This window comes from Rhinoderma darwinii, chromosome 3 (genome assembly GCF_050947455.1).
Source record: "Rhinoderma darwinii isolate aRhiDar2 chromosome 3, aRhiDar2.hap1, whole genome shotgun sequence".
In the NCBI taxonomy this organism is placed as follows: domain Eukaryota; kingdom Metazoa; phylum Chordata; class Amphibia; order Anura; family Rhinodermatidae; genus Rhinoderma; species Rhinoderma darwinii.
The window spans coordinates 110,988,772-111,132,950 of NC_134689.1; the positions used below are offsets into that span (position 1 = coordinate 110,988,772).

Genomic DNA, 144,179 nt, shown 5'->3' on the forward strand with positions numbered 1-144,179 from the left:
GGGCGTCTTTTTACGCCCCATCTTTTGACAGCGGCGCGTAAAAAAAAAGCCCATCTGCACAGAACACCGTAAGACCCATTGAATTCAATGGGCAGATGTTTTCAGACGGTTTGGAGTCGTTTTTTCGGGCGTAATTCGAGGCGTAAAACACCTGAATTACATCCGTAAATAGGGCGTGTGAACATACCCTAACTAATAAGTGACAGGATGCTGAAATCAGACAGGGCAGCGTAAATATCTGGCCGATCTGCTTTAAAGTTTATTTAATTATTTTCTTAGTCCAACTAGGGGACTTCACAATGTGATCTTTTGATCGCTTATCTAATGCTTTTGTATACTCTGTATACCAATGCATTATTGCCTGTCTGTAATAGAATGACAGGTAATTTTCTTTGGCATAAAGCATACAGGTATATATATAGCATAGAGGGCATGCAGCAGATAATACGCATATTGCCATAGCTGGCCTTGGGGTCTTACAGAGGGCGCAATGGGCTTACAGAGGGAGTGCTCTCCCTATGTGAACTCTTCAGATAAACAGCCATGATCAGAGGTTAACGTTGGCTATGAAAGGTGTCAGAACACGCAGTGCATCACAGCTTGCTGTGTTTGGGGCTGCGTAGCCGCAGACTGGTCAGAGTGACCATGCTGACCACTGTCCACCACCGAAAGCACCCACAATGGACATATGAGCATGAGAAGGTGTTCTGGTCTGATGAATCGGTTTCATTTACATCATGTGAACGTCAGGGTGCGCCTGCGCCACTTACCTGGGAAAGAGATAGCTCCAGAATGCACTATGGGAAGCAGAGAAGCCGGCGGAGGCAGCGTGATGCTCTGGGCAATCTTCTGCTGGGAAACCTTGGGTCCTGGCATTTATGTGGATGGAAATTTGGCACGTACAACCTGCAGAACAAGTACAGCCCTTTATATCAAAGGTATTCCCTAATGGTAGTGGCCTCTTTCAGCAGGATAAGGCCACATGCCACACTGCAAAATTTGTTCAGGAATAGTTTGAGGAACATGACAAAGAGCTGTGTTGAATTGGCCTTCAAAGTCTACATGTAGACCCAGCCTTAAAGGGGTTTTCATATAATCAATATTTATCACCTATCCACAGGATAGGTGATAAATATATTAACGGTGGGGGTCCGACCGCTGAGATGAACTAAGATGTGATCATTATTAGCTGGATCCTGCATGTCAGAGACTCACAGGAACAGCTTTCAGCCCAGCAGTCAGTGCAGCTGACCTGACGGAATCGGCTTTGACGGCAAGATGCAGCTTCTATGTGTACAGGATATAAGACCTACAGGGTATGGAGTTCAATAAAAACACAATAATGTTTTTTAGAAAAAATACAGACTTTATTCACAAATACAAAAAATTATTAAAAGATGAGTCATGCAAAGCATGAACAAGGCGTCCCTCATTGCAGGGAATATGTATAGACAGAGTATATAACACATGGGCGTAAATTGAGCACAAAGTTTTGAAAATGCATATTAGCAACTGATCATGAACTATAACGGCTGCTGGTATAAATATAAAGTGAACTTGTTCCTAGATAAATCAAGTATGTTAACATTACATACCCATGTGGTTTGTCCTGCAGGAGAGAGACGCCAAACCCGACGCGTGTTTCGGCGGAAATGCCTTCGTCCGGGGGTGGCGTCTCTCCAGTGGGGACCTCCATTAAAAAGTAGATTCAGCCAATTGGACCAAGGAAAGGCGTTAACATCCAAAACCATGTATGTGCTGGTGTGGGCGTCACACACCAGGTGTGGAAATGGCCGGGGATGTGCCTCCGGCCGAGCGTCATCAGGGTGGGCGGGGGTCAACGACGTCTGACGTCGTTGAGCCACGCCCACCGATACAGACGCCCGGACCGCAACACAGTCCAGCCGCTCCCCCCGGCATGAGTGCACAGCTCAACATGCCTGAATATAAGGTAAATATAAATAAAGATATGTCCGATTGACTGACTCATGGAGAGAAGTACTGAGAGGATAGACTTTTTTTTATATAAAAAACGCAGCAATACAGTTACAATTATGGAAATATATGGGGTAACATGGCAAAACATATATTGTGAATGAATGAATGAAAAGGCAGGATTAGACTAATGATGCAAACCAAGTGACAAAAATATATATAATATACAAAAAAAATGTGTCAAAATGTTAGTAAACTAATGAATGAAACAGCCGTGAGAAGATATATATATATATATATTAAAATAAATTAATGAATAAATGACAGTAAATTGATAAGTGTATGTATATATGAGAACCTGCTCATATATAAAAATAGTGAATGGATGTGTGTAACACCAAATGTGTAACCCGATAAAGTGTCCCACATTTATTATCCATATGTAACAGAAATCTGATAAATACCCATATTGATTCATCCATCCATAGTATCAAAGAAATATATATCCATGCATATAAAGGTGAATAAATATATATAAAGGAGTATATGGAATGTGTGAATCTCCATGTAAAGTAATAAACATATGCAATATTTCACAAACACCAAGATATAAATAGAGATAATATATGAATAAACAAAAATAGTGTGAAGGAAAGGCAGATCCAGCACTCAATTGATAAAAAGTTCAATTTTATTAGGTCATGTTAAAAAAGGGGATAAAACTCAATCCCGGGACCACGCTTACGCGTTTCAGACCACTAGGGTCCTTAATCATAGCTTGCTCTAAGCAGATAAAATTCACAAATATATAGTCAAGAAAATCTATCATGTGGTTAGTTTGGGCTGGGTTTAAACATTTTAACCCTGTCCAGTCAGTACCAAAACTTGTGTCGTAATTTTCTCTTGGTGTTTGAAATCACAGAATTATACTATAGGAGTAGTGTAAATTCTCACAGATAGCGCATGAATAAATGACTGACTGATGTTTGACGTCAATGCACACCTGATATCTAATTAATTAGTCCACTAATATACCAGGCCTTTGTCAAGGAAATGTAACTAAGAGATGTATATACACTCGTTTGATATATGTATTTTTTCCTTCTTTTGTGACAGTCATTTATTCATGCGCTATCTGTGAGAATTTACACTACTCCTATAGTATAATTCTGTGATTTCAAACAAATGTTTAAACCCAGCCCAAACTAACCACATGATAGATTTTCTTGACTATATATTTGTGAATTTTATCCCCTTTTTTAACATGACCTAATAAAATTGAACTTTTTATCAATTGAGTGCTGGATCTGCCTTTCCTTCACACTATTTTTGTTACTACAACCTGCTGTCGACACAGGATTAAGCTCAGGAGGATCTACGAGCACCCACAGCTTCTTGGATTTTTATGCCTATTTAGGTATCAATCAAGCTTTACACAAAACGCATTGAAAAAAACGCATTGGAAAAACGCAACTTGGTTATGAGGTGAGCAAAACTTTAGGTACAATCTTTTTCACTTTTCATAATATATGAATGCATAATTGATGGTAATAAAGTAACATGTGTATATGTGCACACAAATCAAAATTGGTATAATGTATGTGTATAAATACATGTATATGTATATACACATATACACAGGTACAAAATCCAATGAATAAAAAGACAGAAAAAGGGGGGGGGGGGGTTATGTATATTTTTGCTGCAAAGAAGAATGACGAGGTATAGATGTTTCTTGTCTAGATTCCTCAATATTTTTCCTTTCTCTACTCCTACTTCCAATGTCTCCATGTAGTGACGTCACTACCATCTATATATAGCTGAAAAATGGAAGTCGTTAGAAACACTAAATGGCATTACAGATAAAAATGTACATTATACAAATATTAAAAATGACCCACTGGCAGTCAATGGTCAAAGGAATGGAGCGAAATTCAAATTTTCATTGAGCCCAAAGGGGCATAAGGTCCCCAGAGTCCAGATCCACTTGGATTCGCATTGCACCAATTTTTTAGATATTTCACCCTTTCTAATGTTGGGTTCAATGCAATCGATGCCTCTCACTTTTAATTTCGTTGGATCACATGCATGATGGACTTTAAAGTGTCTGGCTATAGGTTTTAAGATTTCTAGTGTATCTATCTCTGCTGCTCCCAAAATATCTCTCACATGTTCTCTAACCCGGACCTTGAACTCCCTTGATGTTAGACCAGGGGTGGGCAAACTTTTTGACTCGCGGGCCACAATGGGTTCTAAAATTTGACAGAGGGGCCGGGCCAGGAGCATTTGGAGGGAGTGTTTGGGCCGGATATACTAAAGCATTAAATGTAGTGTGTGCAAACCTCATAGCACAGTAAGAACACTACAACCCAATTTATTAACTGTCTTTCAAATGTGAAAAATAGCCCTTATCAGTTAATAAATTTGTCTCAAGGAATATGCAAGATATGGCATTTACATACTATTTCGCAGATACTGGGAGAAGGAAATGTAAATAGATTAAAATAACATACGCACTGTGATTTATCAAGAAAAAAGTTCTGTTGACTCTGTAAATTAGCTGCCAACCTCTGAGCAGTAGCCGCCCGTTCTTGTGTTGACTGCTTGCTAGCATAGTTTGCATGCTTCGTGGCAAAGTGACGGCTGATATTGTACTCTTTGAAAACCGAAGGGCTTAATGGTGACGTGAAACGAAGTGAAAATTAAAGTGAAATAAAGAGAAATACGCGCCACATTAACCCCTTAATGACCGGGCCATTTTGCACGTTAATGACCAAGGATTATTTTTTGTTTTTCCACGGTCGCATTCCAAGAGTCGTAACTCTTTTTTTATTCCGTCGACATAGCCGTATAAGGGCTTGTTTTTTCCGGGACGAGTTGTATTTTGTAATTGTACCATTTTTAGATGCTTATAACATATTGATTAACTTTTATTAACTTTATTTTAGGAGAGAATTGAAAATAAGCAGCTATTCCAGCATTAATTTTCACGTTATAAATTTACGCCGTTTACTATGCAGCGTAAATAACATGTTAACTTTATTCTATGGGTCGGCACGATTACAGGGATACCAAATGTGTAAAGGTTTTATATGTTTTTTCTACGTTTGCACAATAAAAACCCTTTTAGAAAAAAATTACTTGTTTTTGCATCGCCGCGTTCCAAGAGGCGTAATTTTTTTATTTTTCCGTCGATGTGGCCGTACGTGGGATTGATTTTTGCGGGACAATGTGTAGTTTTCATTAGTACTATTTTGGGGTACATAGGACTTATAGATGAACTTTTATTTTATTTTTTATGGGGGGAATGGGAGAAAAGAGAGAATTTTGCCGTTGTTTTTTGCGTTTTCTTTGGACGCCGTTCATCCGGCGGTTTAATTAATGTGTTCATTTTATTGGTCAAGTTGTTACGATCGCGGGGATACCATATATGTGTATGTGTGATTTGTTTTGACCGTTTTATTAAATAAAACCACTTTTTGGGGCAAAAAAGTAGTTTTATTTGACTTTGACTGTAATTTTTTTTATTTTTTTTTTCACAAACTTTATTTAACGGTTTTACTTTTTTTTTTTTAGTCCCACCAGGGGACTTCACTATGCGATATGCCGATCGCATATATAATGCTTTGGTATACTTCGTATACCAAAGCATTATTGCCTGTCAGTGTAAAACTGACAGGCAACCTATTAGGTCATGCCTCCGGCATCGCCTAACAGGCAGATGCTGAAGGCAGACCTGGGGGTCTTTGTTAGACCCCCGGCTGTCATGGAAACCCGACGGCGACCCGCGATTTGTTTGCGGGGGCGCCGATCGGGTGACAGAGGGAGTTCCCCCCTCTGTCAAACACATTAAATGCCGCTGTCACTGTTGACAGCGGCATTTAATGGGTTAAACTGCCGGAATCGGCGCGTGCTTCGATTCCGGCAGTTGCAGCAGGAGCCAGGCTGTGTATAACAGCCGTGCTCCTGCCGCTGATCGCGTGGGTAAACTGTCAGTACCCGCGCGATCACAGGACGGATATATCCGTCCTCCTGCGCGAACTAGCAGCTGCTGAGGACGGATATATCCGTCCTTCGGCGTTAAGGGGTTAACAACGGTCAATGTGTTTTGAGTGCGCCATCTATTGGGAAAACGTGGGCATTGCAGGGAAAGGGGAAAAAAAAGGAGGTTTTTACTATTATTTGGACAAGTTCGGCGGGCCGGATTAAAAAGCCTAACGGGCCGTATGTGGCCCGCGGGCCGTAGTTTGCCCATGTCTGTGTTAGACCAATGTATATTTTGGGACAAGGACAAGTGGCATAATAGATTACTGCTTTTGTTCAGCACGAGATGGAATGTGTGATGGTAAAGGTTTTCATACCCGCTGAATCTACAAAAGAGGTTGCTCTCTCGATATTGGGGCATGCGACGCAATGTCCACATGCCTTGCAGCCCCACTTTGGGCCCTTAGTACCGAATGGGAATTTCGAGTTCCTACGTTGATAATGGCTTCTGACTAGAAAATCTTTAAGATTTTGTGATCTTCGAGCAGAGATGCTTGGATATTTAGTTATATATTTTTCAATTGTGGGGTCTGTAAGTAAGATTGGCCAGAATTGTTTCATTATTTCCTTCATTTGAAACCAACGTGAGTGGTAATCGGTTGTAAATCTTACCTGTGATTCAGACTTGTTTTTTGGTTTAGGGAATAGAAGGTTCTCTCTTGGGGTGTTCTTGGCACGATGATAGGCTTTTTTAATGGATCTTCTACTATATCCCCGAGCCAAAAACCGGTTTGTAAGGTCATAGGCCTGTTTTTCAAAGACTTCAATAGAGGAACAGATCCTTCTGATTCTCAAAAACGGGCCTGTTGGTACTGCTCGTATGGTCTGTTTAGGGTGAGAGGAAGAATCATGGAGAAATTAATATTTTTTGTTTTTTTTATGTGTACAGGATGCATAGAAGCTGTATATTGAAAAGTAAAACTTATTTCTTAAGGGGTTGTCCGAGATAAAATGAGTATGTGTTAATGCTTGTGCCATGTCGGGTACGTGGACCCACTGGACTGTACCACCTTGACGGTATGGCAGCTGGCCAACAGGACACGGGTCACAGTCTATAGTTCGTATAGTGTACCTGTGGTAGCTCGGACAGTAGTAAGACAGACTCGGCTGGGACTAGGCAGCAGGCAGGCACCAGGCATGGTATACAGCACAGCACAACTTCAGCTCAACACGGCACTTGACCAGGATAGCACGGGATACAGGTTACAGGTAGCAATAACAGGAAACACTGGGAACTGGGAAACACTAGGAGACCATTTACTTAGACAAACTTAGGGGGGATTCACACGAGCGTGTATTCGGTCCGTGCGGGCCACGTGGTTTTCACGCGGCACGCATGGACCAATACAAGTCTATGGGGCAGTACAGACAGTCCGTGCTTTTTGCGCAGCGTTTGTCTGCTGCGCAAAAAGCGCGACAGGTTCAATAACTGCGTATTTCGCGCATTACGCACCCATTGAAGTCAATGGGTGCGTGAAAACCACGCAGGTTGCACGGAAGCACTTCCGTGCGAACCGACTGAAACAGCGCACCAGCTGTCAAAAGGATGAATGTAAACAGAAAAGCACCACGTGCTTTTCTGTTTCCGAACATCCAAACGGAGTGTCTTTGCGATGAGCGAAGCCGGACAAGCGAACCGAACTTCACCGGGTTCGGCCGAACTCGTTTTGGCCGAACCCGGCAAAAAAATTATCGGTACGCGACGTCAGGAGATAGTCACTGTCCATGGTGCTGAAAGAGTTAAACTGTTTCAGCACCATGGACAGTGACTTCAGATCATAATATACATGAACCTGTAGAAAAAAAAACGAAGTTCTGACTTACCGATAACTCCCGGCTTCTTCCTCCAGTCTGACCTCCCGGGATGACAATTCAGTCCAAGTGACAGCTCCAGCCAATCACAGGCCAAGCACAGGCTGCAGCGGTCACATGGACTGGCGCGTCATCCAGGGAGGTGGGGCCCGATGTCGAGAGGCGCGTCACCAAGGACGCGTCACCAAGGACGCGTCACCAAGGCAACGGCCGGGAAGTTCTCGGTAAGTACGAACTTTTTCTTTTTTTTCAACAGGTTTTTCGATATTGTGTTCGGCATTCACTGTCGAGGGTGCTGAAAGAGTTAGCTCTTTCAGCACCTTGGACAGTGACGGGCGTCGACTAGCCTCATCTCTATGATGGCGGCTGCGCGAAAATCACGCAGCCGCGCATCATACACGGATGACACACGCAGCTGTCAAATGGTTTTTGCGCGCGCAAAACGCCGCGTTGTTTGCGCGCGCAAAAACGCAACGTCCGTCTGTATCTGCCCTTAAGGTAAGACAACAACGCTCAGGCAAGGCAGGAAGGGGCTGGGCCCCTTTTATAGTCCAGGGTGCTCATGGGCTAATTTTGACTTTTAACTCAGGTGTGCGCGCTGGCCCTTTAAGAGCGGGCACGAGCTTGCGCGCGCACCCAACGGGACCCGGCCGAGGTAAGTGGAAGTGAGCGCTGGCGTCTCCTGAGGAGGAGGCTGGGGTCAGCGCTTGCAGATCCATGGCTGCGGCCGTCACGAGATGAATGAGCCTGACGGCCTGCGGCCATGGGCATGACAGCTTGTAATATATTAATATAAATACATTTGTCATATACTTACATTTTCCAAAGTGGCCCGGTTTACAGATCTTGCCGTGGGGTACTTGACGGGTGACGTCACTCTCCGGCCGCTGTGTTGGTCTTCAGTTTTTTTCCGGGTATACGACACGTCACTTGTGATGTGCCGTGTATGGGCTGGTCTGCTGTACAGCCCGTAACTTGCATGCGCGGTCCCTGCTGTTCTCGAGATAACAGCAGGGACCGCGCATGCGCGTTACGGTTGGTCAATGTACTTCTATAGGGCTATTCATACAGCCGATTTTTTTTAACAAACCGTTTTTGCCCGTTTTCACGGATCCCTCAATAGACTCAAGTCTATGAGGGACCTGTGAAAACGGGTCCCGCACGGATGCAGATCGGCCCTGAAAAACGGCACCCATTCGTGTGAATAAGCCCTAAGTCTTTCCTCTATACTTTTGATTTTGGTGGCTTTTTTTATTTAGTGTGATTTTGTTATGTACGCCAGAAAAAAAGATCATGCTACATTTTGATAAAAACGCCACTGACCCCAAAAATGCTACAAACCAAATGCAGCCTTTCTCATATTTTACCATCTGGCCACGACATTTTTTGGGGGAAATCCACATGCTAAAACATGCGGTGAAAAAAAAACACAGAAAACACGACTAAACGCTGTGTGTGAATCCAGCCTTAGGCTCTATTCACACAACAGGGTCCGAGTGTCGACCGATAAAAATTGCCATATTGGTCAGTTTTTCTTGGCCGTTTTGCATCTGTTCCGTTTCCGTTCCGGGCCGTGTTTCCGTTTTTAACTGACAATTTTGATCGGTTTTGCATCAGTTCTTTTCCCTGTCCGTTTTAAAAATGGATGAATTTCATTTGTACATTTTCTGCCCTTTGTAGATCATGTTACACACTACCCTTTGTAGATACTGCCCCAGCCCCCCTGTAGGCAATGCTACACAGCCCCGCTGTAGGTAATGCCACACAGCCCCCTGTAGGTAGTGCCACACAGCCCCTCTGTAGGTAATGCCACACAGCCCCCATGTAGGTAGTGCCACTCAGCCCCCCTGTAGCTAGTGCCACAAAGCCCACTATAGATAGTGCCACATAGCCCCCTGTAGGTAATGCCACACAGTCCCCCTGTAGGTAGTGCTACACAGCACCCTTGTACATAGCCACCCCCCATATATAGAACCCTCCCCCATAGATGGCAACCCCCTACCTTCCTGTAGGGGACAGCTCCAGAAGAAGTCCCTGACTTCACTGTCCATATATGTCCTGGAGCGGAATCACCAGCCACAGCACTGGGGATTCCGCTTCAGAAGTCCCTGACGTCACTGTCCATATATAAGCAGTGAAGTCAGGGACTTCTCCTGCAGTGGAATCACCGGCCACAGCTTCGGCCGAAGCTGTGTCTGGGGATTAGGGATTCAGCTCCTACATGGAGCAACAAAATACCCTCCTCCTCACATGCACTTCGCACTGCGAGGAGGAGAAGAGAGCGAGCGAGCATCAGAATGCACGGCAGTCACTCGGATCATATCCGAGTGACAGCCGTGCTTTACACGGCCCCATAGACTTCTATGGGAGCCGTGCGGCCGGGTGAACAGCCCAAAATAGGACATGTTCCATTTTTTGACAGCCCGGTTTACTGGGCAGTCAAAAAATCGGCCGTGTGAATAGCCCCATTTGGGGTCTATTGTTCCTACTGCGGCCGTGTGATGGCCGTTCAAAGAACGGCTGTCACACGGCCGAGAATGCCTGTCGTGTGAATAGGGCCTTCGGCTACATTCACACGACCATGAAAAAAAATGGCCATAAAAACTGATCAACTGCCATTTTGCATCTGTGTGTCTCCAAATTTTCATCCATTTCCAGTCCGTCTGTCCGTTTTTCATGGTCGTTAAAAAAACTGATAGATTTAATTAGTTGATTTAAATGGTTTTATTATCCAAACCCCCTGAAAACACCACAGTTCCCATGTAGATAGTGCTGCAATGACCCTGTAGATAGTGCCACACAGTGCCCACTGTAGATAGTGACATAGCGCCCACATATAAAATGCTAGTGCCCTCATAGTGCCCACGTAGATAGCACAACAGTGTCCCCTGTAGTGTCACACCCCCATATAGTGACACAGTGCCCCTGCAGATAGAACCCCCTGTAGATAGCACCCCCCCACACTGTAGATAGCACCAACCCCCACTGTAGATAGCTCCGCCCCTTTGTAGAAATCAAACCCCTCGTAAATGACACCTCTCCCTGTAGATAGCACCCCCATGTAGATAGCACCCCCACATGTAGATAGCATACCCTGTAGATAGCGGCGCCCCCGTAGATAGCACCCCCCCTGCCGTAAATGGCACCTCTCCCCTGTAGATAGTGGCACCATAGCTCCCTGTAGGACCGGAATCCCTCTGGCCGGGGATTTCACTCCTAGAGGGAGCCCCTGATGTCTCTGTCCATATATGGACAGTGATGCCAGGGGCTTCACCAGTAGCGAACTCCCCTGGCCAGAGCGTCGACCAGGGATTCCGCTCCTACAAGGAGCTACAGCGGCGCTATCTGGGGGAGGGAGTGCCATCTATGGGGGGGGGGGGGGCGCTATCTACAGGGTGGTGCTATTTACAGGGGGTGGGGTCAGAGGGAGACAGGATCCCCAGCCAGAGATCTTGTGATGCTGTGGCCGGAGACTCCACAGTTGAAAGCCCGACATCACTGTCCATATATGGACAGTAATGTCAAGGGCTTCCCCGGGCTCAGCGCTCAAATTAGCGCGGTGTGCGGGGAATCCTCGGCCAGGATCAGTTTTCACTGGCTGTTACAAGGATTGATTCCTAAAAAACGAACGGGAAAAAATTATCTATTGACTTCTATGCGAGCCGTTTTTCACTGTCGTGTGAATGTGGCCTGAATGTGTATTCATATGAGTCAGATTTATTGGCGTTTTTTGCAGCGATAATCATGGCAAAAGAAGTCACAAAAGCTGCTTGTGTGAATACGCTCATTGCACAGATTCTTCAGACTCTGATGATCATTATGTTGGGTAATGATAATCGCCTCTATTTACATGAGGCAACATTTAGGGCGCACGTAGCGTAATTGCTGCATCCAGAAAAAACGCAGCAGAATACAGTAGCAGCAAAGTGGATGAGATTTAACAAATCTTATCCACACGCTGCGTAAATATTCCGTCCAGAAATTGACCTGCGGTGCTTATTTTTCGGACTGCAGCATGTCAATTCCTGCTGCAAAAAGTGGACAGAATTGCTGCGTTTTTCAGAGGAAATGTCTCCATCTCCCAATTGTGGAGAACGCAGCAAAATCCGCACCATTTTCCGCTGTCAAAAACGCAGGAAATTGTGCGTTTTTACCTCAGTGGAGAGTCTGCTTTTTTTTTTCAACGGAATTGCGGACAAGCCCTCATGTTCGGAATCTCTATGTATAATATCACAAATGCAGAAGTTCAAGGTGAATGTAAACTGGCCAAGTGCCCGCTCAGCTGCCAGTGATGCTCTGTGTATAACATGGGAGGTATATGGAGGAGGGTGGGAGAGTATAAACTTCCATGCTGGCAGAACTACACAGACTCACCCCCTCCCTCAGCGCACATCTGCACACATAGCAGCGACACGTATGTACACTACTCCAGCGGCGGCGTGAGCCCCTGCACGACCCGCACTAAGGGAGGCGGGGCCGGATAACACGTGACCCGGGGTCGGGCCGCCAGAGAAGGTGGTATTCCCCTGCACACAGCCTGCCATAGATAGTATACGCTGTGCGCACAGAGCTGCCAGTTACACCGGGACCTGTGTATGCTGCGTCACTCCCTGCGGTAAGTATGTGACATGATGGGACACTGGGCTGGGTTCACAGTACTGGAACATGTCAGAAAGTTCTCATGTACACCACCGCCTCCATGTCCTGGTTGAGATCCTCACAGGTTTCACTCCATGGGAATGTAATAGTCGTTTCTAACGTCGCTACATTCACTTAGCTGACTTGTACCATACAGTGTCTGTTTACATTGGTCTGATTGAATAGGTCCATAACATGCCGGTGTAGTAGAGCTGAGTATGTCATAGGGTGTGATTTATTAGTGCAAGTACGTTAGATTTCTGCTGTAATCTCTGGAATGGTCTTCATACTGAACTTTATGTATTATTAACCCTCCCCCCTCTTTAAAGAGACATAAGTGACAGTTGTCAAAAAGTGGAGTGAGGACTTCCATGTCTATAAATTCGTTTATTGGAAGTTATCGGCCACTTTCCTGGACAGGTATAACTTATCGTTGTATTCTCCAACAGACGGTCGACATATTAGGGAACATGCCGCACAGTCCTGGCATACTGGTTTGTATTGGCAAGGGTGCCCCATCATTATAAAGTAATGGCTTCTCTACGGTTTTCCATTGGATTGCAGGTTCTATGGAGGGGCAATCACTCTGACTAATCCTCCTCTATTGCCTCAAATTGTCATTATAGATTAAATGTTACATTATGTCGTTCAGCTCTGCTACATCTGTAAGTGCTTTGGATGTCACACTATATTAATGTGTTCTGAATGTTATGTTCCTGTTAGGGTATGTTCACACGGCCTATTTACGGACGTAATTCGGGCGTTTTTGCCCCGAATTACGTCTGAAAATAGCGCCTCAATGGCGCTGACAAACATCTGCCCATTGAAAGCAATGGGCAGACGTTTGTCTGTTCACACGAGGCGTATATTTACGCGCCGCTGTCAAATGACGGCGCGTAAATAGACGCCCGCGTCAAAGAAGTGACCTGTCACTTCTTTGGCCATAATTGGAGCCGTTATTCATTGACTCCAATGAATAGCAGCGCTAATTACGGCCGTAATGGACGCGGCGTTCAAGCGCCTGCATATGCCGTTACGGCTGAAATTACGGGGATGTTTTCAGGCTGAAACATCCCAGTAATTTCAGCCGTAACGGACGCCCTCGTGTGAACATACCCTTACGTCTGATCGATAATGTCTGATCAGATCAATCACAAGTGAGTTGGGCATCTATGGCGCTGTGTACCAAGCCGGTTTCCTTGAAATCTGGTCAGGGGTTCCCCAGAAAACAGCAGCAAGAAGCGCTGTCACTTTCACAGTAGAAATAGCAAAATGTTTTCGGCCAGATACTTGGCATGACTGTAGGCAAAACAGATCTTGGCTAGAATATAGGATTCTAGAATGCTTTACCCACCACTTCGCCAACTAACCATTGAACCATATCCTTCACCTGTACAAGCCGCGTGACCATAAAGCGCAAGGCAAATATGCGGCAGTTCTGGAAAAAAAGAAGATCCTTATTATTAATTCCATATATACAATACCTTTTAAATAATCTATATTGATGATTCTTTTAGGGTATGTTCAGTCATGGCGGAATTCAACACCGCAGATACATGGAAATTTACAGCGCAATAAATGTGGATGAGGTTTTTACATTTAACCTAAAAATTGAGTACTGTTAATATTCAAATCTGCAGTGTCCTCATTATGTTGTGGAAAAGTCACCGGTTTACGCCATGGATCTTTACCTTTTAAATGCCTAGGGTGAAATCCATGGAAAATGCGCAGTGGAAAAAATCCCACCATGTCTAAATATACCCTAAAGCCTGGTTCACACATAGTGTAAATACTGCAGATTATCCGTTGCGGAAAAACCGCAGCATAATACAGTAGCAGCAGAGTGAATGAGATGTGAACCAATCTCATTCACACGCTGCGTAAATGAGAAGCGGACAAAACGTTGAGAAATGGACCTGGGGTGCGGTTTTTTGTTTTTTTAATCCGCAGCGCGTCAAGTGTATTTGTGTAATCGCTGCTTTTTTTATTTTGCGGGTTTTCCCCATTGAATTCAGATGTTCCGTTTTTTTGTGGCGGAAAAGCTGCGATTCCGCCGCAAAAATGGCAACTCGGAGAAAAATAACCCAGAATTCTGTGCTTCTTTGCCCAGGCTGGCCTCCTGGGTCCTGCAGCGGTCACGTGGGATGAAACGTCATCCCAGGAGACCGGGGTACAGGATGTCAGAGGGATGCATCACCATGGCTACAGGTAAGTATCTTTTTTTGCTTTTTTTATAACGTGCTATTTTCCGCTGCGGATGTTCTGGTTGAAAAACTGCACCACAATTTGGTGCGGTTTTTCGTCCGGAATTCCCCGTGGCCGCCAGGGCGGATCTGCTGTGTACTTTTAGGGTATCTTCACACGCAGTAGCAAAATACGTCTGAAATTACGGAGCTGTTTTCGCCTGAAAACAGCTCCTGAATTTCAGACGTTTTTGTAACTACTCACGTATTTTACGGACGTTATTGGAGCTGTTTTTCAATGGAGTCAATGAAAAACAGCTCCAAAAACATCCCAAGAGTGACATGCGCTTGTTTGACGCGGGCGTCTTTTTACGCGCCGTCTTTTGAGACAGCGATTCGTGGGAACAGAACATCGTAAAACCCATTGAAAGCAATGGGCAGATGTTTGTAGGCGTAATGGAGCCCTTTATTTCAGGCGTAATTAGAGGCATAAAATGCCCGAATTACGTCTGAAAATAGGCCGTGTGAGCATACCCTTACGAAGCGTATACGCCCTGTGTGAATATAGCCCTTTTTCCTTTGGAAACTTTTTCTGATTGTAGAAAAATGCGTCACTTTAGGACGACTCCAGTGCTGGAATGTCGGATCAGGAGCAAATTTATTTGGGGCAAACTAGTCCAGACCCCACTTGTTGCTGTATATAAATAAGAAAGATAAAAGTAGGGCTGTGAATGCTGATGGCTGAAACGTCTTTAGGCCGGCTATTATATAATGTGTATGGCTACCTTCACTATTAGAAGAACTTGATGATGTGGTTTAAGGAAGAGGAAATATTATTCTATGGGTATAAGATATCTGTCGGCGTTCCTCGTTTTGCCCGGAGCTATATCGGCTGTGACTCTTCCAAGGAATGTGCTTGTTATTTCAATGGAGGAGGGGAGATAAGCGGCTGCCAGACATCTCTGGCCTGCTCAACTCTGAGAGAAAAAAAACCTGGCTAAATCCACCCTGTCCGGCGAGCCTCAAACATGTTACCAGAACCTTCCATATACAGCTGTGACATATGATCCGTGATACTATTTCATACTGAGGGAGATTCAGCAATATGGTCGTAAAATGCATAATGTTATGAGATGATGAAAATGGCGCAAGTTGTTCCAAATGATAGATGCAGAATAATCAATTGGACGCAATATGCTAGACATGTTAGTTTACCCTTTCAGGCGCCACCTCATGGCTGTATTGTGGCGAATGTTCTTAATAGTTTTGGCACATTTTATGACTCCTCTTAGTCACAACTGCTTTAGACACACTTCAACACTGTCAAGGAACGTGGCTTTTTTTTATCTTTTTTTTATTTTTATTTATTTATTTTTATTTTTTTGTGCGGCCAGATGTAACATTAAAGTTTTATAGTAAAATATTAAATGCACTACACACAACTGCGTTTTTGTTTATGGTGTTTTTGAGGCAAATTTTGGTCCGTGGTGTTTTTATCAAAACGCAGCATTCAGTTATGAAAACGCATGTACAAAATGACACTAAATCAAAAAACTCTATAAGGCTATGTTCACACAGAGTTTTTTGCAGGTGGAATTTCTGCCTCAAAATTCCGTTTGGAAGTTTGAGGCAGATTTTCTTCTCCCTGCACGCCGATTTTCGCGACGTTTTTCATGCCCGCGGCCATTGAGCGCCGCTGGCATAAAGCGCCACGAAATACGCTTTCTCTGCCTCCCATTGAAGTCAATGGGAGGTCAGAGGCGTAAACGCCCGAAGATAGGGCATCAATGGGAGGCATTTTCGGGCGGTTTTTGACACGTTTTTTGGCGCAGTTGCCGCGTAAAAAAACTAGTAAAAAAACTCTGTGTGAACATCGCCTTAAAACGCATGTTACATTTTAATAACGCTAGTGGTTTTTTTGAAGCCTCTTTTGATGCAGTTTAAAACGCCAGAAACATTCTGGGTGAAGGGGAGCCTAAAACACATAATAAATTTGGCACACGGCTCCACTTCTTTGGGCACAATTTTTTTTTTTTACCAGTATTCTGCCACATTTTGCTTATTATCCATTGTGTGTAAATATACATGAATGTACTAGTAGGATTTATAGTTCTATCCAAACTCTCTCATTAAAGGGAAATTGTTAGCAGATTTGATGGCTGAAAACTGCTAACGGGGCCATATAGAGAAGGAGGGCGGCAGTGTACTGATATACGTTGTGTCAGTCATGCAAGTTGCATGACCGCGAAATCTACGTTTAATGCCCCCTGCACCGAGATCGCTTGTGCCACCCTTTGTTCTGAGTGACGGCTCTCGCATCCAAACAGGAAACCGCTAGAACGGTCACTCAGCAGAGAGGAGGGGCTGGTGAGGAGAGCATGGAACACTTGAACATCAAGGGGCCTTCTCCGTGGCAATTGTGTTCGCGGCATCGGTGGCAGTAAACGTCGATTTACTCTATCAAGCAACTTACTTGACCAACACAACCGGTATCGTTACACTGCCCCTCCACTATATGGAGATGTCTGCAGTTTTGGGGGCTCAAAACTACTGACATATTCCCTTTAAAGCTTATTCCACAATGTTCAATAGTGGAGCAGCAATGTTTAGCATCTGGCAACAGTAGACCGTAAAAATAGTTCTAAAGGATTTTCTGATCTCATTCTCACATATGTACAGTCTGCAATGACGCTCTGGGAATAGGTAGACGACCGTGTAATCCATGATCCAGGACTGTCATGATTGTGGATTGTTAATATGTCATCAGAATTCATCTCTACAAGTAGATCTGATAACTTTATTACGCCAAAAGGAATCGGGGAGCTCATGTGAAGGGTTCCTTCATAGAGGTCAGTCTACAGTAAACCGTGCCTGCCTTCAGAGTCAGCGGGTACAAAGATTCCCAGTGCCACATGCAAGTGGGTTACGGGTGTAACTAGAAAATACTCTGCTCCATAACAAACTTTTGAAGCCCCCCCTCAAGCAAAACATTTACCAGCTCCATGTAAAAGTTAAGACTTTCATTATCAGGCCTAACTAAACTTTTTTTTTTTTAGACCTGAGACCAGACCAGAATATAACACTCTCAGTGGTCTTCTAGGTTCTCTTCACTTCTGGGTGCTGGAAGATCAGGGGCAAAGTCCAAAGGCATATGCCCCCACAAAGAAAAGTATTGAATACAATATAGCAGTAAGATAAATTTTTAAAACATGTGATAGACTTAGATAAACTGTCTAAACAGTACACTGTCCCTAAAAATGACTTTTTAATGAAAATTGTGGTACCTGTATCTGTAAATGCATCAGCCCTGCCCCCGATAATTTGCTCTATCATAAACACTTATGTATATATGATCGTCTACCTTTTCAATAATACAGTCATGCACTCACCAAGTGATACCACTATACAAGGGCTAAATAATACCTTCACGCCATGGCCAGATTTATCTACCACAAGGACCAATAAAATCACCATACAGTTGCGCTCTGCAGAGTAATATCATGCTGTGAATACAGTACAAATAAATGCAGTGATTCTCACAGGTGACGTCTTCTCTGACTGGATTAATTCACTTTCCATTTTCTCTCCATTCAACCCAGACTCTTTCTTTATTTCTCATGGAATCTGAGCAGATTAATGGAGCACTCACATGAGCCCCCTCAACGACTAGGAATCATGCGGCCCATTTACTTGTGGTTCTGTGAATCCTCCTCCAGATTTGGGGGGCTGTTTATTGGGTGCTTGTGCATTTACCGCTTCCCCTATAGCTGAGCATTTGTTAGATCACCCGAAATAATGGGCACTGTCAAATCACAGATGCTCTTTATAATTTGATATGTTACTAAGGCCAGATTCACACGAACGAGTGCAAACTCGGATGTGAAAAACGGCAATTTTTCACATCCGAGCTGCACTCATGCGGGACCAGTTTTCACAGACCCCTCGTAGACTTGAGTCTATTGCGGGATCCATGAAAACAGAAGAAAATAGGACGTGTTCTATTTTTCAACGGACCCTTCACAAGGTCCGTTGAAACAACGGCCGCGTGTACGGCCCCATTGAAATGCATATGTCCATGCGACGGCCGTTGTTTTAACGGCCATCAAACGGCTGTATACTACGGCCGCCTGAATTCGGCCTTATTCTGCTTCATTCCATAATGATCAGTTACATCGCTTTCTAATACTTTGTGTTTTAGTGCCTTACCATTTTTAAGATCTCTTCTTTCTGTCAGTGAATGGTTGTATAAATCCAAAGTGCTGAAAGCCTGTCCTAATCATGTGGAAGAGTCGGATCTCTTTCTTTACAGTACTTGAACGTCGCCTTGATATCCCAGCCTTTGTTTTTGTTGGTTATCACGTTTTGTTTCTTCAAGAATGACATTTTAATTAGACCTAGTAATGTGGAAATGGAACTTGGTTGGAGGGTACGCCTCAGTCTATGATGATTTCTGCTTTGAAAACTTTTTCTAAATTCTCTGGCTGTAATTATTAGCAGAGATAATAGTTCTTGGCCTGAAAATAGATGATGCAGGCAGTTTATGTTACACAGATGGTAATTCTGGAGATAGGCTTGTGACATCCCAGCTTGATTTATAGAGAAGCAAACGGGACTATAATTCAAACTGACTTTTCACATTGGTTCAAAAGGTAAAAGGGTAGCGCTCCGAGATCCCAGTGGTATCTCTACCGCTTTGTAGTGATTCTGTTAAGGCAGATGGGAATTAAACATTTTCCTTGGTGTTAAACACTGCAGGGCCTCATGCACATGGCACAACCACGTACAGAAGGCTGTATGGCGGCGCACGGAGTCCCCTGCGACACCTTATTACGTGTCCTACTGTATTATGCTTTGTTGGGTGATGTATGTGGCAGATATTATTCACTAAAATCAATGCTTCTGTGGCAGAATATCTCCATAATTCATCATGCTGTGTAGCAAGTCACTACTGCTATTTATTACGTTTTGGTTCTTTTTGTGCGTGTTTTGTAAGGAATCCGACAGACCGAAACGTCTTGGGTGTCCCATTAGGACTTTGTTCAACAAAATCTGCAGCATGCTCTGAAAACCACGTGTATTATATTTGAATTTACCATAGATTCCGCCCCAAAAATTCCCAACTATTCTGCCACGTCCGAATGGGGCTTTATTGGCATCGTTTTAAATGGCATCTGGTTCTATGCACGCTTACTTATAGACTAGCTTTGTAAACTGCAATTAAAATCACTATTTATTGTGTGGTGAAACTTAATATCGAAGCCAATACTGAATTTATTGCTAACCTAGTATATTTGGAATAGACTTCAAAAGCAAGATAAGTAGAACCAAGTATCATCACAATCAAATGTAGACGATCTAAGTAGTCTACCAAACACCTAATAGGAAAGCAGGATCGGCCATAGGAGATGGCGCCCCGTGCGAAATGATCTTTCGGAGCCCACCCACATCATAAAAAAATGCCCTATATAGTGCCCCACACAGTATAATGTCCCTTTAGTGCCCCCCCCCCCTATACAGTTTCAAAATATATTATAATTCCTTCAGTATTTTGTCCTCTAATTGTGCCGACACAGTATTATGCCCCCTGTAGTACCCCTACACAGTATAAGGTCCACTTAGTGGCCCCCACACAGTATAATGCCCCCCTCCCCTGGCTGCCACACACAGACCCCCTTTGTAGATAGTGCCTCCCTGCAGATTGTGCCACACAGCCTCCCTGTAGACAGTGCCATAATCCCCCACCTCCTCCTTGTGGATCATGCCATATTTCCCCACCTCCCCTACATCCCTCCCCCCACCACCCCCTTGTAGACAGTGCCCCCCCCCTCCAAAAAATATTGTACTCACCTAGGCCCTGTTCCCACGACGAACTGTGCTGCACCAGGACGAGATCCTTGCGTAGGCCGGCGTGATCCTGTAGCCTAGTACAGAGTTTCCCAACGTTTTCGGACTCGAGGCAGCACTGGAAAAATAAAATTTCCTCAGGGCAACCCTACCAAAAATAGTTTCAAGAAAGACAGAAAACGGCTAAAAACAAGCACTACACTCATAGGATATGTTCACACTGTGTTTTTTTGAAAGGCAGAAAAAAATCTGCCTCAAAATTCCTTCAGGAATTTTGAGGCAGATTTTGAATTTACAGCGTTATTTGACGGTTTATTTTTTTCTTCGTTTTTCTTAAGCCATTGAAGCTAATGCAAAAGACGCAGGCAAAAAACACTCCAAACGGGCTCTGCAGGTATTTTCCGCCTTCTATTAATTTCAATTGGAGGTCAGAGTTGTAAAGTACTTGAAGACTATCACAGTAAAATGACGATCAGCCCCCCACTCAGATTCCCCCTGTAGGTAGGGCCACACAGCCCCCTTGTAGGTAGGGCCACAAAGCCCCCTTGTAGGTAGGGCCACACAGCCCCCTTGTAGATAGCACCCCCCTCCTGTAGATAACGCCACTGAGCTCCCTGAAGGAGCGGAATCCGCCTGTTGCTGGGGATTCCGCTCCTGGAGCGCTCCGCTTGATGTCTCTGTCCATGTATGGACAGTGACATCAGGGGCAACTCCTGAAGCAGAATCCCTGTCCACAGCGTCACCGACGCTGTGACCTGGGATTTTACTCCATGAGAAGCCCCTGTCGTCTGTGTTCATTTATGGACAGTGACATCACTGGCTTCTCCTGGAGTGGAATCCCCTGGTCAAAGCGTCGGCAACGCTGTGGACGGGGATTCCGCTTCAGGAGTTGCCCTTGATGTCACTGGCCCTATATATCCATATCAAGCGCGCCGTCCAGGAGCTGAATCCCCAGCAACAGGGGGATTCCGCTTCTTCAGGGAGCTACAGTGGTGCTAGTAGATAGCAGAGCAGGAAGATACCTCCCTGCTCTGCTATAGTGGCGTCGCTACCACTGTAGCTCCCGACGGGCGCCCTTATGCCCGGTGTCGCCGCTATCAGCCTCTATGGCTGCCACACCGGTAGCAACGCCACGGAGTGAAAAAGCGCTTCTGAAACAAGCAGGGGAAGGGAGCCAGCACAGCGCCCCCTTCCACATGCTGGAGTGGTGCACCCTGTGCAATAGCACAGGTCTCACACCCATGTCCGTCCTTAGGGGTGTGCGACCTGTGCCTTCGCACAGGGCGCATCACTCCAGCAGGGGGAAGGGGGTGCTGCGCTGGCTCCCTTCCCCTGCTTGTTTCAGAAGCGCCCGGGCCCGGCGACTCAGCAGACGCCTTTCTGCCTGGGTGCTTCTTCACTCAGTGGCCGTCGCTACCGCTGTATAAGTCATAGCGGCTGCTAGCAGTGTCACCGGGCATGAGGGCGGTGACGCCGCTAGCAGACGCTGCGGCTGCTACAGCCGCAGCAATGGCACTATAGCAGAGCAGGGTAGTATCTCCCTGCTCTGCTATCTACTAGCGCCGCTGTAGCTCCCTGAAGAAGCGGAATCCCCGTGTGGCCGGGGATTGCGCTCCTTGATGTCTCTGTCGATATATGGACAGTGACATCAGGGGAAATCCCCCGTCCACAGCATTTAAGGGGGATTCCACTCTACGAGAAACCAATGACGACACAGATGACAGGAGCTTCTCCTGGAGTGGAATTCCTAGTCACAGCGTCGGTAACGCTGTGTATGGGGATTCCGCTTCAAGAGTTTCCCCTGATGTCACTGTCCATATATGGACAGAGACATTAAGGAGAGCTCCAGGAGCGGAATCCGCAATCTACAAGTGGGCTGTGTGGCGCTGCCTACCAGGGGGGTGTGTGGCGCTGCCTGTGGTGCTTGTTTTTAGCTGTTTTCTGTCTTTCTGGAAACAATGTTTGGTAGGGGTGCCCTGAGGAAATGTTATTTTTCCAGTGCTGCCTCCAGTCCGAAAAGGTTGGGAAACTCTGTTCGTCGTGGGAACGGGGCCTAGGTGAGTACAATTTTTGTTTTTGTTTTTGTTTGGGGGCACTGTCTACCATGGGGAGGTGGGGGTGGGGTGCTGTATGGCACGATCTACAAGGAGGAGGTGGGGGGATTATGGCACGGTCTACAGGGAGGCTGTTTGGCAAAATCTACAGGGGGCACTATACTACAGGGGGCATAATACTGTGGGCACAATTAGAGGACAAAATACTGTTTCTTTGAAGGGGTTGTAATACATTATATTATTATTATACTGTATGGGGGCACTAAAGGGGCATTATATTTTTTTATGGGGCTTTTTTTTTTTTAATGATGGGGGTGGGGCGCCGAAAGATCATTTTGCACGGGGAGCAATCTATCCTAAGGCCGGCCCTGCTGATACCCCTGTAGGAAAGTCAGAACATCGGTCGTCTGCACGTATCCATATTTCAGATCAGAATATGTCTGCCATGAGTCTTGCAGATATTCTTACCATAAGGAAAAATATGACGGTACATGGGGGATTATTTTTATGAGGAGGCTGAGTGAAAAACCTTTTGGCATGCTCCGATCAGAGGCTGTATATTTACCAATGTTGCCCCAAGATGCATTGATGTTAGTCCATTGTTGGCCATAATATGGCCCCATTCATGAGCCATACACATTTAGAGCCAATGACATGTTTGGATCTGGTCCTTAGCTCTAAATATACAGCCCTTGCTGTATGCGCCCTAAAGAAGAGTAGCTCTCACTCATCAATTGGGTACACCTGTGTAAATGATTCTATGGCTAGGCTGACACTGGTTTTGAAGCCTTTTTGTTTTTACATGCATTTTTTTTTTTTAGTTTTTTTGGTAGATAAACTCCCCTGTCCCTCATTGGGACAAAAAAGGCAAAAAAATTCACCCATAGACTTGGGGCTACATTGAGACTTTTTGTAATGCGACACTTCAATTTTAACTATCGAGTGACAGTAGCAGTTCCGTGCAATGCACAAAGTCTGCATATAGCCAAAGACTAAAAGGCCCTCTTACACGAGACAATGATCGGGTGAACGAACGCTTCTACGAACGCTCCATCCTGATAATTGCCCTGTGTAGACAGATCAGCGATCAGCCGTTGAACGAGCAAACGCTCATTAGTCAGCTGATCGCATCTTTTGATGGCCGCTTGTCGGCTGCACATCTCCCTATGAAAAATGTATGGGGACGATTGACCGTATTAACCATCGGTCATCCCCATACTTGCGATCGTTGCTCCATGTAAATGGATGTAAAGAGCGCGATTGACATTCTGTATTGTTGTTTGGTGCTCGTTTAACGCCTGTGTGAAAGGACCTTGATGGTCCACCATATATCTTTACAGTACCTGTGCATGTATGATTAGTATAGTTTTTAGTGTGTGTGTGGGGGGGGGGGGGGGGGGGGTAGCACTGCTGCAACTACCAGTTATTTAAACTACTGGATGGGGGAGGCAAAACCTCAAGTGATGTGTAAGGCCAGGCTCGCTGCAGTACATTTTCTCATAGAATTTGTATCTGCGATTCTTCTCAAAAGAAGCTTCACGATTTTATGCATCTTACAACAGTTGTTCAACTTTGCCACATTGACTGACATCCGCTAGTAGCAGCTACAGCTCATTCTGCTCACTCGCCGGTCACACAAATCAAGGCGGTGAGAAATCTGCAGTGATGCTTTATGTCAATGACGTCAAGTATTTACATGAACAGGGTTCCAGGGCCTCACAAGGTCTCGGCAAAATCATACGAACTAGAGAATATCCTTCTCTGCTAAATGTAAAATAATCCAAAGGATGGACTATTATTATTTTATATAATATATATACAATTCTATTTCTTTATTAGTATGTATTTTGTTGCTTTGCACAGTCTAGGGTAGTAGCAGGCATACACATTACAATTTTTGATAAAACCTCAGAAACAAAGGCAAAAGGAAGAGAAGACCTTTTCTAAAAAGTTTGCAGATCAGTCCATGCGAGTAAATGATTTTAATCTTGGAATTCTGCTGGTCGAATACATATCCAAAATAATCTTGATCTGCATGTAAAAGGACCACTAAATGTAGAAAATAGAATAAAAAAAAAAATCGTAATTCTTACCTTTAATCTTTTTCTTTCTTTTGATCCTATTTTGTCTTATATTGCAATTTAATATTGAGAAATGTATAAATAAATCTTCTTTATGATTCCAAGCTGATGAGCCGTTTCCACCTACTCCTCACAATCCTGCGTCTGGCCATAAGGGTATGTTCACACGGCTTATTTTCGGCCGTTTTTTTTTCCGGCCGTAAGCAGCCGAAAAATCTGAAGCAGAACGCCTCCAATCATCTGCCCATTGATTTTCAATGGGAAAAACGGCGTTCTGTTTCCGACAAGCTGTTTTTTTACGCTGCCTTTTTGAAAAACGGCTGCGTAAAAAAACTTCTGCAAAAAAGAAGTGCATGACACTTCTCGATGTTTTTGGAGCCGCTTTTCATTGACTCTATAGAAAAAACAGCTCCAAAAATGGCTGTAAAAAACGCGAGTTGTTAAAAAAACATCTGAAAATCAGGAGCTGTTTTCCCTTGAAAACAGCTCTGTATTTTCAGAAGTTTTTTGCTAAGCGTGTGAACATACCCTAAGGCTCCATTCACATGCTAAACGCGTCCATAGGGCTCCATTAGCTCAATGGAGTGTCCTTTTGTCAGTATACCTTTTTTGTTTTTATATATATATATATATATATATATTTTAATATGGCAAACATTGGAATCCTGTAGAAGAAAACGTATAGAATCCATAGCGTTCTGCATACGGGAGCCATGGTGCCAGCACGCTCTGTCTCTTAACTGCAGAGTTATGAGTACGTAGTCGGTGCTGCTGCTAGAAGCAGAATTGCCCATAAAAGTTATTTAGAAAAGCTATCATTGTGCACACTCCTGCACTATAATAGTTTTTCAGTGAAAGTGGAGGTACACTTTAAATATATCCAATAGTCCTGTCAATGCTGACATACTAGCAGATTCAGGAGGAGGAAGAGTAACTACACTTTCATCATACTCTTGATGTGTTATAGGGATACATCAAAAGTATGGATCGTTGGGGATTGGGGTGTTAAGAACCCCACCGTTGCTAAAACTAAGGTGCAGAAACGCTCATCAACATATAAAAAGTTTGATGCAAAAGTGTAGTTACTATTTAAGGGTAAGTTCACCCAAGGCGGATACACTGTGTAAAGGTACACTACATATCTGTCCTGGCGGCTGCAGGGAATTCCGGACTAAAAACCACACCAAATTGTGGTACAGTTTTTCTGCCAGAATGTCCGCGTTGTGGAAAACAGAAGAGAATAAAAAACGCCTATATTTACCCTCTGACGTCCTGCAGACCGATCTCCTGGGATTACTTTTTATCCCATGCGACTGCTGCAGTCTGTGATTGGCTGCAGCGGTCACATGGGATGAAACGTCATCCCAGGACGCCGGCCTGGACAAAGAAGCACAGAATTCTGGGTACGTAAACCAATTATTTTTTTTTGGAGTTGCGATTTTTGCAGCGGTATTGCATCTTTTCTGCCGCAAAAAATCACAAGATCTGCTATTTGTTGCAGGTTTTACTTCCCCATTGTATTTCATGGGGTAAAGCCGCAAAAAAAAAACAGCGATTACACAAATACAATTCACAGGCTGCAGATTAAAAAAAGCGCACCGCAGGTCAATTTCTGTGTGTTTTGTCAGCTCAATATTTACGCAGCGTGTTGATGAGATTCATCCACTCTGCTGCTACTGCATTATGCTGCAGATTTTCCGCAACTAAATATGTTACGGAAAAACCGCAGTATTTCACTACGTGTGAACTTGCCCTAAGGCCTTATTCAGACAAGCGTATTTCACATCCGTGTGCTGGCCACTTTTTTCATGGACACCACAGAGACCTATGAAATTCAATGGGGCTATTCAGACATGCGACATGCGACATCTGTGTGCTGTCCGTGTTTTTCACATACCAGTTGCTAAAAAAAATGATGAGGAAAAAACCCCCACCTCCAGTTTTTTTTGCTGACGTAAAAAACGCATGACATACGGATGACCTACGCGCGTAAAAAACAGACGCGTACCGTACTTGGAAGCCACACGGAACTGCAACGCAAGAAAAATGCTGCATTTTTTTGCGCGCGCAAAACTAACCTGTTCGTGTGAATCAGGCCTATGGCTCTAAAGAACCGAGCTACTTACATTGTTATTTGTTTGCAAGTAGCATTGGCACAACAAGGTTCACGGTTTCTGTTCCATCCCAGCCTCCATTTTTCTTGGCAGTAATATTTGCACATAATTAGTAGAATGTGTTCATTTGTATTACTATGTGTGAGCACAATATTCACAGTATTTAAAAGCACTTTGAAATCTTAGATTCCAAATCCTTTCAAGTACTTTCTATTTATTTTAAAATTTGCAGCATGCCCTTGTATTGGTGTCGATTTTTTTCCACTGTGTGTGTAAGGCTCCTTTCACACAGGGTTTTGGAGCTGATTTTGATCCGGAAACAGTTAGGCTGGGTTCACACGACCTATTTTCAGGCGTAAACGAGGCGTATTATGCCTCGATTTACGCCTGAAAATACGGCTCCAATACGTCGGCAAACATCTGCCCATTCATTTGAATGGGTTTGCTGACGTACTGTGCCGACGACCTGTCATTTACACGTCGCTGTCAAACGACGACGCGTAAAAAAGACGGCTCGTCAAAAGAAGTGCAGGACACTTCTTGAGACGTAATTTGAGCCGTTTTTCATTGATTCCAATGAAGAACAGCTCCAAATTACGGCCGTAATTGATGCCTCGCAAAACGCATGCAATTACGTCTGAAATTACGAAGCTGTTTTCTCCTGAAAACAGCTCTGTAATTTCAGACGTAAATGCAGTTATCGTGTGCACATACCCTTAGGATATGTTCACACGCAGTGTTTTCAGACGTAATTCGGGCGTTTTACGCCTCGAATTACGCCTGAAAAAACGCCACTAGTAGGCCTACAAACATTTGCCCATTGCTTTCAATGCGTTTTACGGTGTTCTGTTTCCAAGAGCCTTCATTTTACTCGTCGCTGTCAAAATACGGCACATAATAAGACGCCCACGAAAAAGAAGTTAATGTCACTTGGGATGTTTTTGGAGCTGTTTTTCATTGACTTTATTGAAAAACCGCTCCAATAAAAGCTGTAAAATACGCAGCGAAAAACGCGAGTTGCTACAAAAACGTCTGAAAATCAGGAGCTGTTTTCGCCTGAAAACTGCTCCGTATTTTCAGACGTTTTTGGTCACTGCGCGTGAACATAACCTTATACTCGATGTAATCGCTGTACTACTGCTACAGCGATTACAAAGAGTACAGCGGCACTGGTCACATGCCGAAGATTCGTGTTGTCATGAAGTTAGACTGTGCCACTAGACTTCCGGTCCTCTGCCAACCCTTTAAAAATCTGTTAATCTCATAATCAGCGCGACGTGGAACCGAAATGTGTATTAGTGAGTGTACTCGCATACTGCAGTGCGTACACTGCTAATACTTTTCGCTCCCCACATAATTTGATATTTCAACAGCTGTGCAAAGGAACCTAGGCAAACAAGAAGAGTGTCTGGTCACTCCCTTTGCTAAAACAACCCCCACCCCTTCAACAACTGGCAAAAAAAACGAAATGAGATTTTGATGTCCTTGTTCTATGACAGTGATTGCTATTTTGCTCCCTTGCACGTGCAGGACCATGCAGAACCTCACAAGAACCTGAAGATCTGTCTGGTGCACCACCTGTGCCAGGCTCCAGGGTCAAAATATAAAGTATACATTTTTAATAATTCTCTGGAAAAATAAATACTATATACTTCTCCATCCGGGCCGGCCTCCTGGGATGATGTCATCCTGTGTGACTGCTGCAGCCAATCACAGGCGGCAGCAGTCACATGGGCTCCAGCGTCCTCTCAGGAGGCTGGATTGCACAGAGTGCTGCGTCACCATGACTACGGTCCAGGGTAAGTATAAGGTTTTTTTTTTTTTTTTACCGCTGTGTTCCACAGTGGACATTCCGCCTGAAAAACCACCACAATTTGGTGCAGTTTTTCGGCTGGAATTCCCTGCGAATTCCAGGGTGGATACGCTGTGTACTTTTACACAGCATAATAATAATAATCTTTATACAGCGCCAACATATTAAGCAGCACTTTACAATTTAGAGGGAACATGAAACAAACAATATCAGACATTACATAGTGACAAAGTTAATTTACAATTCAAACCAGAGGAGTGAGGACCCTGCTCGCAAGAGCTTACAATCTATGAGGAAATAAGGGAGACACAAAGTGTAACAGTGTTTGTTCTGTACAATGGTCCGGTCATTTTTATACACATGGGGTGGTACACATAAAGCTGCATGAGCCGGTCACCAGCCAGTATTCGTGTATGACGGACATGAAGAGAAGGAGTGTGAGGGAATCTTATTCTGATGACTAATCTAAAAGGAGGGCCATGGAAAGGAGTCAGATTAGGGAATATTATAGGCCTGTCTAAATAGATGTGTTTACAGGGCATATTTAAAACTGTGGATATTGGGAATTAATCTGATTGTCTGGGGTAGCACATTCCAGAGGACGGGTGCAGCACGAGAGAAATCTTGGAGACTGGAGTGGGAGGTTCGGATTATGGAGGATTTTAATCTAAGGTCGTTGGTGGAACGTAGAGTCCGTTAAATGTTCCTTCTCCCAGCTGCCAGAGGTAGCTGAGGGCTGGGGGCATCCCTGCTCGAATGGGTGAGATCGATATAAGTATCGACCTCATCCGTTTAACCCCTCAGATGCGGCGCTCAATAGCGAGCGCCAGATCTGAGTTGTTTTGGAGAAAGGGAGCTCCCTCTCATCCCACTGACACCCGGCGATAAGGGTATGTTCACACGGCTTATTTACGGACGTAATTCGGGCGTTTTACGCCTGGAATTGCGTCCGAAAATACGGCTTGAAAGTGTTGACAAACATCTGCCCATTGAAAGCAATGGGCTGACGTTTGTCTGTTCACACGAGGCGTATATTTACGCGTCGCTGTCAAAAGACGGCGCGTAAATAGATGCCCGCGCCAAAGAAGTGTCATGTCACTTCTTCAGACGTAAATGGAGCCGTTTTCCATGGACTCCATGGAAAACCAGCTCCAGTTACGTCCGTAATGGACGCGGCGTTCAAGCGCCTGCACATGCCGTTACGGCTGAAATGACGGGGCTGTTTTCTTCTGAAAACAGCCCCGTAATTTCGGCCGTTACGGACGCTGCCGTGTGAACATACCCTTAGATCGCCGAGTGTCTGTGCCTCCGATGGCAGCCGGGGGCCTAATAAAGGCCTCCAGGTCTGCCTGTAGTGTATGCCTGCTAGGTCATGCCAGAGCAGATGCCTGGCCGTTTTAAACGGACAGGCAGTAATACACTGCAATACAAAAGTATTGCAGTGTATTATAAAAGCGATCGGATGATCGCATATTAAAGTCCCCTAGTGGCACCAGTAAAAAAGTTTAATAAAGTTAATAAAAAAAAAATAAACCCACTTTTTCCCCTTAAAAAATACTTTACTATTAAAAAAACAAAATAAAGCAAAAAAGTCACACATATTTGGTATCGCCGCGTCCGTAACGACCCAGACTATAAAGCTATTACATTATTTAACCCGCACGGTGAACACCGTAAAAAATAAAAAAACAATGGAAAAATTGCTGTTTTCTGTGAATCCTGCCTTAAAAAAAATGTGATAAAAAGTGATCAAAAAGTCGTATCTACTCCAAAATGGTACCAATAAAAACTACAAGTCTTCCCACAAAAAAAAAGCCCTCATACAACTGCATCAGCAGAACAATAAAAAAGTTATGGCTCTTCAAATATGGAGACACAAAAACAAATAATTTTGAAAAAAAAGCGTTTTTACTGTCCAAAAGTAGTAAAACATACAAAAACTATACAAATTTGGTATCGCTGCAATCGTATCAACCTGCTGAATAAAGTTATTGTGTTATTTATACCACATGATAAACGGCGTAGATTTAGGATGCAAAAAAGACTGGCAACATTTCTGGGTTTTTTCTATTCCCCCCCCCCAAAAAAAAGTTAATAAAAGTTAATCAATAAATAATATGTACCCCAAAATGGTTGTATTAAAAAATTCAACTTGTCCCGCAAAAACAAGACCTTATACATCTATGTCGACGCAAAAATAAAAAATTTATAGCTCTTGGAATGCGACGATGGAAAAACTTAAAAAATAGCTTGGCCATTAAAGTAGCTCTGTCACCACATTAGTGCCCCATCTTGTACATGATGTGATCGGCGCTGTAATGTAGATTACAGCAGTGTTGTTTTTTATTTAGAAAAACGATCATTTTTTACGGCGTTATGACCTATATTAACTTTATGCTAATGAGTTTCTCAATTTACAACTGGGCGTCAAAAATGATAGTTTTTCTAAATAAAAAACACTGCTGTAATCTACATTACAGCGCCGATCATATCATGTACAATATAGGCCACTTTTAATGTGGTGACAGAGCCTCTTTAAGGTCTAAAATAGGCTGGTCATTAAGGGGTTAAATATTGAATTTAATCATTAGAATTTGTGATCGTTTGTTTGGTTTGGTAATGCAGCTTACCTGTCTCTTACCCTGTCTAAATGCCAGGACGCTTTGACAATATGACACTTAGACAGAGATGACTTCTGCCGTCGTGCCCCCCTGCACATCCACCCTGTGTGAACATGGCCTAATAAGCAAATTTGACCGGTCCTCTTTAATATTTGATACCATTACAGCCCATCTCCTGTACAAACAGCCACGCACCTGACTGCATGAGTAACAATGTCATGCCTACCTCTCCTGGCATATAAATGTATTCTGTGCAGAATGCTATGTGGCCACCTGATGCATGTACAGCAGATGAGCTCAAAGGAGAAAACGGCCCAGAAAGGGCACCATGTTCTCATGCATTATATGTGTATGTAATAAAGCTGCGCTTCCACAGTCAAATCTAAAATTCTTTAAAGTCTCCCTGGTTCTTTCTGGCAGAGAAAGTATGTGTAGATAGGGGGAGGGGAGCTTTCGTCTAAAGTGCCTGTGTTCTACTGAACTTCATCAACCTCCTGAAGAATGAAATGAGCCAGTCATGAATGAGAGGAGGCACAGTGTTACAGTATACCGTACAAAGTAGATGCCACGTGCATGGGGCATCGGTTACCTACATGGTCTATAATATAACGAACAACTTTGGTAATCTAATTCTAAAGTATAGGATGAGTTTCCCTTAAACTTGTGCTGCCTTAACAAGAGTAAGGATTTCCAACTTTCGTTCTTACATGTTTCTTATAGGAACATTCAGACACTGTCTTCAATGTGCCAAGTACTACTTAGAGATGCATTCATTGGGAATGAGATCACCGAGTCCACTCGGACTTGTGTTTGACATTAATCCTGGGAAAACGTAAGAGAAGCAGAGCTAGTTTACATCGGTTTTAAAGGGAACCGGTCACCAGCATTTCACCTATTGATCTTTAATTATCCCTCACTGGCCGCTGCTATCAAAAGTTCATTGCAGTTATCCTCTCTCCTAAACTCCTCCGACTGTAAATAACGGTCAGCAAACATTTAGCGCCTTTTATCGTAATAATCCGGTGTCCCTTTGTGCGCACACACACCAGAAGAGGACATCAACGCACAAGCACGGGATTGAGTGTGCTGGGGGAAGGCGAGGAGCTGTCAATCAAAAGTAAGGAGGCGGAGTAAACTCGGAAAGACTTGAGGAAAGAAGATTTGACTTTTTTCAAACCAAGATATGATTCTTTTCTGCTCATTAGCATATGCTGTGGGAACACTAAAAAACTGAATACTGAAGGTACAGAGCCGACTAAGGAGAAAATGATTGGTTATATAGAAATTATTTTTCACCCACTACCACCAGCTATTGCTGATGACAGGTTCCCTTTAAGGCTGGGTCTGAAAATGTTGTTAGCACCGTATTACAATGTGTAATGACCCTTTCTCTTGATCATCTTCAACTTAAAATGACTGAACACATTTATTTGGGGATGTCTCTTATAATTTATGTTGGCATTACATTTCTATGCAGTAGGTCCTGACGTTTCTCTAACATTTGTTGCAGTATAGAACAACTTTAGGCCTCATACACACATCCTTGTCCTTTTAATACAGCCACAAAGAACAGATCCGCACATGGATGGCTTCCGTGTGTGTTCCATTTTTTTTTTAATGGACTATTGAAAAGGATGGGCAAGACAGATCCGCAAAAACTGAAAGGAATAGGATGTGTGTATGGCCCCAGAGAAATTTAATGGGTCACTGTGCGGTCTGTTAAAAAAACCGCATAGCAGACTAAAGAAAATAAGGCCCCATTCACATTCACGCGTTTGTGCTCTCCGCCGTATATTAGTGTGTACGTTTAGCATATACCCATACATCGGTAAACGTTTCTGTCCATTTTTTACCTAAAAAAAGTAATTCGACTGCGCTATTGATTCCGTTGAAGAAACTGAAACCTGCCGGAATGGTGCCAAACAGAAACCATTAGCAATGTTTTCGTAACCATTGATATCAATGGTGATGCAAACGGAAGCTAAGGTTTCCGTTTCACTTTCCGTTGAGGGGTTTCACAACGTAAACCTCTAACGGAACCCCTCAACGGGAAGCCAACACTGATCTGAACCGGCCCTAACTCTCTTGTAAGGGTACAAAATCTGCAGGAATACAAAATCTGCTTCTATTTATTACATTTTTTAATCTGAGGAATTTTGTAATGTGCTTTCTCTGAGTCTAGATTATTGAATGCTGAATTAATGGAGTTTTACTTTTTTTAGTATCCGGGACGGACGCCGTAATAAAAAGAGCTGTTTTATTACAAGTTTAGTGTCATAGACTTTACACCACGGACACCATCAGTGGCCGGTGGAACCCATCGACTTTAATGGGTACCATCGGGTTTGCGTCAGGGTGTCCGTGGTTTTACTGGAAACCTTAGCGCAGCATGCTGTCAATTGTTCCCCGGTATTTTCGGCGGAATCTGCGACGGAGCCCCCAACTAGGATGTGAACTAGGCCTAACATGGTCGCCGTTTCCAATTTTCTAGCCGCTACAGGGACCTGGTGAACGTTTTTTTTGTCCAAATTGCATGTCACTTCTTGATATACGTTTTTCATTCACTCAATAGAAAAACAGCTCCAAAAACGGCCGTAAAAAACACAAGTTGCTTAAAAAACCGCATGAAAATCGGAGGCTGTTTTCTCTTGAAAACCGCTCCGTATTTTCAGCTGTTTTTTGTTGAGCGTGTGAACATAGCCTTACTGAATCTCTATATTACACTTAGATTTGCTAGAAATGGTCTTTTAGAAGATGATGAATCATTGATAGAGGAAAGTATATTCTAGATTGCCTTTGTTTCATGGATAGATATTTGAACCGATGCCACATGTTGGAATATCGTTGCTTGAATGTCTTAGGGTATGTGCACACACACTAATTACGTCCGTAATTTACGGACGTATTTCGGCCGCAAGTACCGGACCGAACACAGTGCAGGGAGCCGGGCTCCTAGCATCATAGTTATATATGATGCTAGGAGTCCCTGCCTCTCTGCAGGACAACTGTCCCGTACTGTAATCATGTTTTCAGTACGGGACAGTAGTTCCACGGAGAGACAGAGACTCCTAGCATCGTACATAACTATGATGCTAGGAGCCCGGCTCCCTGCACTGAGTTCGGTCCACTACTTGTGGCCGAAATACGTCCGTCAATTACGCACGTAATTAGTGTGTGTGCACATACCCTTATTGGTAAACCTACAAGAAATCTCAAACAAAAGAACAAGGGAGTCCCCACTGAACCGTAGAACAACCTAAAAGCACAAAAAGCGCAGGGAACATAACACCCAGAATAGAATAAAAGAATAGATATCTACCATGTATCAACAAAATATATAAATCTTTATTGGTAATAAATAATACATGGTATCACATAAATATATATAAATAAACAAAGTATAACAGGTCATATACGAAGAGCAGCATCAGTGGTATAGATGTGAATATACCCAGGGGTAAACAGAACAACCCATCTCAACCAAAAACATCCCATACTCCACCTCACATACAATACAAAGCATTAATTACTAAGCGGCAATGGCCAGAAAGTCGAATATGAAACTATTGGGTACGCAGGAGTAGATGATGAAAACACTTAAAGAGGCTCTGTCACCAGATTTTGCAACCCCTATCTGCTATTGCAGCAGATAGGCGCTGCAATGTAGAGAACAGTAACGTTTTTATTTTTAAAAAACGAGCATTTTTGGCCAAGTTATGGCCATTTTTGTAGTTATGCAAATGAGGCTTGTAAAAGTCCAAGTGGGCGTGTATTATGTGCGTACATCGGGGCGTTTTTAATACTTTTACTAGCTGGGCGCTCTGACGAGAAGTATCATCCACTTCTCTTCACAACGCCCAGCTTCTGGCAGTGCAGATCTGTGACGTCACTCACAGGTCCTGCATCGTGACGGACACATCGGCAACAGAGGCTTCAGTTGATTCTGCAGCAGCATCGGCGTTAGCAGGTAAGTCGATGTAGCTACTTACCTGCAAACGCTGATGCTGCTGCAGAATCAACTGTAGCCTCTGATGCCGATGTGTCCTCGCTCGTCTGACACGATGCAGGACCTGTGAGTGACGTCACAGCGTGATCAGGCAGAAGCTGGGCGTTCTGAAGAGAAGTGGATGATACTTCTCATCAGAACGCCCAGCTAGTAAAAGTATTAAAAACGCCCCCATGTACGCACATAATACACGCCCACTTGGACTTTTACTTTTAAACACACCCACTTGGACTTTTGCAAGCCTCATTTGCATAACTACAAAAATGGTCATAACTTGGCCAAAAATGCTCGTTTTTTAAAAATAAAAACGTTACTGTAATCTACATTGCAGCGCCGATCTGCTGCAATAGCAGATAGGGGTTGCAAAATCTGGTGACAGAGCCTCTTTAAAGTAAAACCCAAATACAGCAATGAGATTGTAAGCTAGAATTCAGCTGAATGGATCATCAAAAATATAAATAAACCGTACCTAAAGACATGGTAGAAGTAGACGGGCACGTTAGGAGATGTGGCACAGAAAAAAACCCTCAACGCGCATTTCGCCTAAGACCGGCTTCATCAGGAGGCTGACTATACTAAAAAGTCGGGGGTTTACATAGAAAAGCTGGAAGCACAAAAAAATATTTTCACCTATGATTAGTCTGCAAATCAGTGCTCAGCTCACATGATGAGGGCCTTTCATTTACTGGAAGCGCTATGTGTCTGTGTGGTGACAGAGCGCCATAAAATTACGTCAGACACATCACCATGGAAATACAGACAACCACAACTTGCACTCCGGAATGCGGTGCCCTCAGCGCATGAGCAAATAAGCGTCTGTGCGTGAAGCACACAGGCGAAAATAAGCTGATGGAAACTATGATGTCTACTGCAAGGACAGAAGTCAAAGGTACAAATCTATAATGAATGTAACATATACATAGTAACTAAAATACATACTGTATATATATATATATATATATAATGAAATTCATCATACGATCAATAAATGCCCACAAAAAGATAATCATGGAATGAATATAAACTGCACATGATCCATAAATCAATAAATACATGAACAAATAAAAATATAATAAATCATATAATAAATAAACAATATATAGAATATTTGAACCGATGCCACATGTTGGAATATCGTGGCTTGAATGTCTTATTGGGTCTTGTATGGCCATCTTATTCCCTACATTGCTTTGTTCTAGCTTCAGAATGAATGAGATGTGATTCTTGATATTTGGAACCTATCTGACCGGAATCTAATGACATCTCCTTTGACACTAGACATTTCTACTTGTAGTGTTAATTGTGCATGCTCTCCTAAAGAAGCCAACCATTACTGTAATATTACTGGGTGTCGGTGCCTTGTGTCTCAGGAGAGTGAGATGGCTCTGCTGTGCTGGCCAGACTCCCGTCTACTCATCTGCTGCACAGGATATATTTGTTCTGACAAGTTCATGTGAAGTCTGATAGAAAGAGAATGTGTCCCCCGGGGGCAAGCAATATTCCTCTGTGTGACCGTAGATACAGCTAATAAATACTCTGCTTAGCAATGAGAAGATTGGATTACTGTATTTTGGAAGAGCTGTGGGTAGAATACCTTACAAATTACCTGAAGCATCATATGTGAGGTAACGGAAGGGTGGATTTGTGTGACAACCCATGTTAATATAATCTTACAAAGTCTCTGATGTCTCTTAATATTCTATTCAGCCGTTTCTAAATTACCCGGCTCTCCTACAGCTGTTTCAGTGGCCGTAGTGGTTGTCATCTTGCTTTCCACAGGTCGTAAATAACATAAAATCTGCACGATTTTTTATTATAATCTCAAATATGCAACAAAATCTGCTGCATGTAACTACACCCTAAATATGGCCTTGTTTCCTGTCCCATGTCAGCAATTTAAGGTGATTCTGATGAGATTTTATTTTTATGCAAAAAAATTTTTTAGCAAGAAAAAAATAATCCGGATTATAATCGAAAATTGTCCCTAAAGTTGAAAAAAATAGATTTTTAAACGTTTAATAAAATGTTTGCCTGACACCATTCATTGTTTCCCTTTTAGATTGATTTCTCCCTGGTCATATATATAAAGATGAAGAGTCTCCTTGGCATCTTGATGCTCCTCACCAACATCTTGTATCAATGGCAGGTTCATGCAGAATTTTTCACGTCAATAGGTATGTGTCTATTTACTTATACATGCACTTCAATTTTGAGAAAATACAATGACATAACAAAAAAAAAGTGCTGGATGTGAAGTCTGTGAGTCTTGGATGTGATCTCTACCGTTGGGGATTTCTAATCAAATTTTTCAGAATACCTACAAAATGCGTCTCTTCCTCTGGCAGACGTAATTCTACATGCATGTATGGTCATATGTGGCTTCCTCCAGCAAGACCCGCTGACCACCATGGGTTAAAAAAGACAGACCGACGTTTATTTAGAAAAAGGGGTCGTCTTTATTATTCCTATTAAAATATGTATTGTCTAATCTCTTGCCAAAAATAACTTATAATATCACATTCTTAAAAAATATAAAGATATGTGCATTTGGGGTTTTACATTTAGGTCATTCCTGTCAATATCCTTATTTCCTCTCCAAGTAATATCTTATCTCCTATCCCCTTTCCGTTTTTTGTTTTTTTATTGTACCAAATCTCTGTGTATTATAGAGGCTCTGTCACCAGATTATAAATGCCCCATCTCCTACATAATCTGATTGGCGCTGTAATGTAGATAACAGCAGTGGTTTGTTTTTTTTAAAAAAACAAGAATTTTTGAGCAAGTTATGAGCAATTTTACATTTATGCTAATTCGTTTCTTAATGACCAACTGGGCGTATTTTTAGAGAAAATGTAGGAGGGAACCTCCAGCTCACCTTAGGGCAGAAAATGTTTAATGCCTGTTGCGCCAGGATCCTCGTGTCGGCACACGTCGGTAGAGACACAGCAAACGATGGGTGTGATCTAGCGCAGGAGAAAAATCAATCAAAATTCCGGATGAATTAAAATGGAAACTAGTTCTGATTTTATTGAATATGGAATAAAAAACAGGGAGAGCTTACTCCCACAGAGGAAAGGTGGATATATGGAGAGAAGATAGGTGTGTGAAGCCTACGCGTTTCAGACGATCTCCTCGTCCTTAGTCATGGCTGAAAATTTTTTTTTTCAGCCATGACTAAGGACGAGGAGATCGTCTGAAACGCGTAGGCTTCACACACCTATCTTCTCTCCATATATCCACCTTTCCTCTGTGGGAGTAAGCTCTCCCTGTTTTTTATTCCATATTCAATAAAATCGGAACTTGTTTCCATTTTAATTCATCCGGAATTTTGATTGATTTTTCTCCTGCGCTGGATCACACCCATCGTTTGCTGTGGGCGTATTTTTACTTCTTGCCAACTGGGCGTTGTAAAGAGAAGTGTATGACGCTGACCAATTGGTGACCAATCACCGTCATACACTTCTCATTGTTACAGTGTGAAAGAAGCTGGGCTAGAACAATGAGAAGTGTATGACGCTGATTGGTCATGATAATGAAACTGGAGATGATAATGAGACTGGTTTCCCAAAGGTTAAAAAGACTCTGTCACCACATTATAATTGCCCTGTCTCCTACATAAGGAGATCGGCGCTATAATGTAGGTGACAGCAATGCTTTTTATTTAGAAAAACAATCTATTTTTACCACGTTAGGAGCGATTTTAGCTTTATGCTAATTAGTTTCTTAATGCCCAACTGGGCGTGTTTTTACTTTAGACCAAGTGGACATTGTAAAGAGGAGTGTGACGCTGACCAATCAGCGTCATGCACTTCTCTCCATTCTTTAGTCAGTGCATAGTGACCCTGCGATGTTCGCTATGTGCTGTCTTATACTGACATTAACGTTACTGAAGTGTTTAGACAATGAATAGACATTCCTTCCAGCCAGGACGGGATGTCTGTTCACAATCTTGATACTTCAGTAACATTTCTATGGTACTTACAGCAGAGCAAGCGTAATCTCGCGAGATCACGCTGTAAATGACAGGTTACAGCGAGATTACGCTTTGCTCTGCTGTAAGTACCATAGAAACGTTACTGAAGTATCGGGATTGTGAATAGACATTCTGTCCTGGCTGGAAGGAATGTCTACTCACTGTCTAAACACTTCAGTAACGTTAATATGTCAGTATAAGACAGCACATAGTAAATAACGCAGTGTCACTATGCGCTGACTAAATGAATGGGGAGAAGTGCATGGCGCTGATTGGTCAGCATCATACACTCCTCTGTACAACGCCCACTTGGTCTAAAGTTAAAACACGCCCAGTTGGGCATTAAGAAAGTCATTAGCATAAAGCTAAAATCGCTCCTAACGTGGTAAAAATAGATTGTTTTTCTAAATAAAAAACACTGCTGTCACCTACATTATAGCGCCGATCTCCTTATATAGGAGATGGGGCACTTATAATGTGGTGAGAGAGCCTCTTTAATAACATCAAATACTGTAAAAAGTAATACTAAGGCCTAAACTGAAGCTCTCCGAGTCACTGCTGCACCATACTATGAAGCCATAGGCACTCTGTGTGCTGCTGAATGGTGTCTCCGTTACGGCACCATATTGCAGTGCTGTTCTCCCCTAGAAGCAATGCCTTGACAGGGCCTGGTCACATCAGTGTCGCTTTTCTGTTCATGGGTTCCATTGCAGCTTTCCGTCAGAGGAACCCATGAACTGAAAGCCAAACCGAAACTAAAGCTTCCGTTTGCATTACCATTGATTTAAATGGTAATTCTTCAGCCTGCCTTGGTTTCCGTTTATTTCCGTTTCGTAAAGTTTCTGTTTTTTTTGCGGAAACAATCGCATAGTCGACTGCTATTGTTTCCGCTAAAAATCGGAAACTTTACGGAACAGAAACCAAGCGGCAAGTGGAAACATTACCATTGAAATTAATGGTAATGCAAACGGAAGCTTTCATTTCCATTTGGCTTTCCGTTCCTGGGTTTCTCCTGAACCCATGAACGGAAAAGCAATGCTGATGTGAACACAGCCTAAATCTACATCCTCTAGGTCTCTGTAAGTAAGTTGCTCCTCAGTTGCTCACATATTTAGATGATTATACAGGTCGATACCACACATTAGTGCCAGCTGCTCTCATGGGAGGCGAGTCCGTTAACCTACAGATGTATCTTTCAATTAACATGGCATTTGTAGTCCTCACTAACATACCATGGGGACATAATTGGCGGTATTTAAAGGGAGGCTCTTCCGTTTCCCTGCCACATTTCTTTTTTAGTCTCCAAATCCATTTGTGAGATTTTTTAGAACGTCTTGTTTTCATCAAGGCTCTAAAAATAAACATTGATTTGTTCTTTATGGTGTAATAAATTATAGGGCTTGACATCTTCAGGGATCAAGCTTAAGTCACTGTATTCTCGTAGGAAGTTTTTAGTAAGAAAATGTATTTCATAAAGTCTGGTTCTGCTTTATGACAGCACTATGGGCAAAACCGATCCTCTGTCTAAACCTAGCTCCGGCCCTGACACAGGGACCCAAAGAGGGAATCGGTGTGTCATTTACTCTCCGCTCAAGCCATGCACTAGGTATCCGTTTTGCTCATACGTGCTAACTCTCCTGGAGTGTCTGGGAGGCTTCCGGAAAAGAGAAAGAAGTCCCAGAAGAGCAGCAAATCTCCCGAGTGCCCTACGTCCTCACAACATACTCGCCCGTTCCTGCAGCTCTCTTCACTCCTGGGCGGCCCTAGTATCTGTTTGTTAAGGGGGTCTGGCATTCTGTGTTTTAAAAAAAATAAAAAATTATGTAGAGGATCTGTATTTGTTTATGGGGTCTGTATTCATTTTGGGCTGTGATGGAGTCATATGCACTATTTGTGATTTAAATGCCATAGTTTGGGGCGTGTCCTATAGAAATGGGTGGGACATAAGGAGACTATTTTATTGTATGCCCCAGTTTGACTACACTTTTCAGAATCTCCCTGATGTTCCTTCTCAAAAGTTTGGTTTTGCCTTTGTTGTTTTGTTAAAGGGGTATTGCCACCTCGGACGTTTATGGCATAGCCACAAGATATGAGGCCCCCATCGAAGCTTCTGTTGCTGGGCTCCAGCCACTGTCGAGGTGGTTGAGTTTTCCGGAAACAGCCGAGCGCGTTTTGCTATGCTGTTTCCGTAACTCCTATTCACTTTTGTGGATATGCCATAAATATCGGAGATGGAAACACCCCTCAAAATTATTTTACATTTTTATTACCTGACACACCTAATAGACTTACACACTTTGAGGGGGCTTTATTAACTTTTTTTATAGCAGCTTTCTGGCATAGAAAAAGTTGGTAATGGCACAATACTCACTTTGCTGTAAAAATTTTTTACTTTTGTGCTGTCTCCGCCACTCGCGGCATTTTTCAGAAAAGTGGTTGGAGCTAAGCGGAAGGAGGTGGGGCCACTTACAGATTGACAAATTTGCCATAATTTACGATGCCAGAAACTGGCCTAATTTATGGCGTAAATCTGGCATATATTAAACTTTCTGGCGCATTAATGGTCAGAGATGCGACTAATTTATTAAGAGGCGCACGCCTCCTAATAAATTAGGCACATTTTACTTAAACTTTCTTTATATTAAGACTGGCGTATATAACACCAGTCTTAATAAATTCACCACTTTGTGTTTTAGTTGCTCACAGTTTTTGATTTCTACGTCTATGCTTGCATACACTGAATGTAAACATTGGGACAAATTTACTAATGTGTCTGCGTCTAGAAAAATGAACATATAATTTTAAACTATTTAAAATAAGCACTCCAGCAATTCCAGGAGTCATAACTTATTTTTATTTCTCGATTGACATAGCTGTGAGGGCTTGTTTTTTACAGAATTGGCTCTATTTTTCAATGGCACCATTTTGAGGTACATATAATTTAATAATTAACTTTCACTAAACTTTTTTTGAGAAGGGAATGGAAAAAAGTCAGCGGGACTGACGGGCTCAGTGTCAGCGGGTCCTATGTGTCTGTGACGAGCAGGATCGAGCTGTTACCTGACCGATACAGGATAATATTGCTTCTCACTGTTGAGGGTTTTCTACAATGTACCCAGTCTAGACCATCCTCTGTGAGCTTAAAGTGTAGCTAAACGTTTGACAAACTTCTGACATGTCATAGTGACATGTCAGAGGTTTTGATTGGTTGAGGTCCGAGCACTGCGACCCCCACCACTCGCTTTTTCCAGAAAGCCGATGTATCAGAGTACGGGCTCAAAGACTTTGTATTGTGTCCGTACACGATACATTTATCTCTGGAAAAAGCCGAACAGACATGAAGCGGCTGAGCGCTCACACGAGCGCTTCAGCTTCTTTGTTCTAGCGATTGGTGGGGGTCTCAGTGCTCGGACCCCCACCAATCCAAACTTCTGACATGTCAGAAGTTTGTCAAACGTTTAGCTACCTGGATACCAGGCTGGTGCATTTTACTTAGGCCGGATTTACACGAGCGTGTGCGTTTTGCGCTCAAAAAACGCGGCGTTTTGCGCGCACAAAAGGTACATAACAGCTCCGTGTGTCAGCAGCGTGTGATGCTTGTCTGCGTGATTTTCGCGCAGCCGCCATCATTATGACACTCTATGTTTGTAAACAGAAAATCACGTGGTGCTTTTCTGTTTTCATTCATAGTTTTTACTGCTGTTGCGCGAATCACGCGCGTCACATGGAATTGCTTCCGTGTGCTGCGCGTGATTTTCACGCACCCATTGACTTCAATGGGTGCGTGATGCGCGAAAAACGCACAAATATAGGACATGTCGTGAGTTTTACGCAGCGGACTCACACTGCGTGAAAATCACGGACTGTCTGAACGGCTCCATTAACTAACATAGGTCCGTGCGAGGCGCTTGAAAATCACGCGCGTTGCACGGGCGTATATCATGTTCGTCTGAATAAACCCTTACTCTGCTGAAAACCATCAGTGTAGATTAGGGCTTGCTCACATCAGCGTCGGGCTTCCGTTCATCGGTTCCGTTTGACCTTTATATCAGAGGAACCGATGAACGGAAAGCCAAACGGAAACCATAGTTTCCGTTTGCATTACCATTGATTTAAACGGTAATGCCTCCGTTGCAGTTGGTTTACATTTGTTTCTGTTCCATAAAGTTTCTGGGGTTTTTTGCAGAAACAATAGTGCAGTCGGCTACGCAATTTTTTTCTGTGAAAAAAACCTACGTTTACAGAACTGAAACAAACGGAAAACAATTGCAACGAAAGTATTACCATTGAAATCAATGGTAATGCAAACGGAAGGGATGGTTTCTGTGTGGCTGTTTCTGTAGATGTATTTGGCTCACAGAGAATTGTCGGGATAGGATACATTTTAGCAAACCATTTAGAATTAGGTCTGCATGTGTTTTTTTTTTTTTTTTGTTTTTTTTCCCCTCTAGACGTAAACAGGAATGTTTTTTATACTGATGGAAAGCAGAGCTCTAGGTAATGTGGCTGGGGCTTGCAGTTGCTCCATAGCCATGTCCGGTACAGGGTCTTGCAATAGCACAAACTGTTTTATAAAGTTGCTTAAAAAGGTGTTCTATATATATGTGTGTATATATATATAACACCTGTGAGCTTGCTTTCTCTTTTACAACACCCACTGACCCAAACGCCACTGCATGTAAGCATTGCAGGGGCCCTCTGCTCCATACTTGGAGCACACTCTTTCTGTTTAGTGTATGGGGCATTTGTATAACATGTATTATTGGAAAACCCTTTTATTCTTAAATAAGGGGACAAGATAAAAAAAAGAAGAAAAAAATTCCATTAAGTTCCTTTTAACATGTATGTTGGAGGTGCGGTACTCCATCATTGTAGCAAACACCCGCCTTCAACGGCCAGGATCGGAGTTGACGCCGGTCCCAACTGTTTAATCCCTTAAATGCTGCAGTTAATAGCGAGTGCGGCAACTGAGCCATTAAGCAGAAAAGAGGACTCACTCTGTCCCCAAACTCCACCCACCCCCCCCCCCCCACGTGGCAGAATCGCGGGCCATGTCATGGTAGCCGGAGGCTTTTTTTTTTTTTAAAGCCTCCAGGTCTGCCATTAGTGCTCCAATATTAAACCTTTCCAGAGGCAGGGATGATAGTAGAGAAGAGCTAAACAGAATACACTGCAATACATAAGTTGTGCATTAGCCATCCATTGGTCGCATGGTACAGTCCTCTAGGGGGACTACAAACAAAAGTTTAAAAAAAATGTTGAATAAAATATTGGATATAATAAGAATCAAGTAACAAAAAAAAACCTTATTCCTATTTTTTATATAAAATGTACGAAATAAAAAAAGTTAAAGTTTGCAATATTAAAATATAGTGATATTTATCCCATGTAAAAAAAACAAAAACATAACCGCCAGAATTCCTGTTTTTTGGTCACCTTGCAAACCCCCCCCCCCAAATGGAGTAAAAAGTGATCAATAAATCATCTGTACCCCAAAACCGCTCCAACGGCGGAAAAATTAACAGTTATGGGTCTCCGACTATGGTGACATAAAATAATTTTTTTTAAGTGTTTTTACTTTTTTTTTTTTTTGTATTTCCAATTTTTTATTTTCAAGAAAAGAAATGGGGATACAAAAAAAGAAAAGGGGTGACATGGGTACAGAAAAAGCCCATGAGGGCCGATTATTTAAACAACAATAAGTAAATATGCAATCAAGGTCCTCCCAACATCGTATCATCAATACACTACAAGCATTAGTATAGCAAGACAGGAATACCAGCATTACACCCTCATCCGCCCCTCCATCACCCACATCTCAGTCAATTCTCAGTAACGATTGATCCAAATAGGGAAGTAAACGAAGGGTAGACAGGGTAAAAGGACAAAAGGAAGGGGGGGGGGGTATAGGGAAAATCTAAAGATGGAGAAGGGGAGATGTTCTCCCCTCACTCTCCCCCCCCCCCCCCCCACAGCACATCACAGACCAGAGAGAACTCAAGAGCTCCCTGGTTCTCCACTAATCAGTTCACCCATGGCCCTCTTGTATCTGTCCGACTTGCAGAAGTCAAACCAATAGAACCAGGTTTTCTGAAACTGCGTTGCTCGTTCGGGTGCGGAATGGAGCAACTCCTCCATTCTCCGAATTTCGTGAATGCGCTCCAGCCATTGTCTAGTCACAGGAGGCTCAGAGGATCTCCAACCTACCGGAATACAAGCCTTAGCTGCGTTCAACAAATGTCTCACTAACATCTTCCTGTAGCGCCCCACAGGTATATGGTGGTGGTGCAGCAAAATCCATGCCGGATCATCTCCCAGCGATATTCCTGTGATCTCCAGAATGATATCTTGAACCTCTGACCAATAGGTGCGAAGTTTCTCACAGCTCCAGAATATATGTATAAGCGTTCCCTCTTCTCTGCCGCATCTCCAACATAAAGGAGAAACATCCGGGAACATTTTATGTAGCACATGTGGGACTCTGTACCAACGGGATAGTATTTTAAAGCTGGTTTCCTGATAGGCGTTACTAATAGACGCCTTATGTGTGAGGAGCATGATCTTTTCCCTTTGCTCTTGTGTTAGAGTAATCTGAAGATCTCTTTCCCATTTCGTAATATATGGTGGGATGAAATCCTCAGCAGGAGTGAGCAGCACGCAGTAAAGACTGGACAGGGCCCGTCTCACATGCCCCGTTTGAGAACACAAAGTTTCAAAGGAAGATAGTGCTCGGTCATAGGAAACCGGTGTAGGTAGTCTTGACAGGTAATGAGTCAATTGTAACGCCTGCCATTGGGACGCGTCCGGGAGACCCTCTGGCTGGGAAAGCTCTTCTCCACGCAGCCAAGCATTGCCCCTATAAAAATGACTTACTCTAAAATGCCCCTGCTGTACCCATATCTTAAAGGTCTGATCTGACAGACCTGGGCCAAATTCCAGGTTACCCAAAACTGGAGTGAGGGGTGATAACAGTTGTGATATTCCCTCTCTACTCCGCACCTTTCTAAACACCTGTAAAGTTGGATATATGGTAGGATGATCACTTAGTGACCTCCAATGATTCACAGCCAACGAGGGTAGGCATTTCAATGGGAGGTTTGTAAAACCTTGTTCAACCGCTATCCACTCTTTAAAGGGTTCATGGCGGCACCAATCTAGCCAAATGAATGGCATGATAATATTGCTCCACATCAGGCAGCCCAATCCCCCCATGACGCTTGGCGCGGACCAGTATTTTCCTCTGAAGTCTAGGGTGTTTGTTGGCCCACACAAATGAAGTAAGATATTGGTATACCGTTTTAAAAAAGGAAGAGGGTATCTTAATTGGCAGTGCCTGCAGCGAGTATAAGAGCCTAGGTAGGACATTCATCTTGATGATGCCCACTCATCCAAACCACGAGAAAGTTCCCTTTGTCCACCGGGCCAAATCCCCCCTCAACGCCTGCAGAAGCGGTGGAAAATTAAGTTGAAATGTCCGCTCTACACAACTCGGTAGTCTGATACCCAGATATTTAATCAAGTCACCTGTCCACCTGAAAGGAAAATTGACACCCAAAACCCTCCCTTGATCCTGTGAAATGTTTAAAGTCATCGCCTCCGACTTCTGAAAATTCATTTTAAAATTGGACAATGATCCATATATCCGAAATTCCTTCATAAGGTTGGGCATAGAAATATGGGGAGAGGTCACAAAAAATAATAGATCGGCATATGCGGCCACTTTTACAGATTTATCCCCCTGCCCCAAGCCTTGTACATTAACATTACACCTGATCTTGCATAAAAAGGGTTCTAGCGCTAGAGCAAAAAGCAGAGGTGACAGTGGGCAGCACTGTCTCGTACCGTTATGAATCCGAAAGGGAGAAGAATAGGTACCATTTACCCTCACCGAAGCCGAAGGCGAGGAATACAAAGCGCCCACCCAAGTTCGCATGTTGGGTCCCAGACCCAGAAATTCCAGAGTTCCAAACAGGAAAGGCCACCTGACTCGATCAAAGGCCTTCTCCGCGTCTGTAGACAAAACAATCGCAGGAGTTTTCTGCGAGTTGGCCCAGTGGACAAGATTAAGAGCCTTAGTCGTGTTGTCTCTCGCTTCCCTAGATGGAATGAAACCGGTTTGGTCTCTGTGGACCACTGTGGTCATCAATGGGGCCAATCGGTTAGCCAATATCTTGGAAAACAATTTCAGATCCACGTTGAGCAAGGATATTGGTCTGTAACTAGAACAAGAGGAGGGATCCTTTCCGTCCTTTGGAATGACCACTACAGTAGCATTCAAGGAATCTGAAGGGACTGAACTGCCCGATGATATTGCATTGAGAGCCCCCAGAAATCTGTCCGCTAGTTGAGCCATAAACATTTTATAATAGCTCACCGTCAGCCCATCCGGACCCGGGGCTTTCCCTGGTTTGGTGTCGTGCACTGCCCTCGAAAGCTCTTCAAGGGTTATTTGGTGGTCTAATGCGGCCAAATCGTCGGAAGACAGCTGAGGGAGACCAGAAGAAGCTATGTATTCCTGGATAGCCACACTAGTGGGTGGAGAATGCGGCTCAAGCTGATAAAGAGACGAATAAAACTCCCTAAAGGAGCGTGCAATATCCCCCGGGGAGGTAACCTTCTCACCCGTATTTGAAGTAATCTGGGGGACATACGTGGAGGCTCTCTGGGCCCTCAAGGCATTTGCCAGAATCTTCCCTGGCTTATTTCCACACTCATAAAATATTCTACGACATTTAACCAGTGTGGCTTTAGCTTTTACTTCATAAAGTGATCTAAGTTCCTCCCGAAGGGACTTCAAGACCCCCCTAGTCTCCTGCGTCTGACTCTGTTTGTGTTTGGTCTCCACTTCACAAATCCTAGCCAACAGATCGCTTGTCTTTGCTACCCTCTCTCTCTTGAGCCTCGCCCCCCATTTAATGAAAAAACCTCTTATGTAACATTTATGAGCTTCCCATAACGTGAGCGGATTTGACACTGAACCATCATTGGTAGCGAAATACTGCTCCAGCTCACTGCGTATTTCAGCCTGTGCTTCAGGGTGATGAAGCAAAAACTCATTAAGTTTCCAACGGCTATGCGTCTGGGAAGGCGGAGCAAAAGAGAGAGAAAGCGAAATGGGCGAATGATCCGATATAGGGGACGTATGAATGTCCGCCCTCATCACTCTATCAAGATGAAAATGGCTTATGAAAAAGTAATCTATTCTGGAGAACATATCGTGAGTTGCCGAGTAATAGGAGTAATCGTGAGATCCCGGGTACAGAGTCCTCCATACGTCCACCAACTGATGATCATGAATCGTTTTTTTAATGGATCGGAGCTGCGAGAAAGGAAGATGCGACGCTCCTCTGGAGACGTCTAAATGTGGCTCCAATGCCACATTGAAGTCCCCTCCAACTACAATAAGGCCCTCCCCAAAAGACTGGAGCTGTTCCATATAGGCAGCAATAGCCCCCGATTGTCCTGAATTTGGTAGGTATAGATTAGCCAATGTGACCTTCTGTGAAAAGAGCGTGCCCTTTACTAGTATAAATCTACCCTGGGGATCTGCTAGAGAATCAGTGAAGACCCATGGTACATTTTGTGCTATAAGAATTCTTACTCCTCTGGATCTAGAATCCTCTGAGCAACCATGATCGCAATATGGGAAGCGCCTATTGGAAAGTTTGGGTACCTTATCTTTTCTGAAGTGCGTCTCCTGGAGGAACGCCACCTGAGTTCAAGTCTCCATAGTTCCGAGAGGACCACTGAGCGCTTCTCGGGGGTTCTCAAACCCCTGACATTATAGGAGAGGAGCTTTACAACGGTGTTCATGGTCATCGAGTGCTGCGAGGGAAGAAAGAAAGGGGAAAACGGGAAAGAAAGTAAAGAGAAAGAAGGGGAGAAGTAAAAATAGTCAAAAATATAGAGAGAATTAGTAAATACTCTAAGGAAGTCCAAAGGATTCGAAGAGGCTCGACCGGCGAGACTCTTCGGAGGATACACCTAAGGAGAGAGTAAGTAAGGTATCTAAGGAAGTGGAGACCACCTCCCGTGTAATTTGCGGAAAGTACAACCAGCAACAGACAAAACCCCCCTAGTAGGTCAACCTTAATTCAACTAATTAACACCTGTAAGTGAAGCCGTGGCGAGATTCTATGTCAACAGATGCATAGTCTACCCCTTACCATAAGTCCCCTATGGGGGTAACCGACATTCAAGAGATGACCCTAACCGTTTTCGGTCAAGTGATGAGAACTGGTCAGTAGACACATAAGGCCATTTCTTCCCCCTAAAGCCCCCTGCCCGTCAGACCATCTCCGCTAGCCTCCACACTCCCCAAACCCCCCCAGCCGTCCCATCGTCTGCAGCAGAAAGTCAGGTCCTAAATTCCTCCCCAGACAGTCTCCCGTATTCCCCAGCCTATACAAAATAGTCTAGTTACCGTAAATGTGACCCGTGTCATCTTAGCAGTAGCCCCTATGTCCCAGTCAAAAAGCTGTCAGAGACGGTCTGTGATAGGCCTGTCGTCACCTCCGCAATATCGAAGATATAAACAAGCCACTTCGTACTGAGGTATCCATGGTCCCCGCTCCATATGTATATACTGAAATAACTTACAGTTCTATCCCCTTAATAACAGCAGATTTAAAAATTCTTGTCAGATGAAGCCAGTCTAAGTTATAATCTACGGGCAATTAATCACCCTTCAGCTATCGAAAGATCCATCCCTTATTACCTCCTGAAATATAACTGGTACTCACTCAAGAGCAATTCTCAGGAAAGACTCTCATAGCCATTAAACAATACCAGTGCCACATTACCCCATCTCTCAGCTTCTTGCTGGAACTATACATATAACCTTCTCAGGAATTTGATATCGAAGAACTGCATGACAACATTCTGCAATACATGTGTACATATGTTTCGGAGCCATCGAGAGATCTGACCCCCAGCCCCAAAAAAACACTTGCTGTTAATGTTGAGTCCCATTTATGGCTGGAGTTGCCTCGCCGGTCTGATGCGCTGCGGTCTGGGTTGAGGTGGATCCATCGGGCGGTTTCTTCCACGTCGAGATGGCCGGTAATTCAGGGATGCAGAAATCCAGTCCGGAATGGCGCTCGGTGGAACATCCAGAAAAACAAAAAGCGCGGCAAATCTTGCGGGGAGTGAATGGTAATCATCGAGTCCTGCTTTCTGACAATAAGGTGAAATGGAAATCCCCACATATATGTCGCTTCAGCATCTCTGATTATGTCCAGCAACGGACGTAGGACACGTCTCATATGCAACGTACGAGCCGATAGATCAGGCAGAATGTGAATCTCAGCACCTTGAAACTTCACATGACCCAAGTTGCGCATTTTGCGCATTAAGGTGTCTTTAACGGTAAAGTAATGGATTCTGCAGACAATATCTCGAGGTCTCCCCGGGTCTTGTGACACCGGCCCCAATGCTCTGTGCACTCTGTCCAGTTCAATATGATTGTCCAGGGGCTCCCCCAAAATGCCATTAAACAATTCCGTCACCAGGGCCCGGATATTATTTCCCTCTTTATCTTCTGGCAGTCCCCTGATACGCACATTATTGCGCCTGTTCCTATTCTCTAAATCGTCATGTTCCAAGGCCATAGATTGCATTAGTGACTGTTGAGAGCGGATTTGGTTCTCCAGCCTGTCTAATCTATCTCCATGTGAAGCTGTCTGCTGTTCTATGGCCGATACACGGGAGCACATTTGTTCCACTGTGCGGTTCACCTCTTCCAGACATGTGCGTTGCATTTTTTCCATCCTGCCTAACATATTGTCAAAGAAACTCTGGGATGGTAGATGCTTAAGGGCCTCAGACAGATCAAGTCTCGTCAATGGCGTCTCAGATAAAAACGGGGAGACAGGACTAGATGACCATGCATCTTCAACAGGGGAGCTCTCTGCGTCTTGTCTACTGGCTGGGGTGTCCAGGGGAGGCCGCACTGGGGTAGACGCACCTGTGGTAGTATCGGGACGAGGCTGTGGGATCACAGCCGGCCGTTGTGGAGTCACGCTGTGAGCAGCGGTCGCCATGATGGATTCCTCCTGCCTCTGTGAAGTGCGTGGTCTCAAGAAGCGGGACAGCGAGGATGTCGGCGTAACCTTATCCGATGGCTTGAGATTCTTCCCCCGGGGCATACCTCAATATATCGGAGTTTTGTGAGTCGCTGGTGTAGGTAATGGCACAATATTAGTCACGGTCGGCGGGAGCTCCCTAGAACACGTCTGTCTTCCTCACATGCCGAGACCACGCCCCCCAAGTGTTTTTACTTTTAAACAATCTAAATAAATTTGGTACCGCCGTAATCATATTGACTTGTAAAATAAAGTTAACATGTAATTTTTACCGCACTGTAAAAACGAAACCCCCAAAACTTGCAGAATTGCATTTTTATCAGTACAATAAATGGTACTATTAAAAAAATAAATAAAAAAAATGCAAATCGGCCCACAAAAAACAAGCCGTTATATGGCTATGTCCACAGAAAAAAAAAGTTATGGCTCTTGGAATTGGACGAAAGAAAAAAAACAGAACACAGAAAGTCTGTGTCCTCATTATATACTGTAGTTATGCATATGTTACCTGGTTGGAAGGGTGGTCTCACAATGCGTGGTTGTCCGAGAAAGCTGAGAAGAGGGAGGAGAAGCCAAGAGAGATTACATATAGACGTAGATTTGTAGGCTCTGTGCCCGGCCTTATGGCAATATGGCTGACTGGAAGTATCTTCTGGGACTGATAGTAGTAGTAGTCTGGAGCATAGAGTGTATAAGGACAGTTACTGTACATAAGGATTTAGAAGAAGTTTATATCATTGCTGGAAGTATGCTTTCAGCCCTAAGAATTGTGGGTAGAATAATTTCCTGCTTTGTGTAGTATTAGCAGGTAGCCGTTTTGTTACTAATATTTGACCTCTTTAAAATTTTGCTGTTATAGGTCAAATGACAGACCTCATCTACAAGGAAAGAGACCTAGTTCATTCCCTAAAAGAGTACATTCGAGAGGAAGAAGAGCGCCTTTCTAAGATCAAAAGGTATTTGGATATGGATATGCACAGACCATGTGTACGAGAGTGTTTTAGTTTGTTGGTGAGATAAATGAATACAATGTCAATTTGATCAAAAAGGTTCAGGTAAAAAAAAAAAAAAAAACAAAATACCCTATCCAGAGTGGCTACAAAAAGCATCTTTCAATCTGGTGGAGCTAGCACGTCCATGCATTACACCACAGATTTCAATGGCCACTGTAATGCTTTATTTCTCCTGCGGTGGTCCTGCATTAAAGAGGCTCTGTCACCACATTATAAGTGCCCTATCTCCTACATAAGGAGATCGGCGCTATAATGTAGATGACAGCAGTGCTTTTTATTTAAAAAAAACGATCTATTTTCACCACTTTATTAGCGTTTTTAGATTTATGCTAATGAGTTGTTTAATGGCCAAGTGGGCGTATTTTTACTTTGGTCAGCGTCATACACTCCTCTGTACAACTCCCACTTGGTCTAATCAGCATCATGCACTCCACTCCATTAATTTAGGCAGTGCATAGGGATCCTTTTAGATTAACAATACTGAAGTGTTTAGACAGGGGATGTCTATTCACAATCCCTGCACTTCGTTACTCTGTCTGTGGTAGTTACAGCAGAGGAAGCGTAATCCCGCGAGATTATGCAGTAAATTACAGGTTACAACGAGATCACGCTTCCTCTGCTGTAACTACCATAGAAACAAGGCCTCATGCACACGACCGTATTTTTGTCCACCCGTAAATACTGGCGTAAATACGGGTCCTTGGTCACACGTATTCGACCCGTATTGCACCAGTATTTACGGACCCGGGTCCGGTGTCACCCGTATTTACGGGCACGTTTTTGGCTGCAATATTGCACTGCACTAATCGGCAGCCCTTCTCTCTATCAGTGCAGGATAGAGAGAAGGGGCAGCCCTTTCCGTAATAAAAGTAAAAGAAATTCATACTTACCCGACCGTTGTCTTGGTGACGCGTCCCTCTCTTCACATCCAGTCCGACCTCCCTGGATGACGCAGCAGTCCATGTGACCGCTGCAGCCAGTGATTGGCCAGTGATTGGCTGCAGCGGTCACATGGGCTGTAATGTCATCCCAGGAGGCCGGACTGGAGGAAGAAGCAGGGAGTTCTGGGTAAGTATGAACGTCCTTTTTTTTTTTTTTTTTACAGCTTTATCTATATTGTGATCGGTAGCCACTGTCCAGGGTGCTGAAACAGTTACTACCGATCGTTTAACTTTCAGCTAACCTGGACAGTGACTATTTACTGATGTAGCCTAGCAACCCTCTCGTAATTACTGGTGCACACACGTAGTCACCCGTAATTACGGCAGCCCCATAGACTTCTATGGGCTGCCCATGCCGTAATTACGGCCTGAAATAGGACATGTTCTATCTTTTTCAACGGCACGGGCACCTTCCCGTAAGCATACGGGGAGGTACCCGTGGCCAATAGAAGTCTATGGGCCCGTAATTACGGGAGTTTTTACGGTCGTGTGCATGGGGTCAACAGTGGCATCTGTCACCTATTGGATTCAGGGGCAGACACGGATAGCCGAGTGCCCCCGTGCCAAAATAGTATATGTCTCTAAGGGTATGATGCCACGAAGCGGTGTCTGCATGCAGCCGAAAGCCCGTTCACTTGCATTGGCCAATGGGCGCACGATTTTGCCAGTAATACCTGGCAACATCATGCAGCAATTGACCACAGCAAGTGACCAGGATTTTGCCTACATTAAGATGCCACTCTCGGCCCTATTCACACGACAGGTTTTCTCGGTCGTGTGACAGCCGTTCTTTGAATGGCCGTCACACGGCCGCAGTAGAAACAATAGACCCCCAAATGGGGCTATTCACATGGCCGTTTTTTTGACGGCGCGGTAAACCGGGACGTCGCAAAATGGAACCTGCCCTATTTTGGGCCGTTCTCCCGGCCGCACGGCTCCCATAAAAGTCCCTGACTTTACTGTCTATATGGATAGTGAAGTCAGGGACTTCTCCTGGAGCTGTCCCCTACAGGAAGTTCATCTATGGAGGGGTTCCATCTATGGGGGGTGGCACATGTACAATTGGGGGCCGTGTAACACTACCTACAGGGGGGCCGTGTGGCACTACCTACGAGGGGACCTGTGTGGCACTACCTACGAGGGGGGCTGTGTGCCATTATCTACAAGGGGGGCTGTGCGGCATTATCTTACAGAGGGCAGGGTGTGGCATTATCTACAGAGGGAAACAAAACGGGTCAAAATCGTCCGTTAAAAACTAAAACATGGTCCGAAACGGTACGGATGCAAAGCGGCCGAGAAAAACTGACCAAAACGGCCGTTTTTATCGGCCGACACTTGCACCCTGTCGTGTGATAAAAGCCTTAACAATCCACCAGAAGTTTATTAGCTCAGTCCCTTATATGCAATCTAATAGATCAGAAGAAACTGTTTTTGAATTGGCAGTGGGCCCCTGTGCAACTGCACAGGTTGCACCTATGGTATGTCTTCCCCTGATGGGAGCCGTTCAACGTATAACTCATGAACGTTCATGACCTTTTCAGGACGTATCCGTTAAACAGATCACAAAATAGCCTATGCATCTGTTACCCATAGTCTATTGTGGCATCCGATTAACGGATACATCATGAAAAGCTCATGACTTATACAGTACGTTTAACGGAAGCCTGTGACGTATAACATACAGTGGCATTTGTCACCCATAAGCTCCCATTTTTTCGGGATCCCATTGGATAGAATAGCGTAGTCTACTACATACTTCCATACCTAAAAAGAATAAGGTATATCCAACATATAACAGCCTGGTGGAGGTCAATAGGACAGCTTGTACGCCGAGAGCTTTACTGGACTATATGGCAAATGTACATTACAAATGTGATGTGAACAGGGCCTTAGAAACAAAGAGAGAGAGAAAACTAAAACTTTACATGTCACCAGCGAGAGGGTGGATCAATAAAGCCAATACCTGTACAATTTAAGCATTCTTGCCAGTATAATATAGAGAGACGTGCCTATAGAGTAAATGCAAAGTCCTCAAAAGAAAAAAAAGTAGTTAGCGGCTGGACATAACCCACTGGGAAAAAAAAATTTTGGTGAGCGAACCAGTAGTAGATGGAGGCATGAGAAAAGAGGGAGCGTAACTCCTTTGGGGTTAACATTTCAGTTTAGAAACACAAATATTCCCTGAGTTTCTAAAATTTTGGGGGCCTTTATGGTGATGGTATACTACCTTCTCTGGGTAGCATTGAATTGATGATGATTTACCCACTTACCACAGATAGAAGAGGAGGAGGCCATCTAACATAGGGCTATGGGTTTCCGAGCCACGAATAGTGACTGCTGTAGAAAAAATTGGTGGTGGGAATATGCCTCGTCATTCTCTAAGCTTGGGGACTCTGGGGAGAGGACTTCGTGGAATGCAACAGAATACATTTGTACCCATTTTAGACGTGAAGGTGGGGGATGCAACTTCTGAAACTTGGAAAAGAGAAAGCTATACATTTGACACGCACTTATGAAAGGGGATAGAAATGTCAACCCAAGAGCTACCGCTTGAGGATATTTTGGGAATTGTGCCCATGTATTTATGTAAAGAGGAAGCATGAATGATATAAATGTCCTTTATCTTTCAGGTGGGCCTCTCAAGTAGAAGAGCTTACTAGTAGATCGACCTCTGATCCAGAGGGCTACCTTGCTCATCCTGTGAATGCATACAAGCTGGTGAAGAGACTAAATACAGATTGGCTCTTGCTTGAGAACTTGGTGCTTCAGGATTCTACTAAGGGTAAGTAGTTCGGATAGAAGTCTGTATCATTAGACTAAAAATTGTCTTCAGCAAGCTGGAGACGTTATCCTGAATGTACGACTAAACAAACATACCCACACGCCAATTTTCTGCTAAGTTTAGGAATTGTTATCTGGCCATCGTTTCTCTTTTTATAGAAATTACATTAAAAACATGTCAGCTGCCTTTTAGATGAAGGGCAGTTTTTTCTTTGATGACTATTTTCAATAGTCCTTCAACATTCTTGCTTTCTGAAACATGAAGTGGGATGATTTGGAAGTACTACTTGCCAACCTTGCATCTATTTAGTGTTCACTTTTCTAAAGGGGTTATAAACGCAGCCGATGCAAAAAAAAACTCAGAAAACCCACAAGCATTAATGTAATTTTATGCTGGGCCTACCTTTCATCTTCATACCAAACAAGCAGGTTTCGCTTTCTATTATGAGTCCGCTCGCTGTCTCCTGCTCTTACTTCTGAATAAATCAGCAGCCTCTGTCTCTCCACTCGCAGATATTGTCTGCTGCCTCTATTCATCAACTGAGTTTCATTGCGCTACCTGCTCACACAGATTAGGCCAGGGCTACACCTAGACTTTTTTGTAGCGTTACTGATAGATTTTTACCTCTTGAGTGACAGCTGCAGTCCACAAGATTGCATGCAATTCAATGTATTCATCTGGACTGCAGCTGTAGCTCAACCGTTAAAATCAATCAGTACCACTATGCAAAGTCTTGGCCTTAACATATTTCTCAACATTTGAATCCCCATTCACTGAACATTTTTAAGCCCTGCCACCGATCTGCTTTAAAACATTAAACGCCTATTTTAGGGTACAATTGCATAATTCCTTCCACTTTAAGGTCCATTTCGCATTACAATCCCGCGGTTAGTGATATGGTTTCGAAGGTGCTTTTACACTGCCCGATATGGGCTGTGTAAAGAAGTGCTGATCAACCGGACATCTCGTTGATCAGTGCTCGTTTGCTCCTCCCACAAGGAGCTAGTATGGGGATGAGCTCTCATTACTACGATCGCTTGTCCACATACATTTGCTTGTCCCCATACGTTTGGTCGTTCATCGGCTGATCGTTGCCCTGTTTACACAGGGTAATGATCGGGAACGAGCATTCTGTGAACACTTGTTTGCCCGATAATTGGCCAGTGTAAAAGGGGGTGTAAAGGGGTTGTCTAGTCCCTAAAAATTGATGGCCTATCCTCTGGATAGGCCATCAATAGCTGATTGGTTGGGGTCCGACTCCCAGGATCCCCACGGATCAGCTGTTTTGAAGGGGCCGCAGCGCTCGTAGGAGCGCTGCTCCCCCTTCATTTCTACTTTTCTCACTGTGACTCTTCAACACGCATTTTGGCGGTTCACAGGTATTGCAGCCTTCTTACATTCACTTCAATGCGAGAAGAAGGCTGCAATACCTGTGAATCGCCGCTACATCTTATTAGATGATTCTCAGTGTGCAAGTAGAAATGAAGGGGAAGCAGCGCTTGTAGGAGCGCTGCACCCCCTTCAAAACAGCTGATCTGCGGGGTCCTGGGTGTAGGACCCCGACCCATCAGCTATTGATGGCCTATCCTGAGGATAGGCCATCAATTTTTAGGGATTGGACAACCCCTTTAACTCTGTGTGAGGCTGTGAAATCCCCTCCCTCAGGCTCTGTTAGCTCCTTCCAAACTCCACAGTGACCGGCATAGAATGGAAGCTGCACTTTGAGTGGGGGAAGCTCCACATTTACAATGGTACAAAAAAAAGTTAATGTAACTGGACTGCTGCATACTATTATAGCATTACTATTAAAAGGGTTGTAAACATCAGAATAACGGGGTAAGTACTTGATAGTTTCATATTTTATAGCATTTGCTGCCCTAAAAAAGATTCAAGGCTCGTATATCCCTTTTAATTCTGTCTATACGTGGTATTTAGGACCCTCTGACTTCTATATAAAAATAATCAGCACAGAATGTTGGACCTAAAAAGGACATTGTGTTAAAAGGTGAAAATTCACTTTAACCCCGTCCCAACATTTGATGTACATGTACGTCATAGTTGGAAGGGGTAGTGTGGAGCGGGTTCTGGAGATGAACCCAACTCCATACAGAGCGTTTGTTCACTCCATATTAAAGCTGACACCTCGCTCTAATGGCTTAAATGGCAGGGATAACTCTATCCCTACCGTTTAACTGATTAGATGCCGCGGTCAACAGTGACTATGGCATCTAAGCAGTTAAACAGAGGTTCTTATGACAGCCAGGGGCCTAATGAGCTATAACTCCCAGCATGCCCTGACAGGCGCAGGCTGTTCGAGCATGCTGGGACCTGTCGTTTCACAACAGCTGGAGAGCTGCGGGTTGCAGACCCCTGCCTTACTGGGCCTAAAAACTTTTTAAAAAGATGTTTCAAGTTTTTAAGAATAGATTTCAAAATAGATTGCAATTTTTTACGTAAAATAATGTAAAAAACCATAATTGATTTCACCGCGTCTGTAGCATTTTAAATTATTACAATAAAACTTTATCCTGCACGGTGAACGCTATAAAAAAGTTTTATGGTCTCCTCGTCTTACAAAAAAATGGAATTAACAGTGATTAAAAAGTTATATGTATCCCAAAATGGTACAAGTCCTCAAAACCGCTCCATCGACAGAAAACCCCCAAAATATTGAGTCTGAGAATTTGAAGTTTAGTAGTAAAACATATCTATATAAATATGTACGAATTCGCAGAATAACGTTAACATGTCATTTTTACCACATAATGAACACTGCAAAATCGGAGTCCAAAAGCAATTGTAGAAGATGGCGGCTCTTCAGAAGATGTTTGACCCGAATCGGGCGCTCTGCTCATGAGTCCCAGGCTGTTTCTAACCGTCTCGGGCTTCAGGGCCGCGATCGGAGACCAATAGCAGTGGTCTCTGATCATATTTAACCCCTCAGATGCGATGTCAATAGCGACCGCTGTATCTGAGTTGTTATAGAGGGAGGGTGCTCCCTCTCTCACCCCATCGGCACCCCGTGATGCAGGGTGCCGATAGTTTTTATGGCAGCCTGTGGGCGTAACAAAGACCTGCAGGTCTGCCTTTAGTAAATGCCTAAGGGTATGTTCACACGCCCTATTTACGTACGTAATTCAGGCGTTTTACGCCTCGAATTACGGCCGAAAAAACGTGTGCAAACATCTGCCCATTGAATTCAATGGGTCTTACGGTGTTCTGTGCAGACGGGCTTTTTTTTTACGTGCTGCTGTCAAAAGACGGAGCGTAAAAAGACGCCCGCCTCAAAGAAGTGCATGTCACTTCTTGGGACGTATTTCATTGACTCCAATTACGTCCGTAAAAGACGCCGCGAAAAATGCGTGCACTTGTCAAAACGCCTGAAAACAGCTCCGTAATTTCAGACGTAATTGGTGTTGCCGTGTGAACATACCCTTACCGATGCCTGTCAGTTTTACACTGACAGGCAGTATTACACTGCAATACAGAAGTATTGCGGTATATTATAAGGTTATGTTCACACGCTGAGTCAAAAACGTCGGGAAAACAGCTCCTGATTTTCAGACGTTTTTTGAGCCACTCGCGAATTTCGCTGCGTTTTTGCAATAAAAATTATAAGTTGTCCCGCAAAACAAAAGCACTCGTACAACTAAGTCAGCAGAAAAAAAAAAAGTTACGGCTCTTAAAATATGGCGACACAAAAACAAATAATTTCGAAAAAAGGGTTTCTACTGTGTAAAAGTAGTAAAACATAAACAAACTATATAAATATGGTATTAGTAAATAGCGTAAATTTAAGATGCAAAAAAGAATGGCGAGATTTCAGTTTTTTTCCATTACCCCGCCAAAAAAGTAAATAAAAGTTAATAAATTATATGTACCCCAAAATGGTGCTATTAAAAAAGACAACTTGTCCCGCAAAAAAAAAAAAAAATGTCCTTATACAGCGGTGTCGACGAAAATACAAAAGTTATAGCCCTTTGAATGAGACAACGGAAAAAATTGAAAAATTGTTTGATCATTAAGGTTTACAATACCTTTTGGGATTGAGGTGTTAAAAGCTTCAGTACAATATATGGGTAAAATAAAAAAAAACTCCTACGGCTATGTAGACGGAAAAATCATGTTACTGTCTAGGTTGTACTGTGGTCATCTCTGATATGGGAAGATCAGAGGTATCGTTTTATACCACCAACATTAGATTGCAACAAAAATGAATCGAGGAATAAATTGCATGGATCATGAAACGTTGTTTACATATAGGACACCACGTGGAAGAGTTTAGAGGTTCTTCCAGCGGTTCAGCGTCCAGAATGATTTTTATTGCAGTTTTAAAGAACATTTCTCCAGGGGTTATGTGCTAGACAGGAATGCATGTTCCATCTCCGCTTGGCTGTAGGTACGTGTGCGAGCGCTCGAGTAATTACTTTCACGTAGCCCGGAATCATGTTTTCTCCGCAGCCCCAGTCTGCTTTAGTAGTTAGATTCACAGCGCATTGTTTTATGCCAAAAGTTAGATCATGTTCTGGAGGGAGTTGGCTGGAATATTCCTTCCCCTGCCATCATTTACCACAGGGATAATTCCTGACCTTCATATCCTACTTTTATTTTGCCGCCAGGATATTGAAAGCAGCTTTCTAAACTTGGAACCTTGTGTATGCGCTTAGTTTCCAAGACTAATTTAACCCAGGCATAATGGAATTTGATGTCTTACAAACTTGACAGTCGTTCTGTGTAAAACTTATTTTATGGATTGGACCGCATGGTTTATAGTCTTAATTTATTGTGCGACGCCAACACTTGTGGAGTTAAAACGCCAGGTGTCCCGTTTACAGCACACCAGTATTCCGCTTTCTAAGCTTGAAGTGGCTAATAATAGGGCAATACATGTCAACATAAAAGGGAACTATATGGCGTATAGATGGGTGGCAATTACCTGGTGATCATCTTCTTAATATTGGTGTTGTAGTTGCTTGGGGTTTATATTTATTTTGCTGTTGTGACAGAGTTAAGCTGTCCTTGCACCGACTGGTGGGCTTATACAAGCAGAGGTATAAAGCTTGGTGGAATGGCAGGGGAATAAATTGAGCCTTTGATGAATTTTTGACTCCCTGTTGGCACTGTAGATCAGCTGTGGTGATTAATAAAAGCTGCGCACTAGTGAAGCAAAGCTAAAAAAAAAAAGAGTAGCTCACACTGGAAAAAAAATAAATAGCAGGTCTGCATCAGCCAAAGGTGCTGATTTGCATATCACCTATATCTTTCTAATCGGCCACTGGTACCCACACCAATGACTAGAGCGGGCTTCCCGTGCCGTTCCTGGGAGCCCCATAGGAATGGAGCAGTAGTGTGGGTTCTCGTCCACCGCTCCATTTATTTCTATGTGGCTGCCAAGTAGGGCTGGGCAATTATGCCCTAAATCAAAATTGCAATTAATTGGACATGTAACCTTTATTACGATTAATGAACGATTATGTAGGCCACACCCCCTATATGCATACTACGCCCCCTATTTGCATGCTACGCCATTGAATTAATATTTATCCCCTGAGCCTGCTGTATACTACTGTGTATATAATATACCCCATGACACTGCCCCCACAGAGTATATTGCCCCATGGTTCTCCCCACACAGTATAATGCCCCCACACCGTATAATGCCCCCATAGCTGCCCCCACACAGTATAATGCCTCTAACTACCATCCACACACTATAATGTCCCCAATAGCTACCTCTACACACTATAATGCCCCTATAACTGTCCTCCACAGAGTATAAAGTCCCCCATAGCTGCCCCCACAAAGTATAATGCCCCTGATCTACCAATTGCATTCATCTGTATCTGCGTCCTAACGATGCGGATAGTTTAAATCGGGAAAAAAAATTATTGAAAAAACCTAAGTGTGCAAGATGACTTTGATTAATTGCGCTGAATTTCGTTTTTGTTTTTTTTCGATTAATTGCCCATCCCTACTGCCAAGCGCGATCTTTGGCAGCCCCATAGAAGTTAATGGAGCGATGGTTGAGCATGCTAACTATTGCTCCGATCCTATGGGGCTCCCACTAATGGCAAGGTAAGCCGGTCAGACCCTCACCGATCAGATATTTATCTTCTCTCCTGTGTGACGCTCTGACTGATCTGTTGTCCAACGGACCCAGTGCTTCCAAGTGACCCCAGGGGTTTCGCTTGCGTTTCCGTCATTTTTTACAGTAAGAACTGCGCTGTATAGTTTGCTAGTCTTGCTGTCTAAAGTGATGGAAACCCAGATGGGACCCCTGAATTCTGGTGTGATCTGACGCTAACATAAGCCAAATTTATACCCAGGTGAATAAGACGTATGTCATTTCCAATCAAAAATCTATTCTATAAAAGCTAACCAAAGATGTTAGAAAATGGCAATTCTGCCATTTTTTTGTTTGCTGTTTTGTGGTGATATATTTTCTTCTACCACGGACCATAAATAATGTAGATTAAGGCATCTTCGTGAGTAACGCCCGCTATAGAGGTCTCGACTTAATTACGTTCCTCAGGTATATTATGAGTGATGATGCTTCCTGTCAAACATGTGTCAGTTTATCCACAAGCTATGAAAGGTTTTGTTCAAGTGTCAGCTTCTGTTCGCTCAGGGTTCTCTGAGGCTCAAGACATGATCAGACATGGATGTTGGCATTATCAGAATACATTGCTTTCAAGCATTTCTAAAGGGGATTCACTAATTAAAACCGTACTTTATTTATGTCGGGTTATTAGAAACACTGCGTTCTGTAGGTTACGTGGAACAAGGAATCTAAAACCTTCAATTTCTTCATTCCTCAGACCTCCTTCCAGCTTACTTATTATTTTTCTGCTGACATGAGCAGATTATTTGCTGCTTTTTTTTACGCCTCCCAGTAAACTGCTTTACAAGGAGTTCTGGAGCTGATTTGTGGAAGACTTGAACTTTTTCCCCCTTATGTTATGACTCACTAGAACCGATATTACTCATCCCATGCCGAGCCACGTTGATCATATGTCTGACTCATCATTGTGTTTCTACTCTGGCTTAGGCTTTATTGCAAACCTCACCTTACAGAGGGAGTTCTTTCCAAGTGAAGAAGATGAGACTGGAGCAGCCAAAGCATTAATGCGTCTCCAAGACACCTACCGACTGGATCCAGATGTCATAGCAAAAGGAATATTACCAGGTTTGTGCTACAATTTAGTGCTCTAGTAACATGAACTCTTTACTGAATGCTACTTACATTAGTGGTGAAAAGTTTCCAAAACATGGGATTCCCCGACTGTTTTTACTTTCTCAATGGATCCCTCATCCTTATTCTACTATGATTCATAGTTCGATAGTTACATCGGTAGAAAAAAAACACAGGTCCATCAGGTTCAACCTTTCTCAATAAATTACACGTCATTCTTTGCTTGATTAATTATAACCCTCAATGCCATTCGTAAATAAATAAGCATCTAGCCTGTTTTTTTAGAGACAAGTGGCTGCCGATTAGTATAATATTTTTGTAATGTTTTTTCTGCCCGCCCGGGTTCGGTCAAAACGTGTTCGTCCGAACCCAGTGAAGTACGGATTCGCTGCAAACCTAACTTTTTGCGATGTTCGGACCGAAACCGGGTTCGGTTGTCCCGGTTCGCTCATCTCTACCCACTTGCATACACGTTCCCCCAGTCCCTGTGTATGTAGCTTCAGAACCAGACTGTTGTGGGGAACCGTATCAAATCCAAATAAATCACGTCAGCCACATGACCATCATCCAGACTTGCACTTACCTCCTCATAGAAACCGGGCATGTTGGTTAGGCACGACCTGTTTTTCTTGAATCCATGCTGGTTATCAATAATTAGACTTTTCTCTGCTATATACTTTTGTAATTCATCTCTTAGAATACCCTCTAAAATTAAAAAAAACAATGCCAGAATTGCTATTTTTTTTTTACTACCACCCCTCCGAAAACATGCAATAAAAAGTGTCATGTGCCCCAAAACAGTACCAATAAAAACTACAACCGGTCCCGCAAAAAAAAAGCCATTACACCGCTCTTTTTTTATTTTGACTGAAAAATAAAGTCCTGGATCTCAGAATATGATCACACAAAAAATAAAAAAAGATTTTTTTTATTGTGCAAACGCTGCAAAACGTTAAAAAAAAATCTATATACCTATCCTATCGCCGTAATCATATCGACCCGCAGAATAAAGTTACATTTTAATTTATAGCCCACGGTGAACACTGTAAAAAAAAAAACAAAAAAAAGAATTGCTGGTTTTTGGTCACCGTGCTTGCCAAAAATTTGAATAAAACGTGATCAAAAAAATCGAGTGTGACCCAAAATGGTACCAATGAAAATTAAAGGTTGTCCCACAACAAATATGCCCCCACACCACTCCGGTGGCGAAAAAAAATATAGTTCTGGCTCTCAGAATATGGCGACACAAAATGTGCAGAGCGTTTCAAAAGCAGATCAGATTGGGCACCATTTATCACTGCGACACTGGCCACACATGTGCGGGTAATTATTTATTGACTGCATTATTAAAAATAAATTGGAACAGATTTTCTGCAAAAAAAAAGTTAAATGTGTAAATTCCCTTGAAACACCAAAAGAGTTAAGAAACTTTCTAAAAACTGTACCGAATACTTTGAGGGGGTGCAGTTTTTAAAATGGGGTGTTTATAGGGGGTTTCAAATATATAAGACCTCAAAGCCACTTCAGGACTGAACTGGTCCCTGAAAAAATAGCCTTTTGAAATTTTCTTGAAAATGTGAGAAATTGCTGCTAAACTTCTAAGCCTTGTAACTTCCTGGAAAAATAAGTGTTCAAAAAACATGCAAACGCTAAGTAGACATATGGGAAATGTTAACTAGTAACTATTGTGTGTGGTATAACTATCTGTTTTACAAGTAGATACATTTAAATTTAGAAAAATGCAAATTTTTGCAAGTTTTCTCAATTTCGGCATTTTTCACACATAAACACTGAATGTATCGACCAAATTTTACCACTAACTTAAAGTACAATGTGTCACGAGAAAACAATCTCAGAATCGCTTGAAAAAATAAAAGCATTTCAAAGTTATTATCCCATAAATTGACACCTCAGATTTGAAAAAAAATGGCCTGGTCCATTAGGCGAAAACAGACTGTGTCCTTAAGGGGTTAAAATATACTGTACACAACATATTTCATTAATTTAATCCCAGAAAACACTTCACCAGGGATAGATGGGAATAGAACGGAATTATTTTTAAATTGTTACTAAACTAAACCATGACCGTTGTTCTGTGGAGTTACTATTTTTCATCCACATTTTTAAACAAAATCAAGAATAAGGCCCCCTTTACACTATGTTCATTCACTTAGTATAGCGTGTACATTCAGAAAGCTCCTGGCACTGCACACAGGGCTCCATCAGCCCAACGGAGGCCAAAAGAGTGTCATTTTGGCCTCCGTCGGTCTGCTATGCGTCAGTATACCTTCTTTTGAGGCATGAAATAGGGTAGTAGACCACAATTTTCCATCCCGTGGAAACACTGTGTGGACTACTTTTTAAATCTGGGAGCCTATTGGTGACGTATTCCACTGTATGGCATACTTTTGATGTATACGTTCAACATATACTGTTAAAGTCTATGGGTGATGGATCCGTTAAACGGATGCCTAATATTGGCATCCATCACCTATAGACCATAATGGTATTGGTTTAACAGATACGTCACAAACTTTTGTGACCCCCCCCCGTTCATGACGTATCCGTTTAACAGATACCACTATAGTCTATGGTAACGAATGCTACTGTTATACTTCGGATGTCTGCTGTGACAAATTCCATATGTATTTATTGTATATTATTGTAACTGTGTTGATTCCACAGCCCTTTGGTCCCTATGTAGTTATATTTTCTGCTGCTTTACTTTTTAGGCACTAAATATGTCTCGTCCTTATCTGTGGATGATTGCTTTGGCATGGGGAAAATTGCCTACAATGATGGTGACTATTACCATACAGTTCTATGGATGCAGGAAGCTATGAAGCTGCTAGATGAAGGGGAAGAGTCCACCAATTCTAAAGTGGATATTCTGGACTACCTCAGTTACACCGTTTTCCAGCTGGGAGACATCCACAGGGCGGTAGAGCTCACAAGACGACTACTAGCACTAGGTGAGGAAACCGGCTACAACTGTATGTACCAGTATGCATGGGTTTTTCGTTTGTATACCGCTTTCCCTCTGCTGAGAATTTTCTATGGACTGAGCATCTTTTAAGGCTGGGGCTACCAGACTTTTGCTGCTCGACACCTTCACTAGCAACTACTGTGGGACTTGCATGCAGCATTTGTTCGTAGCAACCAATGAGATTTCAGCTCCAGAGGTCCCTTTGAAAATGAAGGAAGCAAACTGATTGGTTGGTATAAGCACCTTCTCCACTTTTCCTTTGCATTACTTTCGAGTAAATATTCCTGTTTATTCCTATGGACTGCAATGGTCACAGAACCAATACTATTGGAAATCATGCTACAAAAAGTAATCTTGGAATTCCTGCATTAGGCTAAGGATTTACACAGAAGTTTGTGGCGTGAAGGCTTCATTAGCAAATGTCCAGCGCGAGTTATGGTCATGTGACTTGCATGCGCCTTTTGTACAGCCTTTTCTTTCACTTTGCACATATCTTGACTTTTTGTGGTGTGACCATCACATCCCTACTAAAAAATAAAGTGTATTGGAACAGTCTCCTTGGTGCCTAATGGAGGGACATTTGTAAATATGTGCACTTTTATAGCTAATGTCACAAGGCTTTTTTTACATCTTTTTTTTTCAATCTGTATCTTTTAAAAACTTGAAACTTATATCAGCACACAGAATCATGACTTAAATGCCGGACCCGTTTACAAATCCTGACATACCTCATTAACTTAAATGGATTACGGTATTCTTGGAGGCAAGAATAGGGCTGCAGACTGCGATATTTTTGCTTGCTAAAATGTTAACCCGATGTATCCCATTAATCACATCACGTTAAATGGCCTACGTTTGACGTATACTCCGGGAAAAGTTCCTGACATATGTTAAACGTAGGCTTGTGGCGCATGCCTGAATAGTAAAAAATATTCCACAGCACTCACTTAATCAATTCTTTTCACTTCAATTTTAAGAAGGAGATGCAAATTCCATGTCCAGAAATCCCATCCAGACAAATGACTCGTATACAAAACTTGAGGACAGCATCAGTATGGCAAAAATATAATTGCGTTTATTAACACATCCCAAATATATAAAAAAAACGGCTAAGTTTCGACTCAGCAGGATCCTTTCTCATGTTTGCTGGCTGCTGGCAGAGGCTATACTGAGGGGAGCTTAGGGATTTATAAAGCTCCCATTGAGTTCAATGTGAGCTATGCAAATCCATAGCCCTGTACAGATATTTTATGAAATAAACAGGGGAGATGTTATTAACTTTATACATTCTTTCAAGCTGGGCCTCTGGGAAGAAGGGGGATAATACAATTGTTATGCAACAAAGGGATGCTATCCCCTTCCAAGGGACCATTCTAGAGGGGTACATTAAAGGGTTACTGTCATTTCAACAAAGTCCTAACATGTCAGTCAAGTGAATGGCAGAAGGCTGTAATACTGTGAACCCCCACTAGAAGTGTGTTGGCGTTTTACAGTACGGAGCAGTAAAGGGAAAGCAGACATCACATGACTTATCTCCACTGCTCCCCCTTGTGTCTCTAGAGGGATGTTACACAGAGTTGTGTCTCAGTAGCAGACAGTATGTAATTACAGCACTACCTTACACCTTGTAATAAAGGGGCATGCAGGCAGCTGTAAATATAGGCAATGTCTGTGAGAGGAATCATGGGAACTGTAGTCCTTTACATAATAATCCTGCCCTGGGAAAGCTCTGCCAGCATCAAAACAACATTACTGCACAGAGTTGGGCAGAGTTGTAAAAAAAAAATAGCTTCTGAGTTATGGTGGTATCACCTGGTACGTTTCTGTATTTTTCATAATCTCTGAAAACCCCTTAATGACCAGCCTATTTTAAACCTTAATGACCAAGATATTTTTTGCGTTTTTCCATCGTCGCATTCCAAGAGCTATAACTTTTCTTTATTTTTTGATGAACTTTTATTAACTTTTTTTTGGGGGAATAGAAAAAAAACCAGAAATTTCGCCACACTTTTTTGCGTCCTAAATCTACGCCGTTTACCATGTGGTATAAATAACACAATAACTTTATTCAGCAGGTTGTTACAATTGCAACGATACCGAATTTGTATAGATTTTTTTATGTTTTACTACTTTTACTCAGTAAAAACGCTTTTTTTTTAAAAAAAAATATTTGCTTTTGTGTCTCCATATTTGAAGAGCCATAACTTTTTTTCTTTTTTCGCCGATGCAGTTGTATGAGGGCTTTTTTTTTTTTTGCGGGACGACTTGTAGTTTTTATCGGTACCATTTGGGAGTAGATGTGACTTTTTGATCACTTTTTATCACATTTTTTTTAAGCCAGGATTCACAAAAAAACAATGGAAAAAATTGTTGTTTTCTATTTCATTTTTTACGGCGTTCACCGTGCGGGTTAAATAATGTAATAGATTTATACTTGTGGTCGTTACAGACGCGGCGATACCAAATATGTGTAACTTTTTGCTTAATTTTGTTTTTTTTAATAGTAAAGCAGTTTGTAAGGGGAAAAAGTGGGTTTTTCAGTTTTTTTGTTCACGTTTTTTTAATTAACTTTATTAAACTTTTTTTTTACTTTTTTACTAGTCCCACTAGGGGACTTCACTATGCGATCATCCGAATGTATTTCTAATACACTGCAATGCTTTTGTATTGCAGTGTATTACTGCCTGTCCGTTTAAAACGGACAGGCATCTGTAGGCCATGCCTCTGGCATGAGCGAGCAGGCATTCACTCCAGGCTGCCATCGGAGACACAGAAACTCAGCGATTTTATTCAAAACCCCTCTCTCCAAAACCACTCAGATGCGGCGCTCGCAATTGAGCGCCGCATCTGAGGGGTTAAATGGGTGAGATCGAAATTTATATCGATCTCACACGTTTGAGCAGGGACGCCCCCAGCCCTGAGCTACCTCTAGCAGCTGGGAGCAGGGACATTTAAAGGCTCCCTGCTCTATTTACTTATTCTGATGCAGCGCCGTAAAAAGGCTTATGCATCAGAATAAAGCCAATTAGTGGCCGCCGTGAAAAGGCGTATTGGCGGTCACTGACGGGTTAAGGGAATTTGACTGTCCGTTAATTTGCGTTTACAGCTTCACTTACAAAATAAATAGCTAAAACGTGTTTTAAAGACAATTTTGTCTTTTTAATGGCTGTTTTTTCCCGCTTTAGTCGTAAGTAAACCCTTGATGATCGTCTGCCTTCTTTATGGTGTTTTTTTTTATTATTAACTACAAATATTCCTTCTGCATTTTATATTAAAAGGGAGTCTGTCAGCAAATTTAACCCCCATAAGGTGGTCACGCTAAATAGGTATTGGGGATGTTTTCTCTGATAATGTAAGCGTACCTGAAAAAATATTGTATTCATGCATGCGCAGTACGCTAACGAAGCCTAAAAATTCCGGCAGCCATTCATTCTTCAGGGTAGTGCCATTGCTTATCGTTGGCAGCACCTCCCAAACCCCACCTCTTTGCTCTGGATTGACGTTTCCTGGAAAGGACGTTGGATGATGCAATAGACGTCAGGAGGGGAGGGGCTTGGAAGATGTTGCCGCCGGTACATCAAGCTACTGCCCTGAAGAATGAATGGCTGTCGAACTCTTTGGGCTTCATTAGGGTCAGTTCACAGTTTGTTTGTTTTTACGCGGATTTTGACGTGGAAACAGTTGGAATCCGCGCTAAAACGGCCCAAATTGCCCCCACACTGATTTTAATGGGAGGCAGAGGCGTGTTTTTTTTTTTCCCCGGTCTGCATGCTGAAAAAAAACCTACAGTGCTTGCTTTGTGTTTTTTGCCTGTGGTTTTTGCATTAGATTTAAAGGAAAAAAGACGCGGAAAAGAAAAACGTCTAAAAACGCTGGCTATTAATTTTGCCTGTCAAAAAACTGTGTGAACTAAGCCTTAGCATATGGCCGGGTATGCATAAAATGATTCTCAGGTTTGCTTCCATTATCAGAGTATATATGGGAATGTTTGAATTGCTTTCACCAAAACCTACTTAGTGGTGTTAATGCCTTTATGGAGCTCCCTTTAACATTGAACATTCAGCAGAGTAAAATGTAAGCTGTTTGATAACAAGGTTAAACATAAAAGAATTTGAGAATGTCCTTGTAGCACAACGTTTAATCTTCTATGTTATTTCACAGATATTATTGTGATTTATCACTTATTTATTGTGCTTCTACAGATTCCAGCCATGATCGAGCTGGAACAAATTTAAGGTATTTCGAGAAACTACTGGAGAAGCAGAGAGCTGAGGAGAAGATTAACAAGACTGCAGACAAGGAACCTCCCGCCCCATCTTCTGGTGTCTACTCCAGACCCCTGGACTACCTGCCCGAACGTGACACATATGAAGCTCTGTGCCGTGGAGAAGGAGTGAAAATGGTAACTTTTCAAGTCTGAATGGGAAGTGAATGTGTCATTTATGAGGCCATTGTCCTAATAATCTGAATGTGTCATAATCTTCAAATTATGACACAAAACTACCAGAATCGGGCTGTTTGATTGCTATTTTTTCCATCTTGTGTGAAATCCAGCCCAATACATTATATATATCCTAGAAATAAACCTTATTTTGTCCCCTTATCGCAAAAGGCTGTAACTACGTCGGGATCGGGAGTGCTTTACCTCATCCCGACGTACAGATACATCCTAACGATAAACTGCCACCATGTCAAAAGACATAGTGACATTGCTGTTATAACAATTGTCAGAGACAGCAGCCAATCACGGCTCACCGGCATGGGGCCAATAAGAGCGGTTCAAGCTCCTTTATGTCAGAGAGCTTGTCATAGCCGGTATTTGATACAGTGGAGCCATGTCACAGAGAAAAAACTATGAAGAATTGATAAACGCCCCCCCCCCCCCATATCACCCCATTACTGCCCCAGTGACACCTACAGTTACCCCTGACCCCATCACTTGACCGTTCCTTCCAACCATGTGACTCAGTCAGCCACATTTTGCCCCTATATTTTTTAGAGCCCCATTTTCTTCTTCTTTGTTAAAAATGGAAAAAAAAATATGTGTATATTTGTGTATATGTATAGTTAGCTAGAGAAAGTGACGTAGAGATTACCAGTTAGGAACAGCGCAATGTTACTTAGGGTATATCATTTGGGACTATTTCGATATATATATTTTAAGTTTTAACTTTGATGTGATGTTATTTACAGAAATATAGCTAGAGTTTTTTTTACTGCAGTTTTATACACCAGAAAAATACATCCAAGGTTTAAAGGTAGGCTCCACTTCTGGCAATACCTCCCAAGCAAAAGGGCCCAGTATGGAATAAAAATGTACAAAGTGTGAGAGAGTGCCTCCGGGTACACACTACTTTAAAATGTATAATGGGAAAGATTCCAAAATTGCACCCTAGTGTCTCCTCCCCATTCCTGGGTATCCGTATTAAAATTGTCTGGGACCTGATACACCACTTCTTGGCCAGGGAATATTACATCTACTGGAGAGGGTCGATCTTTTAGAAATTGTCTAGAAGTGACTTTTAATTCTACAGGCCACTTTAGATCTGGTTAAATCAAAAGTGCCTCTCCAAAACCCTGTTGGGGCAGACATTGCCAAAAAGAGAGTGGGGCTGTCTGCAGCGAATATATTTGCTGCTTTCAAGATATAGGAAAAAAAGGGATAACCCTATTTTCTTTTTCTAAATTGTTAATGTTTTTAGTTGCAGGAAGCATTTCCAACATCACAATAGTTACAGAACGTTTCGGCCAGGTGATGCGACTATTATGAAAACATGCAGAACAATTCCAGTAGTCCGAGAAAATGGAGCATGAAATAATTACAAAAATTCAAATATTGTAACCTAGATCACAACATTTTTATCAAAGTGGCGAGGGCAGATTGGGGACTGAGCTCGACCGTTTTTGAAGCAAGTGGTTGTAATGTTCTGAATACTGTTCAGCCACTCATTATCCATGCAATTGTCTAGTCGAATTCTCACAGCAGCAAATGATAAAATGGGGGATTTCCATGCTTGAGCTATGGTATGTTTGGCTGTGAGGAGTTTAAAGTGTAACAATGCCATCCAGGGATCACGCACGACCAGTTCAGTTCATTGAAGGGGGACCGTTTGGTGTTGAACGCTCAAACCCAAAACTGGACCACCTTAGAACAAGGCCAACGAGTGTACTTATTTTGTAGAGCATTTACAAATACTTCAGCAGCCTTGTTCCAGTTTGTAGATTCAGCACCACAACTGCCAAGCCTTTCTGCGTACTGGATTACAAGCGCTTCAGGGGTGGTGTTGATTTATCAGATCACGTCATCAAACCCTACAGTGCTATGCGCAAACGTAAGGTGTGGTATAAGAAGCTGGCAGTCCACCTCTTCTAAGCTGCATTGAATAATTCATTTGAAGTGTCCAGGCACAGCTCCAGGAGAAAGTTATCAAGGCCATTATATTTGGGGTCCCAGAAGGGGAGCATTTTTGCCACAAAAATATCCCCCACTGAAAATAAATACTGCCGTGTGTGTACATATGGTGGAATCAGAAAATACATGACCCCCACAAAACTGTCATCAAAGAATGGTTCAAAATGTATCATCTTATATCCTCTTTTGATGTATTTATTTTTAATTTTTTTGCGCACACACTAAAATTTTAAGAGTTGTGCTGCTTTACAATTGGACTCACCAAATTTTAATATTTATAAAAATCTCTAAACAAAACTAAAACTTATTACGATACCCTTAGATGGACCCTTGTAAGGGTGTTACTTTTACAAAGTAGGTAATTTATTTAGAACTTTGTGTTCTGACACCTCAGAGACCTTGCAAATACAAAAGGATGCCTGAAAATCACTCCAGTGAAAATTAGGCCTTAAAAGCCGCTCCTTCCTTCCCTGACCCATGACGTGTCTCCAGACAGCAGATTAAGGACATTTATGGGGTATTTCTAAAGTCCAGAAAACCAATATTCAGAGGTGATTTTCTCCTGTGGCACCAACTGCAAAATAAAATCTTGCTCTGAAATGACATTTATAAACAAATAAATGTTTTTATTCTATACGACCCCACTATCCGTTAATTGCTGCTATTTTTTCTGTGCCACCCCAGTGTTTGTAAATTGCTGCCAGCATCTTGTGCTGCCAGAATGGTCACTATATGAATACCTTAAATAGGAGTAGTTTGCAAAACACGGTCCATTAGAATCCCTAAAATGGCATACTTGTTATTAAGGCTGTGTTCTCATGTCGCAGTCAATTCGCAATAAAAATCAAGTTAAAAAAACGCAAATTAACGCAGCCTTAAAGTGAGTTTTTTTTTCAAGTTTAGCAACACCTACTGTTTACTTTTTTTGTAAAAATTGATCACAACATATTATATAAAGAATTATGTTTAAGCTATTCTAGTCATTCATTATAACTGCATGGTGATATGGGCATGGTGTTTTATTATTTGGAGAGTACCTAATACACAGGCTTTAGGGTGCATTTACATGAGATGTTTTTGGCCCTGCAGTAAAAACTGTATAAAAAAAATCATGGCTTTACCACGAATTGCCGTAATTTGCAATGCGATTTTCACCTGCATGTTTTTTTATGTGTTTCATGTGTAAAAACAGCACAGGCAAAAACTGTGGTAAAACCGCAAGCGTTTCCTGTGGCGATCTTTTATGCAGGTTGTTTTTTTAATGGTTTTGTTTAGGTTATAGGACTCCACCATTGCAAGTCAGTTCGTGAAATTTCTTCCCTCCTAGATGTTCCACTATCAACTGTGATTGGTATTAATGCTAAGTGGAAGCGTTTAGGAACTTCAACAACTCCGCCACGAAAGGGCAGACCACGTAAAGTTACAGAGCAGTGTAGCCGAGTTCTGAGGCCATAGTGCATAAAAGTCGCCAACGCTCTGCTGACTCAATAACTGCAGAGTTCTAAACCTTCTGAAATGTGATGAATTCCCCTTTACTATCTAGCAGTCTGATGGACAAGCCTGGATTTGGTGAATGCCAGGAGAACGTTACCTGACTGCATTGTGCCAACTATTTGGTGGAGGAGGGATAATACTATGGGGCTGTTTTTCAGGGGTTGGCCCAGGCCCCATAGTTCCAATGAATAGTAATGTTAATGCTCCAGCATACTAAGACATTTTGGACAATTGTATGCTTCTAACTTTGAGGGAACAGTTTGTGGAAGACCTTTATCTATTCCAGCATAACTGTGTCCCAGTGCACAAAGCAAGGTCCATAAAGACATGGTTGGGTGAGATTGATGTGGATGAACTTGACTGGTCCGCACAGTGCCCTGACCTTAACCACATGAACTAGAATTCAGATTGTGAGCCAGACCCTCTCGACCAACATCCGTGTCTGACCTCGCACATTCTCTTCTGGATTAATGGGCAAAACTTCTCTGACACACTCCTAAATCTTGTAGAAAGTCTTCCCAGAAGAGTGGAAGCTGTTTTAGTTGCAAAGGTAGGACTAACTCCTTATTAATGCATATGTATTTAGAATGGGATGTCATTATAACTCCTGTAGGTGTAATGTGTAGGTGTCCCAATACTTCTGTCCATACAGTGTAGATCCCACCATTGGAAAGCTGGAAAACCTCAAAGGAAATAACTTCTTCCTTTCCTCTACTTGAAATGTTTTCCTGCCCTCTGGCTAATCGATAAGGGGCTAAATGTAGAACCTCCCGCTATAAATTTAGAGTTCCTAATTTGAAAATAGGTTTTGTTACTTAACTACTTCTTTGGCACTTTATATGAGCACTTTTGTTGAGTACTGTTTAGTATTAGTGTGAAACACCTTTTAATCCAATGCAGCCCAGCTAATAATAGGAACCTTCTTGTCTGTCATATTTTCTAAGTTGTGATAATAGTTTAATGTGATGTAGTTATAGGAACTCCATGTTCTATCCAATGTTCCTTTATTTTAGTAAATAAGTACAGTGTATTTACCAATGTATGTTCCATTTCACAACTTTATGCTTTTTCAATATGTACTTAGACTAAGTTTGTGTAAAATTTAGCCTTGCAATTTTTAGCTTTCTTGCACTCTTGGTGAAAGATTTTTTTCTCTGGTCTCATTTTCAGACTCCTCGAAGACAGAAGAGACTTTTCTGTCGGTATCATGATGGATACAGGAATCCTTTCCTGATTTTGAAGCCTATTCAGGAAGAAGATGAGTGGGATAGTCCGCGTATCGTCCGTTACCTCAATGTTTTGTCCAATGATGAAATCGAGAAAATTAAAGAGCTGGCTAAGCCAAAAGTAAGTAAATTGTGTACGTTTTCTTATATCGCAAACCATAATCCACATGCACAAATATATCTATAAATTATCTATAGATAGATAAGTAACAGGACTGCCTTTAACCCCTTAATGACCAGGCCTGAAAAGCTTCAAATCTAGAAAAGGGATTTGTGCCATTGTTTTTTTGATACCCTTGACGTTTTACACTAAATAACCTGTTATCCGCAGCAAAATCCACATGTAACGCAGGATCAGTACACTCCAAGAGAAATAATGCAATGTTTTTACCAAGTAGTTTCACTTTGTACGTAGAATATATATACACTATATGTCCAAAAGTATGTGGACACCTCTCCAAATCACAGAGTTCATCTTTTTTAGCCAAGCTTGTTAAAAACAGATGCATAAAATCCACGTGTGAATATTCCCCGTGACTGCTTTTGGGCAAGTTGATTCACGGGATTGCCATCTCTGGGGTAAAATGGTTGGCACACTTAAAAATCTCACTCCAACACAGGGGATTAAAATCACTGAAAAAGGCGGGTATAAACATCAGTTCCCAGCAGGATGCAGACAAGCCACAATGCTGCATAGAGGGAGATTACACAGGCGCAAAAGAATGATCATCCACTCCCACACTTATCATCCATGAGGGGGTGGCTGCTTTGTCTTATCATTGCACACAGATATAGCTTCTCTAAGTGTGCCAGTCACGTGGTTACTGCACCATGCTGGCATACAGCCTATTAGTTATGCCCATACTATTGGATCAGGCAGGCTGCCCACCACATTATAAGTGTACCACACAAAGTACTGACACACTATTCTCCCCCAGCATTTCAAGGCCTGGCTGTATCCTGAATATATATCCATGATAAACATGAGGTATTAGTTGATATTCTGGGCAAAATACGCAAGCTCACAACCCACGTCAAGGGTCCTCATTGTATTGCGAGTCCCTATACTAATAGTACAAACAAATCAGCGAAAAAAAAAACTATATAGATTTAAAATCACTGAAAATCACAGTGGATTAGGTGAAAAACGGCCCCCAACCAGCTTTATTATCTTCATACTTTTCAAAGCAGTTTTACAACACAGTGCAAAATGAACCCTAGGCTGTCCAGCCACGGACTAAACATATAGCTTCCCTAGCTATCCGCGTGAAAGGCATGCTGCCCAGCACCTTAGAACAAACACTTATTCTTTCCTGAACTCTTGACTCCCTCAGTCTGGCAATCCTGTCTTCCCCAGAGTGGGAGCCTTGTGTGAGTAGATCACACCTTTGTTGAAGGCGCCCTCACAGCTGGCAGGTAATTAGGCTCATCAAACATGGACTGGATAGAGTGGGAGCCCACCCATCAATCCCCCTACTTCAGCAAACCAGGCCCTTATTGCGGGTTTTGGACTCAAAATTAATCTGAGGAATGCCTCTTTCTCCGCTTTACACCAACCTGAATGCCTGAAATACGTCACTTAAGTGATACAAATATGCCACTCCCTGTAATTATAAATCATGTTTCACCGTATGTCAGGAGAACGCTACCTACCGAAATGCAGCATATATAATACTTTTTAAAAGTGGCCATTCCCTTTTAAGACGTTCAATGCTTTTTTTTTTTTGTTTCTAGATTATTTTCTTTATTCTGAATCCGCCTAGGATAACTTACAGTAACTGTCTCTAAGTGACCAATATAGTCGTGTACAGCCTTCGGGGCGATCCAGGAAAACCGAGGTTCAGCATTTTTCCAGTTTATTTTCAGAAGGGCTTGTTTGATTAACCTGTAAGTGCTTACTTTTCTGCAGAAGTTTTACTTAGTGTACATGGAAAACACAAGCCCTCTGTTTTCAGATTATGAAAGTGAAAAGCCAAAAAATGCAGCTGGAAGAAGGGCTCACTGTGGAAAGAAAAAAATAAATTGTGGCACCACTCATGAAAATCTGTTTGAGCAAATTTGGAAATTTTATTTGGCAGAATTTATCCTCTTTGGATTAAATCACAAAGCGCTAGAATAGTACAAACCCTGTCATCTCATACTACTTCTTGTATTCCATACAACACATAATAGTGGTAGTAGTCGTCCTGACTTGGTTTTATTTGGCTCCTAAAGTCTATGATGTTTTGTTCAACCTTTGCACTGTTTTAGTAGTGCATGGTATGCTGCTCCATTCTTTTTCTGTAAATATGAAATGTCCACCCCCCCCCCTTTTTCCCCATTTATGTCTGATGGTAATGGATTGCATCAATGATGATACAAATTCTGCAATCTATTCTATTAAGCTAATGTTTACTTGACCATCTAACCCATTTGAATGCAGTTACTGTATGAAGCCAACTTCAGATTCAATGTTAAAAAGCTGTGGAAAAGTAGATTGATGAAGCTGAGAGACCGTTCTGCAGTGTTTTTTGTCCACATCTGCTTTGTTTTTGGAGTAGAAAAGTATGAAATTGCCAAATATCCTCAGTATATGTTTATTCACCATGACAACCGACCTACGTGATAAAAACCACATGTAGAGCCAAATTCCACACTATTCAGGTCAAATGATCCAAATGATAATTTGGCAAGAACAATTGTATGATTAAATAATAGATTTGTGCCAGACGGGATATGTCTAACTCCAATATTCATTATTGTGCTGGAAACTTCGCTACGTTAGATATGGTGAGTTTTATGTCAGTGTTATGTATTTTGTAAGTAGGATGGTGCACTAAAAAGCTGGACCCGTTCACATTTAGCAGTATTGGTACAGCTGAGAATTAAAGGGGTTGCATAGTCATAAGAAATTGATGGCCTATCTGATCAGTGGGGGTCCGACTCTTATGACTGGACAACCCCTTTAACTACTACTAGTCCAAAGAGATGTTGTGGTACACTTTCAAAGATTATCTAGAGAAATGGGAGGCCTCCAGAGCTAAATTTCAAGTGTCAACCAAAGGGTCGGAATACTTTGAGTTTTTCATTTTTAATAAATTTGCAAAAATTTCTAAAATTCTATTTTGACTTTGTCATTATGGGGTATTGAGTGCAGTATGATGGGGGGGAAACTTGATTTTTTTTATTTTAGCACAGGTCCTCAACAAAACAAAATGTTAAAAAAGTGAAAGGGTCTGAAGACTGTCCGAATGCACTGTATACATAGTTCACAGTTCTGTTTGAGTGAGAGGAGAAAACCTCTACAGCTAAGCCCCACCGCAACTGAAGTCTCTGACATGCTCCATACTATTCAGAGAGGTCTTGCTAGTAGTTGGATTGTGCTTAAAGCAACTCTCCAGTCCTGGGACAACATTTTAAATATGATGGTGTAAATGGAGTAATATTACCTGGTGCCCTCCAGTTGTGCCCCTCTGCCGTTATAGGGTCCCCTTTATACTGTCCCTAAATGGCCGCAGCGCTTCTTATGAGGCTGAGAGACTCCCACTGTTCTCAGATTGACCAGTGCTGGTCACGTGAGCAGTTCTGTTCAATCCATGAACAGAGGGAGTGCCTTAGCCATTTTGAAACAATACAGAGGGGACCCTAAAATAGCAGATCCGCGGCATAGGGGGCAACTGGAGGGCATCCGGTAATATTACCCCATTTACTCCATCACCTTTAGAATTTTGTCCTGAGATCGGAGGGTCGCTTTAACATACATTACTATCTTCAGAGACCTACACTCCAAAAAATATTATACTCTTACAGAGCAGACAATGCTCACAGGACTACAGGAGTGGACTGCCTAGGAGTATACATGCTGAGATTAATGTAAAAAGGGACAGGTTATCTCTTAAAGGACGGGTGTGGCGAAAAAAAATTTTTTAATATCAATTTGCTTTTAGTGTTTTATTAAAATACATTTTATTTATTTGTGTGTTTTGTGTTTTACTTTTTTTTTTTTCATTTACTTCACTATGGGGGCTGCCATTTTTTTTTCTAATCTCTCCTCTTCCATAGTTTTTACAGAGAAATGTTTCACTTCCCATTGTCTTCAATAGGATTTTTTGTGCCGTCTGAGTCTTACATGGTTCCGTTCTGCCAGCTTTCATTTATTTTTATTTTTTTATTGGGCAGCATAATGTAGTCTTCTACTTAGTAGAAAAAAAAGACACATGCCAGATTCCATTAGAGCCCAAGGGTTCTGTTTCGCCTACTGTTTAAAGCGTACCTAACTTTACAGGTGACTTTTCGGAATAAGCTGTCATGTGTCTGTACGTGAGGAATAACATGATTTCTGGCCATTATATGACTTTTGTATATGTATTTTTTATTTTTTTTTAAGCAGTTTTCCCTGCTGCAGGCTATATTTCTAATTCTCTGGTTTTCTCTGAGCTAGTGGGCGAAGCCAAACTGCTATCATGTCTTCTATGCACTACACACATAGAAGAGGAGAATCCTGCTCTCCTCCTATCCCTATCACTCACAAATATAGAAGCTGCAGCCGCATGGAGGAGAGTATACAGCAGTACTGAGCAGTGTAGCTGAGCATCCAGCACTGTAGTGACATATAACACTTACCAGAAAGCTGCAGCATTTCTGTGTCTTTCTCACTCTGCTCTTGCTTTCCCCTCCCCTCTCCATAGACCTATATGGGTATGACACCTGTAGCGTGTCTATGTCTTACTCACTCGGCTTCTGCACCCTTCTCCTTCTCCTCTTTCCCATCTCCTAGACTACTATTGGCTGGCAGTGAAGAGACACCCCCCCAACTTTCTGCAGACTTTTGTAATAGTGGCAGATTTTGCTTGACAATAGGGGGTGGACAGCGGATTATAGGAAGGGAGACACCTAGTGGCAGTATAGATAAAACAAAAGCATGGATAAAACAACTAAATTTTAACAGTAAGTAAATTACAAAGTTGATATATATTAGGTATATTATTAAGTTAGCATAAACTATTTGAAAAGTTAGTGTCCACTTAAATTTGTTTAAAACCGCTCTAATGGAACCATCCGAAATTGCAGCCTAGACACCAGCATGAAGAAAGCATTACAGGTGACCTGGTATAATAAACAAGATGCTTTGTTAATCGGCATATTTATATTTTTCAGCTGGCAAGAGCTACGGTTCGTGACCCTAAAACTGGTGTTTTAACTACAGCCAATTACAGGGTATCTAAAAGGTAAGAAATAATAATTGCTTTTGTTCTGAACGCCAAATGGCGTCCGCAAGATACTTCCTGTCTTAGGCCTCATGCACGGTCCGCAATTACGGATCCATTCAGTTCTATTGGCCGCGGACACCTTTCCGTATCGCTACGAATGGGTGTCCATGCCGTAGAAATGTTCCGAAAATTATGGAACATGTCCGTTCTTTTGCATTTTACGGGCCATGCTCCCATAAGTTGCATGGGAGCACGGCCCAAAAACGCGGGCGGCCGTCAGCTGCCGGCCGTGCAACCACGGGCCGTGATTACGGGCACGGCCCCATGTACACGACAGTATTTTTCATCAGTAATTACTGACTGTAATTACAGACCCATTCATTTCTATTGGCCACAGACACCTTTCAGTATTTTTACTGATGGGTGTCCGTGCTGAAAAAATGATAGAACCTGTCCTATTCTTTTCCGTAATTACGGCAAGGACTTTCCCATAGAAGTATATGGGAGCTTCCGTAAATACGGACGGCTACTGATGTGCATCCGTATACCGTCCGTATTTACTGAAGCATTGCTACTCAACATGTTGATGACATATTTAGCAACCTCTCTTTTTGTACGGATCTGTATATATGGATGAAATACGGATGCCTAGTGATCCGTATTTACAGACAGTATTTCAGGATAGATGAAAATACTGTTGTGTGCATGGGGCCTTATAAAGTACAATTAACGGGGTTGTCCGATTTCAGCAAATTAATAAAAGAGTAACTGCAGCACTCCAGTTGAAAATAAGTGTTTCTTCTTTATTCCTCAAGCATGTCCTTGCAACGTTTCAAACAAAGCAGGGTCCATCTCAAGCATAAATACAATAATCAAGTGCATAATATACAGTGGAGGAAATAAGTATTTGATCCCTTGCTGATTTTGTAAGTTTGCCCACTGTCAAAGTCATGAACAGTCTAGAATTTTTAGGCTAGGTTAATTTTACCAGTGAGAGATTAGATTATATTTAAAAAAAAATTAGAAAATCACATTGTCATAATTAGATATATTTATTTGCATTGTGCACAGAGAAATAAGTATTTGATCCCTTACCAACCATTAAGAGTTCAGCCTCCTCCAGACCAGTTACACGCTCCAAATCAACTTGGTGCCTGCATTAAAGACAGCTGTCTTACATGGTCACCTGTATAAAAGACTCCTGTCCACAGACTCAATGAATCAGTCTGACTCTAACCTCTACAACATGGGCAAGACCAAAGAGCTTTCTAAGGATGTCAGGGACAAGATCATAGACCTGCACAAGGCTGGAATGGGCTACAAAACCATAAGTAAGACGCTGGGTGAGAAGGAGACAACTGTTGGTGCAATAGTAAGAAAATGGAAGACATACAAAATGACTGTCAATCGACATCGATCTGGGGCTCCATGCAAAATCTCACCTCGTGGGGTATCCTTGATCCTGAGGAAGGTGAGAGCTCAGCCGAAAACTACACGGGGGGAACTTGTTAATGATCTCAAGGCAGCTGGGACCACAGTCACCAAGAAAACCATTGGTAACACATTACGCCGTAATGGATTAAAATCCTGCAGTGCCTGCAAGGTCCCCCTGCTCAAGAAGGCACATGTACAGGCCCATCTTAAGTTTGCAAATGAACATCTGGATGATTCTGAGAGTGATTGGGAGAAGGTGCTGTGGTCAGATGAGACTAAAATTGAGCTCTTTGGCATTAACTCAACTCGCCGTGTTTGGAGGAAGAGAAATGCTGCCTATGACCCAAAGAACACCGTCCCCACTGTCAAGCATGGAGGTGGAAACATTATGTTTTGGGGGTGTTTCTCTGCTAAGGGCACAGGACTACTTCACCGCATCAATGGGAGAATGGATGCAGCCATGTACCGTCAAATCCTGAGTGACAACCTCCTTCCCTCCACCAGGACATTAAAAATGGCTCGTGGCTGGGTCTTCCAGCACGACAATTACCCGAAACATACAGCCAAGGCAACAAAGGAGTGGCTCAAAAAGAAGCACATTAAGGTCATGGAGTGCCCTAGCCAGTCTCCAGACCTTAATCCCATCGAAAACTTATGGAGGGAGCTGAAGATCCGAGTTGCCAAGCGACAGCCTCGAAATCTTAATGATTTACAGATGATCTGCAAAGAGGAGTGGGCCAAAATTCCATCTAACATGTGTGCAAACCTCATCATCAACTACTAAAAATGTCTGACTGCTGCAATTGCCAGCAAGGGTTTTGCCACCAAGTATTAAGACTTGTTTGCCAAAGGGATCAAATACTTATTTCTCTGTGCACAATGCAAATAAATATATATAATTTTGACAATGTGATTTTTTTTATTTTTTTTTATTTTTTATATAATCTATCTCTCACTGGTAAAATTAACCTAGCCTAAAAATTCTAGACTGTTCATCTCTTTGACAGTGGGCAAACTTACAAAATCAGCAAGGGATCAAATACTTATTTCCTTCACTGTATATAGCAGATAACACATGACATCAGATCCTGTGAATTAATTAGTATACAAAGTGTCTAAAACTCTCAACGAAGTTTATAAATACATAAATACCTATAAATGTATATATAGCCCATAGTAAAACAGATCGCCATGAATACACTATTAAAAGATCCAAACAGCGTCTGTGCTTGTCAAGAGCGCAAGTCCACAAGAGAGTGGTCACTAGGGAAAAGCGTCTGCACTTAGCCCATCCTCCACAGTACTCTATTATGTCACCAGGTATGTCTAGTTACCATTACACTAGCGTTGTATGCATCGCACTTGGTATTCTACCGTGCATGCTTGGTTGCCGTGGCAACCTCTGATGCTAGGACAGTTTAATTGGACGGCTGTCCTAGTGTCAGGTTGTCGAGGTAACCCAGCATGCGTGGTAGAATACCAAGCGCGATGCATACAACTCTATTGTGATGGTAACTAGACATACCTGGTAACTCCACTGTTAAGCGGTAGGAACATCATTGTTTACTTCCAGTGGATAAAATTCTGTCCATAGTCATGTGATGAACACACAGGTGCACGGATTGTTAGAAGACACCGCTCTGATACACATACAGTAACTGGAACAAGCCGTGCACCTGCGTGTCCATCACATGACCATGGACAGAATTTTTTTCACTGGAAGTAAACATCTTCAAGTTTATTTTTGGTTATTTAAAGGGTACATTTTTTATCTCCCATCTGAATTTGCTTCCTATAAACACTATGAGATGACTGTGTGAAGATATTCTGTTTCTTCTATCCATAATCAAGTTATATTCCTACCATTGTGTTAGCCTGCTAAATACTTCCGTGTGTATTTTAGGCATCATAATATAACTGCATGAAAAGCCAGATTTTAGTTTCAGTCAGGGTCTATGGAAAGCTTCATGACAACCCCAATGAGCAAAGTGCTGGCTGCCCTTTGTAGTTGTGATCTTTTTTTAAATCCAAGTATCCAGGTTTGTTTTTAGTTTTTGGTGGATTTACTCCTCGCTATATAGCTTGGAGTGATGGAACGCTTACAATATAACCACTTGCGGTGTGTTCGAAAAGGAATGGACAATCCCATAATTTGCTGACAAGTTATGCAGAGGGGTATTACTCGTGGTGGGATATGGATTCATTTTTACTACATATATAGGTCCTTATGTATAACCACTGAATAATTGTTTTATTTTTTTTGTGCTTGTGGAACCAACCAAAACGTGGTGCAAGATCACAGGTATCCTGCTGTTTGTTTTTTTTTATACAATAATGGCGACCATACCCCTGCTCCATGTGTGCACATGTCCTACCGCCACAACAGACATTTTTCTTTTACAACAAATAAAATCTACTTGGGATCAAATTGTATATGGACATGTCATTGACCAACAAAGCCAGTACTTTAAAGAATCATCCGTCATGGAGGCAGGTGGTAGTTGTAATCCAGATGCAGTTCTCAGTTTTTACTTACCCGCTGTACCCGCTTTTCCCCATAAGTGACCAGTTGTAATTTTTCGTTTTCTGGTAACATCTGTCTATTATAGTACTTGCTCTTTCCTAATGTAAGTAATGCAGAAGTGTAAGTACATGACACGTTATACTTGTTATATCTAGTGCCTGGTTGGAAGAATATGATGATCCCGTAGTCGCTCTGGTGAATAAACGCATGCAAGCCATTACCGGTCTAACAGCTGACACCGCTGAACTGCTGCAGGTAACGTTAATCTAATGGAAACAAAAATGTATGTTTGTTCTTTTAAATATACGCTAGATATTTTTATTTGGGCGAAAAAAAAATATATATTGTCCACGACCGGATAACTGATGACCTATCCAGTTGAGGAGGTCATCAGTACATAATCTGTGGGGGTCTGACACCCGGACCCCGCACCGTTAAGTCACTCCGGCTGCCTTCGGGCACCAGACGTACATGCTGGAAGCAGTTGACTCCAGCCACATAATAGCGGCAGAGCTGCAGTACTGCAGCTCTGCTCCTATTCAAGTGAATAGGAGCAGAGCTGCACTTCTGCAGCAGGCCGCTATCCTATGTATGGAGCCAACTGCTCCGTACATCACATAAAGGGCAATAACATCCGATGCCCGCAGGCCACCGGAGTGGCTGATCTCTGCGGGGTCCGGGTGTCAGACCCGCACTGATAATATACTGATGACCTATGGTGCATAGGTCATCAGTTGTCCTGTAGTGGACAACCCCTTTAAGGGTCAGTAAAATGCTTCCCTGCTGTGTTCAAGCTGTCATAACTTTTTGTATTTTTACTTCAATGTAGCTGTGTGAGACCTTTTTTATTTTGTGGGATGAGTTTTTGTTTTCCCCCACCAAGATGGTTCCTATAAAAACTATGTATTAAATAACTTTTTCGATTTTTTTTTTTTTTTTTTTTTTTTTTTTTTTTTGTTGCTGGATGGTGGGCAGGAGAATTTCACCATGGATTTTTTTGGACTTCTTTTCATGGCGTTCACAGTGCAGTATAAATATGTGAACTCTATTCTAGGTGTCGTGATTGACAATATGGTATATTTATAGTTTGTTTGTTTTTTTTGTCATGTTTTACTACTGTTCACAATAAAAACACTTTTTTTGCAAGATGTTTTTCTTTTGTGTTGCTGCATTCCATATAATTTTTATTTTCCTGTCGACGCAGCTGTATGTGGGCTTGTTTTTTGCGGGGCGACTTGTAGTTTTTATTGGTACCATTTTGGGGTACTATATGACTTTTCAATAACTTTTTATTCTTCTTTTTGAAAGGCAAGAAACAGAAAACCACTATTGTGATACTGCTTTTATATAATTTTGTGGCGTTTACTGTGCGTTTATAAATAACATATTCGTTTTATAGTATGGATCGTTACAGATGCAACAATACTAATTACGTTGTTTTGTTTTTTTTATCTTGTTTTTTTTTCCGGCTAGAGCCGCAATCCTGGTCTTGTTTTAAAGCCAGAGCTAGAGCCTATAGAATAGCAGCTCCCCCTTCTTTCATACTAAACTGTAAGGTCCTTTTACCTGAAGTCCGAGTACAGCTTGGAATAAACTGTTAGATGTTTAAAGGGGGTTTCCAGAGATATAAAACTGATGGCCAATCCTCAGGATAGGCCAATTTTATATCGAACTGGTTTATATCCCAACTCTCGGCACCCCCACCAATCCGCTATTTTGGAGGCACATGGGGGTACAGTATGGGCCATTAGATTTCTGTAGGCACCTTGGAATCTGTGTTGACATGAATCCCGAATACGGCTGTGTGTGTATTGGGTTTACGTCATGTTTCTGATTATTTTATGGTCTTTTGGAATTATTTTTCACTGTCAACAGTCAGAAAATTGTAAATATATTTATAGATCTTCATGCATAAGGTAGAATGGTTAGGTGATAATAAAATTCTATACTGTTGCCAGCCATTAGGAAACCACTCGGCAATTTAGAAAAGTAAATGTACATTCTGCTTTTCATGTTATAATAATAATAATATAATTCTGTTTTATACATTTTCTTACTGACAGGTAGCAAACTATGGCATGGGAGGTCAGTATGAGCCACATTTTGATTTTTCCAGGGTAAGTCTATAAAAGCATTTACCAAGTATCTTTATATTCTGTTATAGTCCCCTCCATTATTACTATAAATAAGCTCCTAACACTTTTTTGATCACCTGATGATTATTTATGGATCGGCGTTTGCATTTTTGTTTTCTTTTATTAGATCATAATTTTGTAATGGATCCAAACGTAAAGGGTCAAATTTTTTTAGTTATGCATATGAATTTCTTTTGATCACAAATAAAAACACATCTCTACCGAAAGGCACACCTTTTGAAATCTTTTTATTTTTTTTATCAGTGTGTTTGGTGCAACTTTCTAAATACTTTTATATTCAAAATTATTTTTACTTTTTAAGATACAGCAATTAAACTGGCATATTTCTATTAGAACTGCCAGTTAACAGCTGAATATGGTAGTTATGGAATCGTAAACGAGATTGCTTTGTTTTTACACTGATTCTGTTTCTAACATTATGCTTCATTCTAAATCCTCACCACTAGAGGGAGTGCTGTAACAAAAGTTGTAACATTGCTCCCTAGTCAAGTGTGAAAAAAAAAAGTTCATCAATTGCTTCTGATGTCAGACTGTTATCTATCGGCACTATTGCATTTATTTATTCATTCATTCAAAGCTTTGTTTTAATGTATATGTTATGTAAAAAATCATTAATGGAGTATTAAAAATACACATTGTTTACTTAAAGGCCATGTATACTTTAGAATGGATTTTTTTTTATTAAATCCATGTTTTTTGTGTTTTTAAGGAGCCCGACCCATCAGCTATTGACGGCCTATCCTGAGCATAGGCCATCAATTTTTAGGGACTGGAAGACCCCTTTAAGGACTTATCTAATTGATCTTTTATATAGAAAAAAAACCTTTTTACAATACAGCTTACGGTATATGTATCCTGTATGCATAGGAGCTGTATTGTTCTCTCTCAGCCGATTTCATCAGTACAGCTGTTAAGCTGGTTCTGCGTGTCTCAGAAGCCATCAATATTAGGTGGATCCTGTGTGTCCAAGTTGATGGTTTTAGATGTGATCGATATTAGGTGAATCCTGTGTGTCAGACACATAGGACTCGCTCTCTGCGGAGCGGTTCGTTTAGCTGAACTGGAATCGGCTGGGAGAGAAAGTTACAGCTTCTATACATGGAAGCTGTATCGTAAAAAGTAAAAAAAACAACAAAAAAAAACAAACATTTTAATTAAAGTCCTTAAGAACCCATAGATTTAATAAAAAAAAAAAAAAAAGAATCCATTCAATTGTAATTATTATGAGCAGTTCCCTAATATACATATATATTACCCAAAATGCTACCTTTGCAATAAGGGGGCCTTCACACATGCTGGTTATGATTTTCTTGCAGTTTTTGTCATGATTAAAGGTATGATTTCACAAAATTTTGCACCTGCAAGTGTAAATCATTGCTGGTCTCCCCCTGGAACACGAGCAGAATACAAACCATGTTTATAACAGCCTGTATTCTGTGTCTGGAGCGAGCGGATGGACTGTGGCAGGAGATATGCGTCTTTTCTTTTTAATGTCCTCATTTATTCTTATGTAAAAGGATAAGTTGTGTTATTACACTCTCAAGCAATTCATTATATTATTGGCACCGTATGTGATATGCAATTTTGTCTTATTAATGTTTTCATTTTGTGCATGCATGTTCTATATTTCATTTTAGTTACAAGCTATGTCTTTTAGTTAACATTTTAACACAATTAAAATCTTACCGTTTGGAAGATTAACCCCAATGTAATCTCAGGTTCGTCTATGTGTGTGTCTGTGTGTGTGTGTTCAGAATGCATCTAACAGAAAATGTTTATAACTGTCCAAGGAGTTGTGTATCTGGCGTTCATGCTGATCCAGTTTATGTAGATTATGACGGTTGTGCTTAGATTAAAATATATTGCAAGCTCTGTAAAGCAACAATTTTCACTAGCCAGAAAACAATCTGCAAAATCAAAGGGACTCTGTATCAGGACCAAAGCGATACCCATTGTATATACAGTGCAGTCATTTCTGAGATTACTCCTCTTGTGCTGCTGTTTGCTCATTGTGAATACCTGTGCCAAGATGTTTCATTTATTTGCTCATTTTTGGTGGTGGGTGATGCAAGGTGCAATTTTGCTTTGCGGCTTGTCTGGCTATGAAGTCATTATTATGAAATAGATTTTTTTATGATTTCCAATCAACCAAATTCTAAATTCATGAAAACTGAAATTTGCACAGAGAACCAAATTGTGTGATTTATAAAATAGAATTACTGCATGCTGGAAAACCCCTATCTGCACATTGTCAGGGCTTCAAAATACCCATTTCTTTTGAAAAAAACGAATAGATTTGCTTACGCTAGTTTGCTTCGCTGCTGTCCTCTGAGAGCTACTCTATCATGTTGTTGTGCTTGCACTGAAGCCTGGCTCATCTGTCTGAATTATTTTTTGCGAGATAGAAGGAAAACCTATATGCATTTGAAACCTAGCTAAATATGACAAAATTGCTGAGACCAGATGTTCCTTAGGCTATGGACACCTTTGCATCAATTTTGTTTTTCTAACATTGCATCTATTATGTGATTTAAAAAAAAATTCTATTATTGGTTTTAAGAAAAAAAATGTTGCTCTTGCAGCTTTCATTTATTATAATACATTGCGAGCTGCTGGATGCTGTTCACTTGCATTTCCGTCAGACAGGCTCCCTGTCGGCTCGCTCTCCAGCATCTCCTCCTGAATTCTCATCTTTCGCTGAATTCTGAGCAAATCAAAGTTGATCTTATTTGATTTGATCAGAATTTAGCGTAGATGAGTGTTCAGAAGACAGGAGGGGCTGGAGACCAAGCAGACAGTGACCCGTCTGGCATAATGAGCTGTAAATGGCATTGAACAGATTACAATGTATTGGAATACATGCAAGCTGCAAAGCAACATGGTTAAGAATTTCTAATTAGAACCAACACAAAAATGTTTGCAGTTTAATACAAAATATACAAATGCATCCATAGCCTTTTTAGAGGTTAGAACAATGGGTCCTTTATATAATCACCCTACAGTGAGCGGAAAGCCGTCTACCTGCAGTGTGCAGCCCGTCAAACTTTGGTTTCCTTAGTGCCCACTTTAAGGGTATGTTCACACGCAAATTCAAAAACGTCTGAAAATACCGAGCTGTTTTCAAGGGAAAACAGCTCCTGATTTTCAGATGTTTTTTAAGCCACTCGCGATTTTCGCAGCGTTTTTCACGGCCGTTTTTGGAGCTGTTTTCAATAGAGTCTATGAAAAACGGCTCCAAAAACGTCCCAAGAAGTGACCTGCACTTCTTTTTCTCGGCCGTTATTTTAACGTGTCCGTTTTTCAAAACGGCCGCGTAAAAAAACGGCCCGTCGGAACAGACCGCCGTGTTTCCCATTGAAATCAATGGGCAGATGTTTGGAGGCATTCTGCTTCCGATTTTTCCGCCGAAAATAAGCCGTGTGAACATAGCCTTATAGACCTTGTTTAAAGTGCAGGTTAAATAATGCTAAATGCAAAGTTCTCCATGTATAAAGTGTATATTGGTCTGCATTCTACATGGAGACATCTCTGTGGTGCTTTACAATGCACTACAAAATAGGGCTGGGGTACTCAACTATTTTTAGTGAAAGTTCATTTACCTGGGTCTGCCATCAGGTGAAGGTCTGCGATGAACACCAATAGTAAGGCAATATTCGTACGGGTCGGATTTTCCATAGGCCGTACTAACACGGGTATCTGCGGCAGAAATGTGAGGCTTATCTGCCACAATGCCCCATATAGAGTGACACACGTAGTGCCCTTTGTAGATTTTTGCCACACAGTTCCGTCTGTAGACAATGCCTCTTTTAGATAGTGCCAGACAATGCCCCTTGTATATAGTGCCCTACAGTTCCCCCTGCAGATAGTGCCACTTTTTTTCCTGCACATAGTGTCATAGTCCCCCCCCAAACAAATACAACATTTACTCATCTAGCCCTGTTCCTACGATGAAAGAAGCTGCACTGTAGGCCTCCTCAGCCATGTCAGGTCTGCAGCCTATGAGATGCCGAGACGGGACCCTTATGTAGGCAGGTGCGATGCAGTGACGTTATCGTTCTGGCTTGCATAGGGATCCTGTCCCATAGTCTTATAGGCTGCAGGCCTAATGTAGTTTGTAGCCTAGTGACTGATGGAGCTCCCTGCTCCGCCATAGTATTCATTTGTACCTGCGTCCTGGGGAATGCGCCTAGACCACTCGTGTCCGGTCCAGGTTCGGACTGCAGTCCTCCAGTTGAGGACTCCTGAAATATGGGGAATAATGCAACACAAGTACATTTAAAGTTACATACAAAATTGCAGCAAAATGTAGGTATGAACTGAGAGAACTTTGTTCGTATAAGCGTACAATTTATAAGGTTTAATAGTCCAATTTTATACGATAACATGGGGGGTCTCGATGATTCCACAAATAAAGTGGCAGCTGCACTCTTTTGTTCTTTATTTTCAAACACTTTTATTCCACAGCTGATTGCCAGGGTTTTTCAGTCATTTACTGTGCTTGGGTTTCAGTAAAGGCACTCGGGGCATTATTTAGCATGCAGGCCACGCTACTTTACATGCTATCATAAACACCCTGACAAATGTTTGCATAATTAAAAAGGGTTTTCCGGGACTTAAATAATGATGGCCTAGCCTTAGGATCAATGCTTGATCGGTGGAGCTCTGACCTCCGGGACAATCGGCAGAATGGGCAGCATCACGTTACCCTCATTGGTTAAACAGATACAATACTGTACATATGGGTGTGGTCAGGTGTGCTGACTGAGGTACAGTACGAGGCACAGCCGCCTGTATAGGCGCGCCACTGCCTGTGTTAACCCGGTGCTTGGATCGTAAGGGTAGGCCATCAGTATCCCATCCTGAGATGTTGTGGAGCTCCGCAAACACATTTCTGTAAGAGTATATTAACTATTAAAGCTTGGCATGTTCATAGTAATGCCAAGGGTTGCATATTTTCGCTGTGCATTTTTGACCTTGTTTAAGACGTGTAATCTCACAAATCTGGTATGAAGTGCCCTCACTGGATAACCTAGTTTTTTCTTTATTGGCTGGACTTTTACGCAAAGTACAATTGTATTTTGTGTTCAATATTCAAAAACAAACGGTTATGAATATTTTTTTCTTTCTGAATCTGGGTTAAAGTTATTATCTGTTGCAGCGTCCCTTTGACTCCAATCTCAAATCGGATGGAAATAGGCTTGCAACATATCTTAACTATGTAAGTACCTTGTTACGTGTCCTGTGACCCCTCCAGGTCTGCAGTTTATTCTCATGTTTAATTTTATAGAAAGAGGAACCTGATGTATTCAAGCGTTTAGGGACTGGCAATCGTGTCGCCACCTTTTTGAACTACGTAAGTATGCCAGCTCCAATAAAACTGGAACACTGTACTTGACAAAAGGTGGAATGGAGCAGAGTTTAGTAGGATGGCTGCTAAAGTATTTCAGTTGGCCAAGGGTGTGATTTATTTAATATGATTGCCTGATGCCTTGGGATTCACTCATATTTCCGTATATTATCGGAGGGGTTCCAATCCTACAAAAGATACAGCTCTCTCACATAGAGCCGTAATCTGAATCCTACTTTATGATCACATAAAACATATTTTACACATTTGCCTTTGGTTGCTCTATCTATTTTGTTTTTATTTTTTCCCCTGGAAATTTGAGTGGTGATAATATATTTGAATTTTTTTTTATAAATAAATATAGATATATTTGCATTTTTTTTTAAATATAATCTATCTCTCACTGGTAAAATTAACCTAGCCTAAAAATTCTAGACTGTTCATGACTTTGACAGTGGGCAAACTTACAAAATCAGCAAGGGATCAAATACTTATTTCCTTCACTGTGTGTATATATATATATATATATATATATATATATATAATATTTGTTTTATTTCAGTATATTTTTATTGAAATTTGTTCATTTTCAGTTTAAAACGAACAAAAATAAACCCCATAGCCCTATCACCAATACACAAACCCCAACAGGGAAACGCAAAATCCACCTCCCGCCTTGCAGGTAAACCATTTATGCACATACTAATATGGTGCAATATAGGTTACAGTAAAATTTACAATAAAGAGTACATTAGCGGAAACCACATATTGGAAAATCATCCAATCTCAACAACATCGGAATTAAAGAAAATAGCCTCTATCTATAGGAGCCTTAATCCCTTCTATACAGAATAAAATAAAATAAAAAAACTCAGGTATAGCAACATCCCGTCAAAACGGAATTAATCACCACAGAGCCCAAAGCCAAAGGACAAAAGCAATTTATCATAAAAATCTCTTAAATGAGACCATCAATTCTCTAGAAGCCAGACCTGGCTTGTCAATCCAAGGTGCCCATACTTTTTCGAATTTTGACAAGGTCCCCCTCTTTTTATAAATACCTAGATTCACAAGCCAATTAATTTTACGAACAAATTCCTGTCGCGTAGGACTCGTCTCATATATCCAATGTTGAGTGATTAATTTGCGTGCCATATGCAACTTATGTGGTTAGAAGACCGTGTTGATTAAAGAGAATTAGGGTTGTCATTGTGCAGTAAATGGCAGCACTTATGATATAGTGTAAAATACTACGTTATAGTAGTGTATCGCATACACACACATTTTTGAGATTGAAGATTTGGCAAGATTTGAGAAACTGGACATACATTCTGTTCAACTTTCCTGTTTGGCACTAGATGGGCCCGTACAGTGGGTAGAATTGAGACTATGCCATAGCCATGTCATCACATAGAAATGTGCACTGACTGGAGGTAGGGACTCTGAGCAGAGTGGCACCCACGCATGCTTAGTTGTAATGTTGTGGAGTGTATCGGCTGGCAGTAGTCTCGCGTGTACATTCAATGCTGTTCAAAATTCCCTTGGTGTTTTTCCTGTTTTGTTGCATTACAACCTTGAATCAAAATGATTTTTTTTTTGGTGGGGGGGGGGGGGGGTTCTTCTATTTGACTTATGCAACATGCCTACCACTTTGAAGGTGCAACATTTTTGCTATGATGCATACCATAATTATGATTAAAACAAAACAGAACATTAATGTGCATAAATATTCATCCCCTGAAAGTCAATACTTTTGTGGAGCCACCTTTTGCTGCAGTTACAGATGCCAGTCTCTTGGGGAATGTCTCTATTAGCTTAGCACATTTAGACACTGGGATTGTTGCCCATTTTTAAAGGCATAAATTCTCCAACATCTTCAAGTTAGATGGGTTGCATTTGTGTACAGCAGTCGTTACAATATACCACATATTCTAAATTGGATTGAGGTCTGGGCTTTGACTTTTGACTTTTGAATTTTTCCCCTTAAACCACTCCAGTGTAGCTTTAGCAGTATGTTTAGGGTATTGCCCTCCTGCAAGGTGAACCTCCGTTCCAGTCTTGAATCCCTGGCAAACTGAAACAGGTTTTCCTCAAAAATTGACCTGAATTTACAGACATCCATTTTTTCTTCAATCCTGACCAGTTTTCCAGTATCTGCCGATGAAAACCATCCCACAGTATGATGCTGCTTCCACCATTCTTTACTCTCGGGTTTGTGTATTTGGGGTGATGGGGAGTGTTTTGGGTTTGCGCCACACATAGTGTATCCCTTGATAACCCAAAAATTTAATTTGCTTCTCATCTGACCAGAGATCCTTCTTCCATGTGTTTGGGGAGTCTGCCACATGTTGTTTCTCGAATGTGTTTTCTTATGATTTTCTTAAAGCAATAGCTTTTTTTTTTTCTGGCCACCCTTCCACAAAGCCCCACTCTGTAAAGTGTACTGTTTGTAGTGGTCCCATGGACAGATACTTCCATCTCCGCTGTGGATCAATGGGTCTTCAGTGTTCTCGTTGGTGTCCTTGTTGAATCTTTGATTACTGTCCTCCTTGCCCAGTCTGAGTTTTGGTGAGTGGAGGGGATGTTCTCTGGTTAGGTTTGTAGTTGTGCCATATTCTTTCTATTTTGTTATAAAGGATTTAATGGTACTCTGTGGGATGTTCAAAGTTCGGAATATTTTTTGTATAACCCAACCCTGATCTGTACTTCTCAATAACTTTGAACCTCTGACCTGTTTGGAGATCTCCTTGATCTTCATGTTGCTTGCTTAGTGGTGTTACAGATTCAGGGACCTTTCAGAACAGGTGTATTTATACTGACATCATGTGACACACACACACACACACACACACACACACACACACACACACACACACACACACACACACACGGAACTTATTTAACTCTTTATGTGACTTCGTTTTAACCAGACCTTATTTAGAGGTTTTATAACAAAGGGGGTGAATACATATGCACTCACAACTTGTTAGGGATCTGCCAGGTACTTCATCTAGCTATACTCCTGGGATTAATCAATCCACACCTGAGGCCAGACCTGTTCGACTGACACCATCTCCCACCAACCAGGGTGGCAGGCTCAGGAGTGGGAGAGCCTATCGCGGCCTGGTCTGTCGGAGTTAGCTCCGCCCCCTGCCCTTTATTACCTGCCCTGTGCTCTCCCTCAGTGCTTGTAATTCTTTTGGATTCCTGGCCCCACTGCTGCTTGCTCCAGCCTGCTTCTGCCGTGCTTCTGCCTTGCTGCAGTTCTGCTTGACCTGCTTTGCTTTGCCCCTGGCTTGCTTCTGTCTCCGTGCCCGCTCGGGTGTACTCACTTCGTCCTGGTCCTGACTGTTCGTTCGCCGCCCCGTTTCCTCGTGGCGTTCCGTGGCTACTGCCCCTTCCCTTGCGTGTTCCCTGTTTGTCTTCCTGTGCACTTAGCCAGCGTAGGGACCGCCGCCCAGTTGTACCTCGTCGCCTAGGGCGGGTCGTTGCAAGTAGGCAGGGACAGGGCGGTGGGTAGATTAGGGCTCACTTTCCCTTCACCTCCTTCCTGCCATTACACAACTTTTGTCCGGTCCATTGCATAAAATCTAATTTAAAATCCATTTTAATTCCAGGTTGTAATGCAGCAAAACATGAAAAACATTAAGGGGGTGAACACATCCGCAAGGCACTGTATGTGTGTATTGGCACCAAAAACAGGGTTTGCTTTAAGTCTAGTATATTAATATTTATATCCCGGTTAGCCCTTTGGCCACTTATCTGTCGAGTATGTCTAACACATTCTAGAAAAAGTATAAAAATAAGGGGGTGCTTCATGGGATAAGCATCCATATAAATTCATAAGGACTCTTTACTAAAGTGTTAGACTTTAACCTTATACAGTTGTGTAAGACAGACACAACACTGAAGGCCAGTCACAAACCGGTTCGGAAAAAGTTCCCAAGTAGGTGGTGCTCAAACCAGTCTCCACCAACTGAATTAAACGGTGATACCACACCAACTGAATTAAACGGTGATACCACAGTCAAAGAAGAAAAGAAAGGAGTGCTCTCACTTTACTGATGGTAAAATACGTATATAAGTACGTCAATTGATCCACAATAGGATTAGCGGGATTCCTCCTTTATTGTCACTGAAAACTTATCCTTTCTTCAGGTCTACATGACCTAAGTAATAGAAATAAATGGCAAGTTTAAATATGGTTCCTATTATAGTTCCAGGGTTAAAGAGACATATATAGATATCTTTAAAAAAATAAATTTACCTTAGTAGTTGAGCAAGATCTAAAATATGCTATACACTAAAGATATCAATTCCTCCACAGGAAAAATGTCCTTAAAATGTTTGTCAATCCTAACCCGGATATGCAGCCTCAACGCATAACAAATGAGGGCTAGATAAAGCACGTTGTTGCCATACGGGGACGAATATGAATTCAATTCAATGGGTGGTGATAGCAGCAGGGAAGTGTGTCCCAGCAACCTCGTTGGCAATGGATGTGATGTGACAGTGCTGTAGCAACGTATCCTTATCTCAGTGTTGTGAGGAAGATATCAGAAGTGACGGAGTGCTATGGCAATGCGTCCCCACTGCCAAGCTAGAATAGAACTAGCGGGTAGTCGTCATAGAGATGCGTCCCTGCAGTTCATATGTAATGAGAACAAACCAGATTGCTTAAAACAAAGTATAACAAGAAAGGTTGGGCGCAGGAATATGGTGTTTATAATTATAAATCTGAAAAATAAGACCGAAGGGTGCACTCAGCTAGGCTCCATTTTTTTGGGTGGAAATATAATAGAAGCCTAAAAAAAACAAAGTGCAAGATAAAATGGAAGATATATTAGATAACCAAGTGGGTCTATTAGCTAAAACAGAAGATCTGTCAAATAAAGGCCCACTTACACAGGCCAATTATCAGGCAAACCATTGTTCATAGGATTCTCATTGCCGATAATTGCTCTGTGTAAACAGCAGCGCTTGTTCATCTGCTGATCATATCGTTTTAAAAATGAAAAATATTATCGTTGTCGGCAGCACATCTGTCTGTAAGCAGGGAGACCTGCTGCCGACATGATAATAATGTATGGGGATGAGCGACCGGAGTAACGAGTGCTCGTCCCCATACTAGCTCCTTGTGAAAGGAGCAAACGAGCACCGATCAATGAGCTGTTTCGTTGATCAGCGCTCGTTTACACTGCCGAGGACTGGCCATGTAAGAGGACATTAACACAGAGGTTCTATTAGATAAAACAGAAGATCTATTAGATAACATAGAGGGTCTATTAGATAAAATAGAAGGTCTATTGGATAAAGTGCAACTATTCGCTTTCAAAAGTTTTGTTGAGCCACTTGTAATTGAAATATTCTGTAAGACTTTCCTTCAAAGGATCCGCAACCTTCCCTCCATCACATAATCAATCGAGGTCCCACAAAATCGGAGAATTTTCAGTTATGGGAACAGGGTGCATATCTGGGGATGCTACGTTTTGCATACGCTGGCACGACAATGTGCCTATGTTTATTGATCCATAGCCTCAGACTTTTGGTTGTTCTTCTAATACACGGCAATAGATTTCCACATACATGCCAATAGATTTGACATCTTCTGTCTCACAATTTAAGTACAATATAATGCGAGCCTTTTTGCCTGTCTTGTTAATGAAAAACGTTTTCTAACAACATATATTGATTTATATGTAGATGAGTCTTAGTGGATTTTGAAATTACAAACGTTGATTCCGAATGGACACAATGAATGTCGTTATAAGCAAATAGTTGCACTTTGTCTAATAGACCTTCTATTTTATCTAACAGACCTTCTTCTATTCTATCTTGCTCTTTGTGTAATACGTCTTCCATTCTTTTCCCTATCTGAGTGCACCTTACTTTCTTATTTTATTATAATCATTCATTCACAATTCTAGACGCCACATACCTTCCCCCACCCATGACGATCCCCCGCTAGTTTTAATAGAGCAGGGAAGCAATGTTATCTGTGCCTTTCCCGTAGCATTGAGAGACTGCAATGTATTGCACCATCACTTACGATGCCCATAAGGTTGCTGCGACATGGTATCCCCGGCTGCTAGCCTTGGCTCGAGGCCTTGAAATCACATCCGAACCCACGGCTAACTGACGGGTATTGCATGTGAGGCTTTACTGTGGCAATGATGTGTTTTAACGAGCCCTCATTTGTCATTGACGCGATTGAGGCTGCATATTGGGGTTATCATAAAATAAAAAAAGTTCTAGTCATTTTTCCTGTGGGTGAATTGATATCTTTGGTCCATAACAAATACTTTAGATCTTGCTCTAGTTTAACCACTGTAATGTATTTAATGAATTTAGATTTTCTAAAAAAATATCTGTTTCCCATTTGACTCTTGAACTATAGTAGGCGCCATATTTAAACGTGTCATTTTTTATTTTTTTTGTATTACTTATGTCATGTTGATCTAAGGAATGGAGAAAGGGAACACCCTGAAATGTCATCTCTGTGACCATAAAGGAAGAATCCCACTAATTATATTGTGGATCTTAATTGATAAAACCATACGTGTTGCACTCTCTGTGTCACTTAGGCTTCGTTCACATATCCGTTCTGGCTCTATTCCAACGTTCCGTCTGAGGTTTCCGTCCGAATAGAGCTCTGACTGACACAAACGGAAACCGTAGGTTTCCATTTCCATCACCATTGATTTTAATGGTTTCCGTTTGTCTCAGTTGTGCATTGGTTCTGTCGTTTTGACGGAATCAATATCGTAGTCGACTGGACTTATGCAGGAGAAAGAAAATAACATTGGAGCTATCATTTACCAGCCGCAAACTTCTCTGTGATTGGTATGGGAGCCCAGCGTAGATGATTGCTTCTATATGGTCACCAGCATGGGAAAGACAGCTGGGGTTTCTCCTGTAGAGTGTTGTGAAGAAATGCAGCACATTTTGTCACTCTGAATCAAAAATGGACTAAAATTGTCTTGGCCCAAACGCAATGAGATTAATTGGATTCAGTTCTCTCTATTTAAAAGACAGAGCTCAGCCGCTATGGACTTATATTGTGCAGTTTGGCTTGGGGCCCTCAATGCCTTTTAGGCTGTGTCTGATTGCCGTAACTGTCAGTCCACCACTGCGCTGAATGTTTTCTGATCTTTAAACACAATTTTACTTTAGGCAAAGTGGAACCAAGTAAAGACACAATGCAGTTTTAGAATTACTGTTTTTTTTATTTTATTTATCCTCCTACCCACCTAAATGCAATAAGTTGTTGCAACCTCTTTTCTTCCCTGCGCAACATTTATTATTCATAATGGAACAGTCCTAAAGAATGAGTGACTATCTTATAGTATATCAAGAAAGGCATTAAGTAACATTCTATACAATAGATGGAAAGGAAAAGTCAAAAGATCCTTTGTGGCATGGATTACATTTTCACATAAACAATCATATAGTGTAGTACGTTATAAGTAAAGTGTGTTAGTACTTCACCTAGAAGCCCCACATTATTAACTATTTCTATCTAGACAAGCACTGACTTACTGTATCGTCATGTGAAGAAAAAGAACGTTTCATGTAAAGTTTTGTTTTTTTACTTTTTAAAATATGTGGAAATGGTCTTTATTAAAATAGTATATAAAGATGAAAATTATGTTACTAGACCAAATACAATAATAAATTGGCTTTGCAATAATTTACTAAACAAATACTTGTGATTTTCGATTTCCTTCGTCATTCGCCTATTTTGGCCTTAATGACCATGCACTAGTTTTTTCATCGTCGCTTTCCAAGACTCATAACCATTTTTTTCCCAGTCGACGTAGCCATATAAAGGCTTGTTTTTTGTGAAAAAGTTGTATTAATTCTCTGGCATCATTTTTGGGTACATATAAAATATTGATTAACTTTTTTGGGGTGAGATGGGAAAAAAAAATATTAGATATACCGCTATTGTTTTTGCATTTGTTCACCGTAAATAATGTGTTACCTTTATTCTATGAGTTGGTATGGTTACAGCGATACCATATATGTATACTTTTATTTTTTTGTTTTACTATTTTTGCACAATAAAAAGTTTCAAACAAAAATAATTTGTTTTTGCATCGCCTCATTCCAAGAGCCATAACGTTTTTAATTTTCTGCCGATTATAGCCATATGTGGGCTTGTTTTTTTGATGAGATGTAGTTTTCGTTGTTACTATTGTGGGTTTCATGGAACTCCTTAATTAACTTTTATTATTTTTGTGGCGGAATGGAAAAAAAGCAATTCTACCAGGTTTTCTTGTTTTTTTTATTCTTATGTACTGTATTTATCATGTGGTTTAACCCCTTAATGCCAAAGGTATTTTAAACCTTAATGACCGAGCAATTTTAAGTTTTTCCATCATCGCATTTAAAGAGCTATAACTTTTTTATTTTTCTGTCGACATGTACTTTTTTTTTTGCGAGACAAGTTGTATTTTATAATAGCACCATTTTGGGGTACATATCATTTATTAATTAACTTTTTTAGTGGGGTACTGGAAAAAAACAGAAATTTTGCTATTGTTTTGCGTCTTAATTTTACGCCATTTACCGTGTGGTATAAATAACATAATAACTTTATTCAGCGGGTTGTTACGATGCGCGCAATACCAAATTTATATCGATTTTTTTTTTTTTGTGTTTTCCTACTTTTACACAGTAAAAACACTTTTTTTTCAAAATTATTTTCTTTTGTGTCGCCGTTTTTTAAGAGCCATAACTTTTTCTTATTTTTCCTCCGATGTAGCTGTATGAGGGCTTTTTTTTTTTTGCGGGACGACTTGTAGTTTTTATTGGTACCATTTTGGTGTACATGCGACTGTTTGATCACTTTTTATCAAATTCTTTTGAAGGCAGGATGAAAAGAAAATAGCAATTCTGGCGTTTTTTCATTATATTTTTTACCATATATGAGTAATTTTTTACTTTTTAACTTTTTACTTTTTTTCATAGTAAAGTATTTTGTAAGGGGAAAAAGTGCGTTTTTGTTTTTTAACTTGGGACATTTATTTATTTAAAACTTTATTTAACTTTTTTTTTAGTCCCACTAGGGGACTTTACTGTGCAAACTTTTGATCGCTATTATAATACAGTGCCATATTTCTGTATTGCAGTGTATTTTTGCCTGTCAGTGTAAAACTGACAGGCACCTGTTAGGTCATGCCTCTGGCGTGGCTTAAAGAGGCTCTGTCACCAGATTCTCAAATCCCTATGTCCTATTGCATGTGATCGGCGCTGCAATGTAGATAACAGTAACGTTTTGTTTTTTTAAAAACGTTCATTTTTGGCCAAGTTATGAGCTATTTTATATATATATATATGCAAATGAGGTTTGAAATGGACAACTGGGCGTGTATTGTGTTTTTAACTGGGCGTGTTTACGTGTATGACGCTGACCAATCAGTGACCAGTCAGCATCATACACTCCTCTACGTTTATTTACACAGCAGCGATGTGCAGCCACATAAACAGAGATTAACGTTAATCAAGTGTCCTGATAATGAATACACATGATCATCCAGCCTGGACGTCATGTGTATTCAGAATCCTGACACTTCTGAATCCTTTCTTTGAGATTTCTAGCAAGGGAAACAAAATCTCGCGAGATTACGGAGGTAAACGAGATTTCGTTTCACTTGCTGGAAATCTCACAGAAAAGATTCACATCGCTGCTGTGTAAATAAATGTAGAGGAGTGTATGATGCTGACTGGTCACTGATTGGTCAGCGTCATACACGTAAACACGCCCAGTTAAAAATACAATACACGCCCAGTTGGGCATAACGAAAAAAAAACGCCCAGTTGTCCATTTCAAACCTCATTTGCATATATATAAAGTAGCTCATAACTTGGCCAAAAATGAACGTTTTAAAAAAAGAAACGTTACTGTTATCTACATTGCAGCGCCGATCACATGCAATAGGAGATAGGGATTTGAGAATCTGGTGACAGAGCCTCTTTAACAGGCAATTACTAAAGGCAGACCTGGGGGCCTTTGTTAGGCCCCCAGGCTGCCATACAAATCATTGGCACCACGGGATGCCAGTGTGGTGAGAGAGTGAGCCCCCTCCCTCTAAAATCACTCAGATGCGGCGCTAGCTATTGAGTTCCGCATCTGAGGAGTTAAATATGATCAGAGACCACTGCTAGTAGTCTCGATTGTTGCCCTGAAGCCTGAGGCTGTTACTGATAGCCCGAGCTTCAGCAGCACCCAGCACGATGCGGGAAAAGTTCTTATGAAGTGCCGACGTGAAAAGGCGGCACTTCAGAAGAACTACCTTGAACGGCCGATGTAAAAACACTATACGCTGGTCGTTAAGGGGTTAAATAATGTGTTAACTTTATTGTTTGGGACGTTGTGTGTTGTTTTTTTCCACTAGTACAAAATAAAACCACTTTGTAAGTAAAAAATAGTTTGATTTCATTTTTCCACTGTGCACTTTTTTTAATTCATTCATTTCACATTAATTATTTTTTAGGTGCCACTGAGGGACTTTGCAATGTGATCTTTTGATCACTTTTATATAATTCTTTGGTGTACTCCGTATACTAAAGCATTACTGCCTGTCTGTGTTAAACTGACAATCTAGTAGGACATGTCCTTGGCATTGCCTAATAGGCAAACAGTTATGAGTTTCCTGGGGGCATTCGTAAGGCACAGACTGTCATGACCACTGGTTGGCTGTAGATTACTAGCCTGTATGTTGAATCATGGTTGTTTTTTTTCTTGCCCCCCTTAAAATTTCATGGTTTCAGATTAGTTTGGCCCTTTAGGTACACACATTTTACAGGTTGAATTAAATGTTTTTGCAGTTCTGACTGATTTGATGAAAAAAAAAAAATAAATGTTTATGTTGGCCAGGAAATGTTTTATAGCTGTTCACTAAATGAATAAAATCTGATGAACCACAAATGGAAAGGAAACTAAAAAGTGCACAGTAGACTTAACTAAGCACAGCAATAGTCACGTAAATATCTTGACCAGTTTACAGCCATTTAAGAATTCAAAAACTTCCTAGAAGACTGTTGGTGTGGTTTCCATCTGAGCAGAGTTCTTAGAAAATATGCTACGCTCCTTAGCTCCTACCACTTCTGCTAATGAGCTGTACTAGTTACTAACCACATAGTAAGATGTTTAGATGTGGCCTTTTGGTTGTCTTGTACTTTACTAGATGTGTGTGTGAAAAAAGTTCCATGTTGGAACTGAAACGTCACTCGACTTTCAACATGGCCAAATAAAAATAAAAATATTTAGTACTGAGACGCTCTTGTCCATGGTCTGAGTTTGGTAATGCAGCTCAGTTACCTTTAAGAGACCCGATGCTTCTTATGGGGTACCAGCTCATAGAGTTGATTAAGTGAAAACATTTTTAAAGTAATAGTACACCTTTTAGACATTTTCTGAAATGTTATTGACATTTTAGATATCGATTATGGGAGTATTTGAACTAGAACCATACTTATAACTAGTTTTGAAGGGTCCCTTGGGGCTTTGCCCGTTTAGCTTTTAGCTCCCAGATCTTAGGATCTTTGAGTATGTTGACAGATGCACATTAATGATACTTTCGCGAGAACTAACTGCCATAGAGGCACTTGAAAGAGCTCTTCAGGTCCTTTTATTCTAGCTGTCAGTGGGGGTCCCAGCTAATGGTCCCTTATCAATAACTTCTTCTGACACACTATTAGAATATATGAGAAGTCTAATGGTGAACATATGCTTTCCAGGCTTTTCGTGAATCCATTTTACTGTTCAATTACAGCATTCGGCCATCAAGATGTTTTGTGACAAAATTTTGGGACAAATTTTCATGATTTTACAAGGACTCCTAACATATTCTGGGGCTTCCCCCTGCCTATCTGATTTTTATCAAGGTTTGCAATGTCCGACTTCAGCTAATCCCTAGCTCTGTTCTCCAGCATCCTTTCTAATCTCCTCATAAGAACCTACCAGAAATCGATCCTGAAACACCTTGTCAACGACGCCAGATCATGCATATATTCATATCAGTCATATAGTAAAAGAATGAAGGTGCTCACAGCTTTGCTACGGGTTATTCATTCCTCTTTCACTTCTTCATGGGCCCTTCGGATTCTTTTTCAGTGCTCAAATGGGTATTGCACACTCTTCAGAAGAGCCTGTGAGTAATCTCTATCAACCTCGTATCTTCAACGGGCTTTGCGCTTTGAGGAGTTCCTGTCTCCCGTCCCGCCTTTTTTCCCCTTCGGTCTTTCCTCGTTTCCATATTTTTTTTAAGCGTTTTTCCGTGTTAATTTGCTTGTTGTTTTTTGTGTATTTCTCTACCAAGTGCCATCCCTACAACCATACCTATCACTCTTTGCCTGTGCACAACGCCTGTGATGCAGACCTCTGCCTTCATGATTCGAGGGATTGGCACCCCAGATTTCCTAATACTATACCAGGACTTTATTTGTTCAAATTGTTACATTGTATTTTGTCTTTTTATTATTGTTTCTTTATTCTGAAAATATAGAATAAAAAAAATTGAAATAAAGCAAGCTGGAGATAAGGGACAGTAGGAAGGGGTTCTTTTATTTTTCTAGATTTGACAGACTTTTCTAAAAAGTCACCCACATATATGTCACCCACATATATGATTGATTGTATTTTTGGCGGAAGTTTCACTACTGTTTTTCTTTGTGGTCTCTGAAAAGATTTTAATGTTTCTCTGTGACGATGTGCAAATTAATATGGATTCATTTGAATAAAAGCAAATGTTGTTTTGCAAAAATCTAGAAAATAATGATTTTGGATTTACCTTGCAGGAATGGGAGAGTTTCAGGGTGTAGATCCACACAATTGGTCCTTGTAGTTCTGTATTTTGTAATGAAGCAGTCCTATTACATATAGTTTGTGGGTTTTCTAAATTCTGCATTCTGTAATGTAACTGTCACATGGCTTTCCTCAGATGAGTGATGTACAAGCCGGAGGTGCCACAGTGTTCCCAGATTTTGGAGCAGCAATATGGCCAAGGAAGGTAAGTTACCCACAAAGGACTACACTGGAAGAAACTCTTAAAGCTTATGTAGTGAATTATATGCCAGTGCTCAGACATACAGAGAGCAAAAGGTTAACAATTCCTACATTTGCTTGCTTAAGACCCAGGCTACATGGAGGCTTTTTTTCAGCCAAACTGAATAATTTTAACTATTGAGTCACAGCTGAAGTCCAAAGGATTACATTGAGTTGCTTTCAATCTTGTGGACAGCAGCTATCACTCAATAATTCAAATCAACCAGTTACACTACAAAAAGTTTTCCATGTAGCCCAGGCTTTGCTCAAAAAAACTAAAATATGTTCAACCACAAGTTAATTGGTCAAAATGTAGTAAATTACAGATAACGCTGATTCAGGAGGAAGCTGAAAAAAAAAATACCTCAGACTAAGGCCCCATGGGACATGTTCTATAATTCCCGGAACATTTCCACGGCACGGACACCCTTCCGTAGTGCTACGGAAAGGTGTCCGCGTTCAATGAAAGTGAATGGGTCCGTTTTTTACGGTCGTGTGCATGGGGCCTAAATATTGTGTTTTTCGAATACAATTTTAAGAGTTTAAAGGGGGTTTTCTGGGGATTTTTTTTTTCTTTTGTTTAATTCTGCCCAACAGTATAAACTTGCGTTTCATTGTATCTGGCTGGTTATGAAAATGGGGGGGACCCCATGCCGTTTTTTGTCAATTATTTTTATTAATTAAATTTTTTTTTTTAAAACGGCGCAGGCCCCCCCCATCCCATTTTTCATAACCAGCCAGATACAGTAAAGCAGTCGCAGCCCAGCATTACAAGGGTAGGAAGGGCCACAGTTTTTGGCCCTTCCCAGCCTCGTGATACCAGCCTGCGGCCGCCGAGGTGCCCAGCCGTCACTACAGATGGTTGGGTACTAGATTGTATCCGGCTATTCCCGATACCCCTGGTGGGTACCGGGGTAATAATGGGGGGGGGGTTAGTGTTTAGTCTTTTTACTGGCTAACACTAAGCCCCGCCTTAGTAATGGGCGTTGTCGCACAGACAACTGACATTACTAAGGTGCAAATAAAGTATTAAAAAAACACAGAGACATAAGAAAATATTTTTATTGAAATAAAAACTCCCCCACAAGACCCTCGTTAACCATTTTATTTAAACAAAAAACGTAGATCATCGCGGTAGTGCACCGAATCTACGACGTACTTCAACGAATCGATGACGTAGTCCAACAGCGTGGGCTAGTTTATATCCTGCAAAACAAAAAAAATAAAGTTTGCAATATAGCAAGCAACCCCCCACACACACCCCAACCCTACAAGCACCCCCAGCATACAACCCACAAGCGCCCTCTACGCACACACCCCCGACGCAACTCCACAAGCGCACGCACACACACACACGCACACAAAATGGCGCCGGCTTTCCCCCTACAAACCACCTTCTATGCTGGTTGGCAGGATCTGCACATGCCACAGAGCATGCGGAGTTCAGTCAGAACAGCAGAAGCGTAGGAGATGGGGTCGTATATGTGTCCACTTGATGTAAGGTGGCCGTATAGCGTAGATAGCTGTCGGTTGAATGCTAATGATGTAAGCAAGTAATAAATAGCTGGTGGCTACAAAAGTATGAATGCATTTGACATACCATATCTGCCCAGTGTGTCACATAGTGATCAGGTTCTGACGATGGCTCGTGTGTTAGCAGATTGACTTTGGGGATTCTGGTGTTATGGCCGGATTTACACAAGCGTGTGCGTTTTGCGCGCACAAAAGGCACTTAACAGCTCCGTGTGTCATCACCATATGATGCGCGGCTGCGTGATTTTCGTGCAGCCGCCATCATTATGACACTCTGAAAACAGAAAAGCACCACGTGCTTTTTTATTTACAAACCTACAATCATAGTTTTGACAGCTGTTGCGTGAAAAACGCGCGTCCCACGGAGGTGCCTCCGTGTGGCATGCGTGATTTTCACGCACCCATTGACTTTAATGGGTGCGAGATGCGCGAACAACGCACAAATATAGGACATGTCGTGCGTGAAAATCACGGACTGTCAGAACGGCCCCATAGACTAACATAGGTCCGTGAGAGGCGCGTGAAAATCACGTGCGTTGCATGGACGTATTACACGTTCGTGTAAATCCGCCCTTATATGTTGGATAGATGCACTGCGGCACCAGGCCCTAGTTAAGTCTACAATGGCTGTTAAGCTTGGCTCAGAGTGTCAGTATCTAGGCTGTTCAGAATTGTGGACTGCTGCATTGGACCTTCCTGTGTTGTCCAAAAGGAAGCACCACTTTTTGAAACCTTGACGTTCCCTAGAACCAAGTTTGAGAAACAATAGATTAAATCCTGTATCCTCATTGCAGGGCACTGCAGTTTTCTGGTACAACCTTTTCCGAAGTGGAGAGGGCGACTATAGGACAAGGCATGCAGCTTGTCCTGTATTAGTAGGTAGTAAGTGGGGTAAGTTATTTTTTGAGTAATTGTATATTGTATTGGTTTATATATGTATTTGTTTCCATTTAAAAGAAAAAAGACAAAACTGTAGAACATGTTTTCATCAGTTTTATGTTGATATGCGATCACTTGTTTTTATTTTTAAGGAAATTTTCTTACTTTCTAAAATAGACAATTTTCATCCTCCATTTCATGATTAATTCTATTCTGTGCTTAGTTCTGTGTGAATGAGTGACCGGGTGCAGAACGACTACCCTTGCAGGAAAGATTAAGGCTACATTCAGATGAGCGTAGCTAACCTCGGTGAATAACTGAAGTTTTCCACGACCAAGGTGCACCCATGTGGGACGCATTGTCACGTACCCCCCATAGACTAGAGTTCATGGAGGGATGCATGACACAAAGTAAAATAAGACACGTCCTATTGTTTTCACCGAAACGTCACATGCTCCATTGAAACAATGGTCGTGTGAATGGCCCCATTGAAATACAGGAGTCCGTGTGACGGCCGTTATTTTAACAGCCGTCACACGGACGTGATACACGCTTGTCTGAATGAGCCCTAAGGATGTTTTTCTCCCCATAGTAAGGGGACCACCACATTACACTAAAATCCAGGCGACACTAATCCAATACATGGGGATGGAATGAAGTATAATATAAGGAAGCATTTTTCACTGCAGTAACGCTCTAAATATTGTATATATGTGAATATTGTAAAGTAATTACATTCTAGGGAGAAATAGAGCAGTCACAGTTTTATTTTGCTATTCAGGCACCACCAACATATCCATACAAAAATGCAGCTTGCTATCTAGTAATCTTTATGCCCTTCTGTACAATGCCGTATAGGGGAACCATAATATGGCAGCCATAGAGTTCTATGGGCTGCTATTGTACAGGGCCACACAGAGGTTTGGTCTTTTCACAGATTCTGTATGAAACCCTAAGAAAAAAATGGTGGCATGCTCCATAGTGTGCCATATTACGGAGAGATTCTCATGGAGGCACCATAAAACAGCACACGGCAGGACTCTTTCCAGGCTAGTTTTATGCCTTTTAGATAATCATTTCATGAACGGTATCCCCTACGTCCCCATTACACATAGATAGGTTGACTCGTATCTGTAGTTAAATGTCCTTGATGCTGGTTGAGTTTTATGTTCAATTTCCAGTTTTATTTTTGCTGTGACAGTGATTTACATTACATCATCACATTTAAGTTATCCGTTTAAGTTTACTGATGTCACGGGAATAGCTTTACTTACAGGAAATTGTAGTGCGTGCTAGTCAGCTAAAATTTATGTTTGTTTGCCACTCGTGATGAAACCGTGAGATTCTTTCATTATAGAAAAATTTGTGAAGAAATATATCCCAAAACACGCCAGTTTGGTGGTATTGCTGTGAAAATGTTCTAAAGACAACATTATTAATACGTATTGTGTGTTTTTTCTTCTACGTATAGATGTCTGAGGAGTCATGAAATGCTTTTGATTTTATTTTATTTTTTTCTAGTTTCAAATAAGTGGTTCCATGAAAGAGGACAAGAATTTCTAAGGCCTTGTGGATTGACTGAAGTTGACTGACAAACAATATATTCAGCGATTTATTGTTTTTTGTCTTATTTTTTTCTATTTTTATTTTTTACATTGTTTTTAGAAACTTTTGCAATTTCTCTAATTCACTCCTGGCATCCAGTGTGGTGAAACCAGTGAGATTTTGAAAATGTAAAGCCATACAGTCAATTTGACTCTGTTTAATTTGATACTACAGAGATAAAAACTGAAGGTTGCTAAGGGTGCTAAACATACCATTTAGTTCTAAATAGAAGTACCTATATTTATTTCCCTTATCTTGGGTGTGGGCTGCAGATGCATTATGAGTTCAAGTTTCTGCTGTTGGGTGCATATTTACCACTACCTAATATGCAGCTGATGGCCTAGAGAGATTAAATCTTGCTACCTATGTTAAAGTTTTTTTATAAATGTAAAATGCGATCGAAACCAAGATAAAGAAACACACTTACAGGAAGAATGTTCCACAGTAGGGAAATTTAAAGGAACACAAGCTAGAATTGAATGATAAAAAAACTGATTAACAGGATATAAACTAGCCCACGCTGTTTGTCAGTTTGCAGGTATTATATATGTTCCTGAAACAAACAGTCTTAAAGAAATCCTGCAGAGGGCACATGGGTTAGACTCTGTCCCATTTTCGGATGGGGAATAGCTGAGGGGGAAGAGCTCAGCCAAGTAGACCGTGCTTAAAGAGGCTCTGTCACCAGATTATAAGTGCCCTATCTCCTACATAATCTGATCGGCGCTGTACTGTAGATAACAGCAGTGGTTTTTATTTTGAAAAACTATAATTTTTCAGCATGTTATGAGCAGTTTTAGATTTATGCAAATTAGTTTCTTAATAGACAACTGGGCGTGTATTTACTTTTTACCAACTGGGTGTTGTACAGAGGAGTGTATGACGGTGACCAATCCGTGACCAATCAGCGTCATACATTTAGGGCGCTTATAATCTGGTGACAGAGCCTCTTTAACAATAATTTTGTCCTGCTGCAGACAGAGCAGAGGGTGAGGCTCTTGCTTCAGCCAGTTGTCTTAGGGTATGTTAACACGGCCTATTTTCGGCCGTTTTTCGGGCCGTAAACGGCCGAAAAATCGGAAGCAGGCGTTCTCTTCCGACGGAGCGATTTTCACTGTGTTTTTTTACACGTAAAAAAACGGCCGCGAAAAAGAAGTGCGGGACACTTCTTGGGACGTTTTTGGAGCCATTTTCCATAGACTCTATTGAAAAAAAACTCCAAAAACGGCCATAAAAAACGCCGCAAAAATCGCGAGTGCCCCAAAAAACGGCTGAAAATCAGGAGCGGTTTACTCTTGAAAACAGCTCCTTATTTTGAGACGTTTTTGACTCTGCGTGTGAACATAGCCTTACAGCTAGACACAGCACATTTTAATTGAAGTATGAGACCTAATGGGATCAATGCAAAGCGGGAGATTAAGGGCAAAATTGCTAAAATATGATTTGCTAAGATGTGATTAAATAGCCTAGTAGAATTGTCTTGCTGGTTATCCAGAGATGTGCATTGTGAGCCTTGATGGAGTAACTCAAATTTTCTCAGATATGGATGTACAAAGTTTCCTTTTATTGTACATTTCTCATGGATTAAGCAAAGTTTGGTTGAACTGTTTAAAGTCTATTTTTGTGATATAAAAATAATAAAACAAAGTGTTTCTCTAATATAGTGTAACAAATGATGATAATTTTCTGACCTACTTGATGTAGTAATTTAGTTAATCTGTCAACTCACATTCTCTGATTTAGAAAAATAAAAATTTTCCCCAACCCCAAAATGTTGAGATAACAAGCTTGTCAATGTTCTTTCCTATACGGGTGGATTAACACGTGACAGATTTTGTTGCAGACATTTCTACGACTGAAATTCAGTTCCATTAATCTGAATGGAACTTGGTCAAATCAATGTGCTTGTTTGTAGAAACAATCCTATTTAGATGAATGGAACTGATTTTCGGAAACTTCTGAAACAAAATCTACCGCGTGTGAGGCTACCCTTAGACTTGCTCACCGTTCCCTTGCTACCGCAATTCAGGTTTCCTGCTGTTTACACGCCTGCGTGATGATACGTTTATACAGGCAAAACGTCACATGAGCGGGCCAGTCAATCACAGTCTGCTGTAGTGAAGTCACTATGGAAAACATTTTACTGTAGTGGGAAAGGATTGGCTGGTTCATTCATAGAGAACACACCTCATTATGTGAAAACATAGATGCGGTGGTGGTCCAAAACAGCCAAAGCAAAGTAATGGTGAACAATTTTCACAGTTCTGTAATTTGACAAGCTTATTTATTTAACATTTTATTCTCGGTGAAAAGGATTTCTCACTAAACACAAAAGGGAGTTACCAAATCCCATTTTATTTCGGAATTTCTTTTCCACTTTGTCTCAGGATTGGTTACTGACTTACAATGTCCATTACCCTAAGAGTTACGTTCACCTGTAGACATTTGGGGAATTTATCAATAGTTTTGTGCTCGAGATTTTTTGATAGATAAATAATACTAAAGCCAGAAAATGGCGCGAATTTACACCTTCTCACGGCAGGACCGTCCTAAATGCACCAAATTTATTTAGAAGCGTGTGCCTGTTATTAAATTTGGCACAATTCACTCCAACTCACTTTTTTACTTTCTTTTTTAGACTGGCATATGATACGCCAGTCTTAAAAAGTCTGATCTAATGTCTTTCACTCATGAGTTGTCATAAGAAATGTTTTAAAAAGCATACGAAACCTAGAAAACAATGAGGTAAAGAATATACTTCTTGTCTACAATCTTCTGAAACAAGCAGAAAACAGAGTCCATGGTTGGCCGCAATGACAAGAGCTAGGGTTTACATACAGAGGCAAAAGAAAAGGGTACAAAACAATGTCCCTGGTAAGACTAAAGCTGACCATACACCATGCAGCCCATCAATTGTATATTTTGTCTAATTGTTTGTACAATCTTTCCGACCAACAACATCTCAGACTGAAGTGTCAGACACACAATTTAAAACAAATATATATGAAAAAACAAAGTGGCGAATGATTCTCTGTAATCAGGCAGTTGCTCCATAAACACATAGTTATTGCCGATAACCAGACAAATAAATCCAACATAATATTTTCGGCAGATGTCTGTCGTGGTCATCACGAACGATCACATATAATGTGATGATCGCCCAATCTGATAAAAAATGGTACGTTCACACAGGTCGGATTTGCTGCAGAAAACTCAGGGAATTCCTGCCAAAACTGCACCACACACTGTTTTTGGAATTTTGAGGCAGATTTTGACCTGCCTGCATGCCGTTTGCCACGGTTTTCACAATTTTTTTCGGCCGTGGCCATTGAGCGCCACGGGCAAAAAACTCTGCCTCCCATGTCAATGGGAGGTCCAAGACCGAAACGGCCGAAGAAAGCATGTTGCTTCTTTTTCCCGCAAGCATTTTTTTTCCCGGTTGCGGGAAAAAAAAATGCCTGCCTCCCATTGAAATAATGGGAGGCGATTTCGGCCATTTCTTGCTGCGTTTTTTTCCGCGGCAAAAAGCTTCGTGTGAATATACCCAAATAGTGTTTGCATTGGTACAGATTTTCAACCGCATTTGCCTCTGCAGAGAAAAGAGGATTAGTGAAAAAAAATAAACTCCCCTTCTTTGACTGTCCCGTAGCATCGCGTCTCTGACTGGTTCTTCCGGCCTCCTGGGATGGCTTCTCATCTCATATGGCGCTGCAGAGGTCACATAGGACAAAACATCATCTTAAGAGGCCAGAAGAACACAGACCAGCTGTAGAAGCAGGAGCACAACTCTATGGGACCGCCAGAACAGAAGAGTATAGTCTTCTTGATTTTAAACTGGAAAATGTTTTGGTTTTTTTCTAGTTGCAATTTTTTTTTATCAATTCGCAGGAAAAAAAACCAAAACACAACATTTGCCATTTGTTGCAGATTTTACCCATTGAGTTCAATTGTGAAAGAAAAATCTACAACAAATGCATGGCATTTTATGCTTTGGATTAAAAAAAAACAATCTGCCTAGCAGGTGAATTTCTGCACGAAAATATTCAAAGCCGCCCTTGCTTTTCTGCTCGCAATTTTATGGTACGGAGCAGGAACCCACTTAAAAGAGGTCCCTGTGATGTGGCAAGTGAGCTTATACAGTTTGATCAAAATGTGTTCTAAGAATCTCATATTCATTCAATAGATCTCTAGAGTTATTTGACATTACGGGTATGTCCACAAGTAGTAAATTTACGGAAATTTTGCAGGAAGTCTCTGCAGAAAATCTAGAGGATGCAGGAAAATTCACTTTAAATCATGTGGATTATAAAAGCAGATTTCCCTGTGGCAAGTGACTAAAAAAAAAACAACGAAAAACTATTCTCTCCTCCCCTGGTGCCCACATGGCAACTATTCCTTAGTCCTCTTTGGTCTCTATACACCCTGCCAACATCCATATCCTGTTGCAGTCACATGTGACAACATGAACGCTAATTACCACTTTCTCCCCATATTGTTCATAGGAAAAAAACGTGGCTAGCCGCAGATCATGAATATCGAGGACTATTGAGCGCGCTATGTAGTCCTCGATATTCAAGAGCTGCAGCTAGCCCTGCTCACCTGCCGCTGATGGTCATCTTTCTCCCTATGCACAGTATGGGAAGAAAGCGGTCAATCAGCAGCAGGTGGGCTGGTCAGTTGCAGCTCATAAATTCGGGCTGCAGGAGATGAACTGTGATTTTATGAAAACTTCTGCTTATTGCCAAGTAAGACACTTAAAATCATGTGCTGAAATCAAGTACTTTGTTGATAATTTATGCTACCCTCAGGGCGACATAACCCTGCTGACAGTTTCCCTTTAAAGAGGACTTTATCCCCTCCCTGACTTGTCTATTTTAGTAAAACCTTGTATTCCCCATGAAATACAATTCTGGAGCTTATTTTCTTAGAACTGTGTTGTCATTTCTCGATTTATACATTTCTAGGAGGAACAACAAATTGACAACTGGGTGTTACCATTCCCTTTGTCAAAGAGGTCTGTCTCTCCACAGTCTCGCTCTGTCAGCAATGCCTGGACAGTGTCAGTCTGTGTAGGGACACACCTCCAATTGGTAACATTCGGTTGTCAATTTATTCATACATTTCTAGGAGGAATAACAGGAATGAAGTTCTTGGACGACATGCTCCAGAATGTTTTTTTATGGGGAATACAAGTATTTACTAAAACAGACATATCAGGAGAGGTGACGGGTCCTCTTTAGGCGAAAAACGCGGCAAGAAAGTGCAGGCTGCCTGTGAAATACTACCTGTGAACTAGGCCTTAAGGTGTAAAGTGTTTTATATACTACAGCCTAAGGCCTCATGCACACAAACATAAAAACGCCCGTAATTACGGGCCCATAGACTTCTATTGGCCACGGGTACCTCCAGGTGCCATTGAAAAATATAGAACATGTCCTCTTTCAGGCCGTAATAACGGCACGGGCAGGCCCATAGAAGTCTATGGGGCTCCCGTAATTACGGGTGGCTACGTATGTGCACCTGTAATTACGGGAGCGTAGCTATGCGATGTCAGGGGATAGTCACTGTCCCGGGTGCTGAAAGAGATAAACGATCGGCAGTAACTCTTTCAGCACCCAGGACAGTGACTACCGATCACAATATAGATCAACCTGTAAAAAAAAAAAAGACGTTCATACTTACCCAGAACTCCCTGCTTCATCCTCCAGACCAAACTCCTGGGATGACGTTTCAGCCCATGTGACCGCTGCAGCAGTCACATGGACTGCCGCGTCATCCAGGGAGGTCGGGCTGGATGTCGAAAGAGGGACGCGTCACCAAGACCACGGCCGTGTAAGTATGAATTTCTTTTACTGCGGAAAAGGCTGTCCCTTCTCTATCCTGCCCTGATAGAGAGAAGGGGCTGCCGATTAGTGCAGTGCAATTTTGCAGCAAAAACTTGCCCGTAAATACGGGTGGAATACTGGTGACACCGGACCCGTATTTACGGGCACGGGTCCGTAAATACTGGTGCAATACGGGTCAAATACGAGTGACCAAGGACCCGTATTTCCGCCAGTATTTACGGGAGGAAAAAAATACGTTAGTGTGCATGAGGCCTAAAATGGGAGACTGTATCAAATGCAAGATCGAGTGCTCACTGAAAACCCTGTAGAAAATTCTGCCATTGAGTTAAATAGTAGCTGTGTAAATTCACATCCAGTTATCTCCCCTAGTGGTAGGTTCACACATACAGAATTGTATATCATAAAAGCATAGGACTTTTTAAGTGGGGAGTTCAGTCCTATCTCAGTTTTGCTATGTGGTCCTATGTTTTCTGTATATGCTGTATAAACAATTTTATTTTCTAAAAATAAGAGTTCAGGTGTATAGTCTGTTCTAATTAACACCCTTTAAATGTTTATTTTGAACATTGACATTTATTTTTGGTGAATGGTATAAAAGAAAAATTGAAAATCATTGAATTAATATATTTTTATTAAAATATTGCTTCCATTGTGGGGAAAAGTGGTGAAAATATTTTCCATTGATTACTTCTTTATTATTATTATTTTATTTTTTTACCTAGTTACACTATTTGGCCAAAAGTATGTGGACACCCCTCCTAATAATAATGCAGGTGTTTCAGCCACACCCATATCAATCAGGTGCACAAATTCATGCAATCTCCATAGGCTTACATTGCTAGTAGTATGAGTCGTACTGAAGAGCTCGGTGACTTTAAACATGTCGCTGTTCTAGGATGTCACATTTTCTACTAGTCCACTTTGTGAAATTCCTGATCGGCTAGGTCTGCTTCAATGTGACTTTTGTGAAATGGAAGCATCTAGGTATAACAACAGCTCAGCCACAGTAGTAGACCACACAAACTCAGTGAGGGGCCGCCAAGTGCTGAAGAGTGTGGCACGTAAAAAAAAAAAGTTCCAAACTGCCTCTGGAGTTGACACAAGGAGCTTCATGAAATGGGTTTCTATGGTTGAGTAGCTGTAGACAAGCCTAAGATCACCATGCACAATGTCAAGTGTTGGATGTAGTGGTGTAAAGCATGCCATCACTGGACTGTGCAGCAGTAGAAACGTGTTCTCTGGAGTGATGAATCCCGCTTCACTATCTGGCAGTCTGATGGAAGAATCTGCCTGGCGAATGCTACCTACCCGAAAGTGTCTACAGTAAAATTTGGAGGAGGAGATATAATGGTCTGGGGCTGTTTTCCAGGTTTTGGGCTAGACTCCTTAGTTCCAGTGAAAAATAATATTAATGCTACAGCTTACAAATACATTTTAGACAATTTTATGCTTCCAAATTTTTGGCATCAGTTTTGGCAAGTCCCTTTCCTATTCCAACATGACTGTGCCACAGTGCACAATGCAAGGTCCATCAGGGCATGGTTTAGTGTGGGGGAACTTGAGTGGCCCGCAAAGAGCCATGACCTCAACGCCATTGAACATCTTTGGGATAAATTGGAACGCTGGTTGCGAGCCAAAATTTCTCGTGCCTGATCTCATAAATGCTCTTTTGCCTGATTGGAGAAAAAATTCCTGCAGACTATCTCCAAAATCTTGTGGAAAGCCTTGCCAGAAGAGTGGAAGTTGTTATAGCTGCAACAGGGGGCCCAAATCTATATGAACGCCCAAGGTTTTGTAATGGGATGTCCAACAAGCTCATAGAGGTGATAATGGTCAGGTATCCACATACTTTTAGCCATAAAGTCTATTTTTATGTGACCTAAGGAAGACCAGTTGAGGAAATCAATTTCTACTGCCAATAAAGCAAGATCTTTCTCCCGGAGAAGGATATAAAATTCACTACCAATGAAAGTGTGGAGATGAGGAGTTGTTCTTCCTCTGCATTGCGTTCGCAATTGGGTTTTGTCTGGCATACCCTGGAATAACATTACACAATTACAATGAATAACAAGCTAAATTAGTTGTTTTTCCTTATTCAATGTTCTGAGAGTGGATCTATTTACAGAGAAGATTGAATTCACTGGTACTGGGGAGTCACTGGTGGGATAGCGAGATAAAAACTATGATAAAGACTTTGGCACAAATAGACTTTGAACATGGTTGGTTTGACTGTATTGTTATACTGTAGGAGACTTTGGCATTATTACAAGAAGTGGAGTCAGGGAAATACTAGTCGAGAAATGCCTTGCTTCGTTTATATCTTTGTATTATTATGTTTAATGTAAAATGCTGAACATTTTGCAGACGTTTATGGATGTTAACAGCCTACTCAACTTACTCCTCCTTTAGGGAATTCTCAAGAACATAGGCCCATTGATGGTTCCACCTACGAGGTTCATTTCTCGTCTTTATTTGAAGCCGCTGCGGTATCAGAAAGCACTTTCCTTTTTAATAGGTCAGATAATTTCTGCCCTTAGTCAGTATCCATAAGGCACATTTTCCACATTACAGCAGTTGTAACACATCAATACACATTCCAAGAAACCGCATCATACATTTTACACTAAGTCTTGTTTTTATTTGAAGACTGTTCATTAAAAAGACAGAAAACCAATTTCAACATCCTGGAAAATGACATCTTGTTAATGCTGCTATTACATTGCACTTGTCTACAAAATTCTATCTTATGAAGAAAGTTTTCATCCCTGTATCTTTACTTTATTTGAGAAAGATGCTGTCCAGCTGCATAACAAGAGACCGCACGGCAGCGCAGAAGAGTGCATCAGAAGACCCTACCTGCAGCATAGAGGAATGAGACAGCGCCGGGGACATTAAGAACAAGTATCTGTCTCTTGCTATGTAGCTCTGTAACTTCAGCCAGAATCCCGCAATGGGAACTGCAGGGGAAGACACAGAGATGATGAAGACCGTGCTGCTGGTCCATCAGACGGCAGGACGGCATGTGTAAGGGTATGTTCACATGGCTTATTTTCAGCCGTTTTTCGCGCCGAAAAACGGCTGAAAATACGGAGGCTGAATGTCTCCAAACTTCTGCCCATTGATTTAGATGGGAAAAACGGCGTTCTGTTCCCATGGGGCATTTTTTAAAAAGGCGCATAAAAAACCGCCCCGTAAAAAAAAAGTGCATGTTACTTCTTGAGCCGTTTTTGTAGCCTTTTTTCATTGGGTCAATAGAAAAACGGCCGTAAAAAAAACGCATCAAAAATTGCTTGATGCATAAAAAAACAACTGAAAATCAGGGGATATTTTCCCTTAAAAACAGCTCCGTATTTTACGGGCGTTTTTCGTTTGCTGTCTGAATATACCCTTAAAGTACCAAAGCACACTGTTCATAAGGTAGTCTGTGACTGTGTCGGCGATTTTATATACATGGATAGGAGGCACCAGAATGGACGAACTGCGCAGCATCGTTCAAAAAGGGAGGCACCAGGTATATTTCGTAAAATGTTTACTTTAGACGGAAGGGTCGCTTTAAGGGTGAAGTACAAAGAGATTTGCTTAGACTCCACACCCCAGACTAGCCAGCACCAAACCATAGTAGCAAGGAATAGTAACACAGCGCCAGTCAATGCCCTTGGGGCTATTTTATGAGGTGCCTATTAAGACCTATATTACGTCTTTGTAGATGCCTGCGCCTTTTACATGCTCAGTAATGTATTGTCTCAGACATATTCCAATAATGTACAATAAAAAATAAATTTTAGTTTAATGTTCCGTGGTAGGACAGCTGTAACCCCATTGATTTTAAGGATAGGTGGGGGTCAAGGCAAGCGGACCCCACCGATCAGTAGGTGATGGCATTCATATCTTAGCTATAAGCTATCACTAATTATGATGGAAAAATCCCTTTTAAAAAGATACTCCGTTACAAGACAAAGAGCAATTTGAAACATCTCAAATAAACAATCTGTATTGTTTAATTAAAGCAAATCATCCTGTCTCTGAAATTTATCATAATTTTCTCTACGTTTTTTGCCAATTTTACATCTAGCAAGAGAGAATTTCATGTTTTTTCTTTTTTCGACAGTATCCCTTGCACAACAGAGCACATAATATCACTCTTTGCAAACTGAACACATTTGAGGGGGAATTTATCAATTGCTATGTGCCAGTATTATGGTAAAAAAGTCAAATTATGATGCATGCCAAATTTGCACAATAATTTGTGGCTTTTTTCCGTTTTATGTATCTTCTGCTACTATTTAAATAGTGAGTGGAGCTTAGAAAAAGGGGCGGTTCCACCCGTGGCCCAACAAATGTACTACAATTTAATTTCCAGCAGAAACGCGTAAATTGTAGCAGAAATCTACGCCAGCTATGATTTCCCTTTCTTCTGGTGCACGGAAAGCCAGAGATGCGTCTAATTTTAATAAATTAGGCACATTTTACTCAAGCGATCTTTATATTAAGTCTAAATAAATAGCCCCATTTTTTTTTTTCACTAAACTTTTGGCATGTTTCAGTACATTTCCTTAGGAAAATACTGTATCTCCATAAATGTAGCACCAGATGGACATGCCTAAGATACGTCTATTATAATTTAAGGAAGATTATGCTAAATACACGTGTCAATTATGCAGGATTGCAAAAGTCAACACTAGAGATGAACGAACCGGGACAACTGAACCCGGTTTCGGTCCGAACATCGGGAAAAGTTCGGTTTGCAGCGAATCCGAACTTCACCGGGTTCGGCCGAACACGTTTTAACCGAACCCGGCGGAGATAGTCACTGTCCAGGGTGCTGAAAGACTTAAACGATCGGCAGTAACTGTTTCAGCACCCTGGACAGTGACTTCCGATCACAATATACATCAACGTGTAGAAAAAATAGAAGTTCCTACTTACCGATAACTCTCTGCTTCTTCCTCCAGTCCGACCTCCCGGGATGACGATTCAGTCCAAGTGACCGCTGCAGCCAATCACAGGCCAATCCCAGGCTGCAGCGGTCACATGGACTGCCGCGTCATCCTGGGAGGTCGGACTGGATGTCGAGAGGGACGTGTCACCAAGGCAACGGTGACGCGTCCCTCTCTTGACATCCATCCCGATTGTGATTGACTGCAGAAACAGATGACCTTCTTGTGAGATATTGAGGTCAACCACCTGACAATGAAACCGCTGCAATGTCCCTCCAATTCCTTAGAATAAGTTAATAAAAGGATAATGAGAAAAGGCAATAACAGAAGTAATAGTAAAACAGAAATTTGAAGGATAAAACCATAATTACTTCTCGTGGTGCAACCATGAAAACAACTTATTGTTAACAGCTTTATTTTACATGTGTCTATACACAAGCTAAACATTTGTCAGTCATTGTTAAAAATGTCTTACTGCACACAGCTCCGCCATGAGCATGGAGCCTATACAGAGGCAGACATCGTCCTTGTACCTCTGTACTATGTAGCTATAGGCACTCCGTGTACTATTACAGGCTACCTTCATATCGGGCTGCAGCCAATCACAATCGGGCTGGATGTCAAGAGAGGGATGCGTCACCGTTGCCTTGTGAACAGCGATGTCAGGGAATTCCACAGAGTCCCGGAGCAGAGCCGATACAAGCGCTCTGCCCGGGACTCCGCTCTGGGGAAGACCCTGACACACTGTCCATATATGGGCAGCTATGTCAGGGAATTCCGCAGCGTCCCGGAGCAGAGCCGATAAAAGCGCTCTACCCAGGACTCCGCTCTGGGGAAGACCCTGACACACTGTCCATATATGGGCAGCGATGTCAGGGAATTCCACAGAGTCCCGGAGCAGAGCCTGTACTAGCGCTCTGTCCGGGACTCCGGCTCTGGGGAAGCCCCAGACATCGCTGTTCATATGTGGACAGCGATGTCAGGGAATTCCACAGAGTCCCGGAGCAGAGCCAATACTAGCGCTCTACCCGGGACTCCGCTCAGGGGAAGACCCTGACACACTGTCCATATATGGGCAGCTATGTCAGGGAATTCCGCAGCGTCCCGGAGCAGAGCCGATACTAGTGCTCTGCCCGGGACTCCGCTCTGGGGAAGACCCTGACACACTGTCCATATATGGGCAGCTATGTCAGGGAATTCCACTGAGTACTGGAGCAGAGCCTGTACTAGCGCTCTGCCCGGGACTCCGGCTCTGGGGAAGCCCCAGACATCACTGTTCGTATGTGGACAACGATGTCAGGGAATTCCAGAGTCTCGGAGCAGAGCCGATACTAGCGGCTCTGTGTCCCGCGGGCCGCAGATAACAGCCCCAGGGGCCGCATGCGGCCCGCGGGCCGCGTGCTGCGTGCTTGAGACCCCTGGTGTATATGTACATGTTTCAATACTGCGTTAGCCACAAGGTCATGAATTTCTCATGACTCACCTTTAAACATGAATCTAACTTCTGTATGTTTCCTGAAGAGAGACATTTTTTTTGGCCTGTGATTGGCTGCAGCGGCCGCGGCAGCCTGTGATTGGCCGCAGCGGCCGGCGGCAGCCTGTGATTGGCCGCGGCGGCCGCGGCAGAGTGTGATTGGCTGAAGCGGCCGCGGCAGCCTGTGATTGGCTGCAGAGGCCGCGGCAGCCTGTGATTGGCTGCAGAGGCGGTCACGTGACGTGCGTGACCGCCACTACAGCCTGTGATTGGCTGCAGCGGCGACATGGATGAAACGTCATCGCTGGAGGCCGGACAGGAGGAATGTAAGTATGAACGTATTTTTTTTTTTTTATTATTACATTAAAATTGTATTTTCCACGCGCCGAGCGTGGTACTGTCAAGGTTGCTGAAAGAGTTAGTGCAGCCCATTAAGGGTATGTTCACACACACTAATTACGGACGTAATTCGGGTGTTTTTGCCCTGAATTACGTCCGAAAAATGTGCCTCGATAGCGTTGACAAACATCTGCCCATTGAAAGCAATGGGCTGACGTTTGTCTGTTCACACGAGGCGTATATTTACGCGCCGCTGTCAAATGACGGCGCGTAAATAGACGCCCGCGTCAAAGAAGTGACCTGTCACTTCTTGGGGCGTAATTGGAGCCGTTATTCATTGACTCCAATGAAAAGCAGTGGCAATTACATCTGTAATGGACGCGGCGTTCAAGCGCCTGCACATGCCGTTACGGCTGAAATTACGGGGATGTTTTCTCCTGAAAACATCCCCGTAATTTCAGCCGTTATGGACGCTGTCGTGTGAACATACCCTCACTCTTTCAGCACCCTGGACAGTACCACGCACGGAAATTACAGGTTCGGTCAGAATCGAACTTTTTCGTGAAATTCGGCAAACCAGCCGAACCGAACTATTCATAAGTTCGCTCATCTCTAGTCAACACCACTAAGGTAAAAATAAAAGCCTGAATTGCACATCCACTTTATATACATTAATCTTTAGTGGCTAAGCAAAATAACAGGACAGTACCACCACATATAAACTGTGGTGCCTCTTCACGTTTTTACCAACAAGTAGGTTTGTCGATTTTTTTGTTTTGTATTTTTGTTTTGTATTTTTTAAGAGTGTGTGTGACTAGTAGAGCTCTGAGGGAGTTATCCCTAGTATATAAAGCTATTACAGTGGTCCCTCAAGTTACAATGGCCTCAGGTTACAATATTTTGAACATACAATGGACTTTCCTGGGCCAATGTAACATGAAACCACATTCAACATACAATGCCACAAAATATCTGGATCTCGGGCGCATGTGATTGGCTGGAAGATCCAACCAATCAGCATAGAAATTTTACTGGTAAAACACCTGTTGTAATGCAGTGCATGCCCAGATTGGCTGTCTAGTAGCGCCTCTCTACAGTAAAGTACTACTGTACTGTACTGCGCTTTACCTGCGCCAGAATGAGTTGCTTCTTTGGACAACACTTGAGGGCGGCTCCATGCTATCTTTCTGGTACACTGTGTACTGTACAGGCCCCTGAAGAAGCTCCTGTCCTTATTGTAGAAAGTGATTTACACATTCCAGCAGCTACAGTATTTCTTACTTTAAGGCTGGGTTCACACGACATATTTTCAGACGTAAACGAAGCGTATTATGCCTCGTTTTACATCTGAAAATACGGCTCCAATACGTCGGCAAACATCTGCCCATTCATTTGAATAGGTTTGCCGATGTACTGTGCCGACAACCTGTCATTTACGCATCGTCGTTTGACAGCTGTCTAACGACGACGCGTAAAATTACTGCCTCGTCAAAGAAGTGCAGGACACTTCTTTGAAACGTAATTTGAGACATTTTTCATTGAATTCAATGAAGAACAGCTCAAGATTATGGGCGTCAATGACGCCTCGCAAAATGCGAGGAGGAGCATTTACGTCTGAAACTACGGAGCTGTTTTTTCCTGAAAACAGTCTGTAATTTCAGACGTAAAAGCCAGTTATCGTGTGCACATACCCTTATATGTGAGAACTTGCTTTATCTGTATTAGTTATCTGCTAAATCATCTTTTTTTCTTATCTGTGGTTGACATTGTGGGGAGTTTGGAACAAATTTCTAGTTTTATATAGAGTTATGGCCTCAAGTTACAATATTTTCAACTTACAATCGTCGCCCCGGAACCTATTAATATATTGTAACTTGAAATGACAAGGACAGCACATCCACTTTTTAAACATTTATCTATTGCTGCTAAGAGAATTTTATAAACATGAGATTCATGCTAACATTTTGATTAAACTGTATAAGCCGACTTGTGACTTCATGGCAACCGCTTCTGAACAGATAAAAAAAAAAAAATCCCCCCAAAAAATCACCTTTCCATGTAGTCATGGACAAACTAAGAGTAAATCTGTAGAAACCCATATAAAGTGTCCTTCTATTTAACCACTTCCTGACCAGAAGCTTTACACCGTTTTAGACCATTTAAAAGCAAATTGTTATTCTATTACTCTTCCAACCTACATGTATTTGGTCTTGTTTTTCTCAGAACATATTGGGTTTCCATATTGTGGAAAAAAAATAAAAGATATACTTAAAGAGGCTCTGTCACCACATTATAAGTGCCCTATCTTGTACATAATATGATCGGTGCTGTAATGTAGAGTAAAGCAGTGTTTTTTATTTAAAAAAACGATCATTTTTGACGGTGTTATGAACGATTTTAGCTTTATGCTAATGAGTTTCTTAATGGACAACTGAGCGTGTTTTACTTTTTGATCAAGTGGGCATTGTGGAGAGAAAATGCCGTTAAAGAGGTTGCCATAATGCCGTTAAAGAGGTTGTCCAGTCCCCAAAAATGTATGGACCCTGATGAGTTGGGGTCCGACTACCAGCACCCCCGCTGATAAGCTGTTTTGAAGGAGTCGCAGCCCTCATATGAGCGCTGCTTCCTCTTCATTTCCTTTAGGCCTCATGCACACGAACGTGTTTTTGCGTCCGTAATTCATCTGCAAAAATGTGGCCCTGGAAAGTCCATTTTATGTTGAAAATATTGTAACCTCAGGCCATTGTAACTTGGGGGACCACTGTAATGGCTTTATATACTAGGGATAACTGCCTGAGAGCTCTACTCTTAAAAAATAAAAAAATAAAAAATACAAAAATCGACAAGCCTACTTGTTGGTAAAAATGTGAAGAGGTACCACAGCTTATATGTGGTGGTACTGTCCTGTTATTTTGCTTAGCCACTAAAGATTAATGTATATAAAGTAGATGTGCAACCCATGCAGACGACCCTGGTTTCCACAGTCCATGCATTGGCCGGGAACATGCAAAAAAATAGGACTAGTCCATATACAGTCCGGATTTGTGGTCCGGACTCATTGAAATCAGTGTGCATGGTCCGCGGATTGCAGACGGCCCGCGGGTGACACTCCGCGTCTGTCTGTGCCGTAATCACTACGGCTGTGTGCCTGAGGCCTTACTGCTCACACTGAATCACCAACACACATGTAGCAGTGGTACAAAGTATTACTTTGTTGCTCTGGTGCTGAACCTATGGGGGGACGTGGCCCAGAGCTAAGCTAGCTCAGACTGGCAGCAGGAATGCTATTAGTCTTCTGGATTGCTCCCAATGCAGGTGCTGTGTTGCATTGGTTGCTATGAGATACTGCACCTAATAGAGTATGGACCCACTTAAAAGTGGTCGCCATGAAGTCACAAGTGAGCTTATACAGTTTGATCAAAATGTTAACAAAGAAAAACATTTGCATGTTTATAAAATTCGATTAGCAGCAATAGATCAATGTATAATTAGTAACTGTGCGGTCAGGGCCGGCGACAGCACCCGACGAAACCGGGCAAGTGCCGGGGCCCACTACCCTTGGGGGGGCCCACTCAGCCGCCGGGTACTGACGCTGCCGTCGTCATGGCATCACTGTCCATTTATGGAAAGTGATGTCAGGAGGAGAGAATGAGTCCCAAGAAGAGCGCTGGTGGCTCTGCTCCGGGACTCCGTCTGTGGGGAAGCCCCTGACATCACTGTCCATATATGGATAGTGATGTAAGGAGAAGAGGCGTCCCAGGCAGAGTGCTAGAAGCGGCTCTGCTCTGGGACTCAGTCTTTGGGTAAGGCCCTGACATCACTGTCCATATATGGACATTGTTGTCAGGTACAGAGTAGTGTCCCAGGCAGAGTTCTAGTAGCGCTCTGCCTGGGACTTTGGCTCTGGGGTTGCCCCTGACATCACTATCTGTATATGGACAGTGATGTCAGGGGCTTCCCCAAAGCCTTTACTAGCGCTCTGCCCAGGACTTCAGCTCTGCTCCGGACATCACTATCCATATATGGACTGTGATGTCAGGAGCAGACCAGGAGTCCCAGGCAGAGTGCTAGTAGTGCTCTGCCCGGGACTATGGCTCTGGGGTTGCCCCTGACAACACTGTCCATATATGGACAGTGACATCAGGGGCTTCTCCTGAAGTGGAATACCCAGCCAGATCATCGACAATGCTCTGGCTGGGGAAGCCACTGCCTACAGGGAGGGGTGCTGAGTGGTACTACCATGGAGGGGCGGGCTGTGTGGCACTACCAGGGAGGGGGGTGTGTGGCACTACCTGGGGGGGAGAGAGAGAGTCAAATAAGTTACAATGCTAGAGATGGAGAATGAACCAATAAAAACAATTTTATTCTAAATTTACAGAATGGTTGAATAAATATAGATATTTTTAATTCAACTTAAAAATATTGACAAAAATATCAATGTATAGCTGCACAACTCTGGATATATCAACGACAATATTTTTATACTAAAACCAAGTAGAAAAACTAGAATTCCCAGCAAATGTATTCAAATAGAATATGAATTCAAATAATAGTTTGTGGAACCACACAGTGCTAGAACCAGCAATTTCAGATCAATGGAGTTCATAAAAAAATAACACTTTAAAATGTTCTTTTGTAGAACTACACGTCTCAGCAACTCTAAATCAGGTACATTTGTAGGCAGCTCTCCTATTGGCTCTTCTGGTGAGCTGAGCTTTCTCTTCTGGCCCCCCTCAGGTCTTCTGGCCTCTTGGTTTCACTGCCGATGGACTGCCCCTGCTGCTTCAGTGCACTGGGTTTTATAACCCAGCCAGGGGACCGTGTTATTATATCATTCATGACATGACAACGCATGATTTGGTCACTAAATCAATTCTCTATACGCTTAACAATGAGCTCAGAGGACTGTTGATTGGCCAAGAGATCTGACTCCATTTTGAACTGCCTCTATGCCACAGTTACCATACTAACTGCAGTCCAGTGGCCCATCAACAAAACAAAGACTTGTATAAAGGTCCATACATACACTAACAGTCTGTTTTAGGGTATGTGCACACGATGAGAGGCTTTTACGTCTGAAAAGACAGACTGTTTTCAGGAGAAAACAGCTGCCTCGTTTCAGACGTAAAAGCTCCTCCTCGCATTTTGCGAGGCTTCTCTGACAGCCGTAAATTTTGAGCTGCTCTTCATTGAGTTCAATGAAGAACGGCTCAAATTACGTCTGAAAGAAGTGTCCTGCACTTCTTTTGACGAGGCTGTATTTTTACGCGTCGTCGTTTGACAGCTGTCAAACGACGACGCGTAAATGACAGGTCGTCTGCACAGTACGTCGGCAAACCCATTCAAATGAATGGGCAGATGTTTGCCGACGTATTGTAGCCCTATTTTCAGACGTAAAACGAGGCATAATACGCCTGGTTTACGCCTGAAAATAGGTCGTGTGAACCCAGCCTTACCATACATTTTATTAAATGGAGATCTACCGCTTACAACACCACAACTAATATGTAGTAATACTATCCCGTTATCTCTTTATGGATAGAGATTTTTGATATTTTATCGCAACGTTCAGGTTCTCAGGTAACCCCCTCTTTGCTTTGACAGTACTCTGTATAGGGTTATCTACTATTCCACTCAACATTAAATGGGTATATGCTCATGTATTAACCATCTTCGCGTAACTGCACGTCCTGGTGCATGGGGTAAAATATGGAGCGGGTTCACGTGCTGAGCCCGCTCCATACACTGAGGGTGTCAGATGTGTATTACATCTGACACCCTGCACTAACGGCCAGGATCAGCGATTGCCTTCTTTCTGCCTCTGATAAGCCCTGCCTCTGTATGTACCAGAAAATGGTACTGATAAAAACTACATCTCATCCTGCAAAAAATAAGCCCTCACACCGCTCAATCGATAAAAAAGTTATGACTCTCAGAATATGGTGACACAAAACAAAGTTTTTTTAATAAATCGTTTTTCTTTGTAAAAGTATTAAAATATAAAAAAACGTATATTAGGTATCACCGTAATCGTATTGAGGCACAGAAAAAAGTTAAGTTGACGTTTTTACCGCACGGTGAAAGCCGTAAAAACGAAACCCGAAAAACAATAGAGTAATCACAGTTTTTTCAAATTCCACCCGACAAAATTTTTTTTAAGCTTCCCAGCACTCCTCCTGCAAAAAATAAGACCTCACACCACTCCATTGATGAAAAATAAAAAAGTTATGGCTCTTGGAAGGTGGAGAGTGAAAAACGGAAAAGCAAAAAAATGGCTTTGTCCCGAAGGGATTAACTGCCATCCGTAAGGTTGCCGACTCCTAAGGTCTCTGAGGTAATGTCCTTGGTAAATCGATATATGCAACATGTGCTCATTTGCGTCCCCTAATTTGCAATCCAGGACTAAAGTGCAAACAGAATGAGGGGTTTGTATGACAAGCCCTTAGGCCAACACAATAGCATAAGACCCCCTTTACAAATTTCTACATTAGGTGTAATAGTGTGCTCTAGTGTGTTTCAAATTATGTGAGATACTGTAATGTCGGGGTAGGGAGACAGACAGGTGAGCCCTAATCTACCCGCCACTCAGTCCCTGCCTACTTGCAACGACCCGCCCTAGGCGACGGGGTACAACTGGGCGACGGTCCCTACACTCAATAGGTGCACGACAGACAAACAGACAAGGGTACAAAGAAGCAGGGGAAATGGGGAAGTTGCCCACGGGAACACTGTGAGCAACAAGCGAGGTGAACGAGCCGAGTAAAACCAGGAGATGAGCGAGGTACAAAAACGCAGAGAAGAAGAGTGGTCAGTAAAGCCAAGGTCAAATACAAGCAGAGGGTAGTAGTTCAAGAAGCTGCAGCAGGGCCAGGAAACCAGCAGAGAAGAATCACAAGCAAAGGAGGAACAGGAAAGGCAGGTATAAATAGACAGAGGGCGGGAGCTAGCTCCATCTGGCCAGGCTGTGATAGGCTCTCCCACTCCTAAGCCTGCCATCCCGAGTGGTGGAAGATGGAGTCAGTCTCACAGACATAGAAGCAGGTGCAGACTGATTACCTATGGGCGTTGACACAGAAGCTGTGTCTGGCAGATCCTTTACAGATACAATACCCAGAATATGTCATTTAATCTGTTAAGACCTGATACATTCATGACTGACTGCCATACATATTTTTTATTATTCTATGTTATTTTTTTGTAAATGTTGTTATCTTTATTATTTTCACTGCCTTGATATAGACACTGATAAAATGTAGTAGCATAAGTGGTGTTGAGGAAGTCATGGATCAAAATATATTAGACTGAAATTTTAGACAAGTGTTCCAACAGACACTCATTCCGGGTATTTATCCAGATCCAGATCATATGTTATATCGATATACTAGTCCTTCTCAATGAATTCGAATATCATCAAAAAGTTCATTTATTTCAGTAATGCAATTCAAAAAGTGAAACTCATATATTATATAGATTCATTACACACAGAGTGATCTAGTTCCAGCATTTTTTTCTTTTAATGTTGAAGATTATGGCATTACTTCATCTATGCGGCGTAGCATGGAGGCGATCAGTCTGTGGCGCTGCTGAGGTGTTATGGAAGCCCAGGTTGCTTTGATGGCAGCCTTCAGCTCGTCTGCATTGTTGGGTCTGGTGTTTCATCTTCCTCTTGACAATACCCCATAGATTCTCTATGAGGTTTCGGTCAGGTGAGTTTGCTGACCAATCAAGCGCAGTGATAATATAGGTATTGAACCCGGTATTGGTACTTTTTGTCTGTGTGGGCAGGTGCCAAGTCCTGCTGAATAATGAAATCAGCATCTCCATAAAGCTTGTCAGCAGAGGGAAGCATGAAGCTCTAAAATTTCCTGGTAGATGGCTGCGCTGACTTTGGACCTGATATAACACAGTGGACAAACACCAGCAGAGCCTCCTCCATACACTGCAGGTGTCAGCTGTGATTTATAGCTGGCACGCTGCTCTAACGGCCAGGAACAGCGATGGCCAATGGTCAATAGGGACCGCAGCATTTATAGAGGTCTTCCCACAGGATATTTCATAAATGTTAGATAGATTCGGGTCCCACCTCTGGGACCCGTACCTATCTCTAGAATGGGGCCCCCGAAACCCCGTTCTAGCTTACTCGGCTCCGCTGTCTCTCGGAAACATCCTGGTTAGGTGATCGGGAGCTACGGAAACAGCCGAGTTTTCACTCAGTCCCGCTGCTTCCGGAACTCCCATAGAAGTGAATGGGAGTTACGGAAACAGCATAGCACCGCGAGCTACGCTGTATACGGAACTCGGTAGCTATGAAAACAGCGTAGATGGTCGAGTTACGGAAACAGCGTAACTCGCTGAGCTACACTGTTTCCGTAACTCTCATAGAACTGAATAGTAGTTACAGAAACAGCGTAGCATGCTACGCTGCTTCTGTAACTGCCATTCACTACTATGGGAGTGACGGAAACCGCATGGCTCAGTCAGTTATGCTGTTTCCGTAACTCATCCACGTATTGCAGTGTATTGTATCAGCAATCTAATAATCGCTGGTTCAAGTCCCCTAGGAGAACTAATAAAATGTGTAAAAAATAAGCTAGATAAATATTCAGGAGTGTAAAAAAATATTAAAAGTTAAAATAAAAAATCCTTTTCCCATTTTTCCCCAAGCACAATGTAAAAAAATAAATACAAATTGGTATTGCTCCGTCTGTAAAAGCATTATTTGACTCGCATGGCGTAAAAACAAAAAATGTAAAACCCCAGAATCGTTGTTTTTTTATCACCATAGCGCTAAAAATAATTAAATAAAAAGAGATAAAAAAACGCATGTACCAAAAATTGTGATAATAAAAACTACAGCTCGTCCCGCAAAAAATAAGCCCTCACACCGCTCAAAAGATGAAAAAATATAAAAGTTATGGCTCTCAGAATGTTTTTTTAACCAATAGTTTTTCTTTGTAAAAGTAGTAAAATATGAAATGTTTTTCCTATTTTCTGTAGTCTAAAACCTGGGTCCGTCTTATAGTCAGGTGCATCTTATAGTCCAAAAAATACGGTAGATACCTTATCTAGATAATTTATACGACTGCTTCTGCATATTATATTTATTATATATTAATACTTTTCATTTTCTTTGCAGATTTTCCAAGCACACATCACCCCAGGGGGTCCAGGAAGTTCATCTACTACTATTATGCTGTTATATCATTGTATTGTATAATGTTGTGAAGGTACTTTTAGAAGTATAGACTACTACTTGTACAAACCCCTATACTAAGAACTGCTGGCAGGGGTCCATATTTGGCATATCTCTTTATTAATAAAATATGTTTCTGACAAACGGTCAATATGTCTCGCTTTGGGCCATTCGTGTTTGGGGTTCCATGTAGACAACATGGCGGAAGGAAACCATTGCAACGTGGCATCAGATTATCCCCCGTATATGTGAGATTTTTGCCATTTAACCCAATTATTAAATACGTTCCATCTATTCACTAATATATGTTTAAGGATATAAATAGTCTTTATGCCAGCATGGCCGGGTTGTACTCAACCTGAGCCTTTCTCAACCAAAGGCTCAGGTTGTGTGAGCCGAAACGTCGCACATTTTGGATCAATAAAGCACCCATTTTTTCACCATAAGCCTTTGTGAGTGCTGCCTATTTACTGCTTTTATATAGATAGATAGATAGATAGATAGATAGATAGATGGATATGAGATAGATAGATATGAGATAGATAAACATTAGAGATATAGATAGATAGATAGATATTGTAGTGTCCATGGCCGCGGGCCGTCGGGTTTACTCACCTCCCGACGCCCGCAGCCAGGGCCGGCCCTAGGATAGATGGCGCCTTGTGCGAAATGATCTTTCGGCGCCCCACCCCATCATTAAAAAAAAATGCCCCATAAAAAAATTATAATGCCCCTTTAGTGCCCCCATACAGTATAATAATAATATTTAATAATATATTACAACCCCTTCAAGGACACAGTATTTTGTCCTCTAATTGTGCCCACAGTATTATGCCACCTGTAGTGCCCCTACACAGTATAATGTCCGCTTAGTGGTCCCCACACAGTATAGTGCCCCCCTGTAGATTTTGCCATATAGCCTCCCTTTAGACAGTGCCATAATCCCCCACCTCCTTTTTGTAGATTGTGCCATACAGCCCCCACCTCCCCCTTGTAGACAGTGCCATACAGTCCCTCACCTCCCCCTTGTAGACAGTGCCATACAGTCCCCCACCTCCCCCTTGTAGACAGCGCCATACAGTCTCCCACCTCCCCCTTGTAGACAGTGCACCCAAACAAAAACAAAAATTGTACTCACCTTCCCATGACGAACTGAGCTGCTCCATGACGGGATCCTGTAGCCTAGTACTGACTCGAGGCAGCACTGGAAATATAACATTTCCTCAGGGCACCCTACCAAAAATTGTTTCGAGAAAGACAGAAAACGGCTAAGAACAAGCACTACACTCGGGTATGTTCACACATGTTTTTTGTAAGGCAAAAAAAATCTGCCTCAAAATTCCTTCAGGAACTGACAGCGTTGTGTGACCTTTTTTTTGTGTTTTTTCTTAAGCTGTTGAAGCGAATACAAAAGATGCAGGCAAAAAAGCTCCAAACGGGCGCCGCAGGTATTTTCTGCCTCCTATTAATTTCAATTGGAGGTCAGAGGCGGAAACCACTTGAAGACTATCAGCCCCCCACTCACAGTAAAATGACTATCAGCCCACCACTCACAGTAAAATGAACATCAGCTCACCACTCACAGTAAAATGATCATCAGCCCACCACTCACAGATTCCCCCTGTAGGTAGCGCCACACAACCCCTTGTAGGTAGCACCACACAGCCCCTTGTGGGTAGCGCCACACAGCCCCCTTGTGGGTAGCACCACACAGCCCCTTGTAGGTAGCACCATACAGCCCCCTTGTAGGTAGCGCCAGACAGCCCCCTTGTAGGTAGCGCCACACAGCCCCCTTGTAGATAGCGCCACACAGTCCCCTTGTAGATAGCGCCACACAGCCCCCTGTAAAGAGCGCCACACAGCCCCCTGTAGAGTGCGCCACACAGCCCCCTGTAGGGAGTGCCACACAGCCCCCTGTAGGGAGTGCCACACAGCCCCCTGTAGGGAGTGCCACACAGCCCCCCGGTAGGAAGTGCCACACAGACCCCTGGTAGGGAGGGCCACACAGCCCACAGCCCCCTGATAGGGAATGCTACACAGCCCCCTGGTTGGTAGTGCCCCACAGCCCCCTGGTTGGTAGTGCCCCACAGCCCCCTGGTTGGTAGTGCCACACAGCCCCCTGGTTGGTAGTGCCCCACAGCCCCCTGGTTGGTAGTGCCACACAGCCCACAGCCCCTGGTTGTAGTGCCACACAGCCCCCTGGTTGGTAGTGCCACACAGCCCACAGCCCCCTGGTTGGTAGTGTCACACAGCCCACAGCCCCCTGGTTGGTAGTGCCACACAGCCCACAGCCCCCTGGTTGGTAGTGCCACACAGCCCACAGCCCCCTGGTTGTAGTGCCACACAGCCCCCTGGTTGGTAGTGCCACACAGCCCACAGCCTCCTGATTGGTAGTGCCACACAGTCCCCTGGTTGGTAGTGCCACACTGCCCACAGCCCCCTGGTTGGTAGTGCCACACAGCCCACAGCCCCCTGGTTGGTAGTGCCCCACAGCCCCCTGGTTGGTAGTGCCACACAGCCAACAGCCCCCTGGTTGGTAGTACCACACAGCCCCCTGGTTGGTAGTGCCACACAGCCCACAGCCCCCTGGTTGGTAGTGCCACACAGCCCACAGCCCCCTGGTTGTAGTGCCACACAGCCCCCTGGTTGGTAGTGCCACACAGCCCCCTGGTTGGTAGTGCCACACAACCCACAGCCCCCTCGTTGGTAGTGCCACATAGCCCCTGGGTAGGTAGTTCCACACTGCCCACAGCCCCCTTGTAGTGCAAGGACTACGAAATTACCCTGATAGCTGGCGGGCAATAGACATTCAAAAAAGGACATCTGTGCAGGAGCACACAAAATACCCAGCTTTCCCGGCTAACCAATAAATGTGTGGAAATAAACTAAGATATAACTTTTATTTAGTCTAGCTAAAGGATTAATCCTTTTAGCTAGATTAAATAAAAGTTATATCTTAGTTTATTTCCACACATTTATTTGATAGCCGGGAAAGCTGGATATTTTGTGTGCTCTTGCAAAGTTGTCCTTTTTTGTAGGTAGTGCCACACAGCCCACAGCCCCCTTGTAGATAGAAACCCCTCCCCCAACCCCTTCCAGTATAGATAGCGCCACTGTAGCTCCCTGAAGGATCGGAATCCCCATGTGGCCGGGGATTCCGCTCCTAGAGCGCTGCTTGATGTCTTTGTCCATATATGGACAGTGACATCAGGGGAAACTCCTGAAGCGGAATCCCCGTACACAGCATTGCCGACGCTGTGACCATCGATTCCACTCCAGGAGAAGCTCCTGTCGTCTGTGTCCATGACGTCATTGGCTTCTCCTGAAGCGGAATCCCCGGTTACAGCGTTGCAGACGCTATGACCGGGGATTCAGCTTCAGGAGTTTCCCCTGATGTCACTGTCCATATATGGACAGAGACATCAAGCAGCACTCCAGGAGCGGAATCCCCGGCCACATGGGGATTCCGCTCCTTCAGGGAGCTACTACAGTGGCGCTAGTAGATAGCTCTGCTATAGTGCCGTCACTACCACTATAGCAGCAGCTGCTATCGGCGCCACCGCCCTCATGCCCGGTGTCACCGCTAGCAGCCGCTATGGCTGCTACAGTGGTAGCGATGGCCACTAAGTTAAGAAGCGCCCGGGTGGAAAGGCGACTGCAGTTAGTGTGTGTATCCCCGCTGGTAGTTGCAACGGCATGGGGATACACACACCCGCTGACGCCCCTCTTGTAGTGTGGCGGCTGGTCAAAAGTATTCAAGGCCGGCCATGCCCGCAGCCATGGATCAGTGAGCGCTGTCTCCCATCTCCTTCCTAGGAGACGCCAGCGCTCACTTCCGCTCCGGTCCGCTGTGTCCTGTAGGGTGCGCACGCACGCTCGTGCCCAGTCTTAAAGGGCCAGCACACGCACATGTGAACAATCATCAACATCAACTCATATGATTTCCTAGACTATAAGAAGGGCCCTTCTGATCCTTACCTGAGCATTGTTAGTGTATCCCAAGTCTGTCTTGCAAATGTTTCCCGTTCCAGTTGTTGGATGCACACTGTCTGGTTGGTGGTGAACCGGTTCTCGAAGATGGCACATTTTATCCCACTGACCAGCCTACCTTCTGCTCCCCGACTGACGAGTCTCTTCATTCAGCACATCTTCCACTTGCATGGCTTGCCCCTTCACATTGTGTCCGATCGAGGGGTTCAATTTACATCTTTTCTTACAGGTACCAAAATCTGGCTGTCTTCACTGAAAATCCGTTTAAAGGTGCCTTCATACAAGTTTGCTCCCAGGTTCCTCGGCCCTTTTGAGATTTTGCAACAGATAAACCCTGTCTCGTATAAGCTGCGGCTGCCTCCTACCCTCAGAGTCCCCAGAATCTTCCACGTCCAGTGTGATCCGCCACGTCTGGTGCAACGTGCTGTACCTGCTGTCTTTTGCCACGTCCAGTGCCATCTTCCTCATCCAGTGTGATCTGCCACGTCTGGCGCAATGTGCTGCACCTGCTGTCATCTGCTACATGTGGCGTAACCTGCTGCACCCACCTCCATCCGTGCCAAAGCCTCATCTACTGTCTGGACTATTCAGGTACCCTTGTGCGGGACTTTGTATTGCTGGGGTGCTCTGTGGTTTGGCAAGCTGCCTCCCCGCTATGGCGGTGCGGCCTAGTGGGTCCACATACCCACAGACCATGACAGATATGAGAGATAGATAGATAGATGGATAGATAGATAAATAGATATGAGATAGATATTTGGGGGGAAAAAAGTGTTTTATTATTACTGTTCTCCCTCTCCTGACAGCCTGCCAGGAGAGGGAGTAGTAACAGCAGGTCTGCGGGGGGCCCGCGACGAGGCGGGGTGTGTGAGGGGGCCCACGATGGGATGGCGTGAGGGTTAAGCCACAAGGGGGGAGTGGAGGCCGTGAGGGGGTTGGTGGGGCTGTGAGTGGGGGAGGGGGAGCCGCGGGTGATGGCGGCCCTGCACACACACACCCACCATTGGCCCATCACTTTTAAATCAGTGGGGGCAGGAGGCTGAGCGCAGTATGTGGCGCTCTGCCGCTCTAGTTTTTAACAAAGACTCAGCCTCCTGCCCTCACCTCATTACTTACCAGCCACTCTCTTCTTTTCTTCTGGGAAAGCGTTCAACCAATGACTGTCTTCTGGACAACTGTCAAGTCAGCAGTCTTCCCCATGATTAGGGGAAAATTGTTAAGGTGGGTGTATGAGACAGCACATAGTGAACAACGCAGGATCACTTTGTGCTGATTATATGAATGGAGAGGTGTATGACGCTGATTGGTCAGCGTCATACACTTCTCTCCACAACGCCCACTTGGTCAAAAGTAAAAACACACCCATTTGGGCATTAAGAAAGTCATTAGCATAAAATCGCTCATAACTTGGTGAAAATAGATAGTTTTTCTAAATAAAAGAAACACTTCTGTTATTGGCTACATTACAGCGCCAATCTTATTATGTAAGAGATATAGCACTTATAATGTGGTAACAGAGACTCTTTAACTGTAGGAGTCTTTGTGATACTACAGAATATTACTTATGAATAGCCAAACTTTCTGACACCTATGGACAGTTTGTACCTCGCCTGAGACTTGGCTATCTCAGAGCAAACGGGCAACAGGATAACATTTGATCCTTAACGATTTCACACAACAACCAAATAACAAATGACACACTACAACTGATCAGCACAAATTTTTCCTCACCGTCCAAGCTGCACCTGTCACGTTAAAAATCGTACACATGCAAATTACAACTCCGCTTAACCATCCGCTACGTCACTGCATTCCAAGGGGGGGGGGGTCATGACTTTAACAATCATCTTAACAGTTTCATTGCCAGCAAAAAAATACTATTATGTCTTTATAGCAAGAACTACACATCTTCAACAACAACTCATGATAACGTACGCACCTGCAATCATTCATCACACAAAAACATGCCTTTTGGATCCATCTTTTCATACTATTTCTGGATAAATTCTCTGGCGTCTGGGAGATATGATGTCATGGCAGCTAATTCCAAAGTTTAAGCAATACATATGTGAAAGTTCGTGTAAGAATAAACTTCCTACCTACCGCTGTTTTTTTATTTCACAGATGCAATACCTGACCCTCCGTGACAGGTATCAGACGATAAATCTCCTGGGTTTCGGCACTAAAACCTGTTGAGGAAGTCATGGCTCAAAATCTATTAGACTAAAATTTTAGACGAGTGTTCCGACAGACACTCATTTCGAGAATTTATCCAGATCCAGATCATAGGTTATATTGATATACATTGGAGAGAAATCAGAGACAAAGATATTGCTAGTATGCTGAAAAATACTTCTCTGAGGTTTATTGGCAAAAACAATTACAATAATATCTTTCAAAAGGGGAAAAAGCTTCATTTCAGACAATCATTTACAATATAACAACAATTCTGATTCAGCTAATAGCATACAAGGAGAATATTTCATATTGAGCCAATCACAGACATACATTACGTTTCAAATTTAATATTATAATTTTTCATTAGATCCTTACATTTGAACACCTGCAAATTCTTTGGCAAGAATAAAATAGCTTGTAGGAGTTGTGGGAGTTATTTGTAGTGTGTATGTGATTAATGAAATAGAGACAATTAATAAGGAATGTGATAACTTCATGTCTGGGCGTTCAGCCAGACCGCTAACTGCTTACTTCTCAAAGTTACATAAAGAAAATTCAGAGATTATATATTTCTGAAATAGGGGGGAGAAGGTCATTGCAGGTGGAATAGAAATTACATCTCTGCATAATCCGGCATCCTGCTTGATAATTCATAATCTCATTTTATACAGAGAATATAAGCAAATGGACCATCCATCATAGTGGACCATCCATCACAGCATATCATTATGTACACATTGTTGTCTTTAACAGGAAGATATATATATTCACCCATTTCGATCTGATGTATGTTGTAAAATGCTTCCAAAAAAAAATTACAGTGCTAACAAAAAAATAAAAATACATATTTTTACCAAGCGTCAGAAAGAGGTTTCGTGGGTCACGATATAAAATTATTCTAAGGCCCCATCTTCCATCTATACAGAACATGTGCATGTCCACCTCTTGCACACACAGAACACATCAGTTAGGTCTAATAGGTTATTTGCGTGTTTCATAACTCTTAAATAATAGATCCCAGTGGCAAGTGATCTCCAAATGAGGTTGTCTTCCACTGGACCTTTGGTGCCCATGATTATGTTACAGCCTGGGCCCTGGAGGATCCTCTGGTGTGCCAGTCCAGCACTACTATAGTCAACAGGTTTGCCTAGTTCCTTTTCTGCACTCTGTAAATAAAAATCAATGTCAGAATTTGCAAACAATTACACTGAATAAATGAAGTAAATATCAGAAACCGTCTAATGTGACAGAATGCTATTTTCGGAGCACCATAAATAATAATAATAATAATAATAATAATAATATTATGATATGAATGGTGAACCTCTGATCTCTGTTATAAGTTATACATTGGGTCACTTTTCTGTGTCTGGCTTTCTTGGAAGCGCTGCTGTTCCACCCGTGAATGCCATGTGTCCATGTTTGTTGAGTTGTGTCAACCCTACTACCCTAGTTTACCCCATGTTCTGCTTCCTATACTATTTTTATTTTATTTCAGTTTACCTAAATCAGTGCTGCTGAAAACTAATGAAATTACTATAAACAAATAAGTTTAACTAAATTAAGTTTAGAAACAGATGCCAGAGAAATTCTGGCCAAACCTGCACATACAGGGTGTGCTTTACGTTTCTGTTTTTCTATTTTCTAGTCCATATCAGAAAGATCAGTAAATGTTCATTTTGTTTTCTAGTCTGTATCCTGAACTACATTTGATAAACAGATTCAATCTGCAGCACATTTACTCTCTTTTTAAAAATATTAAACTCTTGGCATCGCATCCAGCAATTCTGGCATAGTTTTCTTGTTTTCTTAATGGTATTCACTGCGCAAGTTAAACAACATGAACATTGTATAGTTTTGGTCGTTATGGATGCGGTGATACAATAATGTGTACTCCTTTTTTAACATAATAAAGCATTTTTAAAGTAATAAGGATTTTTTTTTCCTTTTTTAATATTTTAACAATTTTTATTTATCTTTTTTTTTACATTTTCTTTTTAGAACTACTAGGGGACTATCATATGATCGCTCATATAATACACAGCAAAACTTCTGTCCCTTTTGCAGGGCCCACAGGTTTGAAATATTAGGTGAACCCGGGGGCTCGTCAAGGTCTGTAGCAGATTCAGAGTCCAATGGCTGAAACGATCAGGCAAAGGGGTGGTAATAGCAAAGTGTGAAGTCCAGGTTCGGTACACATTTAAGCTTCTACAGGTTGCATCATGAGGCAGAGATATGAACAAAAAACATTACAAGTTCAGTACACAAAAGAGCAGCAATAGTTTGTAGAGAGGCAGCAAGGAAATAGATTACAGGCAAGATGCTTTATATTCTAGTAAGTAGGAAGTGCAAGGGCCAAACATTTATAGCAAGCCAAAAGGGTGAGACTGTTACGGCAGTGTAAAAACGTCTCAATCTCCAGTAGGAATTCACATGAATACGGCTTCTTTATGATAAAGAAGGTTTATTGTGTTTACACAGAGCTCTGAATTCCTATTCAGAACTGACATCATTATTAATTACAGCAGTTTATATAGCCACTATGACGTATTTGTGATATGTGCACCAGCGGACCAAGAGAATTAGAATACAATAGTATTTGTTTGCATTACACAACGTGGTATCATATACAATGGGGTCAAGATAAGGTGATTTATCATATACAATATTGCTTTTTTACATAATGTGATAAAGAAAAGGTTATGTGAACAAATGGAATCCTTGTCTGTTAATTGACATAGTAAAATCAATAAATGGTTAACGGCTAATAACCTAAAAGTTACCATTCTTCATATTGCTACATTCGAAAAAAGTTAAATTGCTTAAAGAGGCTCTGCCCTATCTCCTACATAATGTGATTGGCGCTGTAATGTAGATAACAGCAGTGGTTTTTATTTTGAAAAACGATCATTTTTGAGCAAGTTATGAGCAATTTTAGATTTATGCTAATGAGTTTCTTAAAGACCAACTGGGCGTGTTTTTACTTTTTACCAACTGAGCGTTGTACAGAGGAGTGTATGACGCTGACCAATCAGTGACCAATCAGCGTCACAACACCCAGTTGGTAAAAAGTAAAAACACGCCCAGTTGGTCATTAAGAAACTAATTAGCATAAATCTAAAATTGCTTATAATCTGGTGACAGAACCTCTTTAACTTTTTCCCTATCAGAGACCAATCAGGCAAACAAGGCAAGGAATCCATAGAAGTGGAAATCTTTAGAACCTGTACAATAGATTCAGCAGTAGAGCTGTCCGACATCTTAGATAGCTCAATGAGAAGAGTCACTTCCTGGAACACAGGAGGATTTGGGTTCAAATCCAGACAGTCCTGCAGTCTTGTCATGGAAGGGGCAATGGGGTGACAATGGGAGCCTTCTCCCTCTGTTTAACCATTTACGGTAGATGCGGCAGTCGGTATTGATCACGGTGTCTAAGGGGTTAAACGTTATCTCCACTCAGGGCTCGTGCAGAAGGGTGACAATTGTATTTTAACGCTATTACACGCTGCTGAAGTGAAGGCTCTGCTCCTGAACCTGTGCCATTACAGTGTCTACATGAAGGCAGATTGTGCAAACATAAAATCTACAAGAGGTAGAATTTAAAATATGGCTGAACGTTTTCTCATCAATAAAGGCCTATTTGTTATAATTTACACATTGGGCCACTTTGTTGATCAGTGTTTGTCTACATTTGTTGAGTTGAGTCAACCCTCCCACCCTAGTTTACCATAAATCCCGTTTTGGATAATTTGTATTTTATTTTATTGCAGTTACACCTAAAATAGTGTTACTGAAAATAATAAGATGACTATAAACAAATAAGTAAAACTAAATAAAGTTTAGTAAAACTAAAAGATGCTAAATAAATTGTGGCCAAATGGCACATACAGGTTGAGCTCTCCATCTGTGTTTTTGATTTTCTTACAAACAGTTAGTTGTTCAGATTCACATGATAATGAGCGAGAGTTCACGCAAATCAAGGTGAATCAGGCAAAGCAACCTGACTCACAGCTGCTGTAAGTGTGGGAAGGAGACTCATCACACCTCCATATTTTTTGCTACAAGCCAGGAAGAGGTGTATCCAAATTGTCAAGCATCGTCCAACTCCATTTGGGAGTGATTCTACAAATGGTAGCTGGCAGCAGCTACAGGACACACTAAAAGTTAAGAAGGAAGACCCTGTGGTGAATGGCTTTTCAGTTGACTGGTTCACACAGCATGTATGTGACACATTATTTGGCGAATTTTATGCTCTGAAAAACGTGTCAAAAAACACTTCATTAAGCTTCCCATTTACATCAATAGGAAGTGCGCCATTAGTTAGGATTTCGCAGCATAAAAGCACTTGAGCGCCCCAAGTTTTTTCTGCCTCGCATTTATTGTATCTGGCTGTTTATGAAAATGAGGGGGACCCCACGTCGGTTTTCGTCAATTATTTATTGATATATATATTTTTTTTGATTTGGGGTCCACCATATTTTCATAACCAGCCAGATACAATAAAGCAGCCTCAGCCTCTCATTACCAGCGTGGGAAGGGCCACTGTTTTTGGCCCTTCCTAGCCTATTAATACTAGCCTGCAGCCGCCCCTGTGCCCGGCCATCAATACAGATGGTCAGGTCCTGGATTGTACCCGGCTCTTCCCTGGTGGCGGTGGCTACCAGGGTAATAAAGGGGGAGTTAATGCTAGCCTTTTTACTGGCTAACACTAAGCCCTGCCTTATCAATGGATGTCATCAAACAGACGCCTGCCATTGCCAAGGCGCTAATAAAGTATTAGAAAAACACAGAGACATAAAAAACATTTTTTTTCATTGAAATAAAAATTCCACCACACAACCCTTGTAGATCAACAAAGTAGTTCAACAAATCTATGACGTAGTCCAGATGGTCCAGTGGAACCTGCAAAACAAAAAAATAAATTATGTTTGTAGTACGAAAAATAAAAAAACGTACTCACCTACAATATAAACTAGTTGTCAATGAACTGTACTTTCTTTTGAGGCACACGGGACCTAGAGATGCGCCAGAAATATTAATAGTTATTAATAATTCTGGCACATTGAGGTCCTATGCGCCAGAAAAAGCAAATGCAGGGATGCCTAAAGTGACAGAGTCCCTGCATTAGCTTTGTGACTGGGGTTGCTAGCAGTCACATTAAAAGCATGTCAGTGACCTACTTTCAATGTGACCGCTTGTAACCCGGTCAAATTGAACTCTCCATTCATAAGAAATCTGATCGGTGGGGGTCCAACTCCTGAAACCTCAAGTGAATGGGAGAAGGCTGTAATACTGTGAATCTCCGCTAGAGAGCGATTCACAGTAGGAGCAAGGAATAAAGGAGCAGCGGATCGGCGGCTATGAAGGATTAGCGGTGCTCGTACGCCACGGCTCCTTCATTCCGTCGATCAGCTGTTTTGAAGGAAACAGCGGCTCATACACCGTTGTTCCTTCATTCCTTGCTCCTACTATGAATCGCCCTGTAGCGGTGGTTCACAGTATTATAACCTTCTCCCATTCAAGTGAAGGGTGCAGCGGCGTATTAGCACCGCTGTTCCTTCAAAACATGAATTTCCGGGCGGTCCTGCATTCACAGCAGATGGGGCCCAACAATTCATTTGAATTAGCGACAGCTCCTGCAATGACTGCCGGGGCTGCTGCTCTTTAATAAAATGGCGCCTTTCCCCCTTGAATCAAGGGTCGCTGTGTACTGCGCATGTGCCACAGAGCATGCACAGTTCACAGTTAGAAGGGCACCAGCATAGGAGATAGGGTCGGCTCCCAAACTTAGTCTCCTATGTTTGCGTATGCGGCATAGCACCTGTGTATGTGTCATGAAGCGACACATACATAGATGCTAATAAAGATGGCTGCCCCCACAAAAGTAAAACACACATAAATAAAGTTACATTAGGGAATACATTAAAAAAATAAATAAATAAGCCAATAACTTAAAACACATCAAATAAAAATAAATAAATTGGGACACCTTTCCTTTAATATGTCTAAATAACTGTCTTCAATAAAGAAAATTCAAACTGGAGTCACTCAAGGCTGCAATTGCCTAGTTGTCCATAGCAAAAATCGATCTCAAAGACGCATACATGCACATACCCATTCACCCGCAACATAGAAAGTTCCTAGGGGTCGCTTATCATTTAGGCTCCAGAATTAAACACCTCCAATGTGCTGCCCTCCCATTTGGTCTCTCATCCGCTCCAGGGGTGTTCACCAAAACATCTATGGTGCTAGCTCTAAAACTGTGATGGTTCTCTCAGGACAAAATGTCATTCAATTACAGGGTATTGAAAGTGGTGAGAGTGCCCTTGCTTCACTTCCAGAACAGAATATGAGGTACACTTCTTAGGGTATGTGCACACGGTAGCAGGCTATTACGTCTGAAAAGACAGACTGTTTTCAGGAGAAAACAGCTGCTTCGTTTCAGTCGTAAATGCTCCTCCTCGCATTTTGCGAGGCTTCTCTGACAGCCGTAAATTTTGAGCTGTGCTTCATTGAGTTCAATGAAGAACGGCTCAAATTACGTCTGAAAGAAGTGCCCTGCACTTCTTTTGACGAGGCTGTATTTATACGCGTCGTCGTTTGACAGCTGTCAAACGACGACGCGTAAATGACAGGTCGTCTGCACAGTACGTCGGCAAACCCGTTCAAATGAATGGGCAGATGTTTGCCGACGTATTGTAGCCCTATTTTCAGACGTAAAACGAGGCATAATACGCCTCGTTTATGTCTGAAAATAGGTCGTCTGAACCCAGCCTAAAGGTTCAGTCAGACAACATAGTGACTGTATTCTACCTGAACAAGCAGGGAGGTACCAGATATCGCCTACTGGAGAACGAATGTACCAAGATCATGTCTTGGGCCGAATGTCACCTGGCAAGTATTGCAGCGGTCCATATAAGAGGAAGATCTCCTGAGCAGGGAAATCATCAGACCTGGAGAGTGGGAACTAAATCTATTACTGTTCCAGATGTTAATAGAGAGATGGGGCCAACCAGAAGTGGACTAGATGGCAACTGTCTCCAACAAGAAACTTAAAAAACTCTGTTCCTTAAAGGAACAGTGTCATCACAATTTTTTTTTTAATATGTTAAAGATGTTAGTGCTTTATTAAAAACGTTTATATTTATTTGTGTGTTTGTGTTTTACTTTTTCTTATTTTTACACTTTTTCTTCCTTATGGGGGCTGCCATTTTTTTTTCCATTTCTGTATGTGTCGATTAACGACACATACAGACATGG

The 144,179-nt window shown here is 42.2% G+C and overlaps 1 protein-coding gene across 3 annotated transcripts; it reads left to right on the top strand.

Moving 5' to 3' along the window:
• The first annotated feature begins 12,180 nt into the window (after positions 1 to 12,180).
• P4HA2 (prolyl 4-hydroxylase subunit alpha 2) lies at positions 12,181 to 110,621 on the top strand. 3 transcript variants are annotated; one of them, XM_075856558.1, is made up of 16 exons: positions 12,181 to 12,406; positions 37,205 to 37,319; positions 52,061 to 52,157; positions 55,786 to 55,937; positions 62,986 to 63,123; positions 65,862 to 66,101; positions 70,318 to 70,517; positions 75,192 to 75,368; positions 80,384 to 80,454; positions 84,550 to 84,649; positions 86,458 to 86,511; positions 91,709 to 91,768; positions 91,838 to 91,903; positions 104,845 to 104,913; positions 107,276 to 107,372; positions 108,882 to 110,621. In XM_075856558.1, exons 2-16 carry the CDS (start codon positions 37,235 to 37,237, stop codon positions 108,950 to 108,952), a joined length of 1,677 nt encoding a protein of 558 aa, XP_075712673.1. In that variant the 5' UTR covers positions 12,181 to 12,406; positions 37,205 to 37,234; the 3' UTR covers positions 108,953 to 110,621. The 3 variants fall into 3 exon arrangements, with proteins under 3 accessions (XP_075712673.1, XP_075712672.1, XP_075712671.1); XM_075856557.1 differs by lacking the exon at positions 91,838 to 91,903 and having other exon boundaries at positions 12,182 to 12,406; XM_075856556.1 differs by lacking the exon at positions 91,709 to 91,768 and having other exon boundaries at positions 12,183 to 12,406.
• The last annotated feature ends 33,558 nt before the right edge of the window (positions 110,622 to 144,179 follow it).

Excerpts from the sequence above, each read along its gene's own strand:
- P4HA2 (XM_075856558.1), top strand. The coding sequence starts at position 37,235 with ATGAAGAGTCTCCTTGGCATCTTGATGCTCCTCACCAACATCTTGTAT. Across the intron at positions 63,124-65,861 it reads AGCAAAAGGAATATTACCAG|GCACTAAATATGTCTCGTCC; the intron begins GTTTGTGCTACA and ends TTTACTTTTTAG. Across the intron at positions 91,904-104,844 it reads TCGCCACCTTTTTGAACTAC|ATGAGTGATGTACAAGCCGG; the intron begins GTAAGTATGCCA and ends GGCTTTCCTCAG.